This window comes from Polypterus senegalus, chromosome 4 (assembly GCF_016835505.1).
Source record: "Polypterus senegalus isolate Bchr_013 chromosome 4, ASM1683550v1, whole genome shotgun sequence".
Taxonomy (NCBI): domain Eukaryota; kingdom Metazoa; phylum Chordata; class Cladistia; order Polypteriformes; family Polypteridae; genus Polypterus; species Polypterus senegalus.
Genome location: NC_053157.1, coordinates 50,384,293 through 50,528,471, shown reverse-complemented (window position 1 = coordinate 50,528,471; position 144,179 = coordinate 50,384,293). Strand labels below are relative to the sequence as shown.

The 144,179-nt window shown below is 38.3% G+C and overlaps 1 protein-coding gene across 1 annotated transcript; it reads left to right on the top strand.

Annotated features, from left to right (window-relative positions):
- Positions 1 to 45,934: 45,934 nt before the first annotated feature.
- LOC120527327 (G-protein coupled receptor 54-like) lies at positions 45,935 to 109,622 on the top strand. The gene is made up of 5 exons (XM_039750606.1): positions 45,935 to 46,946; positions 53,812 to 53,936; positions 92,253 to 92,388; positions 93,659 to 93,897; positions 107,710 to 109,622. Exons 1-5 carry the CDS (start codon positions 46,607 to 46,609, stop codon positions 108,058 to 108,060), a joined length of 1,191 nt encoding a protein of 396 aa, XP_039606540.1. The 5' UTR covers positions 45,935 to 46,606; the 3' UTR covers positions 108,061 to 109,622.
- The last annotated feature ends 34,557 nt before the right edge of the window (positions 109,623 to 144,179 follow it).

The window sequence follows — 144,179 nt, the reverse complement described above, 5'->3', positions numbered from 1 at the left end:
CTGATTATTTGGATGTGTCATATTGATGGCAATGAATACTTATGTAATCAGTTATTTTGTGTTTTGTCTTTTTGTTAAAAAAGGCACATTAAATCCACTGTGGTTGAATGTTGTATAACAATAAAGTCTGAAAACTTCCAAGGAGGTAAATACTTTTTATAGTTATCCAGACTTGCTCGCATGAGGGTACTAAGTACTGGAACAACAGATAGCCTTTGGTGTTTCCCTGTGCATACCGGACAAACACATAAACTGGCATACATTCAGTCTTTATATACTATATGCTTTTTAGAGGTTCTTACCTGTAAGACAGTGTATGCCATCATATATTCATAATTTATGTTTCTTTTGCTTGTGTGTAGCACTTTACAGTTTTTTCTTTATGCAAATCCCCTTTTTTAGGCTCCAAAACAGGTAAGAATACCACCCCAAGTAGAGCAGGGGTGCTGTCACTAAATCCTTTTTGTTTTCAATATGCACCTGAGACACTTACCAGCCAGATGATGAATAACCCAGCTTCCACTTCCACCATGAAGCTCTGTCCCTTTCACATCGGCACTATAAAGATCTCAAAGCTACTGGAAGTGGGCATTAATTTTAGGACTTCACCTTTCTTTTGTAGTGTGTGGTTATGTGCCTTTTATTTTGGAAGCTCATGTAAGTGGGTTGTTAGGGTGGTTTGGTGGCCCTTGGTGTCCAAAGTAAGTGCCACTTCAGTAGCAAAAACTTTTGAGCATATACCGCAGAATTTAAGGAGCAATTACCCTTTGATGGAACAGGGTGTCCAGACTTTTACTTTAATAAATAGCACCCAGTGAGTAGCAGTGCCCACTCAATATTATTAGATTTCGATGACCCTGGGTTTCCCTTGGTGTCCAGAGTGCATGTTTCCTAATTTTCATAAATGTCCCACCTCTGATGATGGCATCCTAGATGGTCATCTATGCCACCTAATGGATTGATCAGCTCTGATTGCCATCAACCACAAATAATTTAGCCTGGCTAAAAGACACAAAATAATCTCACATAGATAGGTAAATCTTTTGTGCAGTCAAACAGAAGGCAATTTATGATCAGTTTCAATTAGCTAGCACAAATATTAATATGGTTGGCTGTGCAAGATGTATTTACCGTATTTACGGGTGTACCACGCGCACATTTTTTCCCGAAAATTAGCATTAGAAAATCAGATGCGTGTCATACACGAGGAAATTTAATTCTGTAATGTTTACTTCTTCTGCTTGGGCTCACTTGCTTGCGCACTCGCACTCTCTCTCTAGCTCGCTTACTCGCACTCTCTTTCTTGCTCGCCCACTCACGCTCTCTCTCTAGCTCGCACACTCGCGCTCTCTCTCTAGCTCGCTTGCTCGCACTCTCTCTCTCACTCGCCCACTTGCGCACATGCTCTTTCTCTAGCTCGCGCTCTCTCTCTCTAGCTCGCTTCCTCGCGCTCTCGCTCGACAGCGCGCTCTCTCTCTAAATGCTTCCTATACAATCACATTTTTTCGTGATTTTCTTTGTAAAAATTAGGGTGCGCATCTTACAGGAGGGCGTGGTACACAAGTAAATACGTGTAAATACTTGATGCTGGCTCATTTTTTAACAGCCCCACAAATTAGATAAGAACAAGGGTTGCACAGGAACAAAAACACAAGAATTATTTAGAAATCAAAAGAACAACAGGAAGTCATTAACCAATTTAAGAAAAAGTATACTGCCACTATTCAGAGACATATGCAGTGGAAGAAAAACTGGACAGGTATTGTTCAACAACATCTGACAATCTTTAGAAATCCAAATCACTAAGAAGCTAAAGTATATCTACTACAAAAAGTCAACAATTCAACTGTACAAGAAATGAAACAGCAGTAGCTTACCAAGGGACAGCACAACTGAAAAGATGTTACCAAAATGTAGTAATACTTTTTTTAGTAATCTTTAACACATTATGTTAATCTCTTTTCAATGTTTTTTTTTTTTATTGTGGAAAATTCATTTTCATGTTGTACTTCCAAGATGCTGAGTATATTGGGAAAAGGATGCAAAGGATAGAGCTGCCAGGCAAGAGAATAAGAGAAAGGCCTAAGAGAAGGTTTCTGGATGTGGTGAGAGAGGACATGCAGGTGATGGGTGTAACAGAACAAGATACAGAGGACAGAAAGATATGGAAGAAGACGATATGCTGTGGCAACCCCTAAAAGGAGCAGTCAAAAGAGGAAGAAGAAGATTTTATTTTACTGTTTATACCTTGATGCAGTTTTAGTTTTCTTGATGGTGCCTCCATTTTGTGGCATGATGACTGCTACAGTCAAGAAAACTGAAAGAATGATTTTATTAGACCATCTAACAATCTGATAGGTGCAGGTATTTTATTTGTGTAGAAAAACGATGGATGCTTTTGTCATTGAATCAGTTAATGGGATCACAATAAGATAAGCATTAAGAATGGTTACTTTTTGCCTTTAATCCTGTCAATATCTGTCAAGCTATGGGTTCTAGAATTTTTATGAAATTAGATTTAGGAAGAGCTGATAATTGTATTTGCATAAAAAATAGGACAAATGGAAAACCATGTTCAATACCTCTACAGGCCTTTATAAATATAGGACCATTCCCTATGGAGATGTGAATGACTGTGAATTACATGTTTTCATCTGTTCCATTTCACTAGAGAGCCATGGCAATCAGGTAAAGGAAGTACTGCTTAAACTTTCAAGAAATAATCTAATTAAATCTGTCAGGCACGCATATTTAGGGTATCTTAAGAGCTTCTGCAATCACTGCTAATTCCACGCCAGTACACAGGTTGGCACTGTCTAATTCAGCTTTCCATCTTTTGCCCTCAGACTTAAGGATCGACAACTGGAGGAGCTCGGACGTTACTTCCACATCTCAATCAGAAGTACCAGCACTTCTGCCCAGGACCTGTTTAAGAACCTTCCTTGCCAGATCTAACCAGACTCACATTTTAAAAAGAAGTTGCCCTTACAACTATGTGTTAAAATATTTTGCTTTGGCATTTTAACCTGCCATTAAACAGTGTTTACCATCTGGTTCCCTAACTTTTTATGCTTGTTTGTCTTCTTATTTACAGTATGTACAGTATATTAAAATTAGAAGAATATGAGACCCATAAAATCGTACTATATTATTTGGCTTTGACCCTTCATACTGGTTACATTTATTTCCTGATGCATCCTGCTCTCCAGAAGTCTGTCGCAAAAACTTTTACCTAAGGTAGTACACAGTATTGTGCTGGAACTCTGCCTGTAGTTCCTCTTTTGTCTTTCTTTGGCTGCAAACTCTTACTTAGCAATGTTAATTATGGGGTGTGGACTTGCCTGCGAACGAAGATATCCACTATCTAGAGGTCCTAGTATGTATTCGTTTCAATAATGTTACAGAATTTTTTTTTTGGTTTTTGACTTTTCAATTTTTTATTCTGACTTTGGAATTTTAGTTTAATGATTTTGCCATTTATGTTTTTTTTTTCCTTCTGGTTGTTTTAGGGGATTTGCCTTTTAAATGTTTTCACAAAATTACAGCACTTTTGTGTGTGTGACTTAATATTTTTAACCTTTCTTTTAGTTTAATGGATGCGTCACTAAAAATGCCTTTGTTTATCACTATATGAATCTAAGTGAGCTTATCCTGATTGTCATTTAAACAAAAGTGCCTGTGGCAAGGATTTTATTATTATTATCATCAAACATTTTGTTAAAGTAAAAATTAAGCTAAAAGTGGAGAGGAAAACTAAAGCTAAACTTAAATTTAAACTGCATATTCAAAAACTAACAGAAATCAAATTAAAATAGGCTTTTCTTTTTGATTAAATAAATCTTTCTCACTGACTTCCTAGACATTATGTGGCTATGTAGCCTAAAGAATGCAAGAGCTGTCAGCTATTTGGTCAGAACATGTTTTTGAGCATAAAAGCATAAATGAAAGTTGGTCATAAAACAGAACTTTGAGTAGGACACTGATAGCAACAAATGTATGTGCATAAGTGATGTACGTTGTGAGGTTTGTGGAAATTAATTAAAGGGAAAGAACATGACAAATAAAACAAAAAACTTAACTTTTTTACAAGTATTTTTATAAACTGTTCTGTTCCACTGACAGACTGAGGAGATTGTTCCTCTCCCACACTATGCGACTCTTCAATTCCACCCGGGTTTGGGGAACGTTAACATTATTCAAAGTTACTGTCTGTCATACCTGCATTCTTATCACTCTTTAATTTAATATTGTTTTTATCAGTATGCTGCTGCTGGAGTATATGAATTTCCCCTTGGGATTAATAAAGTATCTATCTATCTATCTATCTATTTAAGGAGGCTGAAGACTGTGCCACACTAAAACAAAACAAATAAAACTACTAAAGGAGGTAAAACAACAGGCTGGTAAACAAACTGCAGAAATGTGTTATTTGTTCACTTTGATCAAACTCAGGTACAACTATTTAATAAATTACTTGACATCATAAGGTCCTTTGATATATACTCAGCAAAAAAAGAAACGTCCTCTGACTTTCAACTGTTTTTACTTTCAGTAAACTTAATGTGTAAATATTTGTATGAACACTAAAAGAGTCAACACCATAAGACATAAACTAAAAATGTTTCACAATGTGTCCCTGAATGAAGGGAGGCCCAAAATCAAAAGTACCAGATTTGTCAGTTCTTGCTGTGAGATGTTACCCCACTCTTCCACCAAGGCACCTGCAAGTTCCTGGACATTTCTGGGGGGAATGGTCCCTGCGATCCAACAGGTCCCAGACGTGCTCAATTCCTTCAATGATAAACACGAATCCGTCCATCACCCCTGGTGAGACAAAACCGTGACTCATCAGTGAAGAGCACTTTTTGCCACTCCTGTCTGGTCCAGCGAAGGTGGGTTTGTGCCCATTGGCGGCGTTGTTGCTGGTGATGTCTGGTAAGGACCTGCCTTACAACAGGCCTACAAGCCCTCAGTCCAGCCTCTCTCAGCCTATTGCGGACAGTCCGAGCACAGATGGAGGGATTGTGTGTTCCTGGTGTGACTCGGGCAGTTGTTGTGGCCATTCTGTACCTGTCACGCAGGTGTGATATTCGGATGTACCGATCCTGTGCAGGTGTTGTTACACGTGGTCTTCCACTGCGAGGATGATCAGCTGTCCTTCCCGTCTCCCTGTAGCGCTGTCTTAGGCGTCTCACAGTGCGGAAATGGCAATTTATTGCCCTAGCCACATCAGCAGTCCTCATGCCTCCCTGCAGCATGCCTAATGCACGTTCACGCAGATGAGCAGGGACCCTGGGCATCTTTCTTTGGGTGTTTTTCACTGTCGGTAGACAAGTCTCTTTAGTGTCCTGCGTTTTTAGAACTGTGACCTTAAATGCCTACTTTCTGTAAGCTGTTAAGGTCTTAACGACCATTCCACAGGTGCATGTTAATTAATTGATTATGGTTAATTGAACATGCATGGAAAACATTGTTTAAACCCTTTACAATGAAGATCTGTAAAGTTATTTGGATTTTTAAAACATTATTGTTGAAATACACAGTCCTGAAAAAGGGACGTTTCTTTATATTTGACTTACATTTCAAAGTAAACAGCTAGCTCCTCGAACAATGCTACACAATGAGACATATTTTATAAAGTGTTTAGGAGATAAGCCTGTAGGTGGATGGAGCAAAAAGGGACTCACTGCATCTTTTATGGGACAACCTGAGTGCAATCGTGCATTTCTTAGTTTTTGCTTTATGGACCATTTTTAGCTTAAACAAAACTGAAATGTTTCCCTAAATAACAATTAATTGAAAATCTCCAGTAATAAAAACCTAAATTGAAATAGTCAAAACCTAATAAACTAAACAGAAATTCAATTGAAAATTAATTGAGAGGTCAAAATTGCATTAACTCAAAATGAATTACAAAAAGAAGAAACTAAAAATAACCTTGGACAATGGTCAACTAGGCTGTACACAGAGGAGTACCATAGTGTGGTCCTGCTGCATGGCTTTTTCTGAAGAACGTTTGGCACCAAGCAGCTGTGTTGGTGTGTCGAGTCAGTGCACTCTTATACATAGTGTGTTGTTAGGATGGGGCACACCTTTGCTATGGGCTCAATTTCCAAAAGTCATGAGACATCACACCATTGATGCTCCAATTTATAAACCTGTGCTCTATTCAGTGCAGCATCTGGGATTAAAGTCAAACCTCAGACAACATCAGTATGTGTGTGCTTCCAGTAATAAATGTGTTCTGGTTATCGACTTCTAAGAATTGCCATTTTGACAATGTACATGGTTTATGTTTCTATTTTGGCAACAGATTTTCTGCCATTGGGCTTACAAGTAGGACCTAGTGATCAACATGTACAAATAATATCAAATGTGCATTTTCTTTTTAATATATTTACTGGGACTGTCCTAAGGTCTTGGGTTTTTGATAAGCTGTATCACAGTTTCTTTCTCCTGTCCTTTCCTATAATATCCCATCTACTCCTCAAGTTTTTCTTCCTTTGAATCTTTCTGCTCTTTCTATTTCCTCATTACAGTGAAGATTGTTCTCTTTGGACACAATCACTGAAATATTAGCTCAAGCTTTGAGTTGGAATTTTCTTGACTCTCTGTCCTATCATTTCTGGAAATCCTTTTTCTACAAACTTATGCTTCTTGAGCTACCTGCTGTCAGAATTAATGGTGCCACTGGCTCAGATATTTCGAAGTGGCAATATACAGAACTTATCTGGCCCTACTGTACCTGAATGGAAACTTTACTTAATAATCGCGAGAATTGGGTCCATCACCTAAGCATCTTTTGCGACCTGTTCATTTATGTCTGAAAACCGGGATTTCATCTCCTCCTGAAGCTGCTCCATCAGGTGGGTGAACTGGCAGATCAAAGCATCAGGTAATTTCCCCTTTGCTTGGCATGCAGCTGTGCCTTCTCTCCTCCATGAAAAACTATTTGAGGTTGTGGGGTAGGGTGGACACCATGGGATAGGTTTTTTTATTGTGTATTGACTTTTTGACGGTTATGTTTGATTTACTGTAACTTGCATCTATACTGTATTTTGTATCTAAATAATAAAAAATCTCATAACAAAAAAGGTAAAACCAGTAGATATCTAATGGAAGAAATGGTAGTTATCTGAGCAAAGCAGTCAGGAAGTACCTCTATTTTTCCCAGTAAACAATTTCACTACAGAATCAACATATACTGTATTTTCATTATTTCTCATAATGTGCAATAACATGCTTAACGGTTTGTATTACTTTTCTGAACAGATTCTTTCCTGTGAATACTGCAATATATTGGTCATTCTTTCCTCTGTTTAAATGGACTTGTGACACGTGAACTTGTTCCCTTTCAAGGCTACAAACAGGATGGAATTTAATGTGAGCTTTGGGCTTGTAACTCTTGGGTCAGTGATGGGATGTCAGGTTTCATTTTCGTGACAGCCAAATGAAAGTCACTGTGCATGTCAAGCTTGTTGCTACAGATTTTATATTTTATTTTATTTCTCCAGCCGTCTGGAGTTTTTTTTTTTGTTTTTTCTGTCCACCCTGACCATCAGACTTTACTCCTTTTCTATGTTAGCTAATGTTGTCTTATTTTAATTTCTTATTTTGTCTTTTATTTTTCCTTTCTTCATTATGTAAAGCACTTTGAGCTACTTTTTGTATGAAAATGTGCTATATAAATAAATGTTGTTGTTGTGCCTTTGATTTGATGGTGACAAGAGCACTGAAAGCTCTCTGATAGGTATGTTGTTGTGAACGGCAGGATGAATCTGGTGGTTGCGTGAGGCGCAAGTCTTGGAGCGATGCCAGGTCCTTTCACAAGCCAAAACCACACATATTCATATTCATCATAGAATTTCTTCAAGATAGAATTCGACTTAATATCCATGAGCTTGTCCTCAGCCTGAAGATATTCCACATCCTCCTCTTTCACGAGAAATGGGTCCATCACCCATGCATCTTTTTCGACCTGTTCATTTATGTCTGAAAACCAGGATTTCATTTCCTCCTGAAGCTGCTCCATCTGGTGAACTGGCAGATCAAAGCATCAGGTAATTTCCCCTTTGCTTGTTTATTTAAAGGGGAAGGGCTGTAGATCCCATTTCATCAGTTTGTTCTTTCTGTACTCCACTTTACGCAAAAATGCATCTACTGCTTCCTTGCACACCATTATACTGGTCTCTGTGCCCTGCATGCATTTGTTTGCTGACCTGAGCCTGTCTGTGTATCATGCAGTGAAACACCAGGCAGAGGGGCTCTTTCTCTTTCAAATGGCTGTTGAAGCCTTTACTCTTTCCCATCTTACAGTCAGCTCCATCTGTGCAGCATGCAACTAAATTATTATATGGAAGATTGTGTTTTGTGAAGTATGTGTCAACAACACAGAAAATATCTTCTCCTCATGTGGTGGTTGTTAGATTGACAGAGATAAGAATGTCTTGTTTCAGTTCGGTTTTGTCAATGTAGTGTACATATACAATCAGTATCGTATCCTCTCCCACAGTGGTAGTTTCATCGAGCTGGATGGAAAACGGGCCCGTTTTGAGATCTTCTATCAGTGTGTTCTCAACATTTCCAGCCATTCTATCAATTCTGTCTTTCATCGTGTTGTTAGACCGTGGTACAGTCTTGAATTTGCTAGCGACCTGAGGTCCACACATTATTTCTGCCATTTTAAAGCAAGCCAGTTTAATATGTGTCTCTGCTATGTATGTAGCTTTTTGGCTTGTGCAATAAGGAGAGCCCTGGCAAAACTTTCCCTAATATTCTGGGGCCTGTTAGTTATCACATTTTCTTTTTTTCAGAGAAAAGACTCCCTGGATTTACCCACCGTGTCCGGGTGTTTGGTAGTCTTGTGTCACTTCAGTTTGCAGGGTTTCATACTTTCTCACCGCAAATGACACACTCAATTTTGACTTTGTCCATTGACTCAATAAAACCAAACTCCAAATAACTGTCCTGATATGTCCTGTTTTTCTTTCTGGGACAATAAATACTCTCTTCTCCCTGACGCTGGGCTATTTTTCAAAAAGCCCTTTAACTGTTTTACCTCGTAATTCTGTGGTTAGATTAGCTTGCATGCTAGCTCCACTCTGTGAATACTAATAGTATTATGCAAATAGCGTCCTTGTCATTGCCGATAATGCAATGTTTACTTTTTTATAAAGAAATAATACAAACTTGTACAAATTTTGTTGTTTATGTTACACAAACATTAATTAAATGCCTAGACATGTTAAATAAACAAATATTTAAATAAATAAATTTTGCACCCCTTAAAATGGAGAGGTCCTCGTGACCCACTGTGAGGCTTTGGCGACCCCTGGTGGGGTTCTGGACCCCCAGGTTGGGAATCAATGCTCTGTAACATCTCTCACTAAGAGTTCTATAAACTAGAAACCTCTTGAGCCGATAGAAGTTGGAAGACAGTAGTCATGAAACAGGGTTTCTTAAATTCATGTCATTACATTTTCTCAATATCTAAAAAGCTCAGACTTGCACTTGAATTGATACAGTTTCCAGGATAAAATGCATGTGTGTGATAATGCATACAGTACAGTGGCTCTATACAATTATTCTGCAGTGTGGCTTCATTCATATTCGTTTACAGTTCTTTCTCACTTTTTACATATATTTTCTGAAACTACAGCTCATTTTATACAAACTCTATAAACAATAGCCACAAACTCTCACATAACCCAAAACATGTCACACACCTGACTACAAAGTACACACTGCATTCAAAACCATTCTCTTCTAAAAAAGGTTACTTTTAACAGAACTATACACACAAACCATCATATTAATAACTTGTCCTAAATGATAAACACTGCAATCCAATTTTGCTATTTCAGTGAGCAGTGGCATTGTTGGCCAGTACCATACTTACTATTACAATCTGTTGGTCAGGAGCAAAGACAGGCTCAGGGTATTTTTGCAATTCTGAAAATACACATATTTACTCATCTTATTTGTTGTGAAATGTGCCATATCTCAATCTACATTTACCTTGAGTTATGCTCTACCATTACTGTACCCATTTTAATTTTCTAAACATTACATTATACTAGCCACTGTGAAATGTGACACATGGGGCGACACACGTTGACCTGCTTCTCTCATGTTCAGGTCATGGTTGATGACATGGTCAACTAGTGTTGCATGCATCTCATTGCACACTCTTTATCTCCTTCAAAGAGCCCTTCCTCTTGCTCTGTCTATGAACCCCACCCCACGCCTCCATGGTGCTACATAGGGTAGCAGGTACTCACTGAGGCCTCTTCAGTTTCCTTTATATTAAGCTGCCTATTCACATGGAGTAACAATGTGGATACTCCTTGGTTGAACCCTATCTAACAAGCGTGTCTAATTCATCCATTGTGTGCCTTTTCCCCTTATACCATACATGTGCACTTCAAAGATAAAATCTGTTGTGATAGCGGGGTTGTAGCAGCAGTAGCCATAGCCTAGTGGTCAAAATACTGTAAAATATTTGGCAATGTATGGTTTTTCACTATTTCTCCATTAAATATATTTAATGCCATTTCTATATCAGCACACCACACATGAAAGCACACATTCCATTTTACAGTTTGCAGTTTGGGAGCAGTCCAGGATCACAGCCAATCTTTTTAAAATCCAAGTGATAAAAATCTACCAGTTACTTGGTGTCCAAAGGATTACAATGATACTTTCACACTGACACCTCATACCTGTTCCTGCTGGAAGATTAGGCCCCATTTCCTGATAATATATACAATAATAAATATAAAAAGAAACAAGTTTTACATGGCTGTGAACTTAACCCATTACCACTGCTTTAAGGGCAGGTAACCTACTCACTACACCAACTTTACAACTTTCAAAATTTGTCAATCATAAAATGGCCTCCATCTGCACCCAAATAGACTAAAAGTAAGGAAAGAACTCAACACAAATATGAGGTAAAGTTAAACAATTAGCTACCACTTCAATCTCTTGTTCTTTATTTAATCTATATAGTGGTTAGCATAAATGGTTATCAACCAGGACGCATGAGTTCAATTCCAATGTAAAACAGACAAATTTCTCTTTAATAACAAATGTCCACAAATGTACCTTCCATTAGTCCACAACAAGTCTGGTACTTTTTCCCATGATACACACTTAGCTGTGTAAATATCACTTGAATAAGCTTCATTCTACACTCATGGCTCAATGACTTCCACAATCCCAATGTGATTCTCATTAGCTCAAAGCAAAAGTAGACCATCCACATTTATCAGCACAACCATGATATTCACAATGAGCAGCCACCAGAGCCAATCATTAAGAATATCTCTTATAGTTCAAAAAGCAGAGTAGACCACAATAAGTGCAGATGGAGTACTTGAGATGTTAAGTATAAAGCTGATGGGGTCATTGATGTATTACAGTAGAACTTCAAAGGGTTTACAGTTTAATTTAATTGTCATAAATTAGAAATCCTTCTTCTAACCCTACTTATCCAGAAACAGGGATTCATGAAGATGGAGTGTATCCACACAAGTAATGGGAACAAGGAACAATCACTGAACAAGCCACCAGCCATTCCTAATGAGGACACACACATCAAAGAACAATTTAGCATCAACAGTTCAATGAACCTGCAAGTCTATGGACTATGAAAAGAAACCAGAGACTCTGGAGAAAACCAACACAGGGAAAACATGCAAACTCCACAAAGGGCACAACCAGTATTTGAATCTCACCACTGAATGGATTTTAAAATCCCACTGTTACCAAAATAGCCTTTCCTTTTCCTCTCTGCCTCTCTCCTCTCCAACACTGTTGGTTGCCTCAATGTTGCTCCATTGTGTAGCAGTCAACTAAATATAAAGAAGCCTCTTCAGTTTCCTTTATATTCAGTTGACTGCTCAAGTGGAGTAACAATGCGGAAACTTATTGGTTGAACCCTATCGATAAGCGTGTCTAAGTCATCCATTATACTTATCCCTTATAATGTATATGTACAGTCCAAAGGTACAATCTTTTGTGATGGTGAGCTTGTAGCAGCAGTTGCTATAGCCTAGTGGCCAAGATACTGCAAATAGTTGGCCATGTACATTATGACCCTGGAAGTTATGGGTTCAATCCCACCTTCTGACACTTTATGATCAATTCTTTTTTTACTTCATTCTAATGCCTCTTACTGTATTTGATTGATATCAAGAAAAGAACTCCTCAATGAGGTTCAGAAATGGAGAATATGGTGGAACGTCTACAACAGGGAAGGTTGGGTGTTCCAGAAACCAAACTTCAACGTCTGCCGCCCCATGAAAATTTACATTGAAAGGTGTGTCTAATTCATCCATCCCCCATATATATATATGCATACTCTGACGGTACAATGTGTAGTGCGCTAGTGGCAGCTTAGCTGTCAAATCACTGTCAATATGTGGATATATACATTGTAAGCCTGGAGGTCATGGGTTCAGTCCCTCCTCTTGTCACCTTAACATATTTTTTTCTTTATTTCAGTCTCATGCCTCTAACTGTAAAGATGATACAATTTTCACATTGGACAGCATTAATAGAGAAGTGTGGAGAAAAGATCTGCAGTATTTGCTCAGTGGAGCTCTATGTTAAGTTTGCTGTGTGACAGATAGGGGACGCTATCGCTCCCTTGAACCCCTGTCCAAGACTACAGACACCAGATAAAAGTCCAAAAGTAGACTTTATTAATTCTGCACAATGCCCAAAGCACCCTCTCCTCCACTATACACATTCAATACACCAAAATAATCACAATAAACAATCCTCCACTCAGGGAAAATAAAAGGACTGTGGGAGGTCACAGACAGCGAGCTGAGCTGGGTGGAAGGGTGGCAACACGTCTGGGAGCTCCCATAGTCCTTTTATTTTCCCTGACCTGGAAGTGTTCCCAATCAGACACAAAGTCCTTTTCTTCACCCTGGAAGCACGTCATTCCCCTTGTCCATGTGACTCGGATGTACTTCCAGGGCGTAAGGCAAATAACCATCGTTCCTCCCTACAGCATCTCCTAGTGGCCCCCATGGTATCCAGCAGGGCTGTGTATAAAAACTCTAATGTCCATGATGCCCTGCTGGTCTTAGGGGGACCTCCATACTGCAGGGAGGGCTCCACCTATCGGCTTGGGGGTATTGGCCGGGATGAACGGCCGGCGATACAGCACAGCTGATATCCAAATGTAAGCATTATCTAACTTAGGATTATGAAAATATGAGAGTTGATCATGAAATTTGTGCTTGGAAATTGAACACTACGTGATGTGTTGTGCAGAAAGTGTTTAAGGGATTAGTGCAGAGAGCAAACTGCTGGATGTGCGTTAAGGGTTTTGTGCCACTGGCTTAGGAAACAGACCACTGAGCTCTAACTATTGACAATTGTGTGCCAATATGCAGTACCAGTGAGTGTGCAAATAAGAATAACTGCAACATCCAAACAAACAGTTCAGGAAACAGCTATAGCCATGCAGAGACATCCAGCAAATAAAGAAAAAATATATGTACAGTTTACATAAAAAGGAAACACATTTTAAGTTAAAACTTATGCAGTGTTTAGTGCTTGTTTGGCCACATATATGCATACTCTAATGGTGCAACCTATTAAAAATACTTTCATTGTCCAACAAAACGGTGGAGTGAGTTTCTCGTCTCTGCTTACCCTCCCTTGCTCTTCCAGGCTTCAAGGAGTGACTCCTCCTGGATTTGAACCTGTGGGATGAGATTGCGAGAATCACTGAAAATCTATTAAGTGTATTTAATGTCATTTGAAGAGAAGCACACCACACATCAACGCACACAGTACGTGCCACAGTTTTCATGTCACATTTTGATAATAGTCCAGGATCACAGAGATTCTATTGAAAATCCAAGTGATACAAATTTAGTCTTTAGTTACCTGGTGTCCAAAAGATTACAATGATATGATGAAATGTCATACCTGCTCCACAAATAACAATATGCAATTCCTGATAGAACATTACCATACAAACTTATAATATTGACAATCATGAAAACTTCTTAAACAAAAACAAGTTTTAACATCATGGCTGGGAATCAACCCCATTTCCACTACTTTAAGAGCAGGTATTCTACCCACTACATCATATCTCAATGTTGGTTTGGGTTGGGATATTTCACACATTTCTATTTTTTGTCCAACACAGAAAAGCCTCCATCTGCCCTAAAACAGATTGAAAGAGAGTTGAGTAAGAACTTAACACAAATATGAGGTAAAGTTCAACAATTAGTGTCCACCTCATTCTCTTCTTGCTCTTTGTTCAAATACCACAGTATCAACTGAGACAGTAACCCAGGCCAGGTATGGTAGTGTAGTGGGTTGGATACACGTCTCTCAACCAGGAAATGTAAGTTCAATGCCCATCCATGACTGACAAATTTTTTGTAAATAGAAAATTACCTTACATATACCTGTCATTACTGCACGCCACTTCTTCTGGGATTTTGCATGACTGTAACAATATTTCTTAAGGACAGTCTAAGGTTCCTCAAGGATTTTCAAGAAATGGGCAGACCATGCACAATCCTACAGGGCCCTCAACATCAATGTGACTTGCTATGCATTTTATGTTACCAGAGCTATCTGTATGAAAGTCATCTCTGCCAGTACCAGACCACATTTCCCTATTTTGAAATGAGATCTTCAGTTTTACAGGCAAATCCTCAATTACAAAATCGATCATACTTAGTGACAAAAAAAAGCTATATGTACTATTATAAAAATAGTAATAAGCTTGAAAGCATTTCAAGCCAACTGTTCGGGAACTTTACAGAATTCAGTCAAATGCATTGAAGTCAGTGGGCAAGAAGAAATTGAACTTGAATGGATTATGAAGGTGCAGTAGTCTTCTGAAGTCTACAGAAGTGTTTGCAAATTATTCTGGACAAAAAATTGTGTCCAAAAATGTAAATTGAGTTGTGAGGCTGCAGTGCCACCTACTGCGCCACCAGGCACCCCTAGAGATAAAATGGATAGAATTTAATTTCAGAAGAGGAAAAGTTCATGTATACCCTCGACAAATTTGTTAGCAGGTACTCACCTCTCTCAAACTCAAACATTCAGTTTGTTTGGTTTTCCCATGCAGACTTGCTCACTCACTACTGCTGCTGCTGCCAAATAGGCACATCACTAAAGCATATGGAAATCTCACTTCTTCCTGTTTGATCAACTGAACAGGACTCTGGGTAATACTATTAAAGGGCTAGGCATTCATATTCACCACAGCTCACATACAAGTCCATACAAAAAGACACAACCTATAAGACTCAAATACACTGACACATTTCTAGTTGTCCTGTGATTGTATGTTTTGTGTTTATATGTTTTGCAAATTTTCCAGTCATTTTTAGTGTACTCTCAGGACTCTCAAATGAATGTACTATTTTTACACTACATTTATTTTACCCTACATTTACTCAATTATTAGGACACTAAAGGGGCTGTCCCATCCAAAATACCAACATTGACTGCTAAATTTCTGTGATAGCACACTGGGGCATTAGGAGATAAAAGTGTGTTTATGCAGGCTGCTCAATGAATTTTCAGGAAATTACTTTGCAAACAAGGTCACTGGCAAACATGGTATATTTGCTGTGAGAAACACTTTGGTGAACTTGTCTGATCAACACCAATGATCACAAACAGTAATACTAGTCACCCAAGCACTTGCACTGACCATTTATTACCACACAGACAATGCAAAAAATTGCAGGTTTCATAACAAGGTGGCACATTTTACCTATGCAGAAAAAAAAATGTTATTTTTTCCATGCTGTTGAGTTTAATTGCATAGCATACCTGGGTCTAGTGATGTCTGAGGAATGCATAAAATGATCCATTTTGGACTCTCTTAGAGAAGCATTTGATATGTGTGGTTACCTCAATTTACTGCTCGTCCATGACTCAGGAACCCGCAGGGTGACATCACATAAATTATTAACACACAACTACCACTAACCACTATGCCATCTGTCCGAGTGTGGCAACCCCAACTGAATTTTCTGTATTTCTCTCACAGCTACAGTTCCTTGTTATTTTCACAGAAACACACCATAGAGCAATGGACACATACCATTTTCAAAATTTTCAATTTTTAAGGCCCAGAATCACAACTACATCTGTTAAAAATCCAGATTTAATTGAAAATAGAGAAACATATTAGACGTTAAAATTGAGAAATTCCATTGATTCATGAAAAATGTATGCTCATTTTGAATTTAATGGTCATTTTGAAAGAGGTCTGATATGAATTTAATGAAACTAAATGAAAATAGCCAAGGAGACACAGCAAATGTACAAACAAACAAACCCCACAGAAGACAATTGCAAAGAATATTTCCTTGAGTGGAAGGACCTACATGCAATGACATAAAATAGAAAACTAATACAATTCTCTTTAATATCAGTCTCATGAGTATATTGTACAGTATACAATCTTGGGAATATTGCAGATGAAATATTATATTAACAAAAGAAAAAATAGTTACTCCTTAGCAATGGCATTAAATACTCTGCAGAGAAGACCTACAAGAACCATAAGGAGCATGTTACATCTGCACAGCCATGAGTGCAATGTGTCGTGCTGTCTTTGCATGCGTTAGTAAAGGGCTCATGTTTTGGAAAATGAGAGATACTGTGTGAAGAGTTGTTGCATGCATAATTGTACTGTCTTCATTTTTGCAATATAACATTGAAGAAATGGATGGAGCTTCTGCATTCCTTCAATTGCCAGGCAAGCCTTCAGTGATTTCGACTCACTGGATTGCATTGAGCATTTAGAGACTTATTTAACAGCTGTTGGTCTGGACGTGGTGAGCAATGCTTGTAAAACAGCCATACTTGTATACTTCCTAGGCATTGAAGGCCAAAGCATCTTTAAAACATCTGCATATCCCTCACGGTCAAGACTCCTGGCACCTCATTTCTCTACATCTCAAAATGTTATTTCCAGACGAATCCTCTTCCATCAGTGCCATTAGTTCATCAGTTTATGACTGACCTGTGTGGTTTAGCAAGCTTTTGCAAGTTTGGTGGGTTACATGACAAATGTATTAGAGAACAATTTGCGGAATATGACAGTAACTCTAAAGTTTGTGAAAGATTTCTGGTGTTACCAGATGATATGACTCTCGTAAAAGCAATTGACCTGGCATTTCAAATTGAATCATCTGCCAAACTCATAGGTAAACCTGCAGGTTCTTCATTTCAGCAACACCTCACCAGACGACAAGTGACTGAAGCCAGCGAGGACACACATTTCAGGACAGTTTCGATGTTCTCTATATGAATTAGTTGCAGGCTGTTTCTAGAGACAGCACTATGGCATCTGTGGCTTCGCTGATCATAAGTCTAAAGCTGCGTGCTGCCCTACAAAGGGACATAGATGCAAGGACTGCAGGAAGATTAACCATTTTGCTAAAGTCTATTGTTCGACCCCTGCTTTATCTGTACTAAGGGAACAGTTATCTTCAACTCAGACTGCGTCAATAATCATTCACTCGGTGAGCTTTACAAAATTAATTTTATACAGTGTGGTAAGAAAGCAATCTTCAGGATGTCAGTGCTAGTTTAAAAAAAAGAATAGACAGGTAAAGTAATGCTGGAATTAAACCAGGACACAACATTCTTTATTGTTTCAGGAATATCAGAGGAGGCAGCAACAAAGTAGATAATCGATGGATGTTTTAGTGCTCCAAATGTCCTATGTCAGATTGACATAAAAATATACATATAGTAGTTAGATCTTTTGCTGGTACTTTAAAGTTTTTTCACAAATCAATGCTTAACACTGATATTAAGACTGGCAAATACAAATTAAATAGATATTTCAATATTTTAATATAGAAGCTTTCATACTCTCACTTATGTATGCAATTGTGCATATTCATGTTCAGTTAACATGCATACAGAAGTGTGCAATGACTTCTGTGATCTCCTGGGAATATATTTTTGAAACTGTCATACACGTAAAACTCTGCTAAAGCACACTGAACATTATAACAGCTGGAAATATAAACATATTATACTTGTGCTCAGCCTGTTCTTCATACTTATCCTGTTCTTTCTGTCTTGCCAGAGCAATGTGCTACATCTGAGCAAATCTTGTGCTTTCTCTAATCTTGTAAGGTGGTCATTATTGATAAGAAAAGGCATGGAATCCACACAGGAAGCACAGAATCAGCTCAAGGATCAGAATATTTGCTCGATATATTGTTACCCAGGCACCATAATTTAGTCATTGGCTCCACATACCACAGAGATTTTCATTTTGTCAGTTCTGCAAGAGTTTAATCTGTGTTGCCAGCTCTCTGTATTTGATCCCTATTTTAATCTTTTAAAGGTAAACTACAAATATCATAGAATTAAATTAGTAGGAGCATGTCTTGAACAAATATTGGAAGCAAAATAAAGCTACATATGTAACAAAATGTGCATTTTGATAGGTGCTATAAGGCTTTAAGTCATGGCATACACACAACCCCAGAAGTGTGCCACTGGCTATGGTCAGGTAACTGTGATGGGAAAGGATTTGAGTGTAACACAGTCAGTAATTCTTTATTTCCTTAGATTGTATTTAGAAAAATGAACTGTGATGTCATTTCCATCCCTTCTGGTTAATTCCATTATTTAAGTCAAAGGATGGCTGAAAGTTATTTTGGATCCTACTCTAGTGGAGACAGGATCATTTTGATTACTCTTTACAGCTGCATAATACCTAAGGTCTTCCAGCATTTCCTTATCTGATTTATTTTTTCCGACCTTTTAATTTAAAAGCTTGTATTAAACAGAGAAATGAAAATTATCTGTCTATAGTAGCACTTTCACATCTATTACAAAAGTCGGTACTAAACCGACCGGAAACACATATCATAATCGTCCATCTATAGAAAGCATGCTTCCCGTATCCTCCCTGCATGGAGTTTGCATGTTCTCCCTGTGTCTGCGTGGGTTTCCTCCCAGTACTCCGGTTTCCTCCCAAAGACATGCAGGTTAGGTGTATTGGCGATTCTAAATTGCCTCTAGTGTGTTTTTGCAACTGTGGTGGGCTGGCGCCCTGCCTGGGATTTGTTTCCTGCCTTGCGACCTGTGTTGGCTGGGATTGGCTGCAGCGGACCCCCGTGACCCTGTAGTTGGAATATAGCGGGTTGGATTATGGATGGATGGATGGATGGATAAAAGTTGATTAAAGTATGTAGGATAATGGTTACAACTGGAGAAATTTCCAAACTGTAAGAATTATTTTTTGGATTCATTTAATGAATGCATTTTTTAATAAAATCCCGTCTTTTTATGTATTATTTAGCCACCCTCATGGCACACAGTCCTTGGCACATTACAAAAACCTTTACTTGGGTGGGAAGGTGATTTGAGTATTTCACCAAATTTGTATTAAATGATGAAAGATTGGTAAAATTAAACAAAATAGTTTGTGTACATTAGCCTTAAACAATTTGATTGAACATCCAGCACACTAACCATTTGACCAATGCTGCTTAACTGTCATATTGAAGTAATTTGACAAAACTTCAATATCAGTTAATTGTCTTCATTGGTCTTGAACCTTCAACCATTTGATTGAAAGTTCAACATGCAAACTACTTGACCAACACCGCTAATTTTTCATATATATGTGTGTTGGCTAAAAGCATAATATATATGTAATTGCTAAAAGTATAATATAAAGTGTCACGCACGCGCGAGTAGGGGACCGCGGACGGACCTTAATTCGATCGCGAAGCCATACGCCAGGAGGGAGTGGCGGGGTACTAACCTTTCTCTCTTCTCTTACAGAAAAAAAGACGCACCGCCGCCATGACCCTACCTCCTTCCCGCAGTACGCTACTTCCGCCCTTCCTCTGTCCGCCACCAATGACGTCAGCAATCCCATCATTCACCTCCTTCTCAGCATTCCTCCACTTCCGGCACCGCCTTCATAAAAACTCCTTTGACACCATCATTGCTGTCAGCGATATACAGTGTTCTATGTATTGTTTTGACCGTGACTTTTTTTTGTGATTACTGTGGATAATTTTACAGTATACGGGGCCAGAAACCCCAAACCTTTATGTTTGTGTCTTATATCTCTTTTCCAAAAGATATGAGAAATGTATAATTGTAATGTTGTTACATTGTTACATTTGTTATTGTTTGTAATTAATGTACAGATCCTGGGTCAAAACTGATGAAATATTGCATCATCATCAGAGATCAGCATGCAAAGTTTTAAGGAAATTGATTTGGCAAAAAATTGCAAACAAACAGACTGGGCAAGTTGAATAAAATAATATAATAAAAATAAAATAAAAATAAAGACAAATGTTTGCATTTTTAAACAAAAATGCACTAGTGTGGATGGGGCATTAGTCTTTAAGTAGGGTAGCATCAGGTGACTGACATAACAGCTGCACAAGTAAGAAATAAAGTAATAAATAACAATTGTAAGACAATACATAAACTATTCTGCAAATAAGATGACAATTGTTTAAAAACATTCTGAAGGAATGTACTGAGAATAAAGCAGACAAAGACACAAAATGAGTTCCATCTAGGAGACCCAGTTAGTTGTTGTAGTGATGACGCAAAGGAAAAAAACACTGAAAACAATACGCAAGGAAACATTGTGTTTTTAGAAAAACAATGGTAGGAGGGCTAATTTTTTTTTCTATACCATGTCTGTTGATCAAACAATGGCCATTTCCCTTCGACAAAATATTTTAATCCTTTCTTAATGCAAAGGGAAGAGGTGTAAGCCAGGGACTCTGAGCCCATGGGCCATTTTGGCCCCCCATCCCTTTCCTACTGGCCGTGTATTACATCAACAAAATAATGCAATCCGGCCTGCGAATGGTAAATTTATTTAACTGTTTTCGCCTATTTCCTTCTTTTACTTGTTTAAGTCCAAACTAGTTCAAAAATAATAATTTTAAATTAAAAAATAATTTTAAATTAATGTAAATATTTCAGTTCTGTCATTTGGTGCAAATGTGCAGTATTTGATTAAAAGAAAGCAATTATTTTTTTTTGGAATTCATTTGCTTGGTCGCCAATAAAAAAGATGTCTCTTTCCAAACCAAAAAGAAAGATGGATGCTGAACACAGACAATTTCAAGAAAGATGGACATTTTTTGTGGAATTCAGTGGGAATGCCACCCATCTTATATGCAAACAAAAAGACGCTGTTTTGAAGGAATATAATCTCAAACGTCAATACTTGACTAAACCCAGAGAACAGTATGATAAGCATCAGGGAAAAACTAGCTACGCAAAGGCCTGAAACTGCAGTAAAGTCTTTTTCGTAAAGCAAAGAAGGATGCTAATGGCGTGGTGGAAGCAAGTTATGTGGTGAATGAGTTAATCGCTAAGCCATTCATCAAAGGGTAGTTTCTTAAGGATTGGATGTTAAAAGTCACTGAAATATTGTGTCCAGAAAAGATGGGCTTGTTCAAAAATATCTCCTTATCAGCAAACACCGTGGCAGTGTGAATAGGTGAGTTATCAAATGACATTTATGATCAGTTATGCAAGAAAGCTAAAGTTTTTACTGCATAATCCATACCGCTTGATGAAAGCACCGACAAAATCGACACTGCTCAACTAGTGATTTTCATAAGGGGTGTTAATTCCCACTTTGATGTGACTGAAGAATTGCTAAGTTTATATCCGATGTACAGCCGTACCACAGGCAATGATATATGTCAGCTTTGGTGTGACGCGATTGAGTGTGCTGGTTTGCCATGGAACAAACTGGTAGGCATCACCACAGATGGAGCCCAATCCATGACAGACAAACAAAATGGACTGATAGCGTTGGTTCAAAAAAATTAGAAGAGAAAAAAGCTGATCCAGCAGTAGTTTTACACTGCATTATTCATCAACAAGCACTGTGCAGCAAATGCTTACAATCTGAAAATGTCATGTCTGTTGTTCTGAAATGTATTAAATACATCAGGTCACAGAGTTTTTACAGCATCGCCAGTTCTGAGTCTTTTTAGAAGAAATTGAGTCAACTTATGGTGATGTACTTTACTTTACTGAAGTGCGCTGGCTTAGCAGGGGAAATATCCTGAAGAGATTTTTTGTGTTGAGAACAGAGGAATGGATGTTCCTGAGTTGGAGGATCCACAATGTGTCATGGACCTTGCTTTCTTAGTGGATATTAAACAGGAGCTGAACATACTTAACTTAAAGCTCCAGGGCCCTAATCAGCTCATCACAGCAGCCTTAAGAAAGTGTGAAGGCCTTTATCACAAAATTGAAATTATGGAAAACAAAGCTTCCCACCAAAAATCTCACTCATTTCCCAACATGTACATCTCTTGTGGAGGATGGCACAGCATTCAGGAGTGATGCATATACATCTGGTATTGAAAACCTACTGCAGGAATTTGATTACTGTTTTGCTGACTTTAGGTTACACAGCAACACCTTCCAGCTGTCTGCAGACTTCTTTTCAAGCTGATGTGGAGAGTGTTGCAAGTTTTTCCAAATGGAACTTATTGACGTGCAGTACAATAGTGAGCTAAAATCGAAGTCTAGAGAGGCACAGGGAAAAGAAGACTTGACTGGGCAGGTTCTGAAAGAATTACCTCCATTCTTTCCAGAGCTGTCCAAAGTGTTCAGTCAGGTAATGTGCCTTTTTGGACACATATATCTGTGTGAGAAACTTTTCTCAACTATGAACTTTAGTAAATGCAAGTATACTGTAGGTGTAGGTTTACTGATGCTAATCTTGAAGCTTTACTTAAGAGTTTCCACTGTTTTTTTTTTTGGTTTTTTTTTTAAATTAGGTATGTTTACAAGCCTTAAATTTAACGTTATTTGGCTTGCTCTCTCTCTCAGGGGTGGGGGTCGATCTGTTCTTAACTCAATTTTTCTTTTTGTAAAATCTTGATTGCTTTGTATGGATTGTAATAAAATTAATAAAAATTTAAAAAAACAAAAAAAAACCCTGTAAACTCCATTAGAGCAAATGTGGCAAGGCTGTGTGAGCAGAAACACTGCCAGGTTTCTGGACAGAAATAAAATATAAGTTCAAATGTATTCAGGTGTTGCATGTGTTAAGTTAATGCAACATTTATTAATTTATTTAAATTAATTTAATGAGAAAAGAGTAGCACATTTAAAAGTAATGTAGTTAGAGTACAGTTTGCTTTTTGAAAAAACATGTTAGCAATGGAAATGAAAATAGATTTAAAGAATATTCTAACTCTTGCTGTACTTGAACATTCATGTGGACCCTGTATGACATGACAATACCAGCAGTGGCCTGAAGCCAATTTGAATTTGAGACCCCTGGTGTAAGCAAACTGGAAGTAATGTCACTGTTCTTCATTTTCTTTTATTTGTTCATTCTAGTGAGGAAAAAAATAGAGAATGTGTGAATAACTCTCTTCTTTTTCTCAGCAAATCAGTCTCTGTTATGCTCTGTATCTGTCATGAGTTAATGTTAAACTAAATTAAAATAACACACTGATTAAAAGAAATCAAAGAACAATGAAAAAATGCAATGAATGAAAATAAAGAACAAAAGCCTGTTGGAGAGACCCTCTTATTCTTATATTTTAAAAATTACTTTATCCAGAATATCAAGAAAAACAACTTTCTTTTTTTTAAGCATTTAATTTGAATTTATTAAAAGCAAATAACATTCCATAAAAGCAAGTCAAATTTTACAAAAATAATTTCACATCAAATCAAATCCCACCCATGAGAATGAGAGCTAGGCCAACAGAGTAAAACTTTGATAGTAGGAAAAAAGAGTAAATAATACATAAATAAAAAAAGAAAAATAATTAAAATAAATAAGGGAAGAGAATCCACTTTCTCAATTTACATGTTTATTCTAAAATGTTATTGATTAGATCCTGCCAGGTTTTTAAAAAGTTTTGTACCGATCCTTTAAGTGATAATTTGATTTTTTCCAATTTCAAATAGTATATAACATCAGTTACCTACTGAGTTAAAAGAGATGGGTTAGGATTCTTCCAGTTGAGCAAGATAAGTCTACGTAAGTGATTTAATCCCGAATGTTTTCCAAACATTAAAAACTGCGTACGCGTGAGAGGGTGGAAAAAGATGGTTATCATGAGAAGGTGCCACAGATAAAAGCTTCTCTGTCTTTAAATACTTCCAACATTGGTTCCATATTCTGAGTGAGTGAAGTACAATTGGGTTGGCATGAAAAATACTTTTGAAATTAAAGGTTTGTGTACTTGTGTGCATTTTTTTTTCTAAAAATAAAAAATAACTGTATTACTTGTTTTGAGAGATTGTTTGGGTGCAAGAGACTAAATGTTTCCAAACAGGGAGCCACCTTTTGCCAAACAGTATAACTTTGCAAAGCTATGAGATATGACATCTAAACTTGGTATAACAACAGCTGACAGATTTTGGCACAAAAGAAACTTGATTCCAAGATTGTGCATCACAAAAAGTCTAGGTTCTGTACGGTAAAATCCAGATCTGTGGAGAGAAATCCCTAAAGCATCATTTTGTTATGGTTTGTTTAGTTGATATTGGTATAAACAAAAGTTTCTAATTATTGTGATCACCAAGGGGGCACCAGTGAGCCCCAAACCCAAGACACAGTAATAAAAGAGGATTTTTATTCACTCAAGGCACTTCTTCTCCTCAGTAATCAGCCACATAACAACACATGATCACAGTAACATACAATCCCTCCTTCCATCGTCCACTGAGTGTCGCCTGCTGCCTCCCAACTCTGACTCCCCAATGTGAGACAGTGAGCTCCTTTTAAGCCGGACCCGGGAATGCTTCCAGTGTCATAATGTGTCCTTGAGGAAACACTTCCGGGACATAGAAAAAGTAAGGTGGTCCTCCCCTAACAGTGCTGTCTCTCGATCCCCGGGGACCCCGACATGGCTGCCCTTCCAGACTCCATCTCCCAAGCACCCCTGGGTTCCCATATGAGGACCACTGCCAACTAGCATATGGGGGATGGAACCACTCCCAATACTCAGCTTTTCTTAGTCCTTCTGTTATAGTATCCTGGTTGGGTGCATATTTATTCCCTTGTCCCTTAAGCCAATTTGCTTGCGTCATTACATTGGTATCCTATCTGAGTAATTTGTTCCAGCCAGGGTCCACCCCAAATACTAGATAGGGCCTAGTAATGGAGGGGGATTATTCAACCTCGATTGCCTCCAATTTGTGTTTACAGCTAGCAACAGGGAGTCACATGGCCATCCAATGTGATGTAGCAGATCCTAGAACCGGAATCAGACTCTGACGATGGAGCAGTGTGGTGGGCTAAAGCTCCACCCATTGAGGCCAGACCTGACACTTCTCTGCATTTTCAATTTAACAAACACTGACCTCCTTTAAAAGGGAGCAGTGTAATGATGATTTCTTTAATATTGCAAAGTATACAGTTGTCCTAGTGGACGGCCAACTCATGCGACATCCCATGCCACAAGGACCCCACTTTGTACTCAACACCAACCTTCAATACCATGTAGCTGAAAATGAGGGTGAGGTGCAGTCACTATTGCTAGTGCCACAGACTTATCGGCGGCAGGTCTGTGAACTGGCACACACTCACCTCTTTGGAGCCCACTTAGGGGCCGAAAAAACTCTAGTGCTCCAATTCTATTGGCCTGGAATAAATAAGGAGGTCCATCACTTCTGTAACTCTTGCCAGGAATTTCTGCTGTGATAGATTTCTAGGAGAGACCATCCTCCTCTAGTTCCTCTTCCCCTTAATGATATGCCTTTTGGACAAATCGGAGTCAATCTCGTAGGTCCCCTAGAACCCTCAACTAAAGGACATGAATATATTTTACTCTACATGGACTATGCTATCTGGTATTATGAAACTGTCCCTTTGTGTTCAGCTTATTCAAAAAGTATTGCACGGGAACTTGTAGGGGTCTTTGCGCGAGTTGGCATACCCAAGGAGAGCTTAGCAGATCAGGTGTAGCCATTTACTTCGGAGATGTTCAGGAAAGTGGCTAAGTTACTCAAAGCACAACATCTAAAGACCTCTGTCTACCACCCCCCGACACACTGTCTGGTTGAGGGATTTAATCACACAGTTAATCAGATGTTGTGTAATGTGGTCAGCGAGGATGGAATGAATTGGGATCAGTTACTTCACATTATATTATTAGCCTATCGGAAAGTCTCTCAGGCATCCATGGGATTTTCCCCTTTTGAATTATTATATGGACGACAGCCCCGGGGCATACTGGACATCCTGAACCACCAACATATTAGAATATATTGCAAAATTATGTAATAGATTCAATAAAATCCAACCTTTATTAATAGAGCACATAGACAAGGTTCAGTCAGCACTAGCACAGGCTACTATAACCAGGACACAACACTACAGGAATTCCTTCTGGGGGTTCGAGTCATGTTCCTCGTGCCCACCTCCCACTCTAAATTATTGGCCAATTGACAGGGCCCTTGCGAATTTAAGCAAATGAAGGGGCTTGTTTATTATTTGGTTAAACAATTCAATAGTTGGCCAGGTGAACGGGTATACCACAAGAACTTGCTGAAGCCGTGGAAAGATAGGGACTCAGAGCCCTCCTCTGGCCAGACCTATTCCCTCTTCAGTCAAAAAGGCCTCCTTAATCTTGGTCCTAATTTGTTACAAAAGGGATGGGTATTGGCTCATCATCTTAGTTCAGCAAAAACGATTAAGCTGAACTGGGATCTCCATTGCGAAATGGTGGAGGAAGGCAGTTGGGGAAAAAAGAATTGGCTGCCTTATGGATATCCAAAGCCTGCTAGAAAATAAGTGCTGTATTGGGGAACACTGTTATTCACAAACTATGTTACACTGTTAACCATTAAAAAATAAGTTAGAAAAGTTACGAGAAACTGAGAAAATTGAGAGTAGGCAGATATGTGAAATGTGCAAGCAGGCATGCTTTATGTTACCTTGTTGAAAGACAAGACACCCGTGCAGCAGGTGCTGGCAGTCAATCACTTAAAAATAAACAGCTTCAGTGCCAATGAAGCCCATAAAATCTCTCTGTGCTCACTAGAAGAATTGTAGAAAAGCTTTTTGACACTAAGTACTGGCATAATAGCAGCCTAATATAATCCAAAATACTTGACTGGTCTACCCGTTAAAAGTACAGTTTATGAGCTGCGCAGCTGTTGCTGTCACACTCTGTCATTCATGTAGCAGTTCTAAGCTGTAAAGAAAAAAAAGGTTAATGCAGCCCCCCAAAAATGATATGTGCTGTAAAACATGTGTTAAAATGTTAATATGTTTTTTCCTTCAGGAAACTAAAAACAAACAGAAACTAAGAAGCTATTGAAGTTATCTGGTAAGTATGTCTTAAATTACAAGCTTGTACATTGGTACCTTGAGATACGAGTTTAATTCGTTCCGCGACCGAGCTCATAAGTCAAAATGCTCGTATCTCAAATCAATTTTCCCCATTGAAATGAGATTAATTCGTGCTAGCCCCGAAAAAACCATCCCAATTTTTTGTTAAGTGTTTTCAACATAAGAAAAATGTATTTATAATGAACAAATATTGTATACAAACAAAATAAAACCTAATACATAAAAGAGAATCTAAAGAAATAAACAGATGTTGGCGAAGCCGATTAGCATATTGTAATGTTTTTTTCTTTCACTTCACTTTTGCTTAACTTAATTTTCTTCTTGACTAGTTTTTTTCTTTTTTGCCACGCTTTCGTCACTTTCATTCTGAAGGTGTTTCAATAGAAACCTATCCAAGGAGCTTTGTTTAGTCCTCCCCTTGAGATAGGCAAGTGTCATTAAATAGCGCAGCTGCACGATCAGTTTCAACTTTTCCAGGGTTTCTTTTCTTTACAGTTCAAAACTCTTTCCCACATTGCAAACACTTCCTTTATCTCACTTTAAGAGATAACCTCCGCCGCGATACCAATCTCCTGCAGAACCTCCATATGTTGCCTCATCTGTAGTTCTGTCAACTCCTCCGTCGTCAGTTCCTCAGAATGTGGGGCGACAAGCTCTTTGAAGGCTCGTATTTCAAATTTTGGCTCGTAACTCAAGGCAAAAAATCGACCTAGTGACGGCTCATATCTCAAAAAACTCGTACGTTGGGGCACTTGTATCTCAAGGTACCACTATATTAACACTGTCTTTATAAGCAATTGTTGAAAATGAAAGAGAAGACAGTGTACACAAATAAAGAAAAAAATATAAAGAGCTCTGACTTAAACTGTAAAAAGAACAAATAATAATAATTGGTTTTAACCTTGCAATGAGAAGTATGTCTCTAAGTTTGGTTTAAAATGCATACATTAACTTACTGTGTGTACTGGTCATGCTTTAGGAAGGTATCCATTGGATCTACAGTATCTGGATTTAAAATGAGACTTCTCACATGACAGAAAGAAATCTGATCTTATAAAAATATTTTGGGTTAAAGAATTTGGTAAAATGAAAATGGTTTCACTTATTTTTAAACAATGTTTTCAATGTGCAAAACATTTTTCTTACAAACCACGATCAAGTTTTAAGGAAAAATGTTCTTTGGATAGGGATAAGCAGCAAGTGAGACAACTTCTTGCAATAATATGAATGTGCCCAATGTCTGTGTGTGGAAGTTGTGTATTTGAGGAACTATTACAGTGGAGCATGTGGTGGCACAGTGGTTAGCACTCTTACCCGGCGATGGAAAGTGAAGGTTCAAGCTTAAATAGATATATATATTTTTTTTGTGTTGAGTTGTATTATTCTCTGAGACTGCGTAGCTTTTTTATGCGAATGCTTTCTTGCAATGGAATCATGCCATGTGTTTTCCCGATGGTTGGAGTTAGTCTTTATTGTTGGAGAACTGGATCACCAAGGAGGATCTTTCTATCATTGTTGTTGCCGAATTGGTTTGCCACAGAGTCTCCTTGATCTGGAGACCAGTGCCATATGTAATTCAGCTGGAAATTTTTTCCAATTTGATGAAGTTAACAGCAGCTTGCGCCATGACAGGCTAATTGGTGTTTGTTCTGATAAATAAATATAACCATGAACGGCAAGGAATGTGTAAATGCATTGAATGGCAAATACTGTACTTATGAAAAAAAACACAACCTTGAGTGAGTGTGTGCAAAGATGTGAAAGAGATCTCTGTGAATGAAGTGCAATTTTAAAAGAAATTTAAGTGAGTATGAGAATATATGGTGTTGTGTGAATGGATGAAGCAATTCCTAAATGTGCATGAATGAATGCAAAGATGGAAGGCCACTATTACAAAGGGACGGTAGAAGCTGTGGTTTATGAAAAGCCGTTTTTCTCCAGTACGTTGTCTTTTTTATGAAATAATGTACTTCTACTTTAGCCAAATAAGCTACTTGGGAATGAACTGGGATAAAATCTAGTTAGAGATGAAAAAAGAGTATTTTTGTTGACATGATAAAGGGGTCTGAGGAAGATTAAAATATCTGTTTCTGGGTTTGAGGTAGCAGATGGCCTCATATGTCATTATATGTATGTCTTTATAGATGTGTCTATGAAACGTACATGCTTCTTTGTTCATTTAGCGGACTAATTAGTAATTTAAAGTAGATCCCAAAGGAGGGGGGACACCCCAAATAGTACCAAGAGATCATATATTTTAGACATGATGCCTACAGGTAAATAGTAATACATGTGAATTTTTAGAAATGCTCGAGCAAGTAAATTTTAAAAAGTGGTAATAATATTTTCCATATTGATGCATAATTAATATAGCATCAAACAAATGTTCAAGATGCATGCTGGACAGAGCCTGTCATTGGTACCAGGCATAGGTCAAATGTTTAAGCTGAAAACAAATGCAGTGTTAAATAAGGCAATGATCTACTGACCCTACTGCATTTCAGTGAAGTTTAGCACATGGGGTAAAAAGCAGCTTGCAGTGATTAGTAAAAAAATAGTAAGGCCTGAGTTCTAATAAATGCCAGTATTATATGTATAACAAATTTGTAACTGCAAACTTCTATATTCATATTTTATTCCCCCAGCAGATTCAACAAATGTTTTGTGGCCAAAGGATGAAACACATGAGATACTGGAAATAAAAAGTTGCATGAAACAGATATGAAGTAATTAGACGACTAGGTGGTATATGTTTGCCTATCAAAATAGAATCATGAGCAGTAATTATCTGGTTGTGTGCAAGCTGATTAATTGTCCAAACGTAAGGGTTTGATATGCTGTATAATAAAATGTTCAAATGATAAGCAAAAAAAAAAAAAGAAGAGGAACAGAGCCTTGAATAAAATAATTGTGAGGTGCAAACAAATGCAATGTGTGTGTTTTCTTTTTTCTAGTGCATTATAAGACTAAAGAAACATTTTAACTAATCTGGTTAAAATGTAACAACCTGCAACATTGGTTTATCTAGTGGTCATTCACAATGTATGGTATGAGACTAGGAACTGAGAGTCTAGGATTTTCACCAATAGTGTTCTGTTCCCTATTATACATATGACTGATAAGGCATTGTTTTATGTTATGTATTTGCTCTACCCTCCACCCTTCAACTCTAGTAGTAAAGCAAGTGTTTTAGTTTGACCACTTAATTTAGTGGTTGTGCAAACCTCTCTAACTCAGTGGTGGTGCTTTATCAGTGAAGAAAAGGTGGTGTTCTACGACAATTCAACGCGACTATACCAATGACTCTTGGTCTGCTGCACGTACCTGATAACAGCTGGTGAAGAATTCACCCAGAATGGAAAAACCACAGAAAAGAAGATTGTAAGTTCAGCTAAGTAAACTTGATGGCATGATATGGTTGTGCAGACATAAGTAAAGGAGGCAAAGAGGTTATGGACTAAGGTGGAAAATGAGATAACAGCTGTTGGACACAAGATTCTCATGGTTGACTAATACACACGTAGCAAATGTGAAGTGCTGCTCTGCTGATGTAAAAAGTCACCATGTATGCATCTCATTTGCTTTGTAATGGAGGGATCTACAAAGCAATCAAAACGAAAGACTCTATCTACAGACCACTAGGTTGGACAAGGCATGTATAGCCAGTTTAGGAAAAAAATATTTTAAAGTATTATAAGAAGGGCACAGAGGTACAAGGGTATTTATAATTCACAACAAATTATATTGAATTGTTAACCAAAGGGGAAATAGAGTATCCCAAATGAAGATAGGGAGGACAGAATATAGTGGAATGTTTTCTCTCTAATGCAATAAGACTAATAGAGATCAATTATAATAATCACAGCAAGAGATCTGGAAACACTACAATAGCATCTGATTTGTGTTATAACTGTTATAATTCATAAAAAGGGATTAGACATCAAATGGTGGGCACATACTGTATATCCACACACCTTAGTTAGAAAATGTTATAACTGCTTTAGATTCATAATGTAACGTGGGGCTATGATACACACTGCTAGGGCCCTGGGATATTTGGTCGCAACAATAACTATGTCAGTAATATAACAAACAAAATAAGAAAGAATATATCTTGTTAACTTTCCTCATTTCTTCTGCGGAAGAAATTAAGGATCACTAAGTGACCACCATCCACTTAGAATATGTTAAATGTAACCGTCTCTCCAATTATGTTTGTCATTTGTAGTTATGTGTAGTATACTTGTTAAAGTACCATAAGAACTAGGTACACGCCATTTCTCTAAGAACATTGAACAAGATTTTTTAGAATATTCACAGATTACATTGTCAAAAGATGGAATGTAGCAAGAAGGTTATTTTGTGCTATGGTAGACAGGGGGCGCTCTCGCTCCCTTGAACCCCTGTCCATGACTCCAGACACCAGATAAAAGTCCAAATATTGACTTTATTCAATCTCCACAGTGCACAAAGCACACTCTCCACCACTATACTCATAAATTAACAATACACAATCAATAAACAATCCTCCAGCTCCCAGACGCGTTGCCACCCTTCCACCCAGCTCAGGAGCTCCCACAGTCCTTTTATATCTCCTGACCCAGAAGTGTTCCTAGTCCCCAGTCCATGCGACTCTCAATCACTTCCGGGTCAGGTAAAAGTTATTTTCTTCACCCCGGAAGCACGTCATTCCTCTTGTCCACGTCTCCTTCCGGGGCGTAGGGAAAATATCCATTATTCCCCCATGGCATCCAGCAGGGCTGCTCATAAAAACTACATTGTCCATGATGCCCTGCTGGACTTCTGGGGACCTCCATACTGCAAGGAGGGCTCCACCTGGCGGCTTTGGGGTATTAAATGGCCGGCCATCCTCCACAGTGCCAATATAGTCTGTGAAATGTATTTCAAAGCCATGCAATTCAGTTGAAAAAGAGACACTGGAAGAGAGATGGACAAATGACAAATGGAAGGCACAGGCTAGAGAGATGGACAGAAAACATGTGAGGAACATACAAGCAGGCTTTTTTAAACATGTTGATGCCTGCTTGTAGTGTTTCTTCCCAATGAAAAGGAAGGAAAAGGTGAAATCCACAAGAATTAAAAGATTTGTTGTTTGGTGAAAGTGAAATATGTGAGTGAAATCCACATACGCTGTCACACTTGGGTCACAGAGCTGCACAGATACACAGTAGATTTTAGAGACAGAAACATTATTCAAACACTTCAAACAAACATAAGTCTCTTTCAGGAGTGAATCGAGCTCCGTTTGAAGTCGGAAGGGACAATTAAAAGAATAGAACATTTTCCTCTTCATAGGGGACCCCCAACAGGAGCAGAGGATGTCTGGGGGAGAAGAGAGACAAGGCAGTGAGACAAAAGGACAGCTGCTGTACAGGCTTTTAAATGTTTGAAGTGCTGCACGAGATGCAGATCATGCGGCATGGCAGCAGCAGCAGCAACTCAGCAGCTGATCAAGCAAAGAAGAGGTAAAAAAAACTATTTGTTTCCCATTGTATCACTGTTTAGGAGGGGGTTTCGGAGGAGCATCTCCTTGGGGTGTGTTCAGCTCCCCTATTCACAACGCGAGCAGCAGAGATGCGAAGTGGCTGGTGCGTAGCACAGGCCGGGGGGGTGGTGAGTGAAGCGAAGTAACTGTACCACTGATAGTTTTCAGATTATGCTATTGTCATTTGTATCACTTGTACTGAAAAAATCCAAACATTTACTAGTAATATCTGTTCTGTGATTGTTGTATAGTTGTCTGGAGGAGACTGATAGAGAGAGAGAGCCTGGAGTTCATTTTCTGGTAGCAACATGCATTAATCTCGATAGCAGTTGCTACAGTGAATTTTCCAAGGTGAAAAGGCTATGCAAATGTGGTCAAGTTCATGCCGGAGGAGAGAGATACAACAATTTACACCTGGGTACCAACATTCAAAGCTGTTGTTTGTGTTAGTAAATGGTTATTTGATGTAATAAAACCAAGGAAAAATAATATCAATTACATTTTCTGAGTAGGAAGTTAAAGTTACAATTACACTAGCACTTGCTGCGCAGCTGTTTAGAAAAAGTCAAGTAAAGACCTGAGCATGACATACACACTGATGAAATAATTAAAGATTTAAAAACGCCAAGCCAAAAGGCGCCACTCACTGCGTTTCCAGTGTCAAATAAGGAGGATTCAATGCCCTAATGTGCATGCTCTATGCTGATATCTTGTAATGCCTAGAAATAAAAAAAAAACTTACTAACCCAAATTCTTGATAAAGAGTACAGAAAAAGTAACAACCACTGCCAGATCCTGACGTTTTAGATTTACAGGTAACTCAGAAGGCAATACTGTCCTAAGCAGGGTAATGTAAATTATAACTTTCTTTATAGACAACTAAAGTTGATTAACAAACTAATCATTTATGCAGGATCCAAATTTCTCTAGGACATAACAAAAATGTTAAAGCAGACAATAGAGGAGTAAGTAAAAGTAATATCAGTTAATAAGAGGAAACTGTTCACTTCTAAATTTATGTGGTTTAAATTTAATGTCACCCTTATACAATGCAAGGTAAAATTAGGCATCTGTGAACTACATGCTAGAAACTAGCAGGAAAGGATCTGTGTCATAGCTTTTGACATTAATTCTAAACTGTCAACAAATTTAAAAGTCACTTTACAAAAAAGTATTAAAAGCAGTAATACAGATTTTACAGTTTAATTGATTATACCTCAATACCAACATTTTCACTTGATGCACTGTTTGATTCCTTTTAATTTATTATTGCGTAAAGGCTTTTGCAAAAAAAGTTGCACAGAAAAGCTTTTTCTAATAAAAAAAAAGAAGTACAAAAAATGCTTCGCTGTCTCTTTTTATTATTTTCAACTTACACATGAAATATAACAAGAATTACTGCGTGGAATGCAGTAGTTCACTGAGTTAGCAGTTAATATCTAGCTGTATGAAATCACAGGCATGAGAGTGACCTTTTTTAATGACAATGACTTCTTATCTGTAGGTCCTGCTTCACTTGCCACTTCAGGCTTACCTAAGACGTGAACTGTAAGTTCCATGATAACCTTCTAGGGACAATGTTACTTTACTCTGAACATTTAATATTACTTAATTAATCCCCTTTGGCCTGAATTATCATCACCATAAAATAAATAAAATTGGAGAATCAATAAATATTTTTTCCATCATTTTCCATTTATTGTTTCAAATATACTACTCTTAAATGTTAGGTCTGCCAGTTTAATGCATTTTAATTAATGCTAACCTTACTTATAACACTTTGATCAGATGATACCCATGTGATGCTCAGTACAATGGTACTCCAGCACAGCCTAAACACTGGGCATCTTGTAATTCATAGCTGACCTGACCGGCGTGTGCGTGTGTGTGTGTGTGTATGTGTGTGTGTGTGAGAGAGAGAGAGAGAGACACTGTTTTGTTTTATCCCTGTTCTGTTTCTTTGCTAAAGTGAGGCGGTAGGATGCGTCACATGACCACGATCATCACATTAATTATGTCACGGGATAAGACATTGGAAATATGATGCTGATCACATTATACATTACCCCCTAGTGGATAAAACCTCTTGAAATGCAGTTCTAATGTAGTTAGCCATTTTAACAAGGAGGTCCTAGCATCAGGTTTCACTCTCAGTCTTTGATTCCCTTTTTGACTTCGACTTCTGATTCTTGTACTACCCTCTTGTTTTGCTTACCTAATCATTTGTAATTTTTGCCACTGATTTAGTTTCCCCTTCTGATTATGATTCTTGTTTCACTCTACCATCTCCTGGATATTGTCTTTACACACAGTAATCCTTCGACATAAGTGATTTATTTCACATCTCATGTTTTTCAGTGCAACCTTATTTTAAAGTAAAAGATGGAATCCATTGTGTAAATAACCTTCACAATTGTAAACACATTTTTATAGGTTACATTAATTAATTTAGCCATGATACATGTTAACACTAGAATTACCAGAGCCTACGAAAAAACTCATAGATACTTTCCACCTTAAATTGCTTCGCACTTCTCTGTCAGCGTCTTTTGTTATGTAAATATGTGGATAAGCAGCAAAAAGCAAGAGGCCTGCTATCACATCCTTCCACTACCACACAGTTTTCTCAGCTCAAGTCTGTTTACCAGCATGTCAGTTGCTTAAAGTTGTATAGAGTGAGAAGTCAAGCAAAATGACACCTTTTATAAATACTATATCATTATTTGGAACACTTGCATTTCATGTGTGTTCTGTATCTACAATGATCTATGTAAACATATCGTTAAAACAGAAATGTTTTTCATGTTTTAGTAATAATTGACAAAATCTAAACATGAAGTGTATAATGTGTGAAGCCTGAATTCCAAATATCAAAGAAACACTTTCACAAAAGGTACAAATGTAACAGAACAAATGCGCTTTTATTCAAAAATATAACTGCAGAAAAAGAATCTGCGTTAGTGTGCGACATTGACAGACATTTGCTATGACTGCTTTGGTGGCGCAACGGTGTTGACTGTTAATCAAAACTTCACAGATTCGATCCTGGATGAGTCTGTTCTGAGAAGTGAGCTGCTTCTGTTCTTACTATTTTAGAACACAAACATACATTTGATTCCAGTCTGTAACAGCCAGTGTAATTTATGATACTTGTAAAGGTTAGCTTTTTTTTTATTCTTTATTCAGTTTTATTGTCTCAGCCTCATTCACGATCCCAACCAAATCCGCTGCATTTGACACTGCTGTTTTCACATAGACACACTATAACAGAGCTCAACTCAGATCATGACAACGGTTCTACATTGGAGCAAGAATGCATGTTGCCCTTTTGCCATCGCTGTAATTTGTATATGTATATGGGAAGCTCTGCACTCTACTTGTGACTTTACGCTGCAGGAAGTAAGTAAATAAATAAAGGTAAATAGGTAAATAACATTTGATTTGGCTTTTATGCAAGTAACATATAAATGTCCATGTTTTGGGCACATGCACCGTCCTTACATTCACCGTGTTTGCTGGTTATCCACACATTTACAGAACAAAAGATGCTGACGGAGAAGTGCGAAGCGATTTAAGGTGGGACGGATCTACAAGTTTTTTCGTAGGCTCTGGTAATTCTAGTGTTAAGCCTATAGTAACTAGGATTAGTCCAATCACATTTTTTTATAGAATAGGACATTTGCTAGCCTCTAGTCATTGGCCAGTGATTTCTGAAATGTATGCATTTAAGAGATTACAGTATATATTGTCACACACGTGCACATGAGAGGCAGCCTGTAGACCATTCACGGGAGATCTCACCTGGCCCTCTTGACGTTATTTCCGGGTGCGAGCCTATGGAAGAAGACCTTGCCGGCTCCGGCCCCTATGATGTCACATCCAGGCTTGAGCCTATGGTTGAAAACCCTTATGAGCCGGACCACTTTGACCTCACTTCCTGTCTTCCCCTTTAAAAGTCTCCACCTTTTCCCTATCCCCTCAGTTCTGTTTGGACTTGGTTTTGTGCACATCAGTGCTGTATATATTTTTGCAACCAAAATACCAAATACATGGGTGGCTGCCCAAAACCTTGTTATGACTCAGAGTAGAGTTTGTGACAATATGTAATCACTGACTCCTTTAAACACTCTCTCCAGTTTTTTCTATTTATTTAATTTCTAATTTTTAATTTCTACTCACACTTCATTCTCTACTGTCTCCTAATCACTAAGCACATCTTTAACAGTTTATGTAGATACTGATCACCTTCTTTATAAACTGCTCAAAAAATTAAAGGAACACTTTTTAATCAGAGTATAGCATCAAGTCAATGAAACCTCTGGGATATTGATCTGGTCAGTTAAGTAGCAGAAGGGGTTGTTAATCAGTTTCAGCTGCTTTTGTGTTAATGAAATAAACCACAGGTGCACTAGAGGGGCAACAATGAGACATCCCCCAAAACAGGAATGGTTTAACAGGTGGAGGCCACTGACATTTTTCCCTCCTCATCTTTTCTGACTGTTTTTTCACTAGTTTTGCATTTGGCTACGGTCAGTGTCACTACTGCTAGCATGAGACAATACCTGGACCCTACAGAGGTTGCACAGGTAGTCCAGCTTCTCCAGGATGGCACATCAATACATGAAATTGCCAGAAGGATTGCTGTGTCTCCCAGCACAGTCTCAAGGGCATGGAGGAGATTCCAGGAGACAGGCAGTTACTCTAGGAGAGCTGGACAGGGCCATAGAAGGTCCTTATCCCATCAGTAGGACCAGTATCTGCTTCTTTGGGCAAGGAGGAATAGGATGAGCACTGCCAGAGCCCTACAAAATGGCCTCCAACAGGCCACTGGTGTGAATGTCTCTGACGAAACAATCAGAAACAGATTTCATGAGGGTGGCCCGAGGGCCCAACTTCCTCTAGTGAGACCTGTGCTCACTGCCCGGCACCGTAGAGCTCGACTGGCATTTGCCATAGAATACCAGAATTGGCAGGACCACCACTGGCACCCTGTGATTTTCACAGATGAGAGCAGGTTCACCCTAAGCACATGTGACAGACGTGAAAGGGTCTCGAAAGGCCGCAGAGAATGTTATGCTGCCTGTAACATCGTTCAGCATGACTGGGTTGGTGGTGGGTCAGTGATGGTCTAGGGAGGCATATCCAAGGAGAGACACACAGACCTCTACAGGCTAGACAATGGCACCTTGACTGCCATTAGGTTTCAGGATGAAAACCTTGGACCTATTGTCAGACCCTATGCTGATGCAGTATGTCCTGGGTTCCTCCTGGTGCACGACAATGCCTGGCCTCATGTGGGGAGAGTATGCAGGCAGTTACTGGAGGATGAAGGAATTGATACCATTGACTGGCCCCCACGCTCACCTGACCTAAATCCAATAGAACAGCTCTGGGACATTATGTTTCGGTCCGACGCCGCCAGGTTGCACCGCAGACCATCCAGGAGCTCAGTGATGCCCTGGTCCAGATCTGGGAGGACACCATCCGTCGTCTCATTAGGAGCATGCCCTGACATTGTTACAAGCACGTGGGAGCCATACAAACTACTAAGTACGATTTGGAGTTGCTGCAATTAAGTTTTGGCAAAATTAACAAGCCCGGCGTATCATTTTTTCACTTTGATTTTCAGGGTGTCTTTGAATTCAGCCCTCTGTAGGTTGATAATTTTCATTTTCATCAAACGATGTGGCATCCTTTTGTTCCTAACATATTACCAGTCCATATCAGTAGAGATATCCAGCAGGATTTTTCTCCCCATTGAGATCTGATGTGTTTTCAAAGTGTTCCTTTAATTTTTTTGATCAGTGTACATAAAACAAAAACATATGCACACAGAATATTCACTATTTCATTTTGTTTATATATTATATATATACTGTATCTATAGTCTCACCCTTAATCTTCTCCTTAACCGTTTTTTTATTACTAAAATATAGAAAGAATCTTTTTGGTCAACTTTGCGTCAATGACATTCCCCACTAACAGCCATTTATCATTTCTGATTGTTATTAATTTGAAACATGCATACAAAAAATGTCCTGAAATTTCAAAAAAGGTATGTAAAGGGAGAAAGAAATAATTTTTAAAGAAACCCTGACCAAAAGTAGCAAAATATTTCTTTAGTAAATTTATTTCAGTAAAAAAAAATTCCAAAACTTATAAAATTCAAAATATGCTAAGAAAAAATAATAAAGAAATGCAATGCAGCACAAACAAAACCAAATATTTTGCAGGTTTTTGGCTTTTTAAACTGTTCATTCATTGACTTTTAAATTATCTCAGATTTGCCAATGATACTAAATTTCAGGAATGTTATGTTTCATCCAATGTCTTTTCCCTAGCTCAAGTTTATTTTTTGTTTATCTTATCTTTCTCTTATTATTTTAATACACTGTTTCATATAATGTCATTAATGTTGTTTGTGGTTTTGTTCTGTATGTATTTTATTTATATACTATGGTGTTGTTTATTAATTAATTTTCAATTCTGTATTTATTTTAAGTCAATTCTTGTTTTCAGGTTATGTTCCTGAAAACCCAAGTAAAGAAACTGTGGATACTGAAGCATAGATTCTATGGAAAAAATGGCGTCTGGTTCCAGTAAGATGTTGGCCCGGTGGAAAGATGAACAAGGGGAGATGGGATTGGGCTGATGTGCCAGCCCTCCAATCTCACCCTTATAGTGATCAAGTAATCAAGTTCAAGTTTATTGTCATGTGCACAGTAAGGAAATGTGTTTCCCTGTACAATGAAATTTTTTTCTTTGCTGTCCACACCAAATGACAAAACCAATGTATAAAGATAAACATAAATAATAAGTAGCAGATAGATAATAAGTAACAGAGGCAGCATGAAGTATAAATTATAGGCGTAGTAATGATGCACACACAGGTTCATCTACAAAAACCTTGTTATGAGTCTTAATTCCTGTATATTCAACTTTAATCATTTTCTACATGCTCTAGCACAGGCAGCAAACAACCACAGCAGGCTGATTTGAGGACCTCACTAAGCCATCCAATCAGTAGTAGTAGTGGGTAGTGTGCATACAAGGCAGGGGCTTAATCATTAAGAGCTTATGATCCATATTTACAGGGAATCCCTCATTGGTGGGGAGAAACTGCAAGTTGGATACTAATCACTGCTGGGGTTCAACAGTTTTCCACTCCTCTTGTTGCCGGGTAGACATTGTGACAGATAGGGGGCACTATCGCTCCCTTGAACCCCTGTCCACGACTCCAGACACCAGGTATAAGTCCAATAATTGACTTTATTAAATCGCCACAGTGCACAAAGCACCCTCTTCTCCACTATACTCATACAATCAATAGCAAATACAATAATACAATCCTCCACTCCCAGACGCGTTGCCACCCTTCCAACCAGCTCAGCTCGTCATCTGGGAGTTCCCAAAGTCCTTTTATACCCCCTGACCCGGAAGTTTTCCCAATCGCTAGTCCATGTGATTCAATATCACTTCCGGGTCAGGTGCAAGTCCTTCTTCTTCACCCCGGAAGCACGTCGCTCTTCCTTTGACGCACTTCCGGGTTATAGGGCACAAAGAAGTCTTTGGTCCTCCCTGCAGCTCCCTCTTGCAGCCCCTGTGGTACCCAGCAGGGCTGAGGATAAAAACTACAAAGTCCATGACTCCCTGCTGGTCTTCGAGGCACCTCCATACTGCAAGGAGGGCTCCATCTGGTGGACTGGGGGTATTGGCTGGGATGACAAGCCGGCCATGTACCACAGTACTCCTCTCCCAGCGAAAAACCATGGTTTAGAGCGTCCTGTCCCTCGAGGGACATCTTCCCCCAAGGTGATCCAACAGTCAGACCTCGGCGATTCTGTCGACACTCCCGTGCAAACCTAGAAGGAACATTGTAAGAATAAAAACTTTGATCTCCTGCCCTCCTAGGACAACCTCTCCACTCATGGCCCGGCCTGCGGCATTTGTAGCACAGCCGCGGTCCCCTTGGTAGTCTCTCTCGTCAGGACTTGAAGCACCTGGGCACTTCTGACTCCACCCCTTTCTCCGCTGAGGAGAATTCCCTGGCCGCCTTTATGTTTTTATGGCCCTTTTCCACTTTGTCAGGAGACCTCTGGGGTTCAACAGTTTTCCACTCCTCTTGTTGCCGGGTAGACATTGTGACAGATAGGGGGCGCTATCACTCTCTTGAACCCCTGTCCACGACTCCAGACACCAGGTACAATTACAATAATTGACTTTATTAAATCGCCACAGTGCACAGATCACCCTCTCCTCCACTATACTCATACAATCAATAACAATAATAATAATTTTATAATAATAAAATACAATAATACAATCATCCACTCCCAGACGCGTTGCCACCCTTCCACCCAGCTCAGCTCGTTATCTGGGAGTTCCCAAAGTCTTTTTATACCCCCTGACCCAGAAGTGTTCCCAATCCCCAGTCCATGTGATTCAATATCACTCTTGGGTCAGGTACAAGATCTTCTTCACCCCGGAAGCATGTCGCTCTTCCTTTGACGCATTTCCGGGTTATAGGGCACAAAGAAGACATTGGTCCTCCCTGCAGCTCCCTTTTGCGGCCCCTGTGGTACCCAGCAGGGCTTAGGATAAAAACTACAAAGTCCATGACTCCCTGCTGGTCTTCGGGGAACCTCCATACTGCAGGGAGGGCTCCATCTGGCAGCCTGGGGGTATTGGCCAGGATGACAAGCCGGCCATGTACCACAACATGCATTGATACAGTCAGTGTAGCGTGGGTGCAAGTCCGACATCTAAGGGCATCACAGACCTCTTATTGCTCAATCTGACTTTTTTCTGCTGTGCAATAAGCCTCTCTGAGTTTTTTTTGTTGCACATGGCCACAAATAGGCACAAGTAAACCATGGGTGTTGCGAAATGAGTTACACTTTTATAACTGCGGATAAGCAAATTCAAGGGAATAGAATCCACAGATAGCAGATAGTCTTCTTTTTCAATTTATTTTTTATAAAATGAAGAAGCAATCAAAAATAGAACAGACAAGGCAAGAAAAACAAGATTTTTTTTTGTGTGTGTAAAGGGCAAAACCTAAAGTAAGCAAACCAGGTGCTCGGTGATAATTGTGAGCAAGGAATTAACAAGTAGATGATCATAGAGCCAAAAGACAAAGTCAGGAAAAACCTGGAGGTAAAAATAAAAAAGAAAGAAAGTCAAAATGAAAAGAAACAAAGATCAAAGATAACAATGTTGATCAAGAGACAGAACCAAAATGAAGGCCATAGAAAGCTAACACTATGACCTACTTGGAAATTAAGCTAACGCTAAGCATTTCTTTGTTTGGAGTATTCATTGAGGGATACCAAAGCAGCCATGCGCCACCAAATTAAACAGGAAATACGGGTGATGTCACTAGTTTCACCTGTCACAATAACATTAACGGTAAAGAGACAATGCGCTAACAAGTAAATTAAAAAAAACGACAGTAAAAAATAATGAACATAAAAGTTGATACTAAAATAAATCTAGTTTAAAAACTCAATGCTGAAGTTTCAGTACAACATGAAGCATCTTTTTATGTACATCTAGCGTACTTCCCCATATGGATTATCACGGGGTCCTGCAACCTTGGGCCCCACATAATGTTTTCATGTCTTAGTTTTCTTTGTTGTATGAGGGCTGTATTGTTTTGGTATCATTGTTTTGTTTGTTTGGGTAAAACATCTTAATACTTTTCAATTAATATTTTAAGCATACAGTGGTGTGAAAAACTATTTCTTATTCTTTTGCATGTTTGTCACACAAAATGTTTCCGATCATCAAACACATTTAACCATTAGTCAAATATAACACAAGTAAACACAAAATGTAGTTTTTAAATGATGGTTTTTATTATTTAGGGAGAAAAAGAAATCCAAACTTAATGTTCGTGACCAGAGGTTCTACTATATTAGCAAATACTCATCCTGTGTTCAGATGATGATAGTCTTCTTTCACTTATATGCTAGAATTATACAGTATGAGGAATTAACAAAAGCATACAGTAAGATGGTACATATGCAATTATTTATCTTGATTTTCAGAAGGCTTTTGAGATGAAAGATTAGTGATGAAACTAAAAGAAGTGGGAATTCAGAACACGATCTGGAGTCTCTTCTGTTTGTCACTTTTCTTAAGTAATGTTTTCATAGTTATAACATGTCCAACAAGATAATATTTTTTAAGACTTCATAACATGGTAGATGCATGCACTTACACGGCAGATGGATTCCCTTTTGCCCTTACAGTAAGTGACCTATAAATACTGCTCATTAAATACAAGCAGCATGTCTTTCATGACATTTCTCTCTTCAACCTGCCAGGTTTCTTCTACACCCTTTATAAAAGCTTGAACACCACATGTTGAAAACCTGGTGTACTATATTGCTTACTGCCTATAGCTTTCTTGGTAGAAGCCTGGGGAGGACAGCTAGATAAATTCCAATAGGATAGCGCTTTGATGTTAAACTATTGTGATAGACAGGCAGTAGCAGTGGGGTTTGCTAGCTACCCCTTTTAATCATCTTCATCTTCAACTTGAAATGTAATATACTTTATAATAATTGTTAATTAAACAACACAATTTCTATCAGCAGCCTTCCTTCTGGTCCAACCTGCAGTTAGAATATTCCAAATTAGTTATCTCATTGATTTTGTGCTTGACCTACAACTCTGTATTGTTTTGTGCTTTGTTTTTGAATGCTTATACTTGAAAAGGATATTTTCTTATCGCATATTTTTTTTTCTTAGAGTCTAATATAAGCTGACATTCTTTCATAATGTGTAAGTGCAATCTATTTGTAAATATAGTAAAATATCTCATGCATTTCTTTAATGTTATTTAAAGCATAAATCACACAAATATGCTAATCAATTATTATGATACTCTAGAGTATGCTAATAATTTTTCTTTACATATTAAATCAAATCAATGTTAATATCATGTTAAGCTACATTGAATATGGAAAGCCTAAGAGTTCTTGTTTTTATCTTTTTGATTGTGTCATGGAAAGCAGGTTTATTACCTAAAAATGTTAACCATGAAACTCCTATTTTGTGACTTGCTTCTCATCGTCAACTGTGGCAGATGGTCTGACGACTCATTCATATCTCTTTATGACGGAGCAGTAGTGGATAGAAGATACAGTATGAATGATGATGGCTAAGTAAATAACAGCTATTTCCACATTTAAATATGGTACACTATTAACTGAAGATAAGCTTAAAATGCATGTTTGATAGGTAGTTAGGAACTAAAGGTCATATTAAATATATACCTTTATGTTATGAAATGCAGGATCAAGTATGCTTTAGGAGTGTGACAATGCCAGTGATGATGAGATATGTTAATGTTTAGCTACTGTAAGAATGCTACACCTTTGTCAAGGATAATGTTTTATGATGGAGAGGACAAGTCACCTGAGAAAATCTGCCAAATATCACTTAATGCACCAATACATATTCAATGTATTTTAAGCAAAACAATTTTCAGGTACTTGTTATGTGATGTTTCTTTCTTTATACATCTTTATCTTGAGGAATATTGCAGATGTGAATCAACATTCAATATGCCCAAGGCAATATGAACTATTTCTGCATTTTGTGTGTATTCAAATGAACACATAATAACAAAAAATCAATTTGGCTGAGATTAGCTCAAATTACAAAATGTTTGGACTTTGATAGGTAGACTCTGTATACATTACACTCTAAGAAGCAGCTCAGACTATTTAACCCTTTTACTTTTCTTTTAATTAGCCTTCCAAACACATTTGATAGAAAACCACCTGGTAATGCAGATTTGTGTTATATATATCTATATTCTGTACTTTGCTTGTTACCATTATGGAAAGTCACATTAAGAATGTGCAGCAGCTTTAGGCACAGGTTTAGACAATTTCTGAAAACTCTAATACTAGTCTTTCCAGTATACTCAATATATACAGTAAATCCAGATTTCCTTAAAATGAGGTGGCAAACACAAGTTTCAGTGTGTAATTGTTAAAAAAATGGGTTACCACTGCTCCAGAAACAGTAAGAACACACTTCATTGGCAGAAAAAACTACACAAAACAAAAAAAAGGAATATAAGGTATGATGCATCCCATAATTAAACTGCCAACCGATTATATAATTAATACTCAACAACTGTTATTGATAAGACAATTACATTTTAAATCGCTGAAAAACAAGATGCCTATTAAATTATAAAAAAGGTTCTGGAAGTTATATGCATATTCAAGGACAATACTGTATATGTTAAGCAATAAAATGCTTCGGAATTGTGTAAATGAACCAAAATCCCCAAAAGAAATTCACATGATCAAGGCGTGAATGTCTCCAAGAAGAGCATCTCCACACAAATGTTCCTCTAATCCTTACTACAAAACTTCAGATTACAGTCATTTATTGATGTTTTATCTGCCACCTGGTGACCAAATGATGGAAAATCATACAATAAAAATCCCTACATAAAAAAGGTAAAGAGGACTTGGATACTTTTAAAGTTAAATATATTATAATCAAGAAAGTAATGCAGCTAGTTTAAGTGGTGTAAATATTTCCAAGTGGAGGGTGTCAGTCATTTAGATCGGAAGCAGGCATTGTATAGCGTGAATATTGTGATGTCTCTCTTTTGTGCGTGCCTTTCTTTATGTAGAAAATCAGAGTGGAGGTAGAAAAAATCAAAAATATCAAAGACACATTTGATAAGAAACTGAGGTTAAATGCCTATTCATGTTCATTATTCTTTGTTTTTTGTGGCAGACAACAGAGCATTCACACATAGGGATTGATTCTTATTTGTATGCATCCAAATTCTATTCATTCCATATGCTGTAGATTATAAAGAACTACCTAAACTTTAGCATTTTAATAAGCAAATGTAACTTAGCAGACATGGTCTTTCACAGGGTTAAGACCCAATTCTTTCCTGTTTTGTATTGGCCTTTTGCTACTGTGCCTTTAAGAAATAAATAATTAAATATATAAATAAAAGAGTCCCTGAGATGCCGAGCTCTTCTGAGCTGACAGCCTCTCTTCTGCTCTCTTTAGATGGAGAATCTGGCTTTATTTCTTGTTATACATTTCTCAACATCTGCACTAAAAATGCTTTTGGACTACATCTCATTCTAGATATGCAGTGCACAAATTTAAGTCAGATTATCCAATTGAGAGAAAAAAAGACAAATAAAAAAAAAACATCACTTACTGACTAGGTATATTTGAGTTCAGCAGGCATCTCATTCACTGATTCACTATTTAAATTTAAGCTGCACATTTATCATTTATTTGGCTTTTTTGTAAGGCATAATGTGAAGACATTTGGATCAGGCTGAAACCTAAACTGGATTTTGCTTCTGAAAGAAGATATAGTGCAATATAAGAAAAGATTGTGAGCTCTCAGCAGAGTGCTCCCTTAAATAAATTCTTACTCCTTTCACTTTGAGAGCTTTCAATTTTTAAAGCACCTCAGGAATGAAGAATTATTCAATAAGTGGATTTTATTTCTTTTTTCCGAATGGCCACCTGGCAGTACTTTGCGATTAAACGTAAATTTGAAACCCAATTGTTACTACACAACAGGACAATGATTGTGACAAGGCAAGTTCCTGAAGAAAATGGACTATAAAAAAAAAAGCTTGCTTTGCTTTTTTTCTTTCATTCTATGCTTTTTGGACTCAATGGCTCTGCAGTTTTCTTAGTGTCCTGCCTTCTCAATTGTTGTGCTGTATATGTTTAACTTCGATCACCACTACTGCATAGTAAGTAAAAGGGAGAGTCTGCACTTTGTGGATTCGTCTCATTCCATCATGATGCCTGCAAATGAGACAAAGCTGCTGAACTGTCAGAGTGGAAGTGATGCGAGCCTTCCTCTAGAGGGACCAGGAGCTCTCCCAATGTGTAACAGTTCACTTCTTGGCTCAGAGCAAAGCCCCCCTCTCTTAGTGGATGCTTGGCTAGTTCCACTCTTCTTTGCTCTAATCATGCTGATCGGGCTAGTGGGCAACTCCTTGGTGATATATGTGATTACAAAACACAAGCAGATGAGAACCGTCACCAACTTTTATATAGGTAAGAGACTCCAGATTAAGGCTTCTTCAAGGAACAGTGAGTCTAACTTAATATGTGTATGTACTGTAATAGAAGGGCATTATTTTACCAAGATGTTATTAACCAGCTTATTCTGTGGTGTATGTTCTATTGTCTTTTGTCTATTTTTTGTCTTTTGCAAGTTAAGTTTTATTTTATATTAAAACATTACTTACATTGTAAAATACAATGTAATTGTACAATAGCCAAATGCATTAAAGAACTAAATCAATCACTGTTAAAAATAAAATGCAGGTAGTGATTGCAAAAATTAACCTTTTATAAGATGGACTACACTTTTTATAGGTGACCAGAAATGTTCAGTCAGTAAAAACAGCCTAATGTCATATCACTGAGAGTTCATTTTAAGCAGCCTCTACTGTATATGTCTGGATTTTTATGTGCAGTGTAAACAGGTCTTTACTTTGAACAAAACGAAAAATGAAAGTAAAAAGCATGCAGTCGTATCTCACAGCTTCTGATCCTATCTTAAGAATAACTTGAAAAGATAACTTTTGATTTGAAATGCCCTGCATGATGACTGATGAGTGCGGAGTGGTGGCTCTGAGGCTAGGGATCTGCACGGGCTTTTGGAAGGATGTTGGTTTGAATCCTGTAAGTGCCCTACTCCATTGGACCCTTGAGCAAGGCCCTTAACCAGCAATTACTTTGTCCTGGGTATGACGTTAACCTGCATGCAGCCCTGCAAACAGGTCCTCCAACTTGCAAGGGGAAATTTGGGGGTGTTGGTGGCAGGATTGGCACTCCAGTCAGACTGTTCCAGTGTGGTGCTGAGGTGTTACCCATTACATGGCTGCACCCATACTAGGTGGTTTGTCGTGTGGTGGGTATGCCAATGTGCTGTAGTCAGTGCATGATCCCAACCTCTCTCGCTATGCATGTTGGATTCTGAGTGCCTTCAAATGTGTCTCTCCCAACACGAACATTCTCAGATTTCAGAAACATCTATCATAGCATGTTATCCTTGCTCCATGCTGCCTGACCCACTTCTCAAAGTGAGTTACCTTTCACCCAGTTCAACCATCTTCCAAGTGTTTATATTGCAAAGGTAAATTTATCACATTTTAATTGTTGAGAATATTTTTCTGGTAGCAAAAATTTGGCTTAATTTGAAGCCCTTTTACATGAGATGTAATGAAATTAAGCTAATTGATTGATCAGCAGGACATGAATGTCACTCAAGTTGACAGGCAGCCATTATAGCAATACCTACACACAGATTGCTATCCAGATGGTTAAAAACTGTTAGCTATTCAGGAATTTGTTTGAACTCAGACATAATGCATAATAATGTAAAACATGGTCCTGAACTATTCATTTAATGAAATCAAAATTTAAAAAAGGAGACTATTCAAATTCCACACCGAAGGTAGCTCAAAGTTGACTAGAAGATGAAAACTCTGAAAAAAAATGGATGAATTGATGACTAACCTATAATACAAGCAATTGATTATTGGTATTTCAGCTGCATCTTAGTGGTTACCCTAATCTTCTACAGCTATTATTAGGAAACACGAAAATACATTACAGTTTCATTGAAGCAGGAGGAAATGATTGAAAAATGAAATGCTAAACATCTTACAATCAAGAAAAAAATTTTAAATGCTTTATACTCTCTCCAAGTAAAAATGGGGAACATTTCTTTGAGATTCTATTTATTGTATATTTACTATTCAATTCAGTTCAATGTGTACTTTAAAGGTACTTTGTACTCATAGCCCAGCATGCTATGCACTATTACAAATAGAGTATAGTTGAATTAAACCAGAAGATAACATGCAGCACGAGGACAAAATACAAATGCAATGTTAAAGTGATAAAGAATGGTGGAGGTGAACTATAATGAATCCAAATAACAGGAAATTCAGGCCTACTGAAGATGATACATCCACTCTAAGGTGGACTATATAAAATCAGAATCAGAAAACTTTATTATGCAATGGCAGGGAAGTGGGATGAGAAAGCCAATGAAAATGATTTAGTAGTACCTAATCAGAGAAATGGCTATAATTATTGAAAAGCAACATGAACAGACTCAGTCGCAGCTCTCCCTAAAATATGTTAGGCTAATTAATGAGCCTTTGGCTTTTACTTAAATGCTTATCCAGCTAATGAATATTTGGTAAATGGATTATTCTAGTTTGGGGTCTCAAAGAAGGTGTACAGTGATCCCTCGCTATATCGCGCTTCGACTTTCGCGGCTTCACTCCATCGCGGATTTTAAATGTAAGCATATCTAAAAATATATATCACGGATTTTTCGCTGGTTCACGGATTTCTACGGACAATGGGTCTTTTAATTTATGGTATATGCTTCCTCAGTTTGTTTGCCCAGTTGATTTCATACAAGGGACGCTATTGGCGGATGGCTGAGAAGCTACCCAATCAGAGCACGTATTACGTATTAAATAAAACTCCTCAATTATATACGATATGCTTCCCTCGCAGTGCTTCGCACACTTAAAAGCTCTAACAGCCCGTATTGATTTTTTGATGGTTTGCTTTAATCTCGCTCTCTCTCTCTCTCTCTGACATTCTCTGCTCCTGACAGAGAGGGTGTGAGCAGAGGGGCTGTTTGCACAGAGGCTGTTTGCTTAGAAGATATGGATGCTCCTCTAAAAAATGCTGAAAGACTACCTTCACATTGATCCCTTCCTTGCGGCCTCTTTATCGTGGTGCTTCCAACAGCCCTATTGATTTTTGATTGTTTACTTTTCTCTCTCTCTCTGACATTCTCTGCTCCTGATGCACACTTCTTTGAAGAGGAAGATATGTTTGCATTCTTTTAATTGTGAGAAAGAACTGCCATCTCTGTCTTGTCATGGAGCACAGTTTAAACTTTTGACTAAAGGGTGTTATTTCATGTCTAGAGGGCTCTAATAATGTTAAAAAACGTATTTAGAAGGTCGTAAACAGGTTTTCTATGCTCTAACTGCAAAAAATATTAGATTTATAAATAAAGAATCCTACTTCATGGAAATTCATTTATCGCGGTAGAGTCTGGAATGGATTAACCGCGATAAACGAGGGTTTACTGTAATGATAGATAATCTAGAATCAGATGAATCATTACAGATGACTCTGAGCCAATTTCAGACTTAGTCAGATTTGCGGAAAATTAAAATAATTGTAAGTAAATGTAAAGTATTACACAGAAGAAGTAAAAATGTTACATTTGAATACACAATGGGAAGTTTGAAACTTCAAAGTACATGTTGTGAGAAGGATCTTGGAGTTAAGTGGACTTGTGATCAAGACAGTATACAGAAGTGATCACGAAGGATAATAAGATGTTAGGTAGAATAGCCTGATGTGTGGAGTACAAATCAAGGGAGGTTACACTTTACTTATATACTTATATATTGAGACTTTATTTCTTGAGAGTCCTCAGGAGAAATAACATCCCCCAAAAACTACTGGTGTCCTTCTATTGCTGCTCTATTGAAAGTATCCAGTGCTACTGCCTCTGAGTGTGCACAACAGCACAGAGGAAAACACTTCAGCGGATTGTAAAGTCTGCCCCGCAGATCATTGGCCGCTCTTTATCCTCTCTAGACTAAGACTAATAGACTGAAAAACAGTTTCTACCCTGTTGCTATTAGGGCACTGAATGCCACCTAATCACCTCTAATGCAGCAGTGCAATAGATGACATCTTGTGCAGTAGTGTTCATGTGCAATTGAGGTCTTATGTTGAATGATTGTGTGCTACCTTATTTCTTCTTATCCTTTCTTATCCTTTTGTAATTATATTTATTTATATTTTGACGCTGCAGGGACTGCACCTATTTTCGTTGTATTTGTTACAATGACAATAAAGATATTCTTATTCTGATTCACTACTGAGACTTCATCTGGAGTACTACGAACAGATTTGGTCTCCATATCACACAAAAAAATACATAGCAGAGCAAAAAAAAGCCAAGAGGAGAGTAATTAGGTTATTCCAGTGCTGCAAGCTTTTGTTGTCTGTTGCTGATCTTGAAAAGGTGACTCATGCCTTGATTTCTTTCGCTTTTGGACTACTTTAACTCATTAAACACTGGAGTTACCCAGCCATCCCTTTCTTGGCTTCAACTGGTCCAAAACGCTATGGCTACACGTTTGACTGGCACATGTAAGCCTGGCCACATTTATCCTGCTTTAGTCGCCCTTCATTGGCTTCTAGTCCATTACATGGTTGAGTTTATTGTACTATGGTTTGTTTCTAAGTACCTAAATAAGTTAGCACCTTCCTATCTCTCTGACCTTTTGCACCTTTACATTCCATCTCACCAACTTAGGTTGTCTGATCAGACACTCTTAGTAGTACCAAGGGCTTGCCTAAAACTGTCTGCTGCTGCTCCTAGGCTTTGGAACAGTCTACCTGCTTGTGTCAGGTCTGCTACAACTGGGAACATTTCTAAATCCAGATTGAAAACACATCTTTTCTCTTTAATTAGAATTGGCTCCTTTAATATTTTAACTGGGTTTACATTTTTTTTTTTTGTTTAACTTTATCCTACCTTAGAATGTAACTCTTTTTTACCTTATTTATTAAAATGTACTGCTGGTTTTTTTAAAATGTGCTTTATGAATAAGCTAAACTAAACTAAGCTATGACAAAAGATTTCAGTTTCAGCAAATGAGGATTAACAATTGACATGACAGAAGTTTTTATAATTATGAAGGGAATTAGTATAATGGATGCAATCTGTTACTCTCAACAAGGACACAGAGAAAAAGATGGAAACCTGTCAGCAAATTTTGCACACATTTAGAAATCTGTTATTTTAAAGAGAACCATAGACACATGGAAAAATGATCAAGCAGTTGTGTGGGATAGTAGAACTTCAAGAAACCTTTAACCTCAACTCTATTATTTTGGAGATAATTAGGTGGATAAGATTGAAAGACTTTGTTGGGCTAAATGATATGTTCTTTACAAAATTATTAAATATAAATATAAAATTATTGAGGTGTCACCTGTTGCACGGCTGCACTCTGATCTCAATCCAGGAGATTTGCCATGTGGTGGGTGCGGCATTGCGTTCTAATCAGCACATGCTCCCAACCTCCTCCTCCTCTAAAGATACAGGCATTGCCTCCAATAGTAGATATGTTTATCCTGGGACTTTTGTATTTTGAGATTGCAAAATCATTCTTTGTATAATAGATATTAATAGGTTCTGTAAGGTGAGGGTGAGGATAAACCATTTAAGCTCTTACATGTCAAAAATTAGCTCTAAACTTCACTGGAATGATTGTATCGATTCAAGAACTGAAATGATATAGCTAATGAAGTTGTTGTAGTATTCTGGTGTAAAAAATGCTGTTGTTATCCATGTCCAGATTGTAGCTAATATGGGGCATTTTAAATCTGGGACTAAAAAACCTTCATTATTTTAAGAAGCTTTTATTAGGATTAAAACATATCACACATATGCACACATACTGTATGTATATGCACGTTAAATTTCTTGCATATATTGCAATGAACCTTATTTATTGATGCCTCAACATTATGTTTCTGGTGCATTTTCTAGGACTTTTTAATTGTATTTGTAATTAATGCATAGTGTGCTGGGATTATAAAAGAAAGTACACCCAATCCAAATACACTTAATAAATTGAATTATGTAATTATATCATTGTAATCACTTACACAGGGGTCAATTCAGAGTCACCAGTCACTGTAACTCAGGGTAAACCAGACTATCCATAAGAAAACTCATCTAGACACAAGAAGAAGCTGCAGACAGTTGCACCACCATGCCACCTCACCTAAAATTTGCCAACTATAAAATTAAATTAGGTTTCAATCAGTGACTGAAGACTTTTGTTTATAATGTTACTAATAAAAAGTTAAAAAGAATGACAATCTTTAGAAATACTGTAGTGTTTCTCAATTAATAGCCCAGTCATAAAACTGAAAAGAAAAAAAAAAAATCTGGTCGATCTTATACTCTTTTTAATGAAAGTTTGTAAAATAAATTAAAAGTTTCACATTTTAAACCATCAGACTTTTGACATTGCCAAAAAGAAGACAAAAAAGAGGGAATCCACACCAGACATCCTGTTAACCACATTGGATCTGGATGGGCAAGAGAAAGAAGCAAACTGGAAAGCTTGGGTGTCAGTCACACCAGTATGCCTTTATCACTCACTGATTGGTAAATATGTTATCTTGTTCTGTTTTCTGGGTTTAAAATCCTGCAGACCAGAGAAAGCGGTGTTATGAGCAGGTCAGATGCAGATGTAGAAGAAGATGAGAAAGAGTAAGTTCTTGGTGTTCCCTCAAACCCCTTCACCATGTTCTGTCAAAACTGACTCCAAAAAGGCTGGCAAGATGCCCAAATATATAACAACAGATATAATCAGCATGAAATATTGACGTTTTTAAATAAAAAGAGGTCAAAAATGTAATTAATTAGTCTCCATAATACATTTCACAAGGAGTGATATCACTAGCAATGAGCAGCATTATAAATGTGTATGAGGAATCAACATACATGAGCAGTAATGTAAAATATTTTTTCCCATGAAAATATATGTCAATTCTTGTATGAAACGTTCAGTGTAAATGATAACAGTATATAAAACTCAATGACAGTCGATGATTTTTAAACTTGAAAGATATCTCTCTAGAGTTTAATCCTTGTCTTAACTTACACTGTTGGGTGAGGTAGCAGTTACAGAGACCTCAGCTGAAAATATTATTACATGCACAAAATATAACCCTGTTTGCACTGCATATTTTTAACCTGACAGACAGCCAAATGACTTTAATTTTTTGTACTTCTGTATGCTTCTACTTCATCACTATGGGTACATTATGTTTTTCACAGCAAATCTGGCCACCACAGATATCATTTTCCTTGTCTGCTGTGTGCCCTTCACTGCCACACTTTATCCTTTGCCTAGCTGGATTTTTGGAGATTTCATGTGCAGATTTGTCAGCTACCTTCAACAGGTTAGTGCCTCTTGATGCTAAAGATATTTGCAGTAACGTTCAGTGAAAAGGTTTAGAGGTGTTGCTCTGTAAAACTCTACATCTAAAATATTATAAAATATGGAATAAGAAATAGAGAATGTGCAATGTAACCCATGGTATTTAAAATTTACAATATTCTTTCATGGGCGGCACGGTGGCGCAGTGGTAGCGCTGCTGCCTCGCAGTTAGGAGACCCGGGTTCGCTTCCTGGGTCCTCCCTGCGTGGAGTTTGCATGTTCTCCCTGTGTCTGCGTGGGTTTCCTCCCACAATCCAAAGACATGCAGGTTAGGTGGATTGGCGATTCTAAAATTGGCCCTAGTGTGTGCTTGGTGTGTTTGTGTGTGTCCTGCGGTGGGTTGGCACCCTGCCCAGGATTGGTTCCTGCCTTGTGCGCTGGGATTGGCTCCAGCAGACCCCCGTGACCCTGTATTTGGATTCAGCGGGTTAGAAAATGGATGGATATTCTTTCATTAAAACAATTAAAATAATACTACAAAGCTTATATTATTGGTCTTTCTTTCACTGGACATTTGCCAGTTCTTTTATTAACAGTTCATAAACAGCTCTGGACTTTGTATTTTGCCAATGTTTCTGTATATAGATCTCTCCTTTCCCTCAAAACAAATTTAGAGTCAAAACCAATTTAGAGTCAGAATTTATTTTAAAGCTGAAGCCATTCCATTTGTCCTAACACAAAAGGAAAGGAAACAGGGGAATAGCATACATCTTGAAACAACAAAATACTTGTTTGTAACTTCAATTGTGTCAACCAGCTGCTTTCTCCTTCATTGTCAAATTTCACCCTTTGTGTTCTCTTCACACATCTTATTTCTTTCTTTCATAGATAACCTTTCCTCACTGTAAGTAAGAATTTGCTCACACCTACCAAATCTTAGTTTAGTGCACACTATTATGTGATAACCTTTAAACTATTCTAATGTCATTGTTACTTTGGGGATTATGTCCTTCCATATTAAACTTTTGTCTCCACACTTCTATGTTTAAACTTTGGTTTCAAAGAACAGATAAGTAAAATAAGGTGTACTATCACAATTTCATAAAATGGACTGAGATCAGATAGTCTAATATTCCTGAGCTAGCTGGGAGGATTCCTTATGGAAACTGTTACACATTATGTACAGGGATATTTTTTATCATTTTTTCATCCCTTCTAAAGAAGATCAAATCATGAGAAATTATAAGAGCACTGAAGCAAGACAGGATCTTTAGAGCAGTCACTTAGTTTTGGTCCTCTGTAAACTGTGTGTCATGTATTTTGTGTTCCTGAAAGTAAAGTGATTGCCTGCTCATCCATATAAATGTCAGGGTGCTGCTTGAGTGTTCATCCAATTGTCTGCTGTTGTGGAAATGGTGTGCAATGCCATATATTTTTGAATTTCTCTTCACTGTATATATATAACTCTTAACTCAGTTCAAACCTAAACATTGGATACTCTATGTTGAAGACACATTCATCATATTATAAAGAAACCAACTGAATGAATTCCTCAACCACATCAACTCAGCATTCTCTGCAAATCAGTTCACTATGGAAAGAGAAATGAACAGATGCATCAACTTCCTAGACATAGCCACTGAAAGAGGTAAAGACACCACTTTTATTATGAGTATTTATCGCAAGGAATGTTATGCAATAAAAAAATTGCACTTTTCTAGCAATCACCCCTTTGTTAGGATATTGCTCAAATGGATTTATAGTCACTGTAATACAAACAGCTACCCTAGGGCATTTATCAAACAATACTTACATAGGAATTTCCCCAGACCTCAGCAAACAATTGACTCCAACCTGATCTCTCATTCTACCTGTCACAGCCTTCCTTATCACTGTGACGTATCCTGAAAGTACAGCGCTCATCTTCTCCAGATCAGATGTCAAAATAGCACATAAACTGGCCAACACTCTACAGTCATTTTTAATGCCAAAAGCAGTGAATCTGCAGCAGAGACACTGAACACAGTGTATAGTATACCATGCAGTGCATACCCAGCTGTATACTTAGGACAATCATCTAAAACACTTGCAACACCTATACAGGAACATTGCAGTGCTGTCAGAAGGAAGGACACACGGTCTCTGATATATACACATACCAATTCAACCAGACACATGTTTAACTAGAGTACAGTGCAGGTAAGATGCAGGGCAAATACTAAAACTGCCAGAGAGCAGACTGAATTGTGGCTATCAAACGAAAACACCATTAACAGATACTTGGATATGAGCCCAGCATATGCAGGCTTAAAAAGAACAACATCCAAATAATAAAAAAGACTTTATGATCCACACTTTTTGAATTCCATCTTATTAATCCACCCCCATTTGATATATATTGCCCTTGATTCCTGTATTTCAAAAGCTTAAACTAATAAAAAAAACTATTTTAAGATATGTGACTCATTTTCTCCCTTTGTGGATTTCTAGCAACAAATATGAAAACCATATCACAAACCTTCACTTCTATGTTATGTACTTCCCAAAAAAATTAAATGAACACTTTTTACTTAGAGTACAGCATCAAGTCATTGAAACTTCTGGGCTATTGATCTGGTCCGTTAGGTGGTAGAGGGGGGCGGGGGTTGTTAATCAGTTTCAGCTGCTTTGATGTTAATGAAATTAACAACAGGTGCACTAGAGAGGCAACAATGAGATGACCCCCAAAATGGAAATGCTTTAACAGGTTGAGACCACTGACATTTTTCCCTCCTTTTCTGACTGTTTTTTCACTAGTTTTGCATTTGGTTACGGTCAGTGTCACTACTGCTAGCATGAGGCAATACCTGGATCTTACAGAGGTTGCAAAGGTAGTCCAACTTCTCCAGAATGGCACATCAATACATGCCCTTGCCAGAAGGTTTGCTATGTCTCCCAACACAGTCTCAAGGGCATGGAGGAGATTCCAGAAGACAGGCAGTTGCTCTAGGATGAGCACTGCCAGAGCCCTACAAAATGGCCTCCAGCGGGCAACTGGTGTGAATGTTGTCACGCTTGGGTCACAGATTTGCACAGAGACACAGGAGGTTGTAGAAAACAGGAATTTTATTCAAACACTGCAAACAAACATTTGATTCTTTTTCAAAAGCTTAAATGTGCTACATGACAAGTCAGATATGACAGTTCCACTAGGAGCAGAGAATGTCAGAGAGAGAGTGAGAGATAGAGAGAGATAAAAGCAAAACAATCAATTCCAAAACTGACAGGTGCTGCACAAGGCTTTTAAGTAAGCGGAGTACCACACAAGATCTTTATTACGCGTTATAGCGCAAGTGAGAAGGGTAAGGACCAACTTGAAGGTAGACTGTGTTTCTGGGGTATTCCCAGGGGCGTCTGTGTCCTCTTGGGGTGCGATCACCCCTTCAGCTTACAATGTCTCTGACCAAATAATCAGAAACAGACTTCATGTGGGTGGCCTGAAGTTTCCGACATCCTCTTCTGGGCCCTGCGCTTACTGCCCAGCACCATGGAGCTTGATTGGCATTTGCCATAGAACAGCAGAATTGGCAGGTCCATCACTGGAGCCCTGTGCTTTTCACAGATGAGAGCAGGTTCACCTTGATCACTTATGACAGACATAAAAATGTCTGGAGAAGCTGTGGAGGATGTTATCCTGGCTGTAACATTGTTCAGCATAGCTGGTTTGGTGGTGGATCAGTGATGGTCTGGGGAGGCATATCCATGGTGGGATGCACATACCTCTACAGGCTAGACAACAACACCTTGACTACCATTAGGTATCGGGATGAAATCCTTGGACCCATTGTCAGACCCTATGCTGGTGCAGTGGGTCCTGGGTTTCTCCTAGTGCATGACAATGCCTGGCCTCATGCATCAGATTTGTGTTTCAGAGACATTCTTGAAAGGTGAAGACAAAAGGTTAAGATGAGCTCTTCTGCACCGCACTGTACACGCTATCACTGCAGGAAGGCACCCGTCGTCAACATGTCTCATGTACTGATAAGAGACAACTTCCTGCTATGTGCGTAACAGTACAAACAGGCTTGCTATTGAGAATGAATGGGGGCAGCGAGGGGCGGTTCATCACTAGACCACCTCACAATCACCTCCACTATGGTATGCTGCCTACAGCATCTGCCCACCGAGAACGAACAGGGTGTGGCCAAAGGCAGGAAGTGAATCACCCACCACCGCATATCCGAGGCACACTACAATGCTACCCCCTGGCTTTTGTTCAGCCAGAACCGGGTCACCGCTTGCAGCATTACCAGCCACCCACCGAGAACAAACGGGGCAGCCATGTGTGGTGGGCAGGCTGTGAAACCACTTACCGCTGGGAGCGGCCCGAAGGACACTACACTGCACGAGCAGCGAAATCGCCCCCTCCAGCCTCCATCCAGCCACCGCTTGCAGCGTTCCCAGGCTGAAAATGACGATCAGCAGTTACTAAAGCACATGCGTCACAGTTGCGGCTCCGTTCGTAAGTCATAGGTCGGATGTCTGTAACCTGGGAACTACCTGTATATATATATATATATATATATACAGTATATAAATAAAACTAATTCAGATATATGAAAAAATAATCATATTGGGGATTCATTATAATGGAATTGCAACATGGTGTAGATTTTCGGCACGTAAACTTGACAAATGTGACTGAGGAATGATGAACTTGATGGCAACATCAATTTTTGTCTTGCTAGAATCAACGGCAGTGAGAAGTTCCAAACATTTTTTTTAATGGCTCCCCTCAGTTTCCATAGTGTGCGATCAGTAGTATTAGACTTCAAGGTCTCTGGGTAGGGGTTCCACACAGTGTCCAGAATATGCACTGTTTAACTTACATAAACGACGCCCTAAAGTGTCCATAACGTGTGCCCCTTATCTTTCATAAACAGCACACATCAGGTGATGTTGCCTAATGGATTGACAAGCTCTCTCTGGCTGCCGTCTGTTCTTTTGTGAGTCACCACTTTTTAATTAAAAACATCATGATAAAAAGTTCAAGGAAATGAAGGTCACATTCATAAATAAGAATCGTTGGCTATATAAATTTGCAAGCACAAATTCAAAGACACCTTTAAATGCAACATCTTTTTTTTTACTTTTATTTTATTTATTAAAAGCATGTAACATTCCATACAATCAAGTCAAACTTAACAAACTTTTGAGAGTAATATAGAGGAAAAGCAGTCTTTCTCCTCAATATAAATGCTTAATCTAAAATATTATTGATTAGATCCTGCTAGGTTTTAAAAAGTTTTGAACAGATCCTCTAAGTGAGAATTAGATTTTTTCCAATTTCCAACAGTATATACTGTAAAATCAGTTACCCACTGACTTAAAAGAGGTGGGTTAGTATTCTTCCAATTGAGCAAGATAAGTCTACATGTCAATAGTGTAGAAAAGGCAATCACAGTTTGTTTCTCTTTCTCCACTTTAAGTTCATCTTGGAGTCCACTAAACACAGCTGTTAGTGGGTTAGGAGTGACTGTGACACTAAGGGTGTCTGAAAGTCATTTAAATTTTTTTGTCCAGAATGATGTTAATTTGGTACACACCCAAAACATGTGGTCTAATGCAACATCTTTCTTAAAGATCATGGTGTTCAGGTGTTCATAGGGTAAAATGTCTGTGAATTTATGAAACATGTTGAAAACTAGTACTAGTTTAGAAGCATAAACACAGGGGATGCTTAGCAATCAGCACCTTTCCTGACAGATAAGCTAAAAATTCAACTTTAATCCGATCAATGTAGTCAGCAAAGTCATACCATATCTTGATAATCCTGAAAATAAGCGAGAGTCTACCTGTGGTGGACCTCTAGAGTTGTGCAAATACAGCTAAAGTCAAATTTGTTTGACAATTATCCCGTACGTAGATACACCCACAATGTCTCTGGTCTGCGGTACTTTTTCTCAAGCCACCTCCATAGCCTCACCATAACGGCAGCCCTGCAGACCTGCTTTAAACTTCTTTACCTGCGTTTCCTCCATCTCCTACCTGTGGAGATGTTAATATATATTTGTCAAACAAGAGGAAACCATTTAATACATCAAGCATGTTTGTTTAGCTAATAGCTAAACTGTCCCAATTTTTAATCCACATACTTCTTAGAGGTTGTCAAGGCTTCTGCTTCAAATATATGTCTCGGAAGTTTGTTACAGGTTCCAACAACACTTTGCATAAGCACTTTTTAAAAAACCTTTTTGAAACAATTTATAATACTTTGTAATAAATTAATAATACTCAGAATTATCAGGTGCATTTACTTGTATTATAAACAGGTGGATTAGTGGTAGTGCTGCTGGAAAGAGATCACAGAATTGCGTCTCAGGCCCTTCCCGAGTGCTTTTTGCAAAGCACTTTGAGTAATGAGAAATGTTCAATATAAATGTAAAGAATTATTATTTTAATTATTATTGTTATACGTGCTGTCACAAAAAGAATAGACAGAAACAATCATAAAGTTTTGGGGAACCATTCCCGCATAATCTCCTGCCATGGAGAAATCAGAAAAGACTGATACTTAAGGTCAGATGCAAAGATATACAATTGACAACCAACAGTAGACAGATGCATTCTTTTATATTATGTAGACAGGAAGGAAATAATAAAACAGAGGAAGTGGAAGTGACTTCATCATTTAGGGACCGAAAATGGCATCTTTGTTTGAGGAAGGAAGTGATGTCATCAATCGGGAACCGAAAATGGCGTCTTTGCTGGAGGACGGAAGTGACATCATCACTTGGGGACCAGAAGTTACGGAATTGTTTGGGGCCGGAATTATCATCAAAAAGGTAGGATTATGGTCATCTAGTTTGAATCGAAAAGAGGTGTTATTCTTCGGTAGGTCTGTAGGAAGAGGAAAAAAGGTATTATTACTTCTTTCCATCCTCGTATCCATTGTATTTTCACTTATATTTGGACACTTCAGCTGCCTCCTAAGCGCACGTGTGTGACAGTGTGTATGTGTGATCAAATTCACCCACAGCATAGTGGGGAATAAATAGAGACACTAAAATGCTCCACAATAAGATGCATTCATTGGAATAATTACACAGCATGGTGTGCATGCAACATAAACATAATGTGCATATTATTAAAAAAAATGTTCATATAAATTGATTATACAAAATACTTTTTAGCATACAAATATTTAACAAGTTGAGACGCATAAACTGGTTATAAATGTATGAAATTATACATTTATTGCTTTATATTTCACATGTAGTATATGTGAAATATAATATTTAATATATTATTAAAATTACATATAAATCTTATAAATTTTGATGACAGTTCTTTCTCACAATTAAAAGAATGCGAACATATCTTCTTCTTCAAAGGAGTGCCGTCAGGAGCAGAGAATGTCAGAGAGAGAGAGAAAAGTAAACAAAAATCAATAGGGCTGTTGGGCTTTTAAGTAAACGAAGCACCGCGATAAAGCCGCCGCAATGAAGGGATCAATGTGAAGGTAATCTTTTCAGCATTATTTAGCGGAGCGTCCGTATCTTCTAAGCAAACAGCCCCTCTGCTCACACCCCCTCCGTCAGAGAGAGTGAGAGAGGCAGAGAAAAGCAAACACTCAAAAATCAATACGGGCTGTTAGAGCTTTGAAGTGTGCGAAGCACCCCGCAGGAAGCATATTGTATATCATTGAGGAGTTTTATTTAATACGTAATACGTGCTCTGTTTGGGTAGCTTCTCAGCCATCCACCAATAGCGTCCCTTGTATGAAATCAACTGGGCAAACAAACTGAGAAAGCGTGTACCATAAATTAAAAGACCCATTGTCCGCAGAAATCCGTGAACCAGCTAAAAATCTGTGATATATATTTAGATATGCTTACATTTAAAATCCGCAATGGAGTGAAGCCGCGAAAGTCGAAACGCGATATAGCGAGGGATCACTGTAATCACACATTTCTCCAGGCCTTAATGACCAACTAAATTCTGAATCTCTCACTTCTCTAATAGCATAGTTTTCACACCTACTCTTACATTTTCTTCTTTCATCTGCCATGACTATGTTCCCTCCTTCCCCTCCTATATATGTTACCTGCTCTTTCCTTTTCAGTTTTACCCATATGATATAGCCAAAGCACTGTGCCTTTAACCATCTATCCCATTCAACATGAAAATAGCATTCAGCTTGTTTTTTTCATTTTGTATGTATGTTGTCTTGGTCCAACTTAAACTATATGCCATATTGCATATCAAGAGAGGGGTTGTAATGGGAGTGGGGAAACCCAAATACCAGTGCAGATGCAGGGAATACAAGACCCATTAGGCAACAGGAGTAGATTGGGGCTGATGGGAAGACATTGTCATCAGCGTACACAATCATTTGTGCCAGCCAAAAGGAAATTTTACCTAAGCCAATAGGTTCTGAGTTTCTTTTCAACTAATTTGGATAATAATTTCCTTGTCCCTCAGGATTACATCTTTTGTCTAAGACTACATCTTTCTGTCTCATTGTGGGTTATGTTTAGTTGTGTTTAGTCATGTTGAATTTCCAAAAGACAGTTTTTTCTGTTTCTTTATCCCCTTGCAAAGTGGTGTACTTCAGCTAGTTTACTCCATTAATCACTGTAAGTTAAATGCTGCCTTTAAATTAACAATTAACTTTTGACCAAATATTTCACATATTATGATGCTTCTCCCTGCGGTGGGCTGGCGCCCTGCCCAGGGTTTGTTTCCTGCCTTGTGCCCTGTGTTGGCTGGGATTAGCTCCAGCAGACCCCCATGACCCTGTAGTTAGGATATAGCTGGTTGGATAATGGATGGATGGATGATGCTTCTCCAGTTTGCATTGTTATGGCAGCTTTAAATGGGTGAACATAGTAAAATGGGAAGTCTTTGTTTTAGATGCATACAGAGACTGATGTGACTTTCCAAAGTCTTACAGCTGTTCTGCAATCTTATTAGCTCAAATACACCAAATATAATTTAATTTAAAAACCTTGGAAAAATAAATATATAACATTCTCAGAGTCTCTTAACCAAATCAAGAATATAGGAGTTTGGAATCTATTGGAAACAAGATGGAAACCAGACTGGGGAGAGGCTCAACCCACTTATGCACATACAGGACTAATCTAGAATCATAAATTAAGCGAATAACACATCTTTGTGAATGTGTGAGTAAACAGAATAAAACAACACACAGACACAAGACAGGCAAGCAAAATCTACAACCACAATAAATGGGTGTAATATTGGAACCTAGGTCACTGCAGGAGGACTAGCCATTGCTTCTGCTCACAGTAAATATAATTAGAAATTATTAAGAAAATACTGCCTCCTGGTCCTCCTTTTCTTTCTTAAATTTATACTACTCAACATTTATCTTCATTTATATTATGTTATCATTTTTCTCTGTAAGATTTGGAAACAGACAGTGATTACTTCCCTCTACACAAGTCTTCCATTACGGTTTTCAATTAAACTCAGTAAAGTACCCCTAGATTCCCTTTGCTTCTTTCCTTCACTGCTATCAGGATATAGTCCCAGTCTTTAAATTTGGGTAGTTTGATTATCTGTGCTTTGGATACTTGGTACAAAGTTCAAAAGCATCTTGGCTACTATCCTGTTTGGCACTCATACACCTTATCATCTATCTATATATATATCATTTATAATCCAGCTCTTCATATTGGTGGTAACCCCCTTTCTTTTTCACCCTAAATATGTATTATGATGTCTTTTTAACAATACAGGCCTCCAAACATTCTCATCCATTGAGGTACCATTTTTTGTCCCCTTTTTCTCCACTTATTTCTCTTTCCATCTATAATACCTTTCACCAACGTTCAAGCCAGAGGTAGCATGCTATGTCTTTCTACAGTACAGTAAGTAAGGTATTCTGCAGACCCTTATAATAGTCTACGTTGGGAATTGTGAACATCCTTCAGTACCCCCATCACAAAGAAATCTATTTAAAAAAACATTTTTTTTATTTCCTGTCTTTAGCATTGGTTTCAGATCCTAGTCCAGCAGCTGCAGACTTTTGTTGTAAACAGTTTCACAAACAGTAATTTTATATCTGGTTGATTTCATTGTTAGTGTTTTTATTCTCTTATTCTATATTTTGAAAAGAGCTACACTGTGAGATCAACATTTATAAGACATTTAGAAAAAATCTTTTTATGCCATAGTTTGAAGTAGTTGATTCTCCTTTTGTAAATTTTTCCATTAATTTGTTTTTTTCTGTCAGGTTTGCTCACTTGTATCCTAATAATTACAATTAACTTTGAATGAAGTAGATGCCAAGGCAAATGACACAATAATGAAAGGCTTGATACAAAAATTTCAAAGCTAGGTTTCTTAAATTTATTGGAACACAGCAAGTATTTATGTGAGAGAATTTAAGGATTTTGAGTTGGTTTTTAAGATTTTTATCATCATCATCATGATTTTCCTTCCACTTGAACAGGTGTTCTGGTTATTTAAGCTGTTATTTATCACACTTACGTTTTAGTGTTCAAAAATCCTATCGCAGATTTTACATTCCAGACCCATCAGCAATAGGTGAAAATCCACGATATAGAAAGACCATATAAATAAACATTTTTTTTTATAGCTTAAGCATTAAAATACCCCTCCCACATGCTTTAAACACATGTAAACCTATTAAAACATACTTTGTAAACACATATGATATGTGGATTTTGGGCTAAAGATATAAGTAACATCTCTCTATTATAAAAAGAATCTTGGCAGGGAGACCAGGGAGATGAGGCTTGATCTTCTCAGAAGACAATTTGACATCCCGCGAGAGACACTTTAACGGTCATGCAAGACAAGGCAGTGAGACAGAAGGACAACTGCTGTACAGACTTTTAAATAATCGATGCGCATTCACGTCATTTCATTCACTTCATTTCGCTCCAAGCTCAGCTCCGCAGCTGACGCAGTCTTGCCGTTCTTTATTCTTAGTGTTTCGTCCTCTCTACTTTACTGATTTTTTTAAAGGAGAGTTGAGATCCGAGAGACTGTGTTTGTGTGTTTGTGGAGGGATTAACAGTTAAGGCGGGTGGGGGAGTCACGTCATCATTTCCCCTCCCGTTCACCTCATTTCATTCACTTCATTTCGCTCCGAGCTGAGCTCCGCAGCTAACGCGGTCTTGAGGAAACAACTTTGTGACGCTGCCGCCAAATACTCACAGAAAAATCCACAAGTTAATAGATGCGCTGTCGCTAGAGTTTCTCCACACTTTGAATCCTCCAGGCACTCCTGTGCATTATCTAATTTTGAGGTTTGGGACGCCAAAAATGTTACTGAAAAACTTACAACCACCGAAACTTTGTAACGGCATGAGACTTCAGGTCACATGTCTGCAAAAGAACCTAATTAAGGCAACTATTTTTACTGGCAGTTGCTCAGGGGAGAGAGTTTTTATTCCTCGCATCCCCGTTATACCCTCTGATCTCCCATTTCAATTCAAATGCCTCCAATTTCCAGTAAGGCTCTGCTTCGCGATGACAATTAATAAGTCTCAGGGATGGACCCTACAAAAGATTGCCATTGATTTGAGGCAAGATTGCTTTTCACATGGCCAACTATACGTTGCATGCTCAAGAGTAAGCTCAGCACACAGCTTGGTCATATTACAACTAGAGTGCTGAACTGACAACGTGGTATACAAAGAGATCCTTAACAAATAATTATTGGTATATTTTCCCTCAGTTTAAAAAGGTTTACTTTTCTTCTTAATAAAAATTTAAAAGCAGTACTTTGCTGCTGCGAAGCACGGGTATTTAGCTAGTTGTACTTATAAGTACAAACAGTTCTACAAGGAGCAATTGATTGAGTGCGTTTATAGTTCTTGGGGTGAAACTGTTTCTGAACCGCGAGGTCCATACAGGAAAGGCTTTGAAATGTTTTGCCGTGGCTGAGGCAGCGTGTGCTTGATGCTGTATACCGATAATTCTCTTTCCGATCAGCTGCTGCTGTGATTCCCCACTCAGATACAGTGATAAAAATACTCCGAGTGGTGCAGTGAGAGTAATATGGAAAAACATGATCCGCTGTGGCAACTGTTAAAGGGAGCAGCTGAAAGAAGAAAAAGAAAGTGCAGGAGAGTAACAATGCTAAAGCAGCTATGGTATTTAAAATATTTTGATCATTCCATGGACCATTATATTGTTACTGGTTAATTACAATCAGATGCATTAAACTAATAAACAATATGTGGTTAATTTCAGTGTATTTATAAAGCCGGGTTAACCACACAGGAACAGTAGCACTGCTTTGATGCTGGTTGCCGCCAGTCGGCAAAACTGAGCGGAGAACTTGCGTACAACAGGGTATGAGGTACCATGGAAATGTGCGTGGCTTTATGCCAAGTTTAGGTTTTATACATCGCAATTTGAATGTGGAAACGTTCTTACGCAACATTTCTGTGCATACGCACCGTTTATACATGTTGACAGAGGGACCGAGGCCAGTGGGACAGTAAGAGAGGCAGACCCAATAACAGTTCCAAAGAGTTAATGTACTACAAAAGGCGAAAAAGAAATCAAGCAGCTTTAAAAATGTACTAGAAATGCACAATAAATATCTCAAGCAAACAAAATACATATACAGTATTGTGAAAAACGGACCCACCCAGTTTTTGTTCTATCTGGCCACTTCACTCCCAGCACATTTGGTCTCTAATAAGCTCACTCTCTTTTAATTCCACTTTTGATTGCATTTCCCTCTTACTAAAGCTCACTAGATGGTGCTGGTCCACGTTCGAGCACACCCCCCGACCTATGCGTACAGCTTCCAACGCTCAATCGCGCTCAAAAACTTTGCGCACTTCCCTGTCTTGCTTACATTAACAAATCATTTTTTAAGAAATTAGATTCAATCGTAACCTAATTTATTTGGAATTCAAAATATCCACGCATTTAAAGGGCAACCCTACAACAATCTAAATCAGAAGGTGTCATGGCTCTACCTAATTTTCAATTTTATATCTGGGCAGCAAACATACAAGCTATAAAAACCTGGACATAGACACAAAAAGATGAACGCACACTAGCTTGGTCTGCAATAGAAATGAAATCCTGCAGTAATTTATATATTCCTTGCTCTGTATACCAGTAAATACAAGGTATCATCAATATACTAACAACCCAATTGTTGATCACTCACTCTGAATATGGAACTAATGTAGGAAGCACTTCAAGTTAGAGAATTTTTAACCGTGGCACCTTTACATGATAACCACCTTTTTCCACCCTCTTGAACTTACACAGTTTTTAATGTTTGGAAAAGGAATGGGATTAAATCATTTAGATATTCAATTCCAGAAAAGATATTGATCAGTCTTGAAGACTCAGCATTTCTATAATAAATAAAGCCATTTTAAAGTCGCTTCCTTTTAAAGATTCCAGAGTGCAGTGGGAAAAGGATCACTTACTCAACATTTGAGAAAAGCAGTGGAAGGCAGTCATGCACAGAATTCACTCTAACTGCATATGCACAGAACATTGAATTATTCAAGTACATTTTTTTTATCAAGCACCTCTATCTCGTTTAAAATTGTCCAAAATGTTTCCAAGGCAAGATCCAACCTGCGGATGTTGCGAACAACATACTGTATAATTGCCATTACTTCACTATTAGCATGTAAACTTATCTTGATCAACTGGAAGAATCCTAACCCATCTCTTTTAAGTCAGTGGGTAACTTATGTTATAAACTATTTGAAATTGGAAAAAAATCTAATTCTTACTTAGAGGTTCAGTTCAAACCTTTTTTAAAACCTGTCAGGTTCTAATCAATAATACTTTAGAATAAGCTTTTATTTTGGGGAGAAAGATTCCTTTCTCTCTTTACTGCTCTCAAAAGTTTTACTCTGGCTGTTGGCCTTCCTCTCTTTCTCATGGGTGGGGGTTGAATTGAATTTAGTTTTGTTAAGTTTAACTTGATTGTATGGAATGTTACATGCTTTTAATAAATTCAATAAAAGATAAAAAAGAAGACTTGATACTGAGAGTAAATAAAATAACTGTTATCATTTCAGGATCTCAGTAGCACAAGGTAACTGAAACATAATGATTAATTTGTATATTGTAATTAGCATGGCAAAATACAAAAACATACGTAGACCACTGCAGTTACGTGATTCCCCATGTTTGTAAAGTGCTTCAGTCTGCTACAATAATACAATATCTTTCTGTCAATTGATTATTGCATCACTATATGGCATAACAACAGCAAGTAGAGTTTAGTTAAACATTGTGGTCTAGGTATATACTACGTGCTAAAATTATGCAGCTGTATTCTGAAAGGGCATGTTTGCATTTCCAATTAGACAGGAATGGTAATTAAGTTAGTCATTTAGATGTGCAGTCAGAAGATACATTTTGTGCATCCTCATGATGCTGTTAAGCACATTTGTAAAACTGGGTGTTTTGAGTACTGAAATATGTATCTCCTGTGACTCTTCGTTATCAGCTTTATTAACGGCAGTCCTTTCCATCTCATTTGACAGCATGTGACACATTGTTTACTTCAAACACATATTTTGCAATTCATATTTTCATGAACACAGTTCCCAGTTCTTTCAACCTTACATTGAAGCAAAACATTCAATAAATGTATTGATCCTAAAGATATTGAACTACAGAATCTATTGTTAAAATCTTAGAAAAGAAAGGGGTGCATAAATTTCTAATTTTCAAGGTACTGAATATCATTGAATCTCACTAAATACTGAAGTAACTGAACACTAGTCACTGTACCTTGGCCTGACTTCCTACAGTAGGTCCTACAGTAGGTCTTGCTGTTTCCCTTACTTTGTGCATTTTTTACTGGGCTTACTGTATATCTCGTCAGTGTGTGTGACTTGATTAACTGAATGAAGTGCAGTTCTGGTAAATCTTTGCATTATGTTTATTAATCAGATCAGTTGAGCCTTTAGTCCACTACTTTATTTTCAAACAAAATTTTATTCTTGCAAAAACAGTGTAGAATTAGGAATAATTCCTAGAATCAAATTGAGGCCTTCTACTTTAATTAATACAGTAATCCCTCCTCGATCGCGGGGGTTGCGTTCCAGACCCCCCCGCGATAGATGAAAATCAGCGAAGTAGAAACCATATGTTTGTATGGTTATTTTTATATATTTTAAGCCCTTATAAACTCTCCCACACTGTTTATAAATATTCCCTGTACAGTTATACAGCATAATCCCTTTGTATTCTCTTAGATATTAGATAAGATTCATTTAAATTATGTATGTAATGTGAACGATAGGGGGCGCCCTCGCTCCCTTGAACCCCTGTCCACGACTCCAGACACCAGGTAAAAGTCCTCAAGTTGACTTTATTTTCTTGCCACAGTGCACAAAGCACACTCTCCACCACAATACTCATATAATAAATCTCCAATACAATAAACCAATCCTCCAGCTCCCAGACGCGTTGCCACCCTTCCACCCAGCTCAGCTCATTGTCTGGGAGTTCCCATAGTCCTTTTATAATCCCTGACCCGGAAGTATTTCTGCCCAATAGTCCACAAGTCCTTTTCCCTTCCGGGTCAGGGTAAATAGTCCCTTTCTTCAACCCGGAAGTCCGTCGCTCTTCCTGTGACGAACCTCCGGGTCACAGGGCACGAAGAAGCCCTCGGTCCTCCCTGCAGCTCCCTCCTGTGGCCCCCACGGCATCCAGCAGGGCTTTGCATAAAAACTCCAATGTCCATGATGCCCTGCTGGTCTTCTGGGGACCTCCACGCTGCAAGGAGGGCTCCACCTGGCGGCTTGGGGGTATTGGCCGGGATAAATGGCCGGCCATCCATTACAGTAAACACACTGTTTATATACAGTAAAACCTAAATGTTATTTTAAAGATATCGAGCGTCTCCGATATCACATATGTTACAGCCATTATGATAGACAGGCCACCAGCAATAAATACATACAATGCAAGAAAAATTGTATACAGTAAATGTGTGTACAGTGACACTAAACGTACGTACATGTACTAAGTACTGTAAGTAGAAAATTAATTATGGTTACTCACCAACAATGACACGATGACTTGTCCGAGTTTAATTTTACTGCACAACAAAGGAGAGAGTTACAGCCCTTAAAGGAGCCACTTCAGGCAATTGTGTAGCACTGCCGTTGTTCTTCTTCTGGCAGTCTTCACTCCAAATCCCTAAAGCAGATTCCATCCAGACTACTGCCTTATTACATCCACCTACAACTCGTTTTGCACCCTGGTTAAAAGGACACTGCGACCGTAGATCTTATATTCCTTTCCTACGTTTTAAATAAAAAGAAGCCTCATTGATGCTGTAATGGCGTCCTACAGCGGTGTAGCTTTTCCCTTCCTTCAACAAATCCAAAACGCTTACCTTTTTGGCAATCGTTAACATCTTCCGTTGGCGCTTGGGCACGGCCCCTGAAGCAGTAGCAGGAGCAGATCATTTTGGAGCCATAATAAAGGGCGTGACTATGCACAAAGATAAACACAAAAGAGCACAAAAGTTAACTCTTTACACAGCGAAACACGCTGATGCTGAATGAGCGAGACGAGACTTCCTGGTTAACACCGCATTCAGCGCACAGGAACTTAACTGCGTGCTCTGATTGGTTAGCTTCTCAGTCATCTGCCAATAGTGTCCCTTGTATGAAATCAACTGGGCAAACCAACTGAGGAAGTATGTACAGGAAGTAAAAAGACCCATTGTCCGCAGAACCCACGAAGCAGCGAAAAATATGCGTTATATATTTAGTTATGCTTACATATAAAATCCGCGATAGAGTGAAGCCACGAAAGTCGAAGCGCGATATAGCGAGGGATTACTGTACATTGGCAGCATTCAAGCAACATTCCAAATTAAAAATGTAATGTGGATCACATCAAACATGCTTCCGGGATATACAGGATATAGGATGTCCAACAATAACGATAAAAGAAAAATACAAAGACCAGAGTCAAAATAAAGAATAGATTCTTTTATTATTATTATTATTATTATTTTATTGATTTTATTGTAATCACATAACATTCCATATAAATAGATCAATTTTTACAAAATAGATTTGAAAACAAATCAAACCCCACCAAAGAACAGATTCTAACTCAAATGAAAACATGGCTGGATGTGAGAACCTGCAGCACAAAAGTAAATACGGTTTGCTGTCACAGTCTGTAGGGGAGGTGAACAATTACAACAGCAGACCTGAAAATAAATGTATAACTGAAACCAAAGCAGCAAAAATAGCTTGACATGACACAAAATTCCATTTCAGCAGACATCTTTCATCAAAAATCACTTTTAAAGACTGCAAGAATTCAGAGTCCATCCCTGCAAAACAATTACATAAAAAATATTCACGTACTATAAAATATGTGGGTGCCACAATAGTAAGTACTATTGGGTTCAAAGTGATAGTCACAATTTCATACCAGTCTGATCACTGTTTTTAAAGTTTATAAATTCATCCCTAGTGTGCATAATTTTGGCCCAGTTTCCCTGATTTTCTCCCTCATTGCTAAAATGTCTCTGCTATGCTGAATACTTCATTGGTACAGTAATCCCTTGCTATATCCCACTTCGACTTTTGTGGCTTCACTCTATCGCGGATTTTATATGTAAGCAAATATAAATATATATCTCAGATTTTTTGCTGGTTCGCGGATTTCTGCAGACAATGGGTCATTTTATTTCTGGTACAAGCTTCCTCAGTTGGTTTGCCCAGTTGATTTCATACAAGGGACGCTATTGGCTGAGAAGCTACCCAATCAGAGCACGTGGTTAAAGCTCCTGGGTGCTGATTGGCTCAGCGAGGGAGAGCAGCATTTGATTCCGCTTTGCGTTAGCCAGCATCTTTTCTCGCTCATTCAGCATCAACATGTTTCGCTGTGTAAAGAGTTAACTTTTGTGCTCTTTGTATTTATCTTTGTGCGTAGTCAAGCCCTTTGTTATGTCTCCAAAACGATCTGCTCCTGCTATTGCATCCGGGGTCGTGCCCAAGCACCACAGTCGTCTGAAGAGGCTCCTTTAGAAGAGCTGTAACGCTCTCCTTTGTTGTGCAGTAACATTTATCTCATTGTTATCGGACAAGTCGTCGTTTCATTGTTTGTGAGTACCACTAATTTTCTACTTAGTACATGTACGTACGTTTAGTGTAACTGTATACACATTTTATACAATTTTTCTTGCATTGTACATATTTAATGGCTGTAACATATGTGATATCAAAGACGCTTGATATCTTTAAAATAACATTAAGGTTTTATTTATATTTACATGTTGTAGATTTTTCATTTATTTTTATATTACCTAATCAATTACAATGTGTTTAAAACTGTTTTATGTATTAAACTCCTCAATGATATACAATATTTATCTTTGTACATAGTATATAAACAGTTTGTTTACATACAGAATTTCAATGAATCTTACCTATTATCTATGAGAATATAAAGGGTTTATGCTGTATAACTGTGCGGGAAATGTTTATAAGAGTGTGTGGGAGTTTATAAGAGCTTAAAATATATAAAACATATAGTTTTTACTTCGCGGATTTTCACCTTTGGGGGGGGGGTTCTGGAATGCAACCCCCGCGATCTAGAAGGGATCACTATACTTCTAAACTGCACCTATACAAGTGATGGTGAGTGTGTGCAAGAGTCTGCTAATGGACTAGCATCCAGTCCAGGATTAATGCTTGACCTGTTCTCAATCCTGGACTGTATTAAGTCCTACTGCTATATACAGCATGTAGCAGTATGTGATAAAGCAAAATTAATGGCATGCCAATGACTGGTTTAAAGTCCTTGATCCAAAACCCTTACATATAAATGCAATTACTTGTAACCCAATATGATGTAGTTCACCTACTTTAACCTACAAGAGGGTTATTTAAGTACTGATTGTCATCTAAGACTAATTCAGTTGGTTTTTTTTTTTTAATTGCATGACAAATATTCCACATTGGTGTCACTTTTAGTTGGATTGTCTCTTTCGTATTGGGGTTAAGTCTTGGTGACAGGAACAATGCATTGTGGAATTAAATACTATAACTAGCTGTACCCCGTGACTGCGCCCACATAGTACTGAAACAGGACAATATTTAAAAATCAATAGTTGGCACTATATCTGATCGTGTTCAGCTCTGATGGGAGAGCATTCCCCGTATGGGGAGAAAAGCACATGGCTGTGATATCTCTGGCAATCAGCAGCTACCCTCTAAATCTGATCTTGCTCTCATAAACTTCAAACGTTACTCCTTAACAATCTGTAGATGATAATGTCTGTTAAACAAACAGGTATCACTAGCTAAGCAGAGGCAAGGTGCACTCCAACACGTGGCAAGACATAGACGAACTCAAACAGAGGCTGGTGAGTGAATGAGGTAGACCCCATCCCCCTGCTCTCGGATTTGCATAAATATCTCTGTACTGCAAGCGAACTATGGTACTTAGCGCGATGAGAGAAGAAAATCAACCAGAAAGTTCAAGCAAATTATAGAAAACAACCAGATCTAAATTTGTTAAGTAATTATCTTGTGAAAATTGGACAGACATACAGACAGAATCCGCTTGGACCATGACATTTTTAAAACCATTTCTTAGTGAGCACCTATGGACCAAGGGTAACCTACATTCCAAATGTCCTCATGGTTCGGGAGATTTCGTGATGAGCGAGTCAGTGGTATTTGGCTTTTATATATATGGACTAGCAGAATACCCGCGCTTCGCAGTGGAGAAGTAGTGTGTTAAAGAAATTATGAAAAAGAAAAGGAAACATTTTAATAATAACGTAACATGATTGACAACGTAATTATTTTGTCATTGTCATGAGTGTTGCTGGCATATATATATATATATATATATATATATATATATATATATATATATATATATATATATATATATATACACATACATGTGTACATATATACACAGACACATATACTGTGGGGTGCCAAACAGGCAAATACATTGATTTTCTGAATATATAAAGTCGGCGTCAGAATATATAAAGTCAAAACTTGAATACATAAAGTCATCGCTGGAATATATAAATTCAAAACTTGAATATATAAAGTCAGCGTCGTATATATAAAGTTAAACTTGTTTCTGAATATATAATGTCAAAACTTGAATATATAAAGTATAGTTAGATTTAGTCATCATTGCATAACTTTTTGTTTACCATAGAAATTTAAAGACTAAATTCAACTTCCATTCCTACCAAAGATATTTCTGGGGACTAAATAGAATCTACTTATATCCAAATTCGAGCTATTGAGCCGTCGCCTGCCTGCCTGAATAAGTCACCCTCTCTTCGCTCTTACTTTTTTAGCGTTCATTTAATCATGGCTAGTGGTGGAAAATTTATAAAATGGAAGGAGGATTACACTGAGTATGGCTTTACCAAAACAATTATTGATGGCGAATTGATTATTCATAAAGATTCAATTGGTGATCTGTTTTTCTTTGTTAACCTCATACTTTTTCATACTTCTTCTCAAACCAATTGGGTGCAAGGGTAAAATGAATCGGGAAATGCTGATCAATGTAATCGGTGTACCAGGAAATCATGCATTGACAGAAGTTCCCCTTTGCTTGGAACTGAAAGTGTGATTAAATGCATTATTTTTTAACGCGTTATGGAGCATTTTCATCGAAGCTGCTCAGCTGTGCTTGTGCTAAGAAAAGGAAACATTTTAAAAATAACATAACACGATTGTCAATGTAACCTTTTGTAAGTAGTGCCTGGAGGATTCAGTGTGGAGAAACTCTACAGACTGCGTGTGTATTAACTTGTGGATTTTTCTGTGAGTATTTGGTAGCAGCGTCACAAAGTCACTTCTGTAAGACTGCGTCAGCTGCGGAGCTCAGCACAGAGCGAAATGAGGTGAATGGGAGGGGAGATGATGACTTGACTCCCCCACCGCCTTAACTGTCAATCCCCCACAAACACAGTCTCTCGGAATTTGCATAAGCACAGCCCTTTACTTACAATTTTAACTTAGTTACAAAGTGATCAAAACTCTCGTTTATATCCTGCGTCCTCTCATTAAACTTGTATCCCGCATTACCCATGGGCATGACAAATGCCAGCGGCAGCCTGTCTATGAACTTAATTTAAACTTTAGGTTTACACCGTGCTTTGTTTCCGAAGTAGCAGCACTCATGAATATGGTTGTATATGTAACTCGCTAGCTTATTATTGTTTCATTGCCTTCTCAATTATATAATGCATGTTTTCTTCAGCGCTTTTTGGAGCACTTCCTGGTTTTCTACGCACTGCGTTGACAGTCAGTTCACGTGATTACATGGGAGGCGTGATGATGTCACACGAAACTCTGCCCCCGATGGCTTTCGAGCTCAACTCCATTACAGTATATGGAGAAATATACCTTCCAGTTATGACCATTACGCGTAGGGTTTCGAAATGAAACCTGCCCAACTTTTGTAAGGAAGCTGTAAGGAATGAGCCTGCCAAATTTCAGTCTTCAACCTACACGGGAAGTTGGAGAATTAGTGATGAGTCAGTGAGTGAGTGAGTCAGTCAGTCAGTCAGTCAGTCTGTGAGGGCTTTGCCTTTTATTAGTATAGATTACAAATGTGCTGAGTAGAAAAAAGTAAAGTAATGACAATTTTGACCCAAAGTATCAAAAACAAAATGAGGCAGAAAAAGTAGGCAATATAAGCAAGTTAAAAAAAAACAATAGGATCTAAATATGCTGCATAAAGGGAAAAAAGCAAAAAACATATAAAGTCCATAGGGTCTACCCATACAAATAGTTGACACTTTGCCTGGTCCAATTCACTTCCCCAGAAATAGCTCTTACATTAAGTAATATAAGTTATTCATTTAGTTATTATGTATTTTTACACGTTCATATTTGTGCTAATAATATGTGAATACAGTATACAATAAATAAAGTCATGCATTATTATTTTCCCTTTATATTCTTCTTGAACGCACAGTCATTGGAGTTGAGCAACTAAGCATTTCACTATGTATTGTACTGTATGTATAATTTGTATGTTACAAATAAAATTTAATTTGATGTGGTATACTGTATTGGTATTTGGCCAGTTGAAAGAATAAGAAAAAAATAGAAATTAGTTAAAATTTTGGACCCATTTATTTGATTGAAATTTTCTTAATATTTTGCTCTAATCCTGACAAACTCACAATACTTCCTTATAGTATGCTCATTTGTCAATTTTCTGAAACATTTTTCATCACTGGGAAGCTAGGATCTCAACATCTATGATGTCGCCAACTATGAATAGGAAAGCTCTCAATTACCGCATTCTCATTTAGGTTTAATTTATTGTTGTATAGATGCACCCACTTCTGAATTTGTCAATATAGGGTGTGGCCCCGGCCGGGCGAGCCCAGCCGGGACGCCCAGGAGGACGTGAGGAGGGCTTGTGCCTCCTCCAGACCGCGAGGGGGCGTCCGTCCTGGTTCTGTTGGGGGCCACGGGTTGAGGGCATGGAAGCCCTTCCCTGTAGGGGCCCGTGGTCACCGCCAGGCGGCGCCCCGATGCCGGTTTATCCCGTGCGGTTGCCGGTCGGGGCAGGAGCCCGGCCGGGACGCCTTGGAGGACCGGAGGAGGGCGAGTGCCTCCTCCAGACAGAGTGGGGCGTCCGTCCTGGTTAGGCAGGGGCCCTCAGGTACAGGGCTTTGAAGCCCAGCCCTGTAGGGACCCGTGGCCACCGCCAGGCGGCGCCCCGGTGCCTGATTATCCCGGGAACCCGACACTCCCGCCACACCAGGAAGTGCCGGGGGGAAGACATTGTGTGGCGCCCGGAGAGCGGCCAGGAAGGCAGCCGACACTTCCGCCACGCTGGGGCGTGGCCAAGGATGGAGGAAGCACCTGGGGCTCATCCGGGGCATTATTTAAGGGGCCGCCTCCCTCCAGTCATTGGTGGAAGTCGGGAGGCAGAAGGACTGAGCTGGAGAGCGAGGACAGGAGGCGGCCAGGACAAAGGCACAGAGACTGTGGGCCCTGGACTTTGGGGGATTCAGTGCCAAGGGCGCTGGGGTTGTGAGTGCACGTGACTTTTGTATATTGGAGAATATTGTAAATAAACGGTGTGTGGGGAGCAAAATATGATGTCCGTCTGTCTGTGCCGGGGCCAGCGTTCACAGTGGCGTAGTCGGCAGGATGATCCGTCTGGTACAAGACGGGGACCTGCTTTGTTAATAACAAATATGTCTGTGAACGGCCCGGCGCAGCAGCGACCCACACACTGGGCGCTGGTGCGCCGCGCGGCGGCGCCGGAGCGTTTCGCCCAGAAACCGCCTCCGGACAGCGGAATGGCTTTCCCCGAGTGCGGAGGAGAACTCGACATCGCCGGAGCGCAGCGGGCTCCGAAAGTCGCGCTGTCGGGACGGACAGCCAGGCCGGCGTTGCTTCGCTGAAGGCCACGCCGAGGCATGACGGGATTCGGGAGGTGAGTGCCCTGCCCTGCAATCATCGGCCCTTCGGGGTCGGACTTACCTTTGTTTCGACAGGGAGGGACGAACGGATCCGCGGCCCGCGGTGGCGAGCACGCCGGGCCACGGGCTGTCGGCAGCTGGGCGCACGGAGGCAGCGAAGAGGGCTGCGGATTCGGAGCCGCTGCGGCTCAAGGAATCGCCGCAGTCACAACGCGAAGAGGCACATCTCCGCACTCGAGCAGGGGAGGCAAGATGGCCGCGGGCGGATGTCCCGCCCGCTGACAGGCACGGATTGGCCGGTGTGTCTTGCGTGCCGCCGATGATTGGATAGAGGCGGGCCCAAGGAATGCCAGTCTCGTGCCAAACCGAGACCCGATTGGGCCAGAGGGAGTGGCCCAGAGGAGGCAGGCGTCGCGTGGAGCTGATGGACAGGTAAGCCCACCGACGTCTGTCTCTCTCCACCAGCGCTCGGCGCGGCGTCGGAGGAGTCCCTTCGCCCGCCAAGCCGTCTTTTGAGGAGTTGCTGCGTGTTCTAGTCGCTCAGTGCGAGCAGCTGATGGAGAAGGCGGTCGCGTCGGGAGTGACACCGCGTGAGACGGAGGAACGGCGCGGCGCTGGAACCGGAGGCAGGCAGAACACGGCGGGAGTGGTGAGTGTTGCCGTTCCCGTAAAGCAAGTGGGGGGGTTCGCCGAACATGGCCGTGACTGTTTACAGGACGAGCGGCTCCGAGTAGGCAACTTCCCAACAGCGGATGCGGCGGTGCAGACAGCTAGCGAGGCTGGGAGATCGAACACGCAAGGGCTGGTAGGATCGGGCTGCTGAGTGCCCTGGGTCCTAGCGCCCTGCGCTTCAAGCCCGCAGCTGTCTCCTGTCGCTCTGCCTGGACGCAGACTGGGCTGGATTTGAGCTTTTGCTATGCTCAGACCCAGACCGCCAGCGCGTCAAGAAAAGAAGGAGGAACCGAAGGGTGAATGCCGGTTCCTCCGATAGAGAGGACGCGCGCTGGGTGCGCGTCCGGAGAAGGGCCGTCCTCGGTACGGGCAGAGGAGATCCCCTGGGCGGCTGGGCGAGCCGCCTGCGAGAGCGGAGCCGCGGACGAGCGGACGGGCATGGAACCTGCGGCGGAGGACTTCAGCAGGCAAGTTGGGGGCTGTCGGAGGGGGGCAGGAGCACGGTCGATACGGAGACCGACGGGGCGCTCGGGATGAGTGTCCTGGCTGTGCTTCTGGCCCTCTTTTCCTTTATTTTACAGGCCCGAAGCCCCGACGAGCGCTGAGGCCGACGTCGACGGGACCTGCCCGCTTGGAACGGGCGCTCGCTGGAGTGCTCCACGCCGGGAGGCCTACAGTGACCCCGCTGGGGGGAACGGCGGGGGCAAGAGCGGCGCAGACCACAGGGGACGAGGGTGACGAAGACAGATGTCCCAGGGTGCCGTGTTGGACCCTGGGGACATAGTAGGACCCTCGCTGGGGACGTGCTGCCCTTTCGGGTTGTGCCGTTGGACCCACGTGTCCTCGCTAGCGGTGGGCACTGTGGCCCCGGCGGGCGAGCTCGGCCGGACGCCCAGGAGGACGTGAGGAGGGCTTGTGCCTCCTCCAGACCGCGAGGGCGTCCGTCCTGGTTCTGTTGGGGCCACGGGTTGAGGGCATGGAAGCCCTTCCTGTTGGGGCCCGTGGTCACCGCCAGGCGGCGCCCCGATGCCGGTTTATCCCGTGCGGTTGCCGGTCGGGCAGGAGCCCGCCGGACGCTTGGAGGACCGGAGGAGGGCGAGTGCCTCCTCCAGACAGAGTGGGGGCGTCCGTCCTGGTTAGGCAGGGGCCCTCAGGTACAGGGCTTTGAAGCCCAGCCCCGTAGGGACCCGTGGCCACCGCCAGGCGGCGCCCCGGTGCCTGATTATCCCGGGAACCCGACACTTCCGCCACACCAGGAAGTGCCGGGGGGAAGACATTGTGTGGCGCCGGAGAGCGCCAGGAAGGCAGCCGACACTTCCACGCTGGGGCGTGGCCAAGGATGGAGGAAGCACCTGGGGCTCATCCGGGCATTATTTAAGGGGCCGCCTCCCTCCAGTCATTGGTGGAAGTCGGGAGGCAGAAGGACTGAGCTGGAGAGCGAGGACAGGAGGCGGCCAGGACAAAGGCACAGAGACTGTGGGCCCTGGACTTTGGGGGATTCAGTGCCAAGGGCGCTGGGGTTGTGAGTGCACGTGACTTTGTATATTGGATAATATTGTAAATAAACGGTGTGTGGGGAGCAAAATATGATGTCCGTCTGTCTGTGCCGGGGCCAGCGTTCACAAGGGTCACAGGGGGATTAGCTCATTGAAGCAGTATGTGGTAGAAGGCAGACATCAGCCCCATTGTGATGCCTGTCCATGGAATGGTACATTCATGCTCTCACCTACTCGGGTTGGGTCTGTCAATTTAGAATGAAACAAGTTTGTGATTTATAGATAAACCAGTAAACCAAAAGAAAGTGCCAACTATATTAATGCCAACCAGGCAGATTTTTTTCATTCAGTTTTCAAATCTTGAAAAGCTGCCACAATGACATAATATCTAAAAAGCAGTCAGAAAATGGATCTGAAGGAATCTGTAGCCATGCATAAAAAAGATGAAGAAATTACATTTTATTGGCCTTCATACATAAGTAACATTTGTTTAATAGGCAAAGAGAACAATTTTTCAAATTTCTTTTAAACCAATTTCAATGAACAGCCATTAGGGCATTTTGGGTTTATTAACTACAATTAGCAAAATCAGATTCTTTTATATCAAGAAATGATGATTAAATAAGCTCTACTCAAAACACCTAATATGATCTCCTGTAAGGAACAAACAATTATATTAATTTCCTCTTTTTTTTCCAAACACTATCCTCAGCTGGTCTCTCCCTTTTGATCAGTAATTGTTGTTCCTCTATAACAAAGGATTTTAATTTTTGGAAAGGATTTCATATGAATCATGCACGCCGCTTCCCAGTTGAAAATATTTTATTGAAAATCCACTGACTACAACACATTCATCCATTCATCTTTTTAAAACTACTTATTCTAAATCAATTCATTGTAGGAACTAATCGCAAAAGGGCACATTCATTCATTGTCACTCACACAAGGCCAACTAACATTTGACTTGAATTCCTCATGAAGAATCACATGAGCTTGGTGAGTGCATGTAAACTTCACAAACACAGGGATTTAAACCTAGGAGTATAGTGCTGTCCTAACACAGCCATGGGGGGATACACAAACCAGTGTGTTTCTTTGTGCGTCCCAAGCCCAAATAAATGGGGAGGGTGACGTCAGGAAGGGTATCCAGATATTTGGACAACAGTAGAGGTTTCCATACCGGATCAGTCGAGGCCCAGGTTAAAAACAGCCACCAAAAATACTGTTAACCAACAGGATTCTGGGTGAAATTGAACTACTGTTGGCTGAAGGAGAAGAAGAGGGGAAAGGTGTGCCTGGTTTCAGGAGGAGAGGAGGAAGGGTAGGAGTATGGAAGTGAGGGAAGGAAGTTTGAATGTTAGCAGTATGACTGATAAAGGAAAAGAGTTAGCTGATATGATGGAGAGAATTAAGGTTGATATATTGTGCAATCAAGGGAACAGATGAAAAGGGAGTATCGTGTATTGGAGATGGGTTCAAATTATTCTGCCATGGTGTAAATGGGGTAGGAGTTAACCTGAAGGAACAGTATGTGAAGAGTGTTTTAGAGGTGAAAAGAGTGTCAGACAGAATGATTATGAAGCTGGAAATTGAAGGTGTGATGATGAATGTTGTTAGTGCATATGCCCCACAAGTTGGGTGAAGATTTTCTGGAATGAGTTGGATGAAGTGGTGTAAAGTATACCCAAGGGAGAAAGAGTAGTGAGTGGAATCGATTTCAATGGACATGTTGGTGAAGGGAACAAAGGGGATAAGGAGGTAATGGGTAGGCATAGTGTCAAGGAAAGAAATGCAAAAGGTCATATCATAGTGGATTTTGCAAAAGGGGTGAACGTGGCTGTGGTGAATTATTTATTTTAAGAAGAGGGAAGAACACAGGATGACGTACAAGAGTGGATGAAGATGTACACAGTTGGATTATATCCTAAGCAGGAAACATAGTCTGAAGGAGATTGGAGTATGCACAATGGTGGCAGGGGAAAGCGCAGTTAGGCAGCATAGGATGGTGATGTGTAGGATGAGATAAAGATCAAGAAGAGGAGGAGAGTGAGGGCAGATCCAAGGATCAAATGGTGGAAGTTGAAAAAGGAAGCATGCAAGGTTGAGTTCAGGGAGGGGGTAAGACAGGCAATGGGTGGCAGTGAACAGTTATCAGACAGTTGGGCAACTACAGCAGATGTAATAAGGGTGACAGCAAGAAGGGTGCTTAGTGTGACATCTTGATAGAGAAAGGAGGAATGGGGTGGAATGGGGAAGTACAGGAGAGTACACAAAGGAAGAGGTTGGAAAAAATGAAGTGGGATAATCAGTGAGATGAAGAAAGTACACAGGAGTACAAGGAGATAAGGCATAAGGTGAAGAGAGAGGTGGCCAAGGCTAAAGATAAGGCAAATGAAAAACTGCATGAGAGGTTGGAGACTAAGAGGAGAAGAGGACCTGTACCAATTGGCTAGGCAGAGGGACCAATCTGGGAAGGGTGAGCAGCAGGTTAGAGTAATAAAGGATAATGATAGAATGTAGTCACACACAAGGACAGTGTGTTGAATAGATGAAAAGAGTACCTTGAGAGTTTGATAAATGTAGAGAATGAGAGAGAGAGAAGGTTGGATGATGTGGAGATAGCAAAGCAAGAAGTGCTAATAATTAGCAAGGAGGAAGTAAGACAGCTATGAAGAAGATGAAGAATGGGAAGGTTTTTGGTCCAGATGACATACCTGTGGATGCATGGAGGTGTTTAGGAGAGATGGCAGTGGAGTTTTATCCAGACTGTTTAATGCAGTCTTAGAAAGTGAAAGGATGCCAAATGAGTGGAGATGAAGTGCTCTGGTACCGACTTTTAAGAAAAAGTGTGATCTGCAGAGCTGTAGTAACTAGAGAGGAATAAAACTGATCAACCACACCATGAGGTTATGGGAAAGCGTAGTGGAAGCTAGGATAAGAAGGGAGGTGATGATTAGCGAGCAGCAGTATGGTTTCATGCCAGGAAAAAACACAATAGATGCAATGTTTGCTCCGAGGGTGTTGATGGGGAAGTACAGATAAGGCCAGAAAGTGTTTCATTGTGTCTTTGTGGACTTGGAGAAAGCATAGGACTAAGTGCCTAGAGATGAGTTGTGATATTGTATGAGGAAGTTGGGAGTGGCAGAGACATATGTAAGAGTTGTACAGGATATGTATGAGGGAAATGTGACAGTGGTGAGGTCTGAAGTAGGAGTGATGGATGCATTCAAGGTGGAGGTGGGATTACATCTAGGATTGGCTATAAGCCCTTTCTTAATTACAAAGGTGATGGACAGGCTGACAGACAACATTAGACAGGAGTCCTCGTGGACTATGATGTTTGCAGATGACATTCTGATCTTTAAAGAGAGTAAGAAGCAGGTTGAGGAGTCCGTGGAGAGTTGGAGATATGCCCTAGAGAGGAAAGTATTGAAGGTCAGTAGAATACAGATATGTGAATGAGCGGGAGGTCAGTGAAATGGTGAGGATGCAAGGAGTAGAGTTGGCAAAGGTGGATGAGTTTAAATACTTGGGATCAACAGTACAGAGTAATGGGGATTGTGGAAGAGAGCTGACAAAGAGAGTGCAGGCAGGGTGGAATGGGTGGAGAAGAGTGTCAGAAGTGATTTTTTGACAGATGTGTACCAGCAAGAGTGAAACGGAAAGTCTATAGGACAGTAGTGAGACCAGCTATGTTATATGGGTTGGAGGCAGTGGCACTTACTAAAACACAGGAGACAGAGCTGGAGGTGGGAGAGTTAAAGATGTTAAGATTTCCATTGGGTGTAATGAGAATGGACAGGATTAGAAATGAGTACATTAGTGGGTAAGCTCAGGTTGGATGTTTTGGAGACAAAGCCAGAGAAGACCGATTTTGCATTGATTTGGTCATATGCAAAGGAGAGATGCTGGATATATTGGGATTTTGCTGTGTCTGTCTCATTCTGTATGAAAAGGGCCAGAACAGCCTGTTCTTTTTCATGAGAATCTGGTTCTTGAATGCTTGTGACAAGCTGCTGGAGTAATTTTCTTTCACTTGTTGCTGCAGTGTGATCTGCTGAGGGAATAATACCAGTTTAGGAGGGAATAACACCAGTTTAGGGGATGCCAGTAGCCTAACTAAACTGGTAAGGAAAAACATTTTATTCCCTTTTTAGAAACTTCCTTCGCTAAACTCTAAAAGTCTGATCTGCCAGCTTTAATTAACAAATCAATCCATATTATGCAACTGCAATTCTGATTAAACCTACATATGTTTTGTTATTTTTATAAAGTTTAAAATTAAATTCATTTCTAGTACACAAATTTCCACATCTCGCCATATGTAAATTTAGTAATTACAAATCCTATAGCAATATCTCACAGTAATTTGTCCCTTCTGACTAGAGTTGCCAGATACATGAGTAGCCAATGGAGGACACCGAAAGTGGGAAAGGAGGACAAAGAAGGATGCACTGACATTTTTACTCAGGGGGTTTCCTAAAAAGATCTCACAAGGCAGAGTTTTCAGCACATAGAGGGTTTTTTTCCCTGGGCAGTTGTGATCGTGGTAATATACTGCATCTACATTATATCTAAAGGGTTGGCGTCTTTCCTTGGAGCTGAGTTCCAATCACAGTACTCATACCCTTTTAATGGAATAGTGCCAGTATACCTTAAAATATATTGAAAAAAATTAGGAGCCGTCATTTACTATACATTAATAAAAGTTGTATACTGGTAAAACCTTGTTTAGATAATGGACCAGTACACATTTCAATATATTACTATGAATGAAGTCTTGCAAATTTAACCTTATCAGCAAAAATTATCTTCATCATTTTCTTTAGCAAAAACCAAGACACAGGCAATATTAATGTAACTTTTAAGTAAAGTGTGCTAAAATGCATAATATAAACATTTAAAAGGCAACAGCATATTGGAATAGGTAGAAAATATTACCTCCACAGCACCAAGCGTGTGGAGTAAAATATACATAAATTGTTTCGGAATCCTTGAATACTTCATTGTACACACACAATCCAGATAACAACTTCAAAGCACATAATCAATGATGAACACCTTTATGCACAGCAGGTCTCCTCACTGACAAATTTTATGGAGTTCAAAATGCAAAATAGAACTAAGAAATATTATTCTATCTTAGTTAATAGCAATTTTCACATTATTATTACAACAAGACACTTAATAAGAGTCATTGATTGAAATAATGTACTTTCACATAAAAAGCACACAGAAAAATGGAGATCAAAAGAATTCCAGTACTTGTATAATATCCAAATTGTACAATAAAAATAGCCTTTTGTGTTAAATTCCCATTATTGATCAAATTTCAGTGAGTGGGCACTTTCTTAAGTACACTTACCTAACAGCAAAATTCTGCCATTTTCCCTAAGAATAGTCTGAATGTGCTGGTAGATGGACTTGACGAGGGGGAGCTCTCATGTTGCCGTGAAAGTGTCCCATAGCTGCTTCAAATTAACTGCTAATTTACAATATCTCTGTTCTGAGAAAGTTATTTACATCTAGCCGATACCTGACTGAATTCAGATCTTTTGACTGGGGAAGCTAAATTAATCTTCAAGTACTTGGTACATTTTTTGGGCTTTTCCTAAACTTACCCTGATTGAACTCATTAGCAGATTGGTACACTGCTAGCATATGAGAATGCATCTAAACTGAATTTGAAAACTCATCTCATCTCATTTGGAATGAGACAGATTTTGACTATTACATTTACATATCTTGATGCTTACAAATGTTTCTCTTCTTGCATAAATGGACCACATACAGTATGTGCTATGAAAACACATCTGATTCCATTAAACTACCACCTCCACACTGGTATTCTGAAAACCCAATGGTTTGGTATACTGTGTGGATGCTTATGTAAGTGGAGCAGACACTGATTACAGTGCATTGCTGCCCACCACAGAGTTATTCAAGTTCTTCGATCAGAATGATTTTTTTTTGGACAACGTCATTTTCTTTTCAGAACTGTCATATTAAGTTTTCACAATTTTTAACTTATTTTGGAACTCTAATTGCTAATTGACAAACTGTAATTAGCTATTTACTTTGATATGCCTATTTTGGCACAACTGTTGTGACTGACTGTAGACTTTTTAATACTCTGCACAGTTTAGATCAGTCTGCACAACCTTGGTCATGAAGTGGTCTATTTCCCTGCATAAGCCCACCATTAGCTGGATGTTTTTTGCCTTGGTAGTCCAATCTTGATATCCCTCCATGACCATATCAGTGGATAAATCCCATCAAAGTTGCTCTTCCTGATACTCTCTTTGTCACACAGTGTCTTGCTGTGTTCGAAGCCACTTAAATCTTTGCCTTGACCTGTCACCTTTCTGAAGCACACAATCTGTTGGTACCAATGTACCTGCTTTAAAGGAATATCCATCCATCCATTATCCAACCCACTATTTCCTAACTACAGGGCCACGGGGGTCTGCTGGAGCCAATCCCAGCCGACACAGGGTGCAAGGCAGGCAACAAACCCCGGACAGGGTGCCAGCCCAGAGCATTTAAAGGAATATTCCACCGAAAATTATATCTTTGTGTTACTTACCTGTGTTGTTTGTAGTAATAGATGTGAAAAATATTTGAATCTCATGTTTTCATGGAGAACGGAAATAACAAAGTTTTTAGTGTAATGGGAGTCATTGAGGACTAATGTTAATCAGTGAAATTTTCCAATGTTTTTTCAAAGTGAATATGATGTGTTGTTGGTGACACGGTTTGATCACATATGCGCATAAATTTCACACATGCATACTGTAAACATACCGTATTTTCATTTGAGAGGAATATTAGCTGACAATAACATTATGAATACTATTTGCAGTGCCACCGAGGATACAATGCTGATCTCCCTTTGCTTGCACCCTCGCTGCTACATGGCCAATTCATAAAGTAGAAGAATCCCTGTAAATAAATAATAACAATAATAAACATGTATGACTATTTACAAGAGGTTTATGTCTTCTTGATTGAATAAAAAAGTGCAAAGCATCTGCACAGATAGATTGGAAATAAAAAAACACGTACCAGCTGCGTGCTACACAACTTCAAAATATGCTGCATTGAATTGCCAATCAGCACCCCAAAGATGGGAACTCTGTGAGTATTGTTAGTCTGTTGCCATTTGTTGCATATTATTATTGTTCCAACATCTCTAGTTGCTTGAGGTACAGTGGCATCACAGTTCAAGTCAAATTTTCGGGCAAAAATAATTGATCCAGCATAGTTAGCAGACGTTTTCCTAGCCTGCAGGGACAATTAAAAGACCACTGCATCATTTTAATCCACTCAAAATTAGTTCAGATCAGACTTCAATACATTCCACAGAGTTTAACAAAGTTCCTGAACATTTGCACAATTTTGCCAAACTCATGAACTCCCTAAAGGGGACCAGCAGGGGCAAATACTGATAAATAGCAAACAACGTTAAAAAATTACAGAAAGGTTACTCATGTCAAATTAGCAGAATTTTAGTTATCCAGTCATATGCTTACAATGTTAAAAACACATATATTTTTGCTCAAGTATTATTAAATAAATACTTCCAGAAAATTACAGTAATTCACAAAAGTGAAGCACATTCAAGTTAATTCAAGCTTTTGAATTGATGACCAATGAAAGTCAGGGGATGCAGGACTTTCACTTTAACTATTTTCATGAAATCATGTAAGGCCCTCCATCACTTTGTGTACAACTTCTTCATGGAATTTACATTACATGTGAAATCCTATATACTGTTAAGAAAAAAGTCTCTGACTTTAATAATTATTATCTGAAATGTTGTAATGTACAGTTATACTAACCTGCAGCATTGTATCCATTTAAGAATATAAAAACTGCAGGTACAGAATTGTTCAATGAAAAGCTGCTCAGTTTATGAAATATCATCCTATATAGAGTTGATTATTTTTCAATACCTAATTGCACTTTTATTATCCCATTTAAATGTGTAGGAAAGAGCAACTGATTACAGGACAAAGTGTTAAGAGTCTGATCATTGCTTTTAGGATCTATGTTATGTAATTTTGTTAGCAGATATATTAACTTGTGCAAGAGCTGCAGACACAGATTTGTGAAACCGGGTCACAGTAATCACTTTATGCTATTTACTTAGCATAAATCACACTTCTCCACATTTTATTTTTTTATACATTTGAAGGGTATTTACATTTTCATTTATGCAAAATTAATGCAGACAACTAATAGCTATGGGTTTTTACTCCAAGCACAAGTACTCCACTTCAAGACCATCATGACCAAATTTGGGGATAACAAAGTACAAAGTGACATGTTACTGTAATCTGATTGCAATTCACATTAAAGTTTAAAATTTTGAAATTTATAGACAATAACTTCTTGCCTAAGATTAAATCTTGCAAATACGATGCTATTGTTATTTCTGACCATGCACCTATGATCTTGGAGCTAAAATTACTAAGCCCCATACACTCACCCCGCAGATGGCCTCAACCCGCTTCTATTAGCTGATGAGAATTGTACGGAATTTATATCCAAACAAATCAAATTCTGTCTAGAGACAAATACATCCCCCGAGATCTCTGCAGGAATTCTCTGGGAAACTCTTAAGGCCTTCTTAAGAGGACAGATTATCTCATATCTTTCCAACAGAAATAAATCCGAAGCCAAGAAAATAGCAGAGATAAAAAGCGAAATTACTAAAATAGATGAAGAACACGCCAGACTACAAAGCGAGACTCTACATAGGAGAAGGCAGGCTCTACATTTGGAATTAAACCTCTTGACAACTAAAGAAACTGAACAACTAATTTACAAATCCAGACATCATTATTATGAACATGGAGAGAAAGCTAATAAGCTTTTAGCTCAACAAATTCACAAGCAAGAAGTGCGCAACGCAATCTCGTAATCACAACACTAACGGAGATAAAATCATCGAACACAAAAATATAATGCACACTTTCAGAGACTACTATAAATCCCTATATACTACTGAGTTTAAAGAAGACAATACACAATCTAATGCATTTCTGGATACATTAAAGATACTACAAATAGACGTTTTTAGTGTGGAGGAACTTGATAAACCTCTGGCATTATCAGAATTACTAGATGCTATAAAGTCACTCCAAGGTGGAAAGCAGCAGGCCCTGATGGCTACCCTGCAGAGTTTTACAAGAAATTCTCCGCTCAGCTAGCTCCCTCCTATTAGCAACATTTACAGAAGCCAGAGATAACCAATCTCTTCCACAAACCTTTGCCAAGCACTAATCACTGTTTTCCAAAACAAAATAAGGACTTATTACAATGTGCATCATACAGACCAATTTCACTTCTGAATAACGACGTTAAAATACTCTCTAAAATCATAGCTAGAAGGATGGAGAAAGTGCTCCCTCGGTAATATCACAAGACCAAACTGGATTTATTAGGGGCGACACTTATCTTCAAATCTTGACGCCTGTTTAATGTAATATACTCACCAACTAAATCAAACACCCCAGAAATATTATTATCATTGGATGCAGAAAAGCATTCACATGATTGAATGGAAATACCTTTTACTACATTGGAGAAGTTTGGGTTTGGCCCGAACATTTGTGCATGGATTAAATTACTGTATACTAACCCAGAAGCTTCAGTTTGCATCAACAACATTTGCTCAGACTACTTTAAACTAGAACGTGGCACTAGACAAGGATGCCCTTGTCACGCTGCTGTTTGCATTGCCATTGAACCACTGGCAATACATTGTCGAAATACTGATCAGATAAAGGGGATTAGCAGAGAAGGACTGGAACAGAAAATCTCATTATATGCAGATGACATGGTACTGTATATATCGGACCCAGAAAATTCTGTGCCTGCAGTCTTAGCAGCACTCACAGAATTTCAAAAGATCTCTGGTCTCAGAATTAATCTGAATAAAAGTGTACTCTTTCCAGTGAATTCTCAAGCATATAATATTAGATTAGACACCCTACCTTTTATCATTGCAGAACAGTTTAAATACCTAGGGTAAACATCACAAGTAAACATAAAGCTCTTATCAACAAAATTTGCTCTGCATGGAAAAAATTAAACAAGACTTGCATAGATGGTCAACCCTTCATCTCACACTAGCTGGAAGAATTAACACTGTTAAGATGAATATTCTTCCTAAGCTCCTTTTTTATTTCAAAACATCCAATATACATTAATAAATCATTCTTTAAGCAATTAGATTCAACAATAACCTCATTTATTTGGAATTCAAAACATCCACGCATCAAAAGAGCGACCCTACAAAGACAAAAGGCAGAAGGCGGCATGGCTCTACCTAACTTCCAGTTTTATTACTGGGCAGCAAATATACAGGCGATAAGAACCTGGACACAAATAGAAGAACATACACAGGCTTGGACCGCAATAGAAGTAAAATCCTGCAGTACTTCTTTGTATTCCTTGCTCTGTGCTCCAATAAACACACGTTATCGGCAATACACTAATAACCCAATTGTGCTCCACTCACTTAGAATCTGGAACCAATGTAGAAAGCATTTTAAGACGGAGAAGCTTCTATCTGTGGCACCTCTGCAAAGAACCACCTCTTTCAACCTTCACAAACATATGCAGTTTTAATATCTGGAAAAATTTGGAATTAACTTGCTTAGAGATCTTTATATAGACAACGTCTTTGCATCCTATGAACAATTACATTCCAAATTTAACATTCCAGCTACACATTTCTTTCACTATCTTCAAATCAGGAACTTTGTTAAACAGAACCTTCCAGATTTTCCTCATCTTGCACCCTCATCCATGCTGGAAAAATATTGCTCAATCTCAAGGACTTAGACTCCATCTCTACAATATATAAAATCATTTTACAATCCCTCCTTTCAAAGATCCAAGAGGACACTGGGAAAAGATCTCTCAATTAATATATCAGAAAAGGAGTGGAAAGTAGCAATGCAGAGAATTCACTCGAGCTCCATACGTGCAAAGCATACAATTATACAACTCAAAATTATATATCGAGCACATCTGTCTCGACTAAAACTCTCAAAATGTTTCCAGGGCATGATCCAACCTGCGAACGTTGCAACCAAGTCCCAGCCTCACTAGGTCACATGTTCTGGGCCTGCACCAAATTAACATTATTCTGGACAAAATTTTTAATTACCTTCAGACAGCCTTGGACTCACAATCCCTCCTAACCCATTAACAGCTGTGTTTGGGGTTCTTCCAGAGGGCTTAAAGTGGAGAAAGACAAACAAATTGTGATTGCATTCGCTACACTTTGGCACGCAGACTTATTCTGGTAAACTGGAAGACCCCAAACTCTCCTTTTTTAAGTCAGTGGGAAACTGATGTGTTAAATTATTTGAAATTGGAAAAATCAAATACTCAGTTAGAGGATCCGTACAGACTTTTTTCAAAACATGGCAGGATCTAATCAGTAATATTTTAAAATAGGTTCATAAAGCACTGAGAATTTATTAATTTAGGTATGTTTACAAGCCTTAAATTTTACGCCGTTTGGCTTGCTCTCTCTCTCAGGGGTGGGGATCGATCTGTTCTTAACTCAATTTTTCTTTTTGTAAAAACTTGATTGCTTTGTATGGATTGCAATAAAATTAATAAAAAAATTTAAAAAATTTTGAAATTGCACTACAGTTCTAGACTTGCATTAAGCATATGTATTTAAGAAAGTAAGACCTAACTGTCTCAGATTTCTTGAATGGCAAGTGCTCTATTTCACACATGCCATAAGTTCATTTTATTTTGTGATTGCACTGAAGTAAACTTTGTCTTTATTAAGAAACTGAAACATTTTCAGTTTTACAATGCATTGATAGAATATTGTAATGATCTGGCAAAAAATAGAGAAAAAAATGTTATGGGGCTACTAACCAGTTGGACTACAAAGCAAAACATGGAAGGAACAGTGGACCTGCTACGTCAGAGCTCCATTGAATATGCTAAATGACATAACTGAGCTCTAACAGGTAATAGAACAATCAAGGTTATAAATCTGACCAGGATCGGATTTATCATGCAAAAGAACAGCTGTGATTCACAGTGGGGAGTAATCCACTTAATTGAGAACAAAGACGGGGATTGACCAGCTGTTCACATCATGTATTGGTAGTTAACTTGTGGAATGTTTGTGTTGATGTCCTGAAGTGTAAAAAAGTCAGAATGGTGTGTTTTCACGAGGACATCTTTCAGGTGTGGACTTGCAGTAGAAGTGTGAGTACGGTGTGTTACGAGGCGACTTCAGCACAAGTAAGACTGCAGTAACAGTTCCGGGGCCACAACACCGGACAACAAAAAAGGCACACCACCTTGGGCAGAACCAGAAGGGGTATATAGATAGCTAAGTTTTAAATAAGTTTTATTTTCTTTTCCCTCTTTTTCATTCACTTTACTATATAGACAGCAGGAGGCTAAGAGACCTGAGCTTCATGAAAGAATGATTCCAGCCTTTAAGCCACTAGACAACATTAACAAGCTAGTGTTGATGGCTGGTCAATCAGTCTTCATTTTAATTAACAACACTTCATAGTGTTTTAACACAAATGAACAATGATAATAATCTTGCACTCAAACGCAGTATATACAACACGACTGGATGTTTCTATATAGATCATTAAAACAAATAGAAGCAAAGTCAAAAATACTGTTTTTTAATGTTCTTTTCATTTCTTTTTGTTTGTTTTAGGTTACAGCACAGGCCACCTGCATCACATTAACAGCTATGAGTGTGGATCGCTGCTATACCACTGTGTACCCATTGCAATCCTTACGGCATCGCACCCCCAGAGTAGCCACAGCAGTTAGCATTGGCATCTGGATAGGTATTTGTCTTGTGTTTAACAGAGCATTATTTGCAATTCATTTCCTTTTCATCTAAATAATATCCCTAAAAATATTATCTATATTATCACACCCACACTACTGCATTACTACTACCACTATTACTACTGATTATTGCAAGTTACACATAATTTACTATTCAGTAAAATGGTTAAAATGTAGTGATTTTCCAGTCTTCCATAACTTGTCAAGTCTGTCATTTCACAGGAAGAGTGCTGCACTTTATTTTGACATTTAAAAGGCACATGAGAAATTAAGTTCAAGTACTTCCTAAAGCCCTGAATATCATTTAATGACGAATAAAACAGGTGTAATGTAAATATATTTTTAGTTTCAAACTAATCTTCAAAGTAGAGACTGTGTTCTTTACCATTTAACATTTTTATGAAAGAATTACCTCTAAGGTAAGTTAAGCGTAACCTTTAGAATAGTTTACAGGCAAGTATTGCTATTTCATTGAGCAGGCTAAATTATGGAATTTGTTTTGTCTTCTTTTGACTGTATAATCAATAATGTCTTAAAACCTGCTTGCATATGGCTCAGCAATTTGCAGAAGAAGATTACTGGACAAAGTTTAACATAAAAAATAAGCCGTTTCTCTTGCATATCTAATGTAAAATAATATATAAATGATTAATACAGTCATTGAAATGTAGCCATAAAGCATTATCATATCTTTATAAAGAATTCTGAATCAACATGTTTTTATTTAGCAACCTGCACACCCTTTCTATATCATTTCTACAGTTTATTGGGTGGCCCTAGTGGGTAACGGCCCTTTCCCGGTTGAGAGCCACTGCACTAGAGGAAATTAAACCAACCACATGATAATACTAAGTGAATGTGAGCATACGTAAGATACCAGAAGTCCTCCAGGTTCCTTGTGTAGAAGAAATAGAATTATTTTATCCATTTAAATAAAATGTGGATCTATAGCTGCTTTGGAGACCAACAATCCTAAGGTCTACTGGGGGCTCTGGAATGGAGCGACACCATGGGCCAATGTAGCAATAGAGGGCCAGCCTTGAAGTGACAGTGGGTAAGAGTTTTAAATTTAACCTTTAATAGCCAGATAACTACCCATAATGCAAATAAACCACATGTGTGCAGCAGTTATTTCTTGTGCAAAAAAATGTATCTTGAAAGCCAAGACACCTTAAAAACTTACTTATTTACTTATTACAATAAAATCATCATATGAATTTAGTCTGGGGTAGCTTACTCACTGAAATTCTTTTTGTTTTGTTCCAGGTTCTTTTGTTGTCTCTATTCCTGTTGCAATATACCAAAGACTTGACACAGGATACTGGTTTGGACCCCAGACATATTGCATTGAAGATTTTCCTTCTCCTTATTACCAGAAAGCATTTATTCTTTATACTTTCTTGGCAGTTTATCTTTTACCACTTATTACAATTTGTGTTTGCTATGCATTTATGCTAAAAAGAATGAGCAGACCAGTGGTGGAGCCAATTGATAACAACTATCAGGTAAGGTGTAACTGCATGTAACAGCATGCTGTTACTAATAGTATTTCTTCATTAGGTCTTTGTGTTAGAGATTTACATATTTATTGGTTCATTATTGTTACATGTACATTATGTAATGTCTTTCATAGTGAACTATTTCTAAAACAATATCTTACGGAGTCATCAAAATGAGGAGTAAATAAGAGCATAATAGAAAAGTCAACAGGGTGTTTAATCACATATTACAAAGATTTTGGTTATTATAAGAATGGAAGGCATGGGATCTCCTGGTTATGAACACTGAATCAAACCAAAAACACATATAGTCAAGACAGAGATTTCTAGGATGTTAATAACACATATCTGAATAAACATTCACTTAAAGGTTGGCAAGTTTTTTTGCTGACTTTTCCAGCTTGTCAAGATACATTTCAGCATTTTTCTTCATGGTGTTCTGGAGATGCCCAGTGTTTAGAAGTCATATGTTATTCTGCCCAAGCACATGCTCAGTTATACAATAATGCACAAATTATCAGAATGGCTCCCTTCAGAAACAATCTGATCCAGGCTGAAAATAAGTTTATTCTTAAAACCAACAAAAAAACAACTAAAAAATCCTCTAAAATGGGTAAAGAAGGAAATTATGAGAAAAGTACAACTGAAAAGATCAGTATACAAGAACATTAAACACCACCCAAATAATTCTGACTGAGGATTACTGGAAACTACATCAAGAGTTTCAAAAAAGCACTTGAAAGATCAAAAGAGAAAAAGCTGCTAGTGAAGCCACAACAAATATCATATATTTAGACTTTAATTTAGAAGCTGTAGGCAACAGAGATATGTTATGAAATGGGATCTCAAGATGGTTAACCAGTGGGAGACAAAAAGTATAGATAAGAAGAGAATTCTCCACATGGAGCAAGGTCATCAGTAGAGTTCCTCAGGGATTTGTTCTTGGATCGCTACTTTTTCTGATTTATATTAATGACATTGATTCCGGTATAGCTAATAAACCTGAGAAATTGCAGATTACGCTAAAACTGGAGGAGACAATGGCAGACAATGAGAAGGCAGCAAAGAGAATTAAAATAGACCTGGAAAAGCTTCAGAACTAGGCGAACACCTGGTGAATGCTGCTTAATGTAGAAAAGAACAAAGTGCTATACGTGGGCAAAAGGAAGGTTAATTATTAATACAAGATGGGAGACACCTATCATACAGGAAGCAGTCTCTGAAAAGGATCTAGGGTTTCATGTTGACACAACATTTTCATCATCTAAGCAATGTGCAGAACAATTAAAAAGGCAAACAAAATTAGGTTATATTCTAAAAACTGTGGCATATAAATTAAGGGATGTTATGCTCAGACTATATAATGCACCAGTGTGATCACATCTGGAGTACTGTGTGCAGTTCTAGTCAACACACCATAAAAAAAGACATAGCGGCACTTGAAGCAGTCCAGAGGAGAGCAACCAGGTTCATCCCAGGACTTAAGAACATGTCATACACCGGGAGGCCTACTCTGATGCTGAAGAGCCACAGTGGCTGCAGGTTTTTGTTCCAACCCAGTTGCTTAATTCGAAGCCAATCCTCACCAATAACAGATCTTATTTAATTTCAAGATTTGTTAGTGTTTTAACTCCACCATGTTGGTTCATTCTTAAATCATAGATCTTTCTCCTTTCTAATGATATATGTATCATGCAAGTGATTTGAAGCCTAAAATGAATGAGTAATTTTTAGTTCTTCACTTGCTCTTCAGTTTCCTTCTGAGTATTTCATTAAGCCAAATAGTGAATGATTAATACACACAGGTGAAAATGAGGATGAGCTAAATGAGGAACTGCTGGATCCTTTGTTATTTGTGTCATATTACTAATAAGGAGCTCAAAGCAATGAAGGGTTCAAAATCTTAACAAGTGAGACAACTAAAATGAAGCAGAGAAACATCACTTGAGAAACAAGTGTTTCATCTGCAATGAATGATTTCTCATGAAGCAATTGGGTTGGAACAAAAACCTGAAGCCAATGCAGCCCTACAAGACCAATCTTGCTCAGCCCTGATTTGAAGGGTCTGAGTCTTAAATAGCACATCAAATAAAGATTGGTTTATTCACCAGATTGTTCCTTAAACCAGTAAAAAAAATCACCAAAACCCAGGTTTCTCTCTCCTTAAACATAAAATCTCTCTGTCCTTCCAAGTCTTACCACCGCACTGCCCTCCTCCAGGTGAGTTGCCTCTTTTTCTCCCAGCTCCGACTCACCTGGATAAAGAAGTGTGGTCCCTTTTATTACAGACCCAGGAGTACTTCAGGTGCCACAGTGATTGCCCGATGGAAGCACTTCCAGGTCACACCGAAGTCCATTATAACAGGCAGCTTTTCTCCCTGCAGTGCCCTCTCACGGCATCCAGTGACCGCAGAAGGGCTGTCCTAATGGACTACATTGCCCTGCTGGCTTCCCACTGGGCATGGATATCTGGGGCTGCTGCCATCTAAAGTACTGGGGGAGAAAAAAAACCCCAGCAGCATATTTTGTTTTCAGTGGGCTGTTCGTCCATCTCTTCTGGTCCTTCCTTCTGGGTCTGATCCCTTTCTCCTCCCCGGCTGGGATTCCCATCTGCCTGTTAGGAGTAAGGAATCATTCCCTCTTCTGGCCAGGACGCCTGTCCAGTGCCTGTGACCTCTACACTACCTAATATACCCCACCCCTTGGCAGGTACCATTGTAACAAGATGATCAATGTTAGATATTTCACCTGTTAGTGATTTTAATGCTGTGGCTGATAAGTGTATAATGAAAGCAATTCTGGCACTGTCTGTAGCAAAATAGTCTGGATGGGAATCAGAACTCTGACTACCCTAGCCAGCCATCTCCTGTCAAGATAATGGGGAATTTGAGCATATTTTTATGCTATTATCATTGAGCTCTTGTGGATTTTTTTTTATTTTTGCCATTTGTTTTGATTGTATGTTAGGATTTGCATGATGACAGCTGTGGATGAGTGAAGAATTGCCAATCTGAAGCAGAAGAATATTGGGTCACAAAATTGGTCATCCCTGTTTACTTCTTCAGATGATAACAAAAATACAGGCACTTCCAGGTGCAAAAACAACAAAATAATATCAACAAAGTATCCAAAGACGGGCTTAAATTAAGATCAACCGTGCTTTGCTCGCAGCGGTCTGTCTCCTTCTGCCAGTTCACAATTTATTGCAGAAAAAATGGATGACATTTTGAGTCAGGTGTCTTCTGGGTGCATCTTCTTTGTGCTTCTGGAGGAAAAGCAGAGAATATGGCTAGCGACAGTGGCCCCTCTCAGCCCAAGATGGTACTACATACCTTAGAGGAGCCCTCGGGATGATCTACAGGCACACATGCGTGACACAGTATTAGCATGTACCGCTCATGCCAAAGCATCATACCCACAACATGCTTAAATTCTATAACCCAATGTCCCACCTTTCTTCTTAACTGGAAAAGTATCACTTCAATTTGTGTAATATGTATATTCAATTTATTTTTGGCTATGCATAATGATTTGAAATTACTTGATCAGGTCTTATAAAGTAATACCTTTTTAGTTCTTTCAACTCAGACTTATTTCTTGTATTATTCTCTTCTATGGAAACATTCTCCTCACAATGATTATGTTCTCTTAAAGGCAGTCCTCATTTCTGAAAGGTCACCTTTTAAATACTTTATATCTCAGATGTCTAAGGCTCCTCTTTATGTATACTGTACTGCATTTTCTTCCATCAGTTCATTTTTCTAAACCTGCTTAGTCCATGTTTTAAGGGGCTACAACCTATTTCAGCCTGTCCGGATTTAAACCAAGAACCAATGGAATTCATGCAACACTGTCACAATTCATTTGTTATATACGGTCAATTTGGCTGATTTCCTGTCAGCAACATCTTGTCAGCAGTGCCAGCCAATATTTCAGAGTAGAATAAAAAAATAACATATAAACTATTCAGACAAAAATATGAAAATTGCTGTTTATTTGGGAAAACATGAAAACAGCATATCACTTTCAGTTTCTCTGCTTCCCTAAAGTGGTGCTTTAAAAAAGCTTTTTTTAAGGCTTTTTGCATTTTGTATCAGATCTAAAATTTGATTTTGCCACCAAGTTATTTCATATTTCACAAGTAAATGCATTTCTGTACTTACATATTTGTATACAGTTAAATACTTTTTATGAGATGAAGCAAATGTATAGATATACAGTACAATAAAGCTATACTCACAAAATGACTAAAATAACTATATGTATTGAATTATAGTGATGCACTGACACCGTCATTCAATCAAAAGTACCATAGTTACATGTTCTCAACAGAATGACTTTGCAGTCTGTTTATGTGCATATAATGGGCTAATTCTCTGTAAATATATTTAAGGCTTGACCTGTCTGCACATAATTACTGATTTAGCAGATGTCTATGTACTGGAAGTAAAAGGTTATTCCACAAGCCATAATTGATTTATTTTAGCACACGTAAGAGGGCATGAGCATTAATTAACAAAAGGCTGAAACTGTTAAAGGCAGAAACACATTTTTTTCCTGTTAAGGTTACGCTAAGAAAACGATATCAACCAAACACTCAGTCTTTCTTTTCAACAAGACCTTTGACATGGAATTGGATCACCAGATACTTTACAAAACTGAAAAGAATACAATACAAAGCAAAACAAAATGATTCAGTAGAATAAAAGATCAGTACTTGACAAGTGACTGAATGAAAATGAAAAGAAAATGAAAATGAATGTGCTATAGAAATGAAATTGACAGTAACAATTGAAAGCATAGAAGAAGAAGCATAATTATAATAGAGACTATACAAAAGAGTCAGCTACAACATAAACACAGTAAGCTGTCATTGACAGAGCCTCAAGTTAGAGATGGATATAGAGTTCAGCATGTGTATCAGAGGCCTATAGTGATGAAAGGGCTATCCGTGATATTTGGAACAAAAATACACATACAGCAAGATGAATGTTATATATGCTATGGTTGTTTTATTAGCAAGATTAATGTCATATATCCTATGGCTGTTTTATTAAGTATGTAATTTACTTTCAGCAGGCAACGGTTTAGTTAATGTTTCACAGGACTCTTCACTGAGTTCAGGCACTGAGTCCTTATTAAGCAAAGGTTTGTGCAACTCCAGCTTTCCAGCAGATAAAACAATGCAATCGACTTATTTAATTTGGAATCTTGCTGTGTTCAGCACCACAGCATATCTAATACTTATTATGGTTTCTGAGTTAAAAATTTTCCTTTAATTAACCTCCTGCCTTATCATTAGTAAACTGTACAGAGGTTAGCAATTGTTGTCCATCTATTTAACTTAGTGCCAGGGCCCAAATAATTGCTGAAACTCAGCTAACATCATGTTGTACATATTACAGTAAAAACATTCAGATGTTCTGCAGTTGGCAGCCAATAACATCAGTTATCAATGATAATTCAAGTGAGGAATATACTATTTTTTGCAGATGTTTCTCTCACATGGACTAAACCATCCATCCACCTGTCCAGGGCAGGATCAGAAAGCAGCTGGAGCCTATCACACAATCATCGGGTCCAAGATAGAAACAACACCTGGACAGGGTGCCAGTCCATAGCGGGTGAACATGCACACACCACAGCCAATTTAGCATTGTAAGCCATCCTAACCTTCATGTCTTTAGACTGTGGGAGGAAATCAGAGTACCCAGAGGAAACCTACATAGTAATGAGGAGACCATGCAAACTCCATGCAGGGAACACCCTGGACACAAACCCCAATTTCCTTACTGGGAGGCAGCAGTGCCTCCACTGTGTCTCTGTGCTGCCCCACATGTGTAAATGCAATATGGAAAGAGAACTTTCACTGCAGTACCAATTTTTGTTATTATTATTATTATTAATTCTGATCTGTTTTGACACTGACAAGACATATTCAAATAGAAATTATTTAATGTATATATTTAGTTTCATCCAGTGCTTGATTAGGCTATTATGTGTTGTATCTAGCTGACAGAGAACAAAACTCAGAAGAACGAATTAATGTAATTTGCAAAGAGTACGCTAAAGAAATGAAGAACAATTTAAGCATTGCAGCTATGGAGCCACATTCCAGGCGTCAAACACGGAGACAGAAATCATTTCGGTTGGTTCCTTATTTTAAAATACATTTATTTTGCTGAGCAGAAACTTTTATCCAAAGTGACTTACAAAAGAGGGAAGAGACTCCTGTCATATGATTAGGAGGAAGCAGACAGGCAGGAGGGGGTGGCAAAAATTGACTGCTGATGACAGACACCTTTTCCTGAAAAAAGATGGCAAAGCCATCAGTAGTCAACATGGCTGAGGATGGAGATGGTGGAAGATTGAGGACAGAGGTGAAAGGAGAGAAACATGTTTAAAAGATCTGCTTTGTAATAGTTGTTTTCTGTATAAGGATAAAGGATACAAAAAATGGGAGGATTACTGCTTGCTTAATGCAATTATTGGTATTAAGTTCATGCCCTGCGGTGGGCTGGCACCCTGCCCAGGGTTTGTTTCCTGCCTTGCCCCTTGTGTTAGCTGGGATTGGCTCCAGCAGACCCCCGTGACCCTGTAGTTAGGCTACAGCGGGTTGGATAATGGATGGATGGGTATTAAGTTCATTTTATAATGGACTTTGGAATGATTTTGAGCATCAGGGAGGAACAATATTGTTATTTCATGGAGAATGGTGAAAGAGATTATTCATAGGCAGAAGTCTTATACACATAAATCTTCAGAACTGTTTACCAAATTCAAAACATAACTGAATGTGTTGCTAAGCAAAGCTATATTCCTTTTCTTGCTTTGCTTTTATCAATACCTATCACATTTTATTTTTAATATTCCAAAATTCAGATGCGGGTCTGTAGAAACAGCCACCTTTGCTCATAAGTCTACATGTCTAGCACTCTGCATTGTTACCATCAAAAGTATGAATGGTTATCAATGAAAAAAAATGCACTGCCATTTCTCAAAAGAGTTTAAGAAAATGATGTTGAAATGACATCACAATAGAATTTAATAACAATTGCAATAAAATGAGCTAAAACAAATCCAGATGTTCTGACAAATAAAACCTGCAAGAAAAAGAACATCCTCCAATAATATCCTGACAACTGGTGCTTGTAAATTGATGTTTGAGATGTACAGCTGGCTAAAACACAGGTTTTTACAATAACCTTGTGTATGTAAGATTTAGGTTCTACGTAATGCTAGCGATGTCTCTCAAAATGCCAAATCTTTCCACCTCTCCTAATCTTTTACAAATGCACAGTATCAGATAGAAAATAATACCTGAAATAATCCATCCAATTGTTATTCTGTGTGAGATAAAATGCACATTTGGTTGCGTACTTCCATTGGTGCAGAAAGTTAACTTTCTTGACATGAGGTGGGTGATTTGGATAAGTTTAGCTGATGGGCTGCAGAGCCTCATTAACATTTACATGCTCCTGCAGTGCTACATTCATCCTACTGACTTTAGTTTTCCATTCTCCAAGGAATATGGCACTGGTAGATAGATATCTGTTGCACTTTTTTATTAAATATGGCTTAGCCACACTCCTTTTCTTTATTTACTGGGCATTTGTCCAGGTAGGCTGCTCTCCTCTGGAGTTCATTAATGTAATTTAAACATTTTTTTGTAAATTAAATACTCAGCATTTCTCAAATCTCAGCTCAAGATCCTCACTTTAGCTTCTTTTGCAGTAGCGAATACACTGTGTTCAGCAGCCAGTTGTCTACTTTAACTATCACCTGCACAAACAGAGAGTCCATTAATGCATAACAAATATACATTTAAGCATTTTTAAAGACATTTGCTTGCTGAAGGTGATGGGTGACCGATTTTCACTACGCGGAGGATAGCACTAGGGAGATTGAGTGTGTAGGTAATCGTGCACTGTGATGGGTTGGAGTTGCTTTGTGCCTTGTGCTTGATTCTGGCAGGACAGACTTAAGCTACATGTAGTTCTAAATTAAGAGAGCCACAAAGGTTGAATGAACACAAATAGAAACCTGAAGTAGCAAATAGATAGAATGCTATACAAAAGACAGTCCATCAGGTTTTTATGTATGCCTTTTAGATGGTGTTACTTCCTCACTTTCACATCCTAACTCCTACTGCAAAACCATTTGACTCTTGTGTCTAAATCTGTAGTCCTTTTTCCTTTAGAACACTGTATGTTATTGAAGATGAACAACATTTCTGGTCTCAGGATGTGTTTACAAAGGGAAGTAGGTGCAGTTACAAACTTTTTTCCCACAAAAGCTGATGTCACATTATGTTACTGATCAATTCAAATGATGAAAATCGCTGCCAATTTTACATTTACTGATTGAATGCTGACTTGCTAGCACAGTTGTGCTCTACCTCATTTATTTTTTCCCATTCTTTCATGGTATGTAAAAAATGTATGAGCTTCTCTTTTGTTTGTGAGGTCCAAAACACCTGCATTGCTTATTCCTCATCGCTGCATTCTATGCATTACACTTCCAGATGAGCGTTCATTGGTTGGCAGCTCTCATGTGCACAGAACCTGATTGGTTTTGTCAGAGTGAGTTATGGACTAGTTGAAGGGAATTGCAGAGTATATCACATTACAAGGCTGGTTTCACAGGAGCGAGACACCGACTTGCTCACAGTATGTAAATGAAGACTACAACTGAAAAGCCACTGGAACAGCTGCATGATGTGATATAGCCTTAAGCCACGAATGCAGCTGGCAGTACTTAAAATATTTGTATTTGAGTCATGAGCTGCCCTGCAAAGAACCAAGGTCTCTGTATTTTGAAGCAGGGTTACTCTTTTATCAGACAGCATACACACGCTACTGCCTGCTGGTACAAAAGATTTCGCCTAGCCTCCTAGTATTCCCCTACAGCAATGTATTCTCTGTTTGAGGAACAGGCACTCTTGTCTTTAATTGTGCTTTTTACTTGCCATTGCAGGCAACAAGATCTTACCTTTTCCACCTGGGAACCCTTTAATCTCAACTTGTTGAGACAGATAGAAGGTCTCTAGTTGTTTACTAAATTTGCCTCTCATACAACACCCTAGTACTATGGTGCCCTCAAAGAACTGACATCAGTGTTGCATATTGCAATCACTATTTGCTCCTTTCTGGCCCCATTAACACTGTCGTTGTTGTTTTTTTTTATATTAAATAAAACTCTGCACTTGCCACCCAGACTGTAGTCTTTGTTTCTGGCAATGCTTTATCAACCAAGCAAACTTTCTCAATATATTACATAAAAATTACTTAGTTTCATTAATATGTAACCATCCCTTATTATTTACACCTTGAAAATAATTAAATCCAGATTTCATTTTACAAAACTGGAGTGCATTTTATAGATGTCTTCTTGGCAGACTGAAAAGATGTCTTCTATGTTTAATTAGAAGGAAATTATTATTTTAATGCAAAACCTTCTTGTTGCAACCTGATCAGAGAAGCGTAACATTTACATTTAAACACCAAAGTAGTTATCTGTGTCTTCTGTCACAAAGAAGCTGACATTAATGAAAGCTCAAATATGCAACTGAAATGTCAAGTAATAATGATGGATTTAACTGACGTGTAATAAGAAAGTGTTAAGTAAATCTCCAATTTTTATCTTTTTAAGAGATACATGATTAGTCCACGATATAACAAAAAAATGAATAGAAATGCTGCAGTTCTAGTGTACAATTTACCCTAAATAAGATTCCTCATATGCTTCTATGATGGAGATAAATCAAACAATACTCTATACACAGTACTTCATTTCAAAGAAAGAGAAGATGGATAGATGAAATGTTTATACACTGTCTTCATTATATTTGTACCAGAATGTTTACTTCTCAAGCAAGCATCCTCACCAAATTCTTATTTACTGGTAATCATGATCTTACATTTGTAGCCCTTAATGAAATATAAAAAGATATGGAGATTAATATGCAGTGCTTTGTTCCAGTGTTACAAATATGTTGTTTTCAATGCATACTGATTGAGAAGCAAGAGTGTTAGTCAGCTACATCTATAAGAGAAACTGAGTTAGTGAACTGGCGATAATATGGTGAACATAGCATTAATTACCCTTACTGGTGAATGAAATGTATCACAATGGTAAGGTTACATCTGTTGCATATGTAAATGGATATAGCAATCATATTATGAGAAACTTAAAATACTTGAAATCTGCAGATCAAACTTTATAACAGCCCAAAGCAGGATTTGGAGACAAACATATAACATCTACATTTAATGAGAAAATCATATTAATTCAGTGATAGACTAAGGCAGAAGCAAAACCAAAAATACTGTAATTTGCTCCAGTATTCTGTAAAATGCTTGCTTGCTTGCTACATCATATTCACAATGATCTACTAGCCCATTTTTTCTGAACCTGGTTATTACAAGCTAGAATCTTAGGAGAGTCAGGAGCCAATGTCTTCTTCAGTAGCAGGTGCAAGGCAGGAACCAGTCCTGAATCATGAATAGAAGTCCAGTGCATCATATGGCACATAAAAGAATAAAGTCAATTTAGTTGTACTGCTAATAGTATAAAACATTAACAGCATGACAAAGTGAATGAGACATGCAGCCTGTGGAATTATAATTTCTTTTTAAAGAAACACAGGGCAAGACTTGCCACATCCTGGAGTGAGTTATTAAGAGGTGCAGTTGCAGAAGCAATAATACTTGAAGATGAAAGATAAAAGGTGCAGGAGTTTATACCTAATGAGAGGAGTATATTGCATATCCGTTACTTTCCTAGGGCAGCACACTCTGTAAATGGTCTGGATTGGTGTAACAAAATAAGAATTTAACAAACATATGTATGACAACAAGTCGTTTTGCCAACACATACCAATGTTTTTCTTTTTACAATTTCATTGAAAATTGCAGGTCAAAAAAAAGTAAAAAAAAAAAATAAAAAGAACTACCCAGGAAAATTAAGTCCAGCATTTCTCAACTCAAAACTTCATGCAGTAGAATTTGTGAAAATGTTACCAGGTCTGCTTAATTGTGAACAAAGTCAACAAACCCTCCGAGTAATCAACACAGTATTCCAATATGGAGCCATATATTGTAGGGTGCATTAAAACATTTTGGGGAAACAAATAATTTGCGTATTAACTCAAAGGTGATAAGGTTATTCATAGCTTGATGATAATTCGAGAAATGATTGGTTGTGACATACACTAATAATTGCTATTGAAAAGCTGCATTTTTCCTGTTGCAAAGACGTTACCAACACCTTTATGTTAGTTGACAGCATATGGCTTTTCTGCATAGAGTAGTCTCATAATGTACAAGATTTTTATTTTAAAATTACCGTCTCTGTCAAATCGCTATATTTTTACAATTTCATTGTTGTCCAGTGTTTCCAAAATATTCGACATCTTCAGGATCTGCACAACAATCTCTGCCTGCATGCCATCTTCTGACAATTTCCAGTGATTAAGGACAGCTCACGACTTTTCCTATATCTTTGTGAAGTTAGGAGTAGTCTCCTAAATTAGGAAAATCAATAAAATGCTTTTACTCTTATTCCTAAAAGAAGGACCAAATTTGTGTCAATAACATGAAAGTATGGATCCATACTGTCTTATATCAATGGTTCAGGTTGTTGTTGATAGTGTAATGATGTGGGAATACTTGGAAAACTTTGGGGCCCTGAGTACCAAAGATGACCATAGTGTGCTCATCTTCTGCTAGCTACTTCCAGCAGGGTAACACGCCATGTCACAAAGCTCAGATCATCTCAAACTGGTTTCTTGAACATGACAATGAGTTCACTGTACTCATATGACCTCCACAGTCACCAGATCTCCATACAATGGGGCACCTTTGAGTCTTGGATGTGCAGCCAATAAATCTGCAGCAACTGTGTGATGCTATCATGTCAATATTCACCAAAATCCCTGAGGAATGTTTCCAGCATCTTATTGAATCTATGCTATGAAGAATTACGGCACTTCTAAAGGCAAAAGGGGGTCCAACCCAGTACTAAGTAAGCATTTGGGACACAGTGCAAACAGAGCTTTATTTGTCCCCAGGGGGAAATCTGACTTATACTGCTTGGGAGCATGCACTGATACAGCGCGTTGACGGCACCCACCAACGACAAAGCACCTGAAAATCCCAAATTTGGACCCGAGTAGAGCTGTGCAATGGTAGACTATTTGACTTTTACAGAAGCTCTTTAAATAAATAACTACTTAAATAGGTAGATAAGTACATACTGTACATACTTACATACATACATACATACATACATATACACACACTTTGGTCTGAAACACACCAGAATGGCTATAAATCAAGAAAATTAAAAACAAAGAAAAACCTCTGACTTGGCAGTCACAGTCACAGTCACAGTGAGGTATTAAGCAGATGTTATAAAGGAGCCCCAGTAGCGTCTCTTCACACACGTCTACTAAATAATTAATTGGCTGAAAGTACTCAGTGTTAGTGTGTCAGCGAGGATGTGCAGCATTGTTCATAGTAGCGTTTAGTTTTGTTTTAATTCACTCCTTTGCTACTATTTCCAGGGGCTTCAGAGTCCATCCTATAACTGAACTTGCCCTTTTAATTAGCCTGTTGATTCGGTGCACCCCTCTTGAAGTGATGTTACCAGCTCAGCACAACACAGCATAGAAAATCACACTGGCCATCACAGAGTTATAGAAGATGCAAATTATGTCACTTAAAGGAACACAATGTACCGATTAAAAAGAGCCTGCTCTGCCCTTTCTTATATAGTGCCTCTGTGTTCCAAGACTAGTCCACCCTCTCATTAATGGGGACCCCCAAGTACTTGCAGGAGTGGTCCACCTCTACATCCACTTCTTGAATGCTGACTGGATACAGAGGCTCTTTGGTGCAGTTAATGACAATAACTATTTCTTTGGTTTTACTGATATTAAGATGCAGATAATTCTCTTTGCACCAAGAAACAAACTTCTCCACCTGACTCCTATACTCTGTCTCATCCCATTTATCAATACACTCCATAAGTGCAGAATCGCCTCATAATTTCTGCAAGTGACACTTGTTCAGCTAGCATACTTCATCTTTTGGATAACTATGGAGATGGTGCAGATGATAAAATATGGCATTTATTTTTTGCTACAGTATTATTGCTTGCAAAAGATCAGTGAGGGAATGGCTCCCAGCTGTTAGCTGTGCATCTAGCCAAAAGGCATTGGCAGGGGTACAACATGCAACAATGCCAAGCGGTTAATATATCTACTAATACACTAAGCTGCTTGCACCATGGATAATTTAACACTCCGCTTATCCACCATTGGATAAATCTGTATACAGAATATACAAAAGAAACATAATTATAAACTGTATGAATCATATTTCCTACCTATTTACAAAATAGGTCAAAAGGGAAAAAAAAGAATGTTAATGTAGGAGGGAAACTATCTACAGCCTGTTACAGTTAATTTATTTCTCACCATCAGCGCCTGCAAGAAAATAAACACAAAATATTAAGGAACTTAAAAGATGTGGTTATATGTTGAATAAAGTATAAGATAGAGAAGCTTGTCTACATGTAGCACTTTATATACTGCACATTTTACAAATTACAGGGTAGTTAGAATTAGTAGTTCTTTTGCTGAAACCACAGAATCACAAATAAAATATAAATGTGAAATGTTCTGTATTGTACATAAAATGCTATATCATTCTGTTCATTATATGCTTGTTAGAGGATGTCATAATAATTTGTTTACTGTTTTTCATATACCGTATACATCCTTATTAGAATACAACTCTTGTCAATCCATTACAGGTTCAGCTTCTGGCAGAAAGATCCGAGGCCACGCGCACTAAGATTTCCAAGATGGTGGTGGTCATAGTCCTTCTGTTTACTATCTGTTGGGGTCCCATTCAGTTTTTCATCCTGTTTCAAGCTTTTGACTCCAGCTTTCAGAGGAACTATGAGACATACAAGATCAAAATCTGGGCCCACTGTATGTCCTACTCCAACTCATCCATCAACCCCATTGTGTATGCCTTCATGGGAGCCAATTTCAGAAAATCTTTTAAAAAAGCCTTTCCATTCATCTTCAAGCAGAGAGTGGGAATCACCCGGGGGGCTGTTGTGAATACAGAAATGCAATTTGTTTCATCTGGGACATAATGATACACCATGGCACCAAGAGTTTTTGGAACCTCTGAGAAATCAGAAAACAAAACAAGCACTTGCCAGTTAAACCACTGCCCTTTAAAGTTTTTTGATTACCAAAATCAATTTATCTGTGCATCTTTTGAGATACGGTAACCAAAATGTATTATTGAAAACTGTTTTCAGTGTCTGACTTATAACAACTTGCCCATTTGCAAAGACAAAGAAGAACTGTATTGTTCTTGGTACTTAAGAGTCACCAGACATGAAAATACGTTTTAAACAGATATTTACATTGGGCTGTGTACAGGTATATATATATATTAATAGTGACAAACACAATAAATTTTAAACTTATACCAGCAACCACAGATTATGGTGTTCTCTTGGTAACTCTTTAGAACATTAGCCACTTATTGCTATGTAACAAAAACAAAGCCTTGGTTCCTACAGATAGCCTCTATTTAAAAGATTTGTGATCGGGGCTTTGCACATCAAATTAAAAGCTAGCAAAGCATTTCTTAAGGTGTTGTTATATAGCAGCAAATGACTAATATTTGCACCTAAGAATTCCCTGTTCTAAAGAGTTCTTATTATCTTATCATCTATGCTGCTTAAAAGGTATCACTCCTTATGTCTTTCTCAAAATGACTTTGTGTGGTCATGCTTAGCTTGGAGTAAGCTGCTGTAAAGCAAAAGAAAACACAGGTTGTAGTTTCATTGTAAATCTTGTATGACTTTTAATAAGCTGGCTATGTTTAAATGATTTATAATTTTGTTTTTTCCCAGTTTTCTTAAGCCTTTTTGGCTTTGTAGGGTAAAAAATGTCATGCTAACATTGTTTTTTAAAATAAGACATAGTTAAAAACTTGTTTTTTAACACAGTTTACATTATTTATCGACTTACATAGTGAGTGCCATCGCAAATTGCCATTTTTCACAAAAACACTTAGAAATACAGAGAACTAGCAGGTTTGGTGATTTGCTCATACTCTCATAATTAGTCAGAAATGGTGATTAAACCCACAAACATTTGGGTTTCTAAGCCAGTAATCAGCTGGCTACCAAACTGCATTTCTAGGAAAGCAAGTTATTTATTCTAAACACCATATATTTACAAAAAAATTGTTCACTGGAATCAAACTTGAACTGGCATGTCACAAAATAGTGTAATTAGATCCTAAAATAAAAAAAAGTTATAACACAACAAGTCCAATAAGTTTAAATGAAAAACAAAAAAGTACAGCTAAAGTACACACAGTAGTGATGAGCAAAACTCAATTTGCTTCACAGCCAGCAAAAATTGTGCCTTTGACACAGAAAGAAAGATGTTAGTTACTATCTGGGAGCATTTCATGGTGAATTCCACATGCCTCTGACTTTTGTTAAGTGTTAAAATAAAGTTTTCAAGTAAAAGCAAATATAACCAAGATTGTTTTCTGTCACATGAAATGTGTGTTGTTGACTGTACTGGTAGTATTCTTCTTGAATTGCCAATTATGATGACAGTCTTGGAGAAAGCAAACCAAAAGTTATGTTGGAGATGGAAACAATACTCGGTACATTTCTCCATGGCGCTTGAAAGCATGCATACTGTCAGCCTCATCTGCAAGGAGCTGGAAAAAGCAAATGGTGGTGGCTACATAAAGAGTTTTTGTAAGCTGCATTTTAATGCAGAGAAAATGCAGGATGTGTGCACAATGGTGCATTATCGTGCAGAAAATATGCAGAATGTCACATTTTTTTAAAAATACACTGCACTCCTTGATGATGTGAACAAAAGCCATAAAATGAAATAAATTTTACTAGTGTGCTGCCAAAAATATGTTATGCAGGATCAGCAAAAACACAGGTAAATACAAAACATTCTCTTTTTGCACCACAAAGAAACGTTTAAAGAACTCCACAAGAATTCTTCAGTGAGTTTCTTGTTTCACGATTGTGAAATCACATGCAAAACAAATTTTAGGGTTAATTTTATGAAACTCTATGCAAAACAAAATAAATCTGTTTCATTTGTTATTACTAATCAGATATAATGCATGGAATTATTCATCGAAAAATAGGAACTATAATTATAATTCATTTCCAGGAATACTGCAGGTTAAAGGGTCCGGTGAATAGCTAATGCATAATTAGTGCTCTTTTCAGCAATAATTAGGTATTGAATAGTATTTCTCCATAGGCCTCATTCCAGTTTTTGAAACTGATTTGGCAAGTAGTTGCAAAGTGCCTTTTCTCTGCTATTGAAAGAAACATATGACTTGCACAAATTAAAACACTTTCTAATCGAAAGCATGTAACTCACTTATCATTTCTGTTGGTGTACTTTGTTTAGAAGAGTCTTATCTTCTATTACAAATTGAAACAGTGTTGGCAGGCACAGGGAGTTTCCAAATGTGCCTTGAAATGAAGAAGGAAGAAATGTAAACAAAGCGAGAAGATATAACCTTTAGATAGTAGATACTCATTGTACAACTAGTAATGTGTAAAAGAATTCTGAAGGCAAGACTTAGGCCAGCAAATGGTTAGTTGTTATAGTTTATCCTGTCTGTATAGTGTTGGAATTCTGTCTATCATAATTCAGAGCAGAGTGCCGATTTAGGTTTAGGTACATACAGGCTTGAGATTATTTTGCAGTATTCTCTTACCTCAGACACATACAATACTGCATATGTGAAATACAACTAGGTACAAAAACAGCAACTAAATCCTGGCCTCACACAGCAGACCTTTTTATCCCGGATCAGCTTAGGAAAAGGCTTTCTCATTCAGCGTAACATATGAAGTGTGAGGAAGAAAAGAGGAGCGAGTACTGGGCATCTGCTGTGGTTTGGAAGTGCGTAAGCAGGCAAGCCTTCCTACTAAACCTAAAGTACAACATTCTGTCCCTCATCAGGACCAATGGAGGGAGGATTTTGTTTGTTTTTTAATCATAATACCATATACACTTTAACTTTATATTTTAATAAAGGCATCATTTTGGATATGTACAGTAAATTAAGTGAAATAATGAAATTTTGGAAGGGTCCAGGTGGCAGTAAAACTGCATACAGACCAAATGTGTAGATTAAACACTGGAAAACAAACTCCATGTTTTGCATTTTTTTAATTCAGACTAGGGGGCTCCGCCCCCTGCTCGCTTTGCTCACCCACCCCTGTGTTTGGTTTACCGTTTATACAATTTAAAGAGATTGTTATTTTTGTGGGAATTGTTACATATGCATGATTTTCACTTTTACTTTTGTAAAAACAATACTTGTCCTTTATTTCCGGCCCCGGGCGTGGTTACATCTCTTTCTTGCAGGACGTATAACACTGCTTGCGTTGTGAAGTGGGGGCAGCTGAATGCATGCTAAGGAGATGCCGTTGGATCACCTGCTGTCTTTCTGCTGCTGGGGAGCTGCCTATTCTGCTTGTCGCATGTCGTTGTTTTAAGAGCCGGGAGCACATGATGTGTGTCTGCCAAAAGCAATCCAACAACTGCTAGGTTAGATGTCTGTGGACTTGTTTTAAATGATGGCTCACTGCCTTGTCTCGCGTGACATTGTAAAAACAATACTTGTCCTTAATTTACGGCCCCGGGCGTGGTTAAATCTCTTTCTCGTATAACGCTGCTCGCGTTGTGAAGGGGGTGCAGCTGCTCTCGCGCTGCCCGTCGATCACTTTAAAGCCTGTACAGCCGCTGTCCTTATCACCACTTCGTGTCTTGCGGCTCGCGTTGTGAACAGGGGGGGTTAGGGTGGCTGAACGCATGCAAGCGGTCGGATCATCTGCTGCGAGCTGCGTGTTTTGCTTGTCGCTTGTCATTGTTTTAAAAGCTGGGAGCAAGTTAAAGTGTCTCTTGCGGGACTTCATATTGTCTTCTGAGAAGATCACGTCTCATTTCCCTAATCTGCCTCCCCAAGATTTTTTATTTAAAATAGAGAGACATGAGTGCAGAAATGGATATACAATACATTTAATTGTGCATCGGAGGGAGCACACATTTTTCACTTTATGACAATGTGTTTACAAAGAAAACTAAAACAAAACATGTTTAAAATAGAGTTTCTTTCTTATCTCCCGCTGACGTTTGGAATTGTCTGTGTTGATCTTTAATTTTATTTCAAGTAACTATTTATTTGTAACTTTGTGACTTTTTGGCAGAATAAATAATTATTTTAATAGTGAGTAGGGTCACCAAAACCTTTACATTTTACTTACGTCAGCTTGTCCCCTCTTGATCTTCAGAATAAAAATCAATCAGGTGGTCAATTATTTTTTTGTGCAATATGTTACAAAGTGGACAGTTAAAGAGAAGTTAATCCTGCTGCCTTTTAGCCCTAGGGACCTTGGCTCAAACAGTCAGCCTGAATTTACATGTTATTCCCATGTTTGTGTGGGTTTCGTGCCACATGGTTGATTTTTGACTGTAAGTTTGCCCATTGTAGATGTGTATGTTGAGTAGGCCATGTGATTGACTGGTGCAGTGTCCAGGGTTGACTCCAGCCTGGCAAACAGCTGGAAGCCTGCCATGTGAGTCTCCAGCTCTTCACAATCCTGTAATGGAATTAAAGGATTACGAATTAAAGGATCTTTCAAAGTTAGCCTTATCACTAAATGCTTCTTATGCCAATAACTTGCTATAAAATGTCTGCTGTTTTAACAATTTGCAATAGTCTTAAATTCATTTGGACGTTGAAAAGCATTGAAAATGTTTCCACTATTGAGTCTGTCAAACATTTAACACAATACTTTCAGCTTAGAATGTATAAACTTATCTTCTGCGCTAGGATCACATCCAAGTCCCTGAAGGCTCCCTTGCCTGCTATGTATTCTCAGCAAGATGCTGTTCACAGCCTGGTTTCTTTCATCACTGATCTCCACTGTCAATGTGTGCTTGCCTATGCTGAAAATATATTACTTTTAAAAAAAGATATTAACAATAGTAAATCACAAGCTTTCTTTATTTTGTGTTCAAATATTGCTGTGTCTCTGAGCTATTCAGATCAACAAACATATTTATTACATACTAAAGATGAAGAAAAAATCTCATCATACGAGAAGACTTTTGTTTTTGCCAATATTTAGTTGCCTTATTGTACCGCTGCTTCGGCAAAAATCATGAAGCAGCAATTTGTATTTTTCATTTTCTGACTCCTAATGAGCACATAGTCTATGATGGAGATGACTAATATCTGAGTCTAATCAAAAAAATAAACCTTACATTAAAATGAGTCAATACATTCAACTGCTAATTAAAAATAAGTATACTGATGTATATAATTTATATTTGATATAACACAATCATAAAATGTGGACTGAAATGAACTCCAAAATATACTGTATATGGAGATATACAAAATCCAGGTCAAGAATCATGGTATACTGTATTTATTAACACACACACAGGCACACACATATATATTGTGAAAGGATTCAACAGACACAGAAAGAGGTTTGGGAGAAGCCGCCCATATACTTGAAATAGGCTGATTAAAAAAGAGGTTGTGGTTCAATGTTTACAGAACTCAGTCCAAAACAAGAACAAAAAGACAAAAAGCCGGCAAAATTGGCGGCTTTAAAGGCAGGCGGGGAAGTGATGTCATTGGGCCGGAAGTGTTGTCATTGGATCCAGGTGGAATTCCAACTGGTGGCAGCAGCTCTCTATTAGGTCTCTCATGTACTCTGCCACAGGGCTTGATGGGAATTGGAGTTGGAATTGAAGGGAGCTGTGGGAAGGAGGTTTCTTCCTTTTAGGGAGGTTCCGCCTGACCTGAAGTGCTTTCTGGATGCAATGTGGCAGCACCGCAGGTACTCCCATGTCCGGCATAAAGGAAGCCACTCCTCCTCAATCAGGGAGTTAGAGTCGGGTGGAAGAGGACTAAGCTCACCTGGAGGAGAGGAAGGAGATGAAAGATGAAGAGGGGGAAGAAGACTACTGTTTGGATTGTGTGCATTGTGCAATGTTTGAGAGAAGCCTGTGAGAGGTATTTATGGAAAATAAAATCTTTATTTTATCCGGGACCTGTATTTGTATTATAAAAACACAAAAAATAAAAACACTCTATAAAAGCAGAAAAAAAGGAATGAAGGTCTTAAGGAACTTAAATTCTGATTGCAAAGGGTGAGTCATATATGGCTGTCTGACCAGTTAACTGGCTCCAACTATCTGTTACCATAATCAATTAATTTAAATTTACATTTATTTGTTTAGCAGATGCTTTTCTCTGAAGCATCTTACAAAAGGTCAACATAATTGAGTAAACATGAGTCTGAGAGACTATTTCAGTACAAAGTTACAATAATGATCATCACAAGTGAGCTCAGAAGAAAATACAAACTAGTTATGATTCCTAGATTACAAAACTTAACAGCTAATATCAGTAAGACAGAAATTCACTGAACAAGAATCTCTTCAAACACTTCTTAAACACTTTTGGGGAGTCAGAATATCAAATGGGTGTGAACAGCTCATTCCACCAGCCAGGAGCTACACATAAAAATTCTGAACTGAGATTTGATACCACACAGAGGTGGCATCACCAGGCATTGCTCAACAGTAGACCACAGTGGTTGAGAAGAAGCATACTACCTCAGTGGTATCTCCAATATATAAAGGGGCAGAAGTACTGACTACTCTGTAGGCAAGTACCAAGGATTTGAACTTAATATGTGCCACATATTAAGTTATTATATTAATTCACTGGCTGTTCAAATTGACCTTTATACAGCCTCCAGTTAATCCAAAATGCGGCTGCAAGAATTACAAGAACAAGAAAATATGAACACATAACTCCAGTTCTTAAATCCTTACACTGGCTCCCGGTTAAATTTAGGGCAGATTTCAAAATCCTCCTTTTAACATATAAAGCATTAAATGGCTGAGGTCCGGCTTACTTGTCTGAACTTATCATGACTTACAAACCTGAGTGCACATTAAGATCTCAAGATGCCGGTCTGCTTATGATTCCAAGGATTAATAAAATAACAGTGGGAGGTCGAGCTTTTAGTTACAGGGCCCCTAAACTGTGGAATGGTCTTCCTGCTTCTATAAGAGATGCCCCTTCGGTCTCAGCCTTTAAATCTCGGCTGAAGACTCACTACTTCAGTTTAGCATATTCTGAGTAGAGCTGCTGATTAACTGTACAGACTGCATCACTGTTGTCAGTCATTAGCACTAAAACATAAGTAACATGATTGTTATAATTTGTTACTAACCCTCACCTATTCTGTTTCTGTTCTCGGTACTCAAATGCGGCAATTGGTGCCACGGCCCACCTGCCAAGTTGTTTGCCTGCCTTTGGTAAAGTCATCCCTGATGGAGGATCACAGGAATCATGGGAAAGAGGGGTCCTTTCATCGGATTGGCTGGCCGAGCAACGTTTCAGCCGTGGAATGGCCAAATGGGGAGGCAGCTTGATGGATGAGGTCTCCAGGACTCTAAAAATATCCAAATCTTATTATGTGATATCATCTACTGTTAAATTCTGCTCCGTACTTCTAAAATTTTTATTATTATGCTGTATTAAGGATTTGTTCTGTTCTGTGTGTTGTATTGTATTGACCCCCTTCTTTTGACACCCACTGCACGCCCAACCTACCTGGAAAGGGGTCTCTCTTTGAACTGCCTTTCCCAAGGTTTCTTCCATGTTTCCCTACAAGGTTTTTTTTTTGGGAGTTTTTCCTTGTCTTCTCAGAGAGTCAAGGCTAGGGGGCTGTCAAGAGGCAGGGCCTGTTAAAGCCCATTGCGGCACTTCCTGTGTGATTTTGGGCTATACAAAAATAAACTGTATTGTATTGTATTGTATTCACATACTGTCTACTCATCTAGGTTTTATTTAATTGCAGTTGTATTTCAGATTTTTATTTTTAGGAAATATAAACTCCAATTAGTCATTATCCCTCCACAACTGACAACTAAACATAGTATATTAGTCAAGGCAATTTAGTTGTGCTGGAATCAGGTGTCTATCTAAGTCATTTCTGTCATTCCAAGCCTATTTAGTCCTGGTTTTGAACTACATGAAATTTTAAAATTCTATGGTTTATGTATTGTACTAGGTGTAATTACATTATGTTATCAGTTATTACTGAATTACAAACATATTTAATAAAACCGTGATCTCTTGTCTTTGATCAAATAAGCAAAAAATTAAAAATGCTGTAACTTTCAAAACAAGAGTGTCTTCTACCATCCATCTACTGTATGGTCTTTCAGATTTATTATTGTATACCTTAAGACTGGTACAGTTATGAGCCACTGGCTTTTACAAAGGGAATGAGTCACATCTTATTGGTAAATAAATCAAGCTGTGATAATGTTTTCTACTTGACACCCTTTATTGTGGCCTTTTTAGTTTGGATATTGAATATTAAGAAGATAACTCTGCTGTTAAATGCAAATTTAATAGAAAATCTGGTGTACAATGAGGTCAAAACATTTTGTCATGCTTGTAGGAATCATCAAGAGGAAATTGGAATTACAGTTTGTGACTCATAACCTGTCAATAATGTGTACTTTTATTTATAATGTTTTATGATTTGATCATACAGTTCATGTCATTTTGTTAGCAATAAAAATGATGCCTTAGAAAAGAAAAATGTGTCATAGTTGTGTATAGCTTTTATTATTTCTTTCCATAAGGGGATATATAGATTCATTGTACAGTTTATTTTCCTGTTTTCTTCTTTAAGGTCATTGTTCATTTAGTGTCTATTTTTATGATGGTATACTTCTATATTGCTGTGGCAGTTTGGTTGCTTTTAATGATTTCAGATTTACTGAATCCACATTTGTTGTGCTTTGAAGGAAAAAGCAAAACTTGTGATGTATGCTTATCTTTAATAAAAGCATATGGTTTATGTGAGGCCTTTTTAATAAAATGACTTTTCATAATAATACCATACAAACGTTGTTTTTTAATTTTTAATTGTGCAATTTAACCTGAAAATTAGTTCAGTTTTACTGTACTTTACAACCTTCGTTAGGAAAAACAAAATGCACATAATCGCAATGTGACAAATTTCCATCTACTGCTAAGGATTAAGTGGCTCTATGTGGCCCAACTGCAAATAACTTTTCAGCAGAGAATCAAAAAAAAGATGATCCTCCAAAAAACCCGAGACATCAGACTGGTGCATAGGAGACATTGCTTAAGATCTACAGTATTATCTGTACTGCTGCTGAAACTGCCACTACCACAATTAGTTCATCACTGACAGAACAGTGAGGGGCAGGCTTTATGATGTTGGCCTTATGACCAAGGCAAAATATCACAGGCCCTCTTTTCATATCTCCTAGATATTTGATCCTATAGCAGGACAAAACCAAGACACACACAGCTACTGTGGTCACAAATGTTCTGAGGAATGAATGCTGGCATGTACAACAACAACAACAACATTTATTTATATAGACACATTTTCATACAAATGATGTAGCTCAAAGTGCTTTACAGGATGAAGAAAGAGAAAAAAGACAAAATATAAAAAATAAAATTAGGCAATACTAATTAACAAAGAATAAAAGGTACAACGGCCAGGGAGGACAGAAAAAAACAAAAAAAAAAACTCCAGACGGCTGGAGAAAAAAACAAAATCTGCAGGGGTTCCAAGGCCATGAGATCACCCAGCCCCCTCTAGGCATTCTACATAACATAAATGACCTCAATTAGTCCTCATTGTATTCAGGGTTCACATTGAAGAACTTGATTATGACGGTGATGTGGACTTCTGGCCTTCAATCCATCATTGTAGGCACAGCACAGTGCTTTGACTGGGTGGTAGTGGTGCAGATCGCTACCACAGAAAACTGGAAAAAGAACAGCAGAGAAAGTAGGGATTAGTACAGATTTCAGAGACACCATGAATGATAATTGTGATTAAATGCATATACAGAATTTCAGGATTAAACTAAAATGACACTATGAGAAAACCATGTTAAAAAATGAGTTTTTAGCAGTTTTTTAAAATGCTCCACTGTATTAGCGTGGCAAATTTATTTTAGTAAGCTATTCCAGATTTTAGGTGCATAACAGCAGAAGGATGCCTCACCACTTCTTTTAAGTTTAGCTCTCGGAGTGTAAAGTGAAAGGCATTCTGAAATATAGGATGGAGCGAGATTATTTAAGGCTTTGTAAACCATAAGCAGTATTTTAAAGTCATTTCTAAATGGCACAGGTAACCAATGTAGTGATATCAGAACTGGAGAGATGTGCTGGGATTTTCTTTTGCTAGTTATGATTCTAGCAGCTGCATTCTGCACTCGTTGCAATCGATTGATGACTTTTTTGGGTAGTCCTGAGAGGAGTGCGTTACAGTAATCTAGCCGACTGAAAACAAAAGTGTGAACTAATTTCTCAGCATCTTGCAAAGTTATAAGAGGTCTAAGTTTTGCTATATTTCTTCAGTGAAAAAATGTTGTCCTAGTAATCTGATTAATATGTGATTTAAAATTTAATTTAATTAATTACCCCTAAATTCTTTACCTCCGTCTTGACTATTAATCTTAATGCATCAAGTTTATTTCTAATACCCTCATTATATCCATTTTTGCCAATTACTAAAATTTCTGTTTTCTCCTTATTTAGTATGAGAAAATTACTACTCATCCATTCAGAAACACGACATTGTGTCAGTGAACCAAGAAAATCAGGGTCATCAGGTGCTATTGATAAATACAGTCGTGTGTGATCAGCATAGCTGTGGTAGCTCACGTAATAATTTGACCTCATGGAAGCATGTAGATCGAAAAGAGCACTGGACCCAGGATAGGGCCTTGTGGAACAACTCATATAGAATATAATGTGTTTTTGAAGTATAATTACCACAACTAACAAAGAATTCTCTACCTACCAGTTAGGACTCAAACCAATTTAAGACACTGCCAGAGAGGCCCACCCATTGACTAAGGCGATTTCTGAGAATATTGTGATCAATATTATCAAATACGGTACTCAGATCTAAGAGGATGAGAACAGAAAGACAGCCTCTGTCTGCATTTACCTGCAAGTCATTTACTACTTTAATGAGTGCAGTTTCTGTACTGTGACCTGTTCTGAAACCCAACTGAAACTTATCAAGAATAACATGTTTATTGAGGTGGTCATTTAGCTGCATAATGACTGTCTTTTCTAGGATTTTACTTAAGAAAGGCAGGTTAGAAATAGGTTTAAAATTTTCAAGAGCAGAGCAGTCAAGATTATTCTTCTAGAGTAGTGGTTTAACTAGAGCAGTCTTAAGACAGTCTGGGAAGACCCCCGTATCTAATGATGATTTACTATGTCAAGAATACTATCAATTAGCACACCAGATACTTCTTTGAAAAAACTTGTTGGTATTGGGTCAAGGACACAGGTGGAGGGTCTCAATTGAGAAATTATTTTATATAAATCAAGTAAATCTATCTTGGTGAAAGAATGTAATTTGTTTAAAATGGAGTATAGCAAATAAAACCCTCAGAAGTTTCACTGGAAGTTTTTTGTAGGCATTCCATTGAGTAACCTGGGTTTAGCAGGTGATCAACTGTAGAGAATAAAACTCTGGGATTACTAGCATTGTTATTTATAATTCTAGAGAAATAACACCGCCTCTCAAGACGAACTATGTTGTTGTATTCTGTTATTTTAGCCTTCAATATCTCATAATGGATAATCAACTTAGTTTTTTTCCATTTATGCTCAGCTCTCCGGCATGTTCTTTCTGTCTTCCATCATGTAACAGTGCTAGAGGATTTTTTAAACTGTCCTTTCAGCAGCAGCTCTCACTTTAGTATTAAAATTTTACACCTTGCTATTAACATTATCCTCACTATTGTAATAAGCACTACAAACAGACTGGTTACTTAGAATGTTTGTAAATTTTGAAGCTACAGAGGAATCAAAGAAGCGTTTTTTAACAATATGCTTCTCATTAATTTTTTCCATCATTATTTCTATATTAAAGAGAGAAAATGGTCTGATAAACCAGTATCAATGATCTGCTTCACATCAGCTCTTAGTCCTTTAGTAATTACTAAATCCAATGTATGCCCTGCTTTGTGTGTTGGCTGACTAACGTGCTGGCTCAAATCAAAAGAGTCCAGGAGGTTCATGAATTCTTTTACTTTCGGGTCACACTGATTATCGACATGAAAATTAAAGTTGTCAACTATTAGGAACGTGTCATAGTTTGAAATTATAATTGACACCAAGTCTGAGAATTCCTCAAAGAAAGAGGCAATGTATTTAGGCGGTCTATACACGGACAATACTAGACACTGAGAATTTCCATAATAACAATTATTATAATAAGTTTGTTATAATATTAAGAATTGTGTCACTGTATCTGTTTTAGATCTCTTTAAATGTATTTTTCATTCTTTTTCTGTGTAACAAGCCATGAAAAGCTGAGCCAGCTTTAGCACAGTGTCAGCTTTCAGAATTGCTGGGCCAAGCAAAGCATAAAGACAGACAGGAACAGCTGTTGTCAGCCCTAAAAGGCCTAAGTGTTATATGATCTGACTGTCTGATGCTTAGCTCAAGTTTGTCTACCTTGTTTGGCAATGTACTGGGGGATTTGGTGATTTCGTGTGGACACAATATAAAAGAAGCTGGAACCTTGCCAAGCTTTGAGGACCTGAGGGAGTGGAAGCAATAGACTCCAACGCCACCTCCGTTGTAACAGAAAAAAGCAATTTCTACACGACCGAATCCCCACAGTTCACAGATGAAATCGGCTGGTCTTCCCTGTTTTTATAGCAACGTAAGCCGCATTAAACAAGCTAAGTATATTCTGTCTTTTCTGTGACTTTGTCGCCGTCCATCGCCGAAAAGAGGGATATCGCCGTTATAATTTATAATTATTTAAAGAAAGGTTTATTAAAACGCAGCAATATAAAAGAACATATTTCCACGGAGCTAACACTCCCATCGGAAACAACAATGGAAAGATACTTGAAGTACTTTAATGTACCAAAGCCAACATCTTTACACTTTAACCGGCTCGAGTAAATGTTTGCTAAACTGCTGCCTTTCTTACCTTGGTGATCCGCATGAACAAAGCTGTAATTTAGAGGCGCAGATTTGATTAAAACAGCGGCACCATCAGAGCTAAGCCACGTTTCACTTAATTCGATAAAATCAATTTTCCTATCACTAATAAAATTGTTGATGGAAAACCTCTTGTTGGTTAATGCTCTAACATTTAATAAAGACATATTTAATGTCTTGGAAGAGCAGAACTGAGTTGTAGGAGCGTTATGGGTATTTGAGATAGAGATTAAGTTATTCGTAGTAGCGTCACTTTGTGCATATGTTTTATTTAATCTATAGTCTGTTTTTATAGTTTTAACAAATTACACATCTAGAGGTGTAATTGTAAGTAAATTATTTACATATAATATATTACAAATGATTAGTTGATTTCTAGCTGACATATTAAATATGCTGTTTTTTTATGGGAATAGGAAAAGGCCGGGAAATAAATGAAAGATGGACCAAAAGAAAAGGAGAAGAAAAACTGTAAAAATACAGAGAAATCAAAACAAAAACAAAATTTGTCAATTTCAGAATGTAAGCTAAACTTGAAATCAGAAAGAAAAACTGCAAATTCTTTAACCAAAATAACTAAGAAAAACTGTCTCCTATCACTGTATACGTTTGTTGGTAAATGAAATTTAAAAGCTTGGTTGTCAGGAGGTAGAGCATCTTTTTTTGTTTTTACAATATTGTGGTCTTACAGTATTTTACTGTTCTATTTATTGCTGTTCTTTTTACATTTTTTGTTCTGTTTTTTCCTTAGTTGTTGTCTTTATAGCATCAGGTACACAAGGTGCAATTGTAATGACATTGTACTTGTGCAAAACAATTGTGCAATGACAATAAAGACATTATATTCTATTCATTACTTTCAATGACTTCCAGGTCATGGGGTAATGATGAGCAACCTCCTGACGTAACATGATAACAACAAGGAAGCTTTGCTAACTACAACATGGAGATAAATGGTCACCGAGTAAATATGGATCAAATACAGTCATTTATAAGATTACAGCTAATTAACCTCATTTATTACATATTGCAATATAGTAGTATGTCAGTACAGAATGCACTACTGTTAAATATAAAAAAGTAAATAAATAAAAAATAAAGATTAGCTGAATCTGTTGTCATACTGGCATAAAAAAGTTAACAAACTTTCCTTGACAATTAAAAAGGAAATTCTCTATGAACATATTACACCCTTTGTCATTTGTGATGATGTTGTTGTGTAGTGCTTTTCAACAGTCCTTTTTTAATGTTGCAAAAATCAATTTTTAGTAGTGAGTAAACATTGTTGGCTAACTAACATTAAGTAGACAATCGAGACATTTACAAAACAAAAGACGCAGATGAAGAGGTGCGAAGGTATTTAAGGTGGGCCGGGATTACAAGTTTTTTCATAAACTTCAGGGATTTTAGTTTTAACTGAGATGTGCCTATAACATCCCTTCTCCTTTAGCACCATACTACAGCGCTTATGTTATCCTGGGTTTCTTGTCCAGACTTTAGCAACTCTTAGTATAAACAAAAATAATCCTCACATGTTTAATTAATTTCCCTACATAAATAAATTAGTTGTTCAAAATAACATTAGAGACTTCATTAAACTATAGGTAAATAACGAGAGACTACAAATGCATTTACATATAAAAAAGTTTATAATAAAAGTGATTTAAATAAAACATTTTTTATAAATCAATGGTTTGCCTTAACATTGTCAGCTGTTTTACTATTACGTTATTTTTAATTCTCTAACAGGCAATAATAAAATCACAATGTAACAACATCTTCCATGTATACTGTATAATTCTTATTGAGTATTTTTTAGATTAATGTACAGTACTTCTTAATGCAACATGTTCATGTAAAGTGCAAAAAAAAGTAATCTATACTAATAAAAGGCAAAGCCCTCACTGACTGTCTCATCACTAATTCTCCAACTTCCCGTGTAGGTAGAAGGCTGAAATTTGGCAGGCTCATTCCTTACAGCTTACTTACAAAAGTTAGGGAGGTTTCGTTTTGAAATTCTATGCGTAACGGTCATAACTGGAACCTACTTATGTACATATATACCAGCCATAGCCTGCAACTCGGTCGCTGTGTGAGCCAGAGTTGCGTCCCTCATCGTCACGCCTCCCACATAATTGAGTGCCTGCCCATATAAGGCCGTCTGTCAGCGGCAATCCAATAGAAACACTCTGATGCTAAATATTCACAGGTGAAGGACTGTGCTTATGCAGATGAAGATGAGATGGTCAGGGTGGTATTCGGCACAAACTCTTTAAGTGCCGGGTCTTAGCTAACATTAAATAAAGCCGTGGACAGCGGCTCACGTGAACTGACTGTGACGCAGTACGCAGACAAAAAGCAACAGCTCCAAAGAGCGCTGAACAAAACACGCATTACACAATTGAGAAGGCAGCAAAAGAATATGAAGTGAGTGACGCATATAAGCATATTCATAAGTGCAGCTACGGCAGAAACAAAGCACACGGTGGAAAAAGTCAATGTCCAGATAAAGGAAGACAGTGTAAAAAAAACCTGTGCATGCAGTGTGTGATGTCTCAAATAAAAAGGAAGACGAGCTGGACATCGCACGAGATAGCACAAGCACAGCTGAGAACCTTCGATGCATGTACTTCGAGCGGCTCACGTGCACTGACTGTGACGCAGTACGCAGACAAAAAGCAACAGCTCCAAAGAGCGCTAAACAAAACACACATTACACAATTGAGAAGGCAGCAAAAGAATATGAAGCGAGTGACGCATATAAGCATATTCATAAGTGCAGCTACTGCGAAAACAAAGCACACAGTGGAAAAAGTCAATGTCCAGCTAAAGGAAGACAGTGTAAAAAAAAAAACCCGTGCATGCAGTGTGTGATGTCTCAAATAAAGAGAAAGATGAGCTGGACATCACACGAGATAGCACAAGCACAGCTGAGAACCTTCGATGTATGTACGGTTTATTGCGGTAAACCGAGCGGTTTATTGATGCAGTAAGAAAGGAATCGATGAATGAAACCTGTTATCTTTACAACGGTTGACAAACACGGAATGTAACTTGAACACAACACATCCTCCAAATATGAACATGATTGAAGGAAATAATGATAATCAAATCCTTGATGACAGCAACACTCATACAGTAACAGTTACAAAACAATTACATTGCCAATCATGTCAAGGCAGGAACCAATCCTGAGCAGGGTGCCAACCCACCGCAGGGCACACACAAACCCACCCACCCAGCACACACTAGGGCCAATTTAGAATTGCCAATCCACCTAACCTGCATGCCTTTGGACTGTGTAAGGAAACCCACGCAGACACGGGGAGAACATGCAAACTCCACGCAGGGAGAACCCAGGAAGCGAACCCAGGTCTCCCAACTGCGAGGCAGCCGTGCTACCACTGCACCACCTGTGTGTATATGTATGTGTGTATATATGTAGATATGTATATATATATACATGCATATATATGTGGATGTATGTGTATATATATATGTAGATATGTATGTATATGTGTATATGTATATATATATGTTTATGTGAGTGTGTGTGTGTGTGTGTGTGTGTATATATATATATATATATATGACAGCAACACTCATAACAGTGACAAAACAATTACATTGACAATCATGTTACGTTATTTTTAAAATGTTTCCTTTTCTTTTTCATTACTTCTTTAACACACTACTTCTCCGCTGCGAAGTGCGGGTATTTTGCTATTTCTGCATAAAATGCATTTGATAAATATGAAAACTATACGCTGTCTCACATGTGCGCATGGGAGGCAGCTAAAGGGCTCAAATGAGGTTAATTCCATGCTGGACCAGGGGCTGGCGGAGTGCACTAACCCTTTCTCTCTTTCTTCTGCAGACCAATTACGGGAAATTCTGCTTGGCCCCGATGATGTAACTTCCGGTCCTGGTCCATGATGACATCACTTCTGGTTCAGTACCCTGATGACTTCACTTCCTCTGCCATTTTGTTTCATATAAGTCAGTTCTGTGTTGAACTCAATGTTGGAATTCAGTTTCACTGCTTATTCCTGAACCCAACTTCTGTTATACAGTGTGGCTATCCCCAAACCTTTTTGTGGTGTTTGTCCTTTCTTTTGACAACACACAAACATTATGCAAACATAAAACACCAACCCCTTTCACACAGATGTGGAAACATAAAATAAAAACGTACCTCTGTAATGGTTTCACTGCTCAATCGTTTGTATAGTTGGTCCATCAATGGAGTCTCTTCTGTTTGGTTTTGCATGCTTTATTCCCAAAAGACAGTGACAAGTAAAACACAAGACAATATTAATGCACACACACTAACAAAAAGGTGCTTTTTCTAACAGTCCCCAAGTACTGTAACTCAGTCAATGATGTGTCAGCTTCTATTATCTATTGTCCTGTTGTTTTCTATTTGGCTTAACTCTCTCACTCTCTCTGTTTTTGCCCCCAAAACTTTCTTTCCCAGTGAGTGTAGGAGTCCTCACACCTGTTGTTGGTGGTTTATTAATTCCCACTATCCTCCACGCACCCCCCGTGGCACACCTCTTGACATGTGACTGAGCCGTCTTTTTCAGCTGAAATGCGCACTCTTCCATCTGTCTTTGGTGGCTTGCCTAACTCTTCTCACACTTTCATTGTTTTCTTTTTAGCCATCTCTTTTAACTAAATTACGGACAACCGTTTGTTGTTGTTTTTTTTTTCTCTCTCTTCAGATGGTTCAACTTGCACCCACTCTGGAATGTCTCCCTCAACATCTGCTTACACGCCAGTCTTCTTTGCCTTGACCAGCACGTTCTTTCTTTTTTCTTTTCTTCTTAAACTCTCGCTTTTAAACTCCTGCAGGATCTATAACGTCCATTGTTTTTCACACGTGTCCTTCTTTCTTGCTTTCTTTTTTTTTTACATGGGCTCGGCTCCACTCTACTCTCCATTGTAAACTCATTCCTGTCCACCCTCACATAGTCCTCCAGAAAACTGCTGTTTGCTAAATTAACTAAATGTAAGTTTTTTTACTGCATTTTTTGCCTAAATGCAATTACTAAGAATTACACAACTTAGAGGATCTTCAAATAGGCAGAGGACAACCAATTGTACACTGACAGCCCTAACATTCAGCTAGAATACACCACCCCACACCATCCTGAAAGTCTACACGTCTTCATGAGATGCATTTTAAAGCTATTGGGCCTCTTCCTCAGGGGCATGATTTCAAATAGCACAATGGGGTACACTGCGCCATAGGGTGACACCAGATTATTTTGTAAGTTTTGTTTACATCTATAGAGACACTGATATGAATGACCATACTCTGATGAACAATGGTTATTGGTCTGTTTGTTGGTTTTCCTAATCCATCACAACTAAAACAGAGTACTGGTTTTATTTGTCTTACTAGGCAATGTTCCACTTACAACGCTACTTCCTCATTCACAGTTTTAGTGAGTGACACACAAATGAGTGAGTTAGTGAATAAATGAAGAAGTGTAGTCATTTTATAAGTTGAAATATGACTTTACATTATCCACTGAGGACAGGAAAAAACATTTTGAGAGCTACCTGCACTAGTCAAATGTAACTGTGAATGCAGTTAGTGTTTTGGGGAAAAGACTCCTCTTTTTTATGGTACACCTTGGTGTTCCTTTCCTTAAAATTGCAGTGGTGTGTCCTGAAATCCCAAAAATAACACGTTAGGACATAGTGGAAAGACGGCCTTTCATAATGTGAATTTAGGATGGATTGGAGAACAGAAATGCTGTTTTGTTCATTTTTTTCCTACAAGTCAATGTTGAAGATCTGAAATTTTTGAGTATTATTTTCTTTGCTGAGTGTAGAATCAAGCGGGAGCAGCAGCTGCTTGCAATTTTAGATATTGATGTCCTCGTCCAATTGTGTCGGCACATTGCAGGGTGAGTGATAAATGTGCTAAAATGAAACAATTATCTAGTCTAATCAAAGTCAAAAATGTGTTTTGTTAAGAGATGGCATTCTCCTTAAGAGTGACATTGTTTTGAGAAAATGCAGAAGTGTGATTTGTGCAATAGTGAAGTGTTAGCCCTGAATTGGTATAAGAGTTGTAGAATGTTATGTTATGTACAAACAGGATTCCAAAAAAGTTGGGACACTATACAAATCGTGAATAAAAACTGAATGCAATGATGTGAAGGTTCCAACTTCTAATATTTTATTCAGAATAGAACATAAATCACGGAACAAAAGTTTAAACTGAGAAAATGTATCATTTTAAGGGAAAAATATGTTGATTCAGAATTTCATGGTGTCAACAAATTCTAAAAAAGTTGGGACAAGGCCATTTTCACCACTGTGTGGCATCTCCCCTTCTTCTTACAACACTCAACAGACGTCTGGGGACCGAGGAGACCAGTTTCTCAAGTTTAGAAATAGGAATGCTCTCCCATTCTTGTCTAATACAGGCCTCTAACTGTTCAATCGTCTTGGGCCTTCTTTGTCGCACCTTCCTCTTTATGATGCGCCAAATGTTCTCTATAGGTGAAAGATCTGGACTGCAGACTGGCCATTTCAGTACCCGGATCCTTCTCCTACGCAGCCATGATGTTGTGATTGATGCAGAATGTGGTCTGGCATTATCTTGTTGAAAATGCAGGGTCTTCCCTGAAAGAGATGACGTCTGGATGGGAGCATATGTTGTTCTAGAACCTGAATATATTTTTCTGCATTGATGGTGCCTTTCCAGACATGCAAGCTGCCCATGCCACACGCACTCATGCAACCCCATACCATCAGAGATGCAGGCTTCTGAACTGAGCGTTGATAACAACTTGGGTTGTCCTTGTCCTCTTTGGTCCGGATGACATGGCGTCCCAGATTTCCAAAAGAACTTGAATCGTGACTCGCCTGACCACAGAACAGTCTTCCATTTTGCCACACTCCATTTTAAATGATCCCTGGCCCAGTGAAACGCCTGAGCTTGTGGATCTTGCTTAGAAATGGCTTCTTCTTTGCACTGTAGAGTTTCAGCTGGCAACAGCGGATGGCACGGTGGATTGTGTTCACTGACAATGGTTTCTGGAAGTATTCCTGAGCCCATTCTGTGATTTCCTTTACAGTAGCATTCCTGTTTGTGGTGCAGTGTCGTTTAAGGGCCCGGAGATCACGGGCATCCAGTATGGTTTTACGACCCTTGCGCACAGAGATTGTTCCAGATTCTCTGAATCTTCGGATGATGTTATGCACAGTTGATGATGATAGATGCAAAGTCTTTGCAATTTTTCGTTGGGTAACACCTTTCTGATATTGCTCCACTATCTTTCTGCGCAACATTGTGGGAATTGGTGATCCTCTACCCATCTTGGCTTCTGAGAGACACTGCCACTCTGAGAAGCTCTTTTTATACCCAATCATGTTGCCAATTGACCTAATTAGTGATTATTGGTCTTCCAGCTCTTCGTTATGCTCAAATTTACTTTTTCCAGCCTCTTATTGCTACTTGTCCCAACTTTTTTGGGATTTGTTGACACCGTGAAATTTTGAATCAACATATTTTTCCTTTAAAATGATACATTTACTTGGATTAAATGTTTGATCTGTCATCTACGTTCTATTACAAATAAAATATTGACATTTGCCATCTCCACATCATTGCATTCAGTTTTTATTCACAATTTGTTTAGTGTCCCAACTTTTTTGGAATCCGGTTTGTACTAGAGCCCTGTATTTCTCACTGTTTTTGTTTCTGAACTGACTGTATTTATCTATTTATGTATTTATTTAGGCGGCACTGTGGCACAGTGGTAGTGCTGCTGCCTCGCAGTTAGAAGACCTGGGTTTGCTTTCCGGGTCCTCCCTGCATGGAGTTTGCATCTTCTCCCTGTGTCTGCGTGGGTTTCCTCCCACAGTCCAAAGACATGCAGGTTAGGTGGATTGGCGATGGTAAATTGGCTCTAGTGTGTGCTGGGTGTGTTTGTGTGTGTCCTGTGGTGGGTTGGCACCCTGCCCAGGATTGGTTCCTGCCTTGTGCCCTGTGTTTGCTGGGACTGGCTCCAGCGGACCCCCGTGACCCTGTGTTTGGATTCAGCGGGTTGGAAAATGGATGGATGTATTTATTTGAAGAGCTTTTGTATAAAGCCCCTGTAAACAAATAAAGTTCTATCTACTGTCACACATGTGCCCATGAGAAGCAGCTAAAGGGCCCAAAAGAGGGTAATTCCATGCTGGAGCAGGGGGAGGCACACTGCACTGATCCTTTCTCTCATTCTTCTGCAGACAAACTATGGGAAATTCAGCCTGGGTCCATTGACATCATCTCTGGTTCTGGTCCCAATGACATCACCTCTGGTTCTGGTCCCAATGACATCACTTCTGGCCCCGATGACATTACTTCCGGTCCCAATGGTGTCACTTCCTCTGATTGGCTTTAAAAATGCAATTTCTGTGTTTTCAAATCAGTTCAGTTGTTGACTCATCTCTGTAAAAAGATGTTGTTTTTTTAATCTTTGATCTACTAGGTCATCACGTATACAGGGTGGTACCCCCAAAACTTTTTATGGTGTCCTTTGCATCATTTGACACTGTCTGCACTAGGAATTAATAAAATGTATACTGATTAATTAAACAGAGAGGTCTGTAAGAAGATATAGTATATTCAGGAATGGATAATAAAATTCTTGGCCCTGATAACATAAGAATTGACAGTTTTAGTACTGTTCAGTACTAGATGTAACATGTGTGAACAGTTAGGAAAGAAACAACAAAGTGACAGGAGTGTCAAAGATGCACAAATATATTTTACATTCTGTTACACCACTGCTTTTTGATTGTGGCCTCCTTTTAATTAGAGTTTCTACATACCAAGTCATCATTATTTCTGTGGCAGATTCATTGGAGTATCAGCATAGATACCACACAGACTGATTATGCTATGGATATCTCTTTTTGTCATCTATTGTGTCTACTTGAGCAGTAAGGGTATCATTATGTTTAATTTATGCGCTCAACGTTTTTATTCCGTATGTGCCATAATTAAGCAGAAACATTATTGTGCTCCGATTAAAATGTTTCATTCATTAACACTAATATTAAACTGAAGATGCCTGGCACAGTGCACTGTATTCCAGGTACTAATAAATTCCATGTTATTTAGCTGTGTCAGCTTATGTTTGACAATATAAAATTGGGTACAGTACAACCATCCACTTATCATTGTCTGCCACTGCTTCAGTACACAGAATGAATTAAAGATGACTCAGAGATGACTTTTAGAAAAGGATGCCAATTCAGTAAAAAATTGAAAATATGTCCATCGACTGTGAAAGTAAGGGTCTTTGGGATTCTGCCTTCCAATGGAGACTTCATTAATGACTAAAAAAAGGGCAACTTCATTGTCTCTTAAAATAACCAACAGTGAAAAAAAAATAAGCTGAAACCAAATTGCAAAAGGAGTTTATTGGAGAGCATGAAACTGAACAATGGTCATTATTTACCAAAGGAAATCATAAAAAGATAATTCACTCAGGAATTATCTTAGCTGCTTTACAGAACTCCTCTATTGAGATTACTGTTGATACTTTCACAGTGATTTGATTTGAATAAAGTATTCATGCCTTGCGAAACTGAATCTTTTTTTTATTGTTTTGAAACCATTAAAGTAAAAAGAACTCCTTAGGAGCCCCAGAATTATTTATAGGCACATGGGTGCTTTTTGTGGACACACACTTTTAACTTTCCAAAGGAGCCACAACATTTATATGTAGGAGCTAGTGTCAGTTTTGACTCATACATGGACCCTGTGAGAAACCTTTTCCTTCAACAATGCTAAATATAATCATTTAGTCAGCATTTACTGACATACAGGCAGAACTGGATACAGTGTCCAGCAGGGAGTGTCAGGTTCAATGCTGGATATGGCACTTTGAACAGCTTATTCTGCAAACAGTGCTGCATTAGAGCCACAAAATAACCACATCAACAACAAAACTAGGCCATGACACAATCATTTTATACGTAGCCTGTATTATAGAATCTTTCAACACAAAATCCACAAACAGGCTCTGTCTGGAGACCACAATAAAAATTGACAGAGTTCCTGCATGCAGATAAATGCAGCCACCAGGGGAGGTGATGTGTTCCTATTCTTGTCTTCCCTAGATATTGTAGGAGTCTGCTGAAGTTTGGAGGTGCAAGCAGCCTGACTAGTTTGAAAACTGGTGAACTGAAATCATGTCTTTCATCTATACAAAAATCATGTCTTCATGTGGCAGATCCTGTTCACAAATCCACTTGTCTTTATTTGTTTAGGTACTTTGTGTTTGTGAATGTTTGTGAATGAATATACACTCAACAGTTTATGTGACTTCCATGAAAACATCACATAACAGGATGATTACAACTGCACTACGTTTGCCATTAAAATTTTTGAATAACAATATTTTGATATGCTATTCTTAAAATTCTGACATTTATCTATATCAGCCCATGCTTGTAGTAATCAACTCTATATATATATATATATATATATATATATATATATATATATATATATATATATATATATAAAATCCTAAACCTAAAAGTGCAATGATTTTATGTGACCTTTTTATGTCACTTTTTTGTCACGCTTTAAATTGGGCTTATTTTAAAACCTACATGTATATGTATCATTCTTTTCAGAATTTATCGAACTTTAATGTGATGTTGTTAGATTTTCAGATTCTTATTCTGTTTTTAAATTATAAACTAAAATATGAAGAACTCACATCCCGCGAGATGAGACTTTGTGCCAAGATGTTTAACCAATCCTGGGGCCGAAAATAAAAGAGAAAGAGTAGATGACAAAGTCAGCTGCTGCACAGGATTTTAAATGTTCAAAGCACCGCGCGAGATGTAAATCATGCAGCACGGCAGCAGCAGCTGCAGGCCTGCATGATCAAGCAAAGTGGAGGGAAAAAAACTGTACCTGTTTCTCATTGTCACCGTTTAAGAGGGGGTTTTGGAGGAGCGCCTGCATCTCCTTGGGGTGTGTTCAGCCCCCCTCTTCACAACATGCGCGGCAGAGACGCGAAGTGGGTGGCACGTAGCGCAGGCCACGGTGGTTGGTGAGCGAAGCGAGCAGGGGCCGAACCCCCTAGTATAGTATATATAATATTCCGGACCACATTAGGTGTTTTTAACAAGATGATAGTAAAGGTGGCTGGGTTAAGTGTAACAAGTTGCCAGGTTATGTCATTCAAAAAAATAATAAGATAAGCCAAGCTTTTATCTTACAAATAGAGACAGTCTGTATCGCTGCCACATAGAGGAGTAAGGATTTATGTTTTTAACAACTTAATTGCTTTTGTCCCTTGCATGCATTTTTTAAAAAAATCAGAGCTTATAAGTGGCTGAATTTATTAGCAAAGGATATGATTAGCAGTGGCACCCTAAAGGTGGACCTACAGTTGTGACTCTGGGTCTGTACACAAATGTGAAAAAGGAGATTAGATGGAGAGAGGTCTTCCAGTTACAGATTGACCAAAATGGATGGATGGGTTCTTACCTGGCTGGGAGGCCCTTTTAATGGAAGGATGTGGATGAATGAGCTCCCTGGCTAGGTGTCATAGTCGGGAAGCTGTTATAATGGATGGACAGGGGATACTTCTTTCCAGGGCCATGAGCTTCCCTAGTATACTGGGTGGTGACATTCTCCTGGTGTACATCCCGTTTGGACACCAGCAGGCTGCATGAGAGTTATAGTTTTGGTGGGCAGCCATGTTGAGGTGCCGAAATGTGAAGCTGCTGGAGGAAGACTCTCCTATCATGGGGCAATTCCGCCTAACCTGGAGATGCTTCCTGGATGCAATGTGATGGCACCAGAAGTACTCCTGGTACTTCCTGTATAAAGGAAGCTTCTCCGCTTCACCTAGGGAGTTAGAGTCAGGAAAGTAGTCAGACAAACATCACCTAGGTGGAGTGGAGAAGGGGACAGACATATTGCTGGAACTGTGGAATACATTAAGGTATTTGTGGCAATAAATCTCTTTATTTGAATATGAAACTGTGTTTGTGTTGTTGTTTCTGAGGTTTGGGGGGATGCAACACCCTCTAGGGGATCGCAATGTATATAAGTTCTTTAGTACCTGAGAGGAATGCCTACAATCCCTGAGGCATCTGAGATAATAAAGACATTAACATGCCTTTTTCACCGAGGTGATGATGTGCTTAAACCAGGTCAAGTTCTTCATTATGTGGACACCAAGGTATCTAAAAATAATCACCATCTCCATCTGAGTAATACTGAGGGGGTGGTAGTGCCTCTGCTGTTTTCTCCCAAAATCCACTGTGCTGACATTCAGAAGTAGACTGTTGTCCTGTCACCAGTGTGACAGTCTCTCCACTTTATCCAGCTAAGCCTGCTCATTGCTGTTAGATATCAGGCCTACCACAGCTGTATCATCAGCAAAGTTGGCAATGATGTTATAGACATGTGCAGCCATGCAATTATACATGTAGAGAAAGTACAGCATTGGATTCAGGACACGGCCCCATGAAGCACCTGTGTTAATGTTGAGGTATGATGAAGTACAGTTACCTGTGGTCTGACTGTTAGAAATTTAAAAATCCAACTCCACAATGAAGTGCTCAGATTCAAGTCCCTGAGCTTGGTGATGGCCTTAGAGGAGTTTATTGTGTTAAATGCAGAGCTACAGTCTATAAATAGCATTTTCACATAATTTACCTCTCTTCTTGTCCAGGTAGGTCAGTACTGTATGAAGGATCAAGGTAATAGCATTTTCTGTGGATCTACTGGATCGATGTAATGGAGCCAGTTTCTTTGGCAGAGAAGAGCTTATGTCTAGCTTCTTGAAACACTTCATTTTTATGGGTGTGTTTCCCTCAGCGTTTCTTTCAGGTGTGTCTGCTCTTGTTTTCGTAGATTTTTCTAAAGATCTCACTCTGCCAAGCTGAGTCAGCATGCATGGAGTCCAAGGTGAGTGACCCATGATCCTATGTTTATGACTGTCGATCATAATTATTAAGTAAAATAATACACAAATACATAATAATACAAAGTAAACATACAGTCGGAATGGTGACCATACTCAGCCCGCCATCTTGAAGTTTGTTGTATAAGTGTGGCTGCTGAATGCCTTACTCACTCAGCTCACCCAGCTCAAGGGCTACAATGTCTTAAGAATCTGGAAACAGAGTGAGGCATTGGTGACCATTTTAGGTTAGAATATTAAGTTCAAGTTTTCCCATCTTTAGTTGTTAAGTCTTTACATCAAATGAGAAAATACTCTAATCCTTCCTTAACACTCTTGTAGTGACTGGCCACTTGAGTATGAGTACATACTTTTAAACATTAAAGAAATACCAGAAACAGTGTAACACACCAAATCAGACTTTTTCCAAGTACCACAACAAACGACTCTCCCTCTTACTGCATAAGAACATTATGCCCCAGCGTATTTCTGACACCTATAAGCCTTTGTCAAGTCTCCCCAGTCTCAACTCATCATCTGCCTTGAGGTAGAACTTTGAGCTACAGTACATCTACCTGTATGTGGTATAGAAATTAAATGTTATAGTTATTGTTGTTAAACCCTCTCCCTCTCAGCTCTGAACAAACCTTAGAATCTGAGAATTTAGTAAGGTTCACCATGAGAACATGTAATACAAATAAAGGTTTTAATTTACAATAATTAAGTAAAGCTAAGAAAAAAAATTACAATTGCTGCAAACAATATATATTTCAATATGTGACAGTTGTGTAACTGGTGCCTGGCTTTATCAGTGATGATAGGACGCTTGGCTATGGGCACCATGAAAGTATAACATAGCAGAAGTTTTTTAGCTAGTGTCATCCGTACATTTAACATGATACTTATTATTCATGTAAAAATCACAATAACAAGAAAACTGAATAGATTCATCTGTTAAAACCTAATAATTGTAAAAGCCATCCATTAGTAATATAAAATAAGAACATAAAAAGGATATTTCAAGCACTAAACAAAAAACCTTTCCATAAGATATAAATCTTTGCATTGAGTAACTTGGAAATGTTTTGAAAAAATAAGACTGAATGCTAATTCAGTTTTAGCAGATTAGTAACTGTAGGTGGTATTGTGCAAAACAGTTAACTGAAACTGATAAAAGCTTGCAAGAATTGTCTACAGCTCTTGATGAAAGAGCACATACTGCACATCAAACAGATCACAGTATGCCGTGGTCATTACAGGTATGGATTATAATTTAAATATCACTGAAGAATTTTGGGGATTTAATGACACTGACAAGCACCTCAAGTGGACATAAAATATTTCTGTGGCAGAACACATTCATGTCCCTTAAACAAATGTTGGACTATATAAATATTCGGAAAATGTTCATATTATCGCATCTACGGAGCCAACTTAGCAACCTTAACAAACCAGAACTTAGCCTTCATTAGCATTCATGAATTTAACAGTAAAATGCCTTTTATAGGAATTTCCAAAAAAAGGAATGAAGTGATAGGTAATGTTGTTAAGACTATCTCATAATTTTATGTAGGTGGAATAACTTCATTATTGACATTTCATCCAGTTTCTTGCAAGTTTTATGACTGAATAAACTTTACTTTATAGTAAAGTAGTACAGTTGTTCCTCCTCAGCACAATGCAGATCACCTCCACACCAAGTCTTACACTCTTACACTACATATGTCCACCTAATCAACTTTGCTTCATTTTCTGCTTTAATCGCTTTTATTTATTTCCATAAAGCCAGTCTATTTAAATGGCTGCCCGCAGGCCACCTGTGACCCAGAAGCAATTTCAAAGAGGCCCACTGGCCTAGCCCATGGTACCATCAGAAACGCAGAGAAAAAGCAAGAAAAAACATATATCAAAAACAATGTTCCCTCTAAGAGTAGCATATAGTGAGCAAAAAACATTGCTTATGAGCGACATGTTGTTTAAGCCAAAAATTTATGAGCACCAATTTTCACGATAAGTACGAGCGACGCCGTCGGAATGAGCGATCATGCGGGAAGTATGAGCAACGCTCTGAATTCGTGTGAGCGATCGCTCACGCGCTCAGCTTAGAGGGAACATTGATCACAAGCCTTCAGAAATTCATACATAAATTCCTACAGCAGTACAAATAATGATTGCAATACTCTGTGTAGACTAGCAACATTCAAACCACAAAGCAGTGTGTTGCTGTGTGTCTAGAAGTAGTGGTAGTAGTCCAAGACACAGTGATTTTTTTTTGTGATGGTACGTGTTGGTTTTCTGTCACTTCTTAAGGCACTTTCTCCTTTCCTCAGCTGCAATCTGTACTTCAGCATTCCTTCAGAATGTGTCTTTAAGACTCAGTGGTCTCTTTGTGCAACTACATATTCACACAAGATGTTTATGAAACCTCATTCCTGCTACCAATGTTCCAACCAATTTAATTGTCCTACTCTCTGCCTTACTCAACTTTTAGTCCTGCAGCCATGGTGCAAACTTCCTCTTACTTTTCTACATGCCTTTGAGTAAAAGATCTCCTATAACACACTGCTTACCTCTCGTCAATTCTACAATTTTGTCTGTCTGTTTTTAGATACAACTATACCGACTCCAGCATTACCATCACTTTCTTTTACCCTGCCCGGAAAAATTGTACTTCTTTCCATGCCATTGCCACTAAGCACTTTCAGCCCCTTTCTTTTCCACCGGCTTTCTTGTATGCAAGACATATCTACTCTCCTTCTGTTCGGCACTTGATCCACTTCATCTGATTTTCCCATCATACTCCCAATATTCTACTGTAAGTCATAATACTTATATTCTTTCCTTCCTCCACAATTGTTATTGAAAATGTCACGTTCATCTCCAAGTGGCCATACTGCCCTCCACACAGTTCATCAGGTCTAGATCCATCACTAATCTGGTTTCACCCATCTAAGGTTTGGATGAGTTCCCAATGCTTTTTAACTCTCTTCATTGAATCTCAGACTCAAGCAAGTATTGGAGCAGACAGTTGCAATTCCTCATTCCAACCTTCATTAGTCATCTTTTTTGACATATAAGAGAAATGGTGACCTATTTCTAACTCCTAAGGTTATAGGGATAGCCCACTAATGTCAATGAAAAAATTGTTTTAGAGCATATTGATTCCATTTAAATATGCAGCCTTGCTTTTTAAATGGATGAATTGACTGAAATAAGTCATAGGGATGGTCAACATCTGTAATTCTACTCCACTCATCACACAATGCAGGTTGATAAGATACTAGGTGTCTCAGAACTGAAACTAATATCTCGATGTAAGACATATTTTTTGTAACCGATTTGGACTCCACACGAACGATTAGATGATTGTAGTTCAACTGTTGATTATGCTGGCGTCTCTCCCCAAAACTCTTACTTGACATATGTGGTTGATATGCTTCTTTCTTTGGATTCTATGCCATGATATATACAGCTTTCCACATATGAACCTCACTAACTATCTGTGACCAAATTACTTATTAGTAATAAATTTGCTATAAGATATGACTTTCCTGTTTCTCACTGTGGATCAGCCGGCTACATATAACATCCTGCCTCTGAAAGTTGTTTACCATTATTTCCTTTTAAAGTTAATCCACTCCTTAATTTGGATTCATGTGCACTGAGAAACCTGAAGTGCAAGTTGCATAAAAATTCATTTTCATTCAAGAAAGGATTAATCCTGCTACCAATGAAGTGAAGGCACTAAATAAAAGTGTGAGATGAAATTATTGAATGTCATACTGCCATACTGTAAGTCCATGAAAAAAGCAAAAAGTGATAATGAAAATAAGAAAAAAAACAAGCATCACAAAACCTCATAATAATATCCATTAAAGCAGAAATGAGTTTCTAGAAAATAATTCAGCAGATTCCAACACACTGCCAGTGTGAAATCTAAGGAAAGCATTGCTTTATTTACAAGTCAAACTGACTATGTGGCACAATTCCATTTCATATCAGACAAAGTGATTTTATAGATGCTTTAAATAATAAACTAGACAACATAATCCTGAAGACTGAATGGTCATCTTCTACATTAGTCCAGCTGTATCACACCACGTCAATCTCATCTGTTACAATTTTGACAATTTTAGGCTAATGACATAAAGAAATTCTGACTTGAAAAATTACTCCAATAGCCTTATTAGATCAAATTTCAATGAGACTTCCTGATAAATCATGGCAGAAGTGACAGAATGAAAAACACTATAAGCTAACTTTAACAAGATTTTACTAAACAATTGATTTTCATAAGCAAGCTGAATCATACAGAAATCACTTTATGTGAAAACATCCACATAAATACAGTAGGAAAAGTATGTCCAGTGTCCTTTGCTGTACTGATACAAATTTAGTACATATCCTTCATGTCATCAAAACACATCTCAATGTTGCAATCAGGACAGAAGAAGCATGTTTCTCTGTTCAATTGTCTTAGAATATTTTTTCTGTTGCTTGCGCATGAGAGGGTAGAATGTCAGTGCCAGATCCGCACAATGGACATGCCCATTTTGTTATTGTGGGCTACCACAACACAAGGCTTAGTGACTTCCACACTGAACAGTTCCTGAATTTTGAACATTGCTTAAGAGGCTAAAATATTTCCTTACTTGATTGCAATTTTTAAAAATTTTTACCATACTGACTAAATTCACCAGGCTTATCTCAGTGGTTCACTCGTACAGTGCTGCTGTATGTATGTTTCACTACATGTGTCAACATCTGATGGCTAATTCACTTTGTCATCACTATCACTTGATTCAACTGATGACTATATTTTTTCATTAGTGTGTATTGATTGAAAGCTCTGCTCCACTCATGAATATTCAATAGTTACCATAGAGTGGCAAAATGCACAGAAATATTCATGAATTTTTGTAGCATGGTCATATTTTATCCATTATCAATTGCTGCTCAGGCTTAACCCCATACATGTTAACAATACCGCTATCCCTCTTAGACCCTTGGACTTAACCATATTTACTTAGAATTCTAAGCCCAAAAAAAAAACTCAGGATAATTGCCAATGAGGTTAAGATTTTAACCCTAGCCACATGATGTTCATGTAAGAAATGGTTCTTATTAAGTTGTATCTTCACTTTGGTTGCTTATTTATGGGTGTCACATAAGGTATATCTAGAAGCTTTGTAAGAACTGGTCAACTGCATTCTTTAGGAAATGATATGAATTCCCTCTTATTTTATAATTGTCTAAATGCATCATGCTATACTTCCAGAGTTAAAAAAGGGAAACCAAGGCTGAGTTTTAAGGAAGGAACCAGAAAGGTGGGGTAACTTTGTCAAAAATAAGCTGGGCTTAAGGACGAAAAACCACAAAGTGCTGAAACTCCAAACCCAATACACTAAACAAAAGTTGTATAAAAAATAAAGGCAAGAGTGCTGTCTCCCTAATTCAACTAGAACTAGCTGCATGTTCACCTTCAACTAAAAGTGAGTATAGGGTTTGATTTCCTGATAAATGCACAAGTGTAAATTTTTAACTGAGCGAGATGTGAAAAAATGGATGAATCTTGAAATGGAATGGGAAAGAAATTTAAAGGTATTTGAACCAACAGGCCTGGGAAGAGAATATGTGGAGCCAGTTTTCAGGATGTAACCAGGAGGTGGGTGTTTTTGTTGGGATTTCTGACTTAAAACCACACAAATGATGATATCTGTATTGCTGAATTATATAAAACTTTACTTGAAAGGTGTGACAGATTTCCAGTAAGTCCAAAATAAATCTACTTTATATCTTGGAAACCTCTCAAAGTCAACCCACTTTGTCTACCTGTTACACTTCGGATGTTAGCATGACGTGACATTTGTCTGAACTCCCACCTTACAGTAGAAGAACTGTCAAAATCTAGATCATAAGGGCCATTATCTATCTATTTATCTATTATCCAACCTGCTATATCCTAGCTACAGGGTCACGGGGGTCTGCTGGAGTCAATCCCAGCCAACACAGGGCACAAGGCAGAAAACAAACCCCAGGCAGGGCACCAGCCCACCGCAGGGCACACACACACACACCAAGCACACACTAGGGACAATTTAGAATCGCCAATGCACCTAATCTGCATGTCTTTGGACTGTAGGAGGAAACCAGAGCACCCGGAGGAAAGCCATGCAGACACGGGGAGAACATGCAAATTCCACACAGGGAGGACCCGGGAAGCGAACTGTGCCGTCCGGCCATTATCTGAAATGTCTAATTTTGGAAAACCATGTAATCTGAACATTTCTGTTTTGAAGATACCCACTAACATCTTGGAGACAGGAAGCTTTTTTTTGGGAATAAAATGTGCACCCTTAGAAAATAATTCTACTGCTACCGAGGTAAAATCTTGTGAAGGTTTGAAATTCATGATAAAATCCATTGTCAGTTTCTCCAGGGGTTTGTTGAGTGGCAGAAGTGGCTGTGATAATTTCTTGGGGAAATCTTGAATAGCTTTAGCTTGACTACACATGCTACATCATAGTGTAAAGTCCATAATATCGTATTGCATATTTTCCCAGCTAAAATATATTTTTATTAATTCAGTGGTTTGAGATATATCAGAGTAACCCAAGGCAGCAGTAGAACATCCCTATGCTAAAACTTTGCCCCAGAGTTAAAAAGGCACATGCAAAACTCCATCTGGAACATCACTAGAAACATTCTGAGGAGTTTGAAATGCTAAAACTACTGAAACCTTATCCTTTGGTGGCAGCTAAAAACCTCCTGGCCAGTACAATATTCTCAGGTTCACGGGAATCTTATCATTATCTGTCTGGAATGACCATAAATTGCTACATTTTTATCGCCATCATACTAAGATAGTATGAAATTAAAGCGGCTGAAAAAGAAGAAACATATGGCCTGTCTGGAGTTAAGACATTTGACTAAGCTCAAGTAAATAAAATTTTTATTGTCTATAAAAATAATCAAAAGGTCTTTGGTACCCTCAAACCAATGACATTCATTAAGCATTAATTTACTAGCTGGAAGCTCACAATTGCCCAATTCACAATTTTACTCCATAGAAGTTAATTTATTTGAATAAAAGCCACAAGATTGAAGCTTCCACATATCAGGAGAAGAGTTGTAAAAGGAGTACACCAATCCCAATATTTGATGCATTAGCCTTAACTGGTAGTAGTTATTTTTAAGCAGTCCAGACAACTCCTTCCTCACAAGTAGAACATGCTGTTCTGAGATGTCATAGATAGATAGATAGATAGATAGATAGATAGATAGATAGATAGATAGATAGATAGATAGATAGATAGATAGATAGATAGATAGATAGATAGATAAGATCTTTATTTGTCCCTGGGGGGAAATTTGTCTTTCTTTAAATAAATAAATACATGCATGGTTAGATAATTAAATAAATAAATAAACAGACAAACAAATAAATAACATACCAGAATAACTATAAATCAAGATAATTAAAAAGAAAGAAAAGTTATGATTTGGGAGTCACATTCCCAGTGAGGCATTATGCAGATGCATTGCTGTTGGTATAAAGGAGCCCTAGTAGCGTTTCTTGACACACTTCTGCTGAATAATTAATTGGTTGGAAGTTCTCAGTATTAGCGTGTCACAGAGAGGATGTGCAGCATTGTTCATAATGGCAATCAGTTTTGTTTTAATTCTCTCCTTTGCCACTACCTCCAGGGGATCCAGAGTGTGTCCTACAACCAAGCCTTCCCTTTTTTGTCCCCCAAAATGCAGCATCTCAAAAACGGCTCAGTGTATTAGCCAAACTATGTGGCATGACAAGAAATCCATAATGAACAAAAGATGTATTAAAGGCTGTTTACACTTGTTGCTCCTTCAAATTCTGAGCAAATTTAAGTACACCTTAACTAGAGTTTTGCAGAAATGGTGGATCTGGTAGCCTGTAACCTGTTTGAGTAAAAACAAACATATTTTTTACCTCGTGTTCTGTAGTACTAAGGTGTTGTACTGTGTTAGACATTGTGAATGTAGTGAGAAATCAAGCAAAATGACACCTTTTATTGTCTAACTAAAAAGATTACCATATGCAAGCTTTCGAGGCAACTCAGGCCCCTTCTTCAGTCAAGACCTGAGTTGCCTCAAAAGCCTGCATATTGTAATCTTTTTAGTTTGCCAATAAAAGATGTCATTTTGCTTGACTTCTCACTACCTCATGTTCTGATATGCAGGTAATGCTACAACCATTCTTCATCTAGTTTTTAGTCCCTCCTTGACCACTACATTCTAGTTGAGTTATACCTTTGGACTGTCATTTACTGCTCTTAAATGGTTTGTTTCCCTTCTCAATTAGACCGTGTTAGTCTGTGTATACAGATGGGATTACTACAGTAATGGAATCACAGAAGCAGTTAAGAATGTTTTGGCCAGCATTTAAGCAATAATTATTATCACAGTTTACTGGACAAACAAAGCTAGAGTTACTCAACAGACTTGGGGTAATTTTCCTATTTTAACAAAGGTCAGACAAGGTACAACTGCAGGGCTTGTCTTTATATAAAAGGGTTTTGTGTTATCACACTCCAACATGTGTCTGGCAATTGCAAAATCATCCAAGGCAATCACGACACAGTCTTAAATATATCACAAAATCAGAGTACAAGAATCAGAGTAAACAGATGATAAAAATATTGTATACTTAAATACAGTGTGGATAATAGCAGCAAAAGTGATAAAAAAAATAATAATTACAAAGTGACTCTTGGTCTTCAGGGTTCAATTTTGTGATCCTGTTTTCTTTCAATAATAAGCCATGCCATTCAGAAATACTAATTAATAATCTGCTTCATCTAGCAATAAAACTGAATGACTCTTTCCTATTATGTCATTAACTAAATTCTTTAATGAGGTGAACAAATTAAAGAGTGAAAATGGCTTATCCTTAAACTATAATATAACAAGAACTTTTTAAGTGGAATTTCTGGAAATAGCAGCATAATGTTAGCAATTATATTTCAGTTAAATCCACAGAAAATGTAGGTGTTATCTGTTAACACTGATGTAACCTTTACTTTTTACAACTTCAAAACTATCTATAGCTGCTTTCTCCATCTTAGAAATCAAACACACTTAAGTCAGGTTTTAAATATGAAGAATATACAAAAGTCAAGTCATTCATTTTAATCAAGCAGATTTCATCACTGCAATGCTTTTCTGTCAAGATATTCCAAATGGTCTGATTATTATCTAACAGTTAATTCAGAATACTGCAATAAGAAGGATGAACACACATAGAAAATATCACAGTAATACTTAAGGTGTAAATCTCTACATTGACTTCCATTTAAGTTTAGAGTCAATTTTAATATTTCCTTCTCAATTAACTGAAGTGTGAACATTGTGATCATAAAATACCAATTACAAAGATAACTAAAACTACAGTAGAAGGCAAAGCCATAATCTACAGGGTCCTGAACTCTGGCGCGATATGCAAGAAAATATAAAAGATTCACCATATTCTTGAGCATTCAAGTAAAAGATAAACCACAATCATTAAAAATAATGTACTTCTTCCAGAGATTGTTCTGCAGCTCATCACAATGCTCTTCATTAGTTAAAGTAATCCATTCCCTGTGACTAGCAATTAAAAAGTCCTAATTTGTTTCTTTTCTTTGTGCCTTGCAACAGAGCCTGGCATTGTTGCTTCTTGTACAAAGAAATTAATTGTTGAGTTGGATCAAAGTCTCAGTATATGAAACATGACAGACATCAGCATCACATCTGACAGACTCAACATAATGGACATTACTACGTGATAGAAAGAGCCAGTAATTGATGAGCGACATGTTGACTTGCTCATTTCCACAAACAGAAACTGACACGCTGTGACCCTGAATGATATAAATGAGTTAGAAAATGGATGAAACAGATAGAATAGCAAGGTCACCAAAACAACAGTAACTTTAACGTCAGTGTATTATCCAGAGATATTCACACGTTTCCACTATTAGAGCCAGCATTAAGAATATAAGATGAAAAATATGTGCTTATACTGTATACATATATACATATATTGTAATGAAAATAGACAAAAGGTATGAAATGGCTAGGATACCAGCTGGTAACTCCTTTTAACTGACAATGAAAAAATTGAAAAAATAAACAGTACTGGAGATTTCAAAACTAT

What these genes read in the sequence shown, in the direction of transcription:
- LOC120527327 (XM_039750606.1), top strand. Translation starts at nt 46,607, where the DNA reads ATGTTTAACTTCGATCACCACTACTGCATAGTAAGTAAAAGGGAGAGT. An exon ending in CGTCACCAACTTTTATATAG is followed by an intron (nt 46,947 to 53,811) that starts GTAAGAGACTCC and finishes TGTTTTTCACAG; the next exon opens with CAAATCTGGCCACCACAGAT. An exon ending in TTGTCAGCTACCTTCAACAG is followed by an intron (nt 53,937 to 92,252) that starts GTTAGTGCCTCT and finishes TGTTTGTTTTAG; the next exon opens with GTTACAGCACAGGCCACCTG.